Genomic DNA, 142,577 nt, shown 5'->3' with positions numbered 1-142,577 from the left:
CTGGGTCTTCACCTCCAGAAAGCTACTACCCTCATCACACCCCCAACAAACAGGGCCACTTTGCCCTTAGAACTTAGAGCTTAAGAAAATGTTAGAAACTGGGGAAAAGAACATATCTTGGCTCTCAAATACAACAAACCACTGCAAATAAAATGAATAAGCACAGTAAAAATCATAATCACTATAGGATCTATTGATTTACTATGTCTTATATGGAGTGGGGTGGGATTTCCAAAAGAAGAGTGCCTGGGGTTGAGAAAAGGCTTCAAAGGGCCCCTCAACAACTGGTCCTCCAACCCGTGTGTGTGTGTGTGTGTGTGTGTGTGTGTGTGTGTGTGTAACACCCCCGAGCGTGCTGTGGCTGGGGGGAGGGGGATGCTGTCAGCTCTTATCCTCGGAGCAGTAGTCGTTTCACCTTTCTCAGCCTCTGCTTCCCATCCCCACCCCGCCCCAGTTTCTTTATTAGTAAAATAGGACTGCGATAACTAGCTCATACTGGGGTGATGGGAGGGTTAAACACGATAAAGTGTGCAAGAGAGCCTGGCCACAGAGTTGGGGCTCTGCTATTGTTCTTGCCTCCTCAGGCTGCCCTGCCCAATTTCAGGAAGTCTTTTTTGGCTGGAAACATCTTAGGATGAAAGAATGTTGGAGGAGAAGGCATTCGAGATAAGGCAGAGCCAGCCTCTCACGTGGGAGGGTGACTTCAGGAACTCAGAAGGCTCTGTGTCTCCAGCTCAGATTCCCGCCCTTGCTCTGTGCTTAAACTCCGCCCTTCCAGCTTCACTCTCCAGCCTCAGGCTTTGATTAGGTTACAATGCACAGCCCTCCTCCCCCTCCCCATCAGGGTGCTAGAAGCAGAGTCCAGGTCAGACTTATCTCTGTGTTTCTTTCTTTCATGTTTTAAAAACAGCTCTGTTGAGATGCGGTTCACATGCAAGAAATTGCATGTACTTACAGTGTACAACGTGATAAGTTTTGACATATGTTTACAGTCATGAAACCATCACCATAATCAAGAAAATGAACATGTCCATCACTGCCAAATGTTTCCTCCTGCCACTTTGTAATCCTTCCCTCTCTCCCTCTCTCCCCACCCCCTACCTCAGTCCCCAGGCAACCACTGATCTGCTTCAAGTCACTTACATTAGTTTTCATTCTCAAGAATTGTATATAAATGGAGTCAGACAGTATGTATTCTTGTGTGTAAGGCTTCTTCCACTCAGTACAAGTATTTTGAGACTCATCTATATTGTGTGTATATCAGTTGTTCATTCCTTTTTATTGTTGAGTGTTCCATTGAATGGATATCCCACAATTTGTTAATCCATCTGCTGATGGGCATTTGGGATGTTTCCACGTTTTTACTCTTATAAATAAAACTTCTGTGAACATTTGTGTTCAAGTCTTTGTATGAACATAAGCTTTCATTACTCTTGGGTAAATATCCAAGGAATGGAAGGCTAAGTCATATAGTAGATGTATGTTCAACTTTTTAAAGAAACTGCTAAACTATTTTCCACTGAGGTTGTACTATTTTCATTCCAACCAGCAGTGTAAAGAGAATCCCAGTTGTTCCATATCCTTGCCAACACTTGGTATGATTGGTCTTTTTTGATTTAGACTTTCTAATAGGTGTGTAGTGATATCTCATTGTGGTTTTAATTTACATTTCCCTAGTGACTAATGATATTGAGCATCTTTTCATTTGCTTATTTGCTATCTGCATATCTTCTCTGGTGAAGTGTCTGTTCAGATCATTTGCCGATTTTTAAATTAGGTTGTTTATGTTCTCATTATTGAGTTTTGAGTGTTCTATATATGTTCTGGGTATAAGTCCTTTATCAAATATCTGATTTGCAAGTGTTTTCTCCCAGGCTGTGGCTTATCTTTTCATTCTCTTACCAGTGCCTTTCAAAGAGCAGAAGTTCTTACACTGATGAAGTTCAACTTATCATTTTTTCTTGTATCAATTGTGTTTTTGATGAGTAACTAAGAAATCTTTGCCTAATCTAACGTCACAAAGATTTTCTCCTATGTTTTCTTCTAAAGTTTTATAGTATTAAGTTTTACATTTAGGTCTATGATCCATTTTGAGTTAGTTTTTATACATGGTGCAAGGTATGGATTAAAGTTCTGTTTTTATTTTTGCATATAGATATACATTTATTCCGGTACCATTTGTTGGAAAGACTCTTGTTTCCCCATTGAATTATCTTGGAACATTTGTCAAAAGATCAATTGATCGTTTACATGCATGTCTATTTCTGGATTCTATTCTGTTTCATTGATCTCTATCTTGAGGGCAATGCTACACTGTATTGATTACTGTGCAATAAGTCTTGAGGGAAGGCAGTGTAAATCCTCCAACTTTGTTTTCTTTTTCAAAATTGTCTTGGCTATTTTAGGTCCTTTGCATTTCCGTATGAATTTTTGAATCAGCTTGTCAATTTCAACAGAAAAATGCCTGCTAGAATTTTGATTGGGATTGCATTGAATATGTGTCAATTTGGATAGAATTGACATCTTAGAAACGTTGAGTCTTCTGATACATGAAGATGGTATAGCTCTCCATTTGTTTTTATATGCTTTAATTTCCTCTTAGCAATGTTTTGTATTTTTCACTCTACAGATCTTGCACAGCTTTTGTCAGATTTATCTGTATTTCATATTTTTAAATGCTATTTTATGTTTAATTTAAAAAAATTTTTTAATTGAAGTTTAATTGATTTACAGTGTTGTGCCAGTCTCTGCCCTACAGCAAAGCGACTCAGTTATACACATACAGACATTCTTTTTTTTATATTCTTTTCCGTTATGGTTTATCACAGGATACTGAATATAGTTTCCTGTGCTATACAGTAGGACCTTGTTGTTTATCCATCCTATGTATATAATAGTTTACATCTGCTAATCCCAAACTCCCAGTCCTTCCGTCCCCTACTCCCCTCCCCCTTGGCAACCACAAGTCTGTTCTCTATGTCTGTGAGTCTGTTTCTGTTTCATAGATAGGTTCATTTGTGCCATATTTTAGATTCCACATATAAGTGATATCATATGGTATTTGTCTTTCTCTTTCTGACTTACTTCACTTAGTATGATAGCTTCTAGTTGCATCCATGTTGCTGCAAATGCCATTATTTTGTTCTTTTTTATGGCTGAGTAGTATTCCATTGTATATATGTACCACAACTTCTTTATCCATTCATCAGTTGATGGACATTTAGGTTGTTTCTGTATCTTGGCTATTGTGAATAGTGCTGCTATGAACATTGGGGTGCACGTATCTTTTTGAATTAGAGTTTTGTCCAGGTGTGTGCCCAGGAGTGGGATTGCTGGATCACATGGTAATTCTATTTTTAGTTTTCTGAGGAACCTCCATACTGTTTTCCACAGTGGCTGCACCTACTTACATTCCTACCAACAATGTAGGAGGGATCACTTTTCTCCACACCCTCTCCAGCATTTGTTATTTGTAGACTTTTTAATGATGGCCATTCTGATTGGTGTGAGGTGGTACCTCATTATAGTTTTGGTTTGCATTTCTCTAATAATTAGTGATGTTGAGCCTCTTTTCATATGCCTACTGGCCATCTGTATGTCTTCTTTGGAGAAATGTCTATCAAGGTCTTCTGACCGTTTTTCTATTGGGTTGTTTGTTTTTTTTGTTGTTAAGTTGTATGAGCTGTTTGGATATTTTGGAGATTAAGCTCTTGTCTGTCGCATCATTTTCAAATATTTTCTCCCATTCCATAGGTTGTCTTTTCATCTTTTTATGGCTTCCTTTGCGTGCAAAAGCTTGTAAGTTTGATTAGGTCCCATTTGTTTATTTTTGTTTTTATTTCTGTTGCCTTGGGAGACTGACCTAAGAAAACATTGGTACGATTTATGTCAGAGAATGTTTAAACACTATTTTATTTTATTTATATTTCTTTCTTTCTTTCTTGGCCACACTGCACAGCTTGTGGGATTTTATCGATAGTTCCCCAACTAGGGATTGAACCTGGGCCCTCAGCAGTGAGAGCAAAGAGTCCTAACCACTGGACTGCCAGGGAATTCCCTTAAACGCTATTTTAAGTAGTACTGTTTTTGTTTTCAATTTCAAATTCCGATTATTGACACTTTCACTTTTTAAAAAAAAATCCAGGAACTGAATTTACCCTGCCATCTGAAACAACCGAAAAACCAGACAAAGTATAGAAAACAATGACTCTCAAGATATTGGATATAAGGCAATAGAGGACAGTGATGGAAAACAAATGAGATGAGCTATGATTGCCCCAGCTTACTTCCTGGAGAGCATTTCCATCCACAGCAAAGGGAGAGTGACTCATGTAGAGCCCAGAAGTCATCTTGAGAAGATGGAGCTGAGAGTCCAAAAAAGCCAAGGTAGCTAGAATTCGCAGGGAAAAATACTAGAGAGGAGAAAGCTACATAGGGAGAGAAAGTCAGAGTTCCCTGTAGTATTCAGTGTGAGAAAGCTACCCAAGGTCAGAAAAGAACCCCAAAAGGTTAGAGAGAGCAGTACCTGGAGCTCTACAGGGCTCAGAATAGTGCCTATTTCCAAAAGCCAGAGTGTAAAAGATCATAAGATGCCCATAACCGGGCATCAGTTAGAGTGCTGTGAAAGGTCTCATCTCAGTAGTGGGGACACTTAACCCTGGACTAAATGCTACTTTTGTCCTGCCTAATGAAGCTTAAAATCAAAACCTAAAAACTCTTCAAACTTTTACCAGGGACTTCCCTGGTGGTCCAGTGGTAAAGAATCCACCTTCCAATGCAGGGAACATGGGTTCGATCCTTGGCCGGGGAACTAAGATCCCACATGCCGTGGGGCAACTAAGCCCTCATGCCACAACTACTGAGCTCGCGTGCCTCAATGAGAGAGCCCACGTGCTGCAAACTACAGAGCCCACGTGCTCTGGAGCCCGCTCTCCACAACTACAGAGCCCACGCACCCTGGAGCCCACGCGCCACAACTAGAGAGAGGAAACTCGCACACCACAACTAGAGAGAACCCCGTGCACCACGATGAAAGATCCCACATTCCTCAACGAAAGATCCTGTGTGCCACAACTAAGACCTGACACAGCCAAAAAAAATAATACAGAAAAAAAAGGATCCAACTCTTTCCAAGTAACTTAACCATGTCCCAGAACTAATCTCAAGAATAATTTTAGAAATACAAAAGGATTTTACCCCAAAAGGTAAAAGTCACAATGCTTAGCATCTCATCAAAATTACCAGGCATACAAAGAAGAAAATCCAACACTCAATGAAGAGAGGGTCACGGGACTTCCCTGGCAGTCCAGTGGTTAAGACTGTACACTCCCAATGCAGGGGACATGGGTTTGATCCCCTGTCGGGGAACTAAGATCCTGCATGCTGCACGGTGTGGCAAAACAACCAACCAACCAAACAAAAAAACCCCAAACAAAACGAAACAAAACCAAACCGCAAAAAAACAAAAACAAAGAGAGGGTCATTAACGCATAATGAAGAAAGCATATAAAAACAGGTATTATACTGGTATACCATAAGTTCAAGAAGCTAACGGGGGCTTCCCTGGTGGCGCAGTGGTTGAGAATCTGCCTGCCAATGCAGGGGACACGGGTTCGAGCCCTGGTCTGGGAAGATCCCACATGCCGCGGAGCAAATGGGCCAGTGAGCCACAATTACTGAGCCTGCGCGTCTGGAGCCTGTGCTCCGCAACAAGAGAGGCCACGATAGTGAGAGGCCCGCGCACCGCAATGAAGAGTGGCCCCTGCTTGCCACAAGTAGAGAAAGCCCTCGCACAGAAACGAAGATCCAACACAGCCATAAATAAATAAATAAATAAATAAATAAATAAATAAAATTAAAAAAAATAAAAATAAAATAAAAATGCGCTTTATAAAAAAAAAAAAAAGAAGAAGCTAACGATTGAACATGTTAATTAGAGACATATAAGACAAAAAAATCCAAATCAAATTTCTAAAGATGAAAACCACAATGTGTGAGGTGAGAAAAGTACTACGTAGGATTAAGGATAGATTAGATGGATGTTATAGAAGAAAAGAATAGTGAATTTGAAGACATAGTTAAGGAAACTATCCAAAATGAAACACAGCAAGAAGAAGAATTAAGAACAATAAATGGAGCATCAGTGAACTGTGGGGGTGATTTCAAGAAGCCAAATATACATGCAACTGAAATTTCTGAAGGAGAATAGAGAATGAGACTGATAAGTGATTTTTTAAAATAATGTCTGAAAATTTTCCAAATATGATGAAAACTCTAAACCTAGAGATTCAAGAAGTTCAAGAAAGTCCAACAAAAGAAACATAAAGAAAACTAAACCAAAGCACATCAGAATCAAATTGCTTAAAACTAGTGATTAAGGGAAAAATTTATAAGCAGCCAGAGGGAAAAAAGACATATTACATACAGAGAAACAAAGCTAAGGATTACAGCAGATATTAAATTATGAACGATGCAAGATAGAAAACAGAGGAACATCTTCAAAGTAGCAAAAGAAAAAAGAAAAAAAAAACTCTACCCAGCAAAAACATCTTTCAAAAATAAAAATGAAGGAAAGACTTTTTATGACATATAAAAGTAAAGAGAATTCATCACCAGTTATATCTGTCCTACAAGAATTTTTCAAGAGACGGAAAATGATGCCTGATGGAAACCTAGATCTACACAAAGGATAAAGAGCACTGTAAATGGTAACTACAATTATTACTGCTTAATATATTTAAAATATAATTGAATATTAAGAGGAAAAATAATTACAATGTATTCTTGAATTTGTAACAAATTTAAACAAAATATCTGACAACAATAGCACAAAGGCTTGGACAAATGTAATTATACTATTATAAGATTTGTGTCCTCTAAAGTGGTACAGTATTATTTGAAGGTAGACTGTGATAAATTAAAGAGGTACACCAAAGAAACCACTAAAATGTCGCACAAAAAGAGTTACATCTAATAAGCTAGCAAAGGAGATAAAATAGAACCATAAAAAACTACTTAGTTAATACAAAAAAAAACAAAACAAAACAAAACCAAACAGAAAAGGGGAAAAAGAGGAAGAAATAAGAGTTGGGAAAATTAGAAAGCAAATAGCAAAATGATAGGTTTAAACCCAACCCTATCAATAGTCACATTGAATGTGGTTAAATGTGAACACCCCAAATAAAGCCAGAGATTGTCAGATTGGATAAAAGAGAAAGACCCCCCCAAACTATGTTTGTTACCCCAACTACTTTTATTATTTAATTTTATCATAAAATATCACTGTTTAAATTTTTAAAAAATAAGAAAAGAAAGAGCAAGACCCAACCATCTGCTGCCTACAAGAAACCCACTTTAAATATAAAGAAAAAAATAGCTTAAAAGTAAAAGGGTAGGAACTTCCCTGGTGATGCAGTGGTTAAGACTCTGCACTCCCAATGCAGGGGGCCCGGGTTCAATATCTGATCAGGGAACTAGATCCCACATGCATGCTGCAACTAAGGGTTTGCATGCCACAACTGACAAGGAGCTGAAAAACCACAACTAAGAAGCCTGCCTGTGAGCTGCAACTAAGGAGCCCACCTGCTGCAACTAAGACCCAGCACAACCAAATAAATAAATAAATAAATAAATATTAAAAAAAAAAAAAGTAAAAGGATAGAAAAATATATACTGGGACTTCCCTGGTGGTCCAGTGGTTAAGACTCTGCGCTTCCACTGCAAGGGCATGGGTTTGATCCCTGGTTGGGGAACTAAGATCCCACATGCCGTGTGGCCAACACACACACACACACACACACACACACACACACACACACACCATGCTAATACTAATCCAAAGAAAACTGAAGTGGCTATGTTAATATCAAACAGAGTAGATATCAGAGCAAAACAAATACCAGGGATAAGGAAGTTCACTTCATAATGATAAAGAGGTCAATTCATCACAGTAACATAACAGTCTTAAATGTTTAGGCATCTAATAACCACATTTCAAAATACATGAAGCAAATAGCAGAACTGCAAGAAGATAAAAACAAATCCACAGTTATAGACAGATGCCAACACTCCTCTTTCAATAATTCATAGAACAAGTTGACAGAAAATCAGTGATATAGAATGATACAGAAGTTTTTAACAGCACTACCAACTAACTTGACCTAATTGAAATTTCTAAAACAATATATCCAGCAACTGCAGAATACACATTCGTTTCAAGTACATACAGGACATTTATCCAGACACACCACACTCTGGGCCATTAAACAAGACTCAATGAATTTAAAATGACTCAAGTCATACCAAGTATGTTCTCTGATCACTGTGGAACAACAGGGATTTGAATTGTGCGAGTCCACTTATAAATGGATGTTTTTCAATGGTAAATGCTAAAGTACTACATGATCTGTGGTCGGTTGAATCTGTGGATGCAGAATTGTGGATACAGAGGGCTGACTATATAGTTACATGTAGATTTTTGACTATGTAGAGGATTGTCACCCCTTACCCCTGCATTGTTCAAGGGTTAACTGTAATTAGAAATCAACAACAGAAAGATCTCTGGAAAATCCCCAAGTATTGGAAACTAAGTAACATACTTCTAAATGAACCATGGGTCAAAGAAGAAAGCAAAGGTAAAAAGTATTTTGAACTGAATGTAAATGAAAACACAACATATCCAAATTTGTGGGATGTATCTAAGGCAGTATGTAGAGGAAACTTTATAGCACTAAAATGCCTCTATTAGGAAGAAAATGCCCTCAATCTATTACCTCAGTGTTTACCTTAAAGAACTAGAAGAGAAGAACAAATGAAACTCAAAGTAGAAGAAGGAAAATAATAAGGATTAGAACAAAAACCAATGAAATAACAGAAAAACAATAGATTAAAAATGATCAATACTAGAAATGAGCATCACAAATTCTACAGATATTAAAAGGATAATAAGGGAATGTTATGTACAATATGTCACAATACACTTGACAACTTAGATGAAATGGACAGATTTTTTTGAGAGACACAAACTTCCAAAACTCATTCAAGAAGAAATAGATAACCTTAATAGCCCAGTATGTATTAAAGACATTGAATTTGTAGGAAAAACCTTCTCACAAAGAAAACTCTAGGCCCAGGTGGCTTCACTGATGAATTCTACCAGACATTTAAGGAAGAAAGCATATAATTATACACAAAATCTCCTAGGAAACTGAAGAGGAGGGCTTACTTCCTAACCCATTCTATTAGGCCAGTATTACTGTCTTACAAAAATGAAAGACATTACAAGAAAAAAAAACTACAGACCAATATTCCTCATGAACATAGATGTAAAAATTAATAGCAAAATTTTAGCAATTGAATGTAGCAATATATGGAAAGTATAATACATTGTATCAAGGGCAGTTTAATCCCAGGAATGCAAGGTTGGTGTACTATTAAGAAATCAACGTAATTCAACATATTAACAGACTAAAAGTGAAAAATCATGTGATCATTTTAATAAGTGCAGAAAAAGCATTTGACAAAATCCGACATCCATTCCTGATAAAAACTCTAAATAAATTAGGAATAGATGGGAACTTCTCATCCTGATAAAGGGCATCTATGAAAAATCCACAGCTAACATCTTAATAGTGAAAGACTGAATGCTTTCTCCCTAAGATCCTTAAGTCAGGATGAGGCTGTCTGCTGTCACCATTTCTATTCACTATTGTACTAGAGGTTCTAGCTAGTGTTGTCACGCAAGAAAAAGAAATAAAAAGCATCCATATTGGAAAGGAAGAATCCAGTTGGCTGCAGTGGACCACAGGCTTTTCCAGGTCTCTTGGGAGGGTGGCAATATATATGTGTGTGTGTGTGTGTGCACATATATGTGCAAGCAGTGTTGTGTTGGCACATGTAGTGCCTTGCTTCTCTGAAATACCCCTCAAGACTGGGGAGCCGAAAAGCGAACACCAAGATTTGGCAGACTTGACCCATGCAAACCCCGCAGTCTCTCTTGGTCTATCTTTTTAAAAATAATTCAAATGGCTTTTCCTTAATTTATTTTATTTCATTGATTTTACCTAATAATATTTGTGCTATTTTAATAAAGAAGGCATATTTTAGGTAACTTATGCTCAACAAAGCATTATAGTGGGGGAGAAGGGTCATATTTATCTGATTTCCAGGACCGTGGCCACCTGGATGAGGCAAATACCCCACTGTGAGAAGCAAGGTTGCAGGAGAATGAGCACAGACTCAGAGCACGTGCATGTAGGTTGCATGTGAGATGCTGGGCCAGCCACCTTACTTTTCAAGCCTCACTTTCCTGCACTTTAAAATGGGGATGTGAATCTCTTCATGGCCTCCCACTGGGGATTAGTGAGCGATTGATAACAGGTGGAAATGCTCTGAGGGGCGGGTCTCTTCCTGTCACGTGGTCCACTGCAAGCCCTCAGCTGACCCCCATGTGTCTCCTCTTTGTGGGTTGTGAGGGGCTTCTCTGAGGGAGGCCTACGCCCCTCGCCCCATCACTGGAGACTTTGAAGGAACTGGGGCTCAGGCTGTCCCACTGCGCAGACTTTGGGGGCTGCTCCAATAATTTTACAGATATTTAGGGATGATAAGTTTTTTTTTTTTCTACCCTGCCTGTGCTCTATAAATGGAAAAAGAAAGCCATGAGAGCACGTCGGTTTACAACATGTTTTGTTTTGTTTTGTTAATTATTTGTTTATTTATTTATTTGGCTGCGTTGGGTCTTCATTGCTGCGGGTGGGCTTTTCTCTAGTTGCGGCGAGCGGGGACTACTCTTCGTTGCGGTGCACGGGCTTCAGGGATGAGAAGTTTTGATGAACAATCTGAGAAACACCTGTGAGGTAGGCCGACTAAAACCCCCTCTCCCACAAAATGTCCATGTCCTGATCCCCAGGACCTGTGAATTTGTTGGGTTACAAGGAAATGGGGAATTAAGTTTGCAGATAGAATTATGGTTACTAGCAGCTAACTTCAAGATGGGAAGATTATTCTCAATTATCTGGATGGGCCCAGTGTCCTCACAAGAGTCCTTACAAGGGGAGGAGGGAGGCAGAAGAGAGTCAGAGAAAGAGATACGAAGAAGGAAGCAGAGTCAGGGTGGTGCAATGCCAGGAGGACTGGGTCTGCTGTTGCTGGCTTTAAAGATGGAGGAAGAGGACGCCAGCCAAGGAATACAGGAGGCCTCTAGAAGCTAGGAAAGGTATGGAAGTGACTTCTCCCCCAGTGTGCCCAGAAGGAACACCTTGATTTTAGAGACCCGTGTCAGACTCCTGACCTACTGTAACATAATTTGTGTTATTTAAAGGCACTAAGTTTGCAGCAATTTGTCATGACAGCAACAGGAAACTAATATATCCCAGAAGCTCCTGCCCTGCCAGTTCTCTCCCCTGTACTGGAAACCCCAGTGGATTCAGAGGCACGGGCTCCATATGCCAGGCTTCAAGTCCACTAGTGCTCCGTGTGCTCACTCTGAGGCCCTGTAGGCCTGTGGGTAATTGGGAAGAGATTTCTGGCCAGCCCATGGGGAGGCCAGAGTTCTACTCAGGGCCCCAGTGGGGAGCAGGCCTGCCAGCTGCTGCATGGGGAAAAGAGCACTGGCTTTGGAGTCTGGAGGACCTGAATCCAAATCCTGAATTTGCCCTGTACTAAGTGTGTGACTGTGGGCAAGACACTTAACCTTCTGCTGCTTCAGTTTCCTTATCTGTAAAATGGGGAGAGTGGTACATGCCTTATAAGATTATTAGGAAGATTAAATGAGTTCACACAGGTAAAATGCTAAGAACAGTGCCTGACACCTAATAAAAGCTCAAAAAAATGTGTCATTGGGACTTTCCTTGTAGTGCAGTGGATAGGACTCTGCCCTCCCAATGCAGGGGGCCTGGGTTCGATCCTGGTCAGGGAACTAGATCCTACATGCATGCCACAACTAAGGAGCCCGCCTGCCACAACTAAGACCCGGTACAACCAAGAAAACGCGAGTTAGTATTATTTTCGTTCAGATGACTATGACATAGTTGCTGTCTTCAGGTGGTGAACAATCCAGTGGGAAGACACACTTGTGTGAGCTAACAAGTACAAGGATGGGATGGGGAACACAAAGCAGGAGGGAGGGATCCTTTCTCTTGGGATTGGGGGTTCAGGAAAGGATAGAGGTCCACGGAGGCTTGAGCTGAGTTTCTCCATCTCACATCCACACTCCTGTTCCTTTAGTCATTCAACAAACCTTTATTTTTATTTTTTTTATTTTTAAATTTATTTTATTATTTATTTTTATTTATTTTTGGCTGTGTTGGGTCTTCATTGCTGCGCACGGGCTTTCTCTAGTTGCAGTGAATGGGGGCTACTCTTCGTTGCGATGCGTGGGCTTCTCATTGCGGTGGCTTCACTTGTTACAGAGCACGGGCTCTAGGCGCCAGGGCTTCAGTAGTTGTGCACATGGCCTCAGTAGTTGTGGCTCGCGGGCTCTAGAGCGCAGGCTCAGTAGTTGCGGTGCACAGGCTTAGTTGCTCCGCGGCATGTGGGATCTCGCAAGACCAGGGCTCGAACCCGTGTCCCCTGCATTGGCAGGCGGATTCTTAACCACTGCTCCACCAGGGAAGTCCAACAAACCTTTATTGAATTCCTACTATGTCCCAGGCACTGTGCTGGGAGCGAGGGTTACAGCGTGAATGAGACAAAGTCCTGCCTTCACGCAGCAGACCTCACAATCTGATGGACAACTCAGATAACACAGACCAAGAAAGAAATGCAGAATGTCAAGGGGACACAAATGCCATGATGAAAACCACAGAGGGTAAGCATTGGTGGGAGGTTTGCACAGAAAGCTTTTTTATACTGGATGGTGAAGGGACGGGCAAACCATTTGAATGGAATAAGAGTTGAATCCCAGAGTTTCATGTCCTAGCTCTGCCACTACCATGAGGCCTTGAACAAGCCACTTCTCTCTATGCCTCAGTTTGCTCGCCTGCACAATAGGGATAAGAATAGTATCTACCTATAGGGTTGTGGAGAGGATTAAATGAGTTCATACATGTGAAGTGCTTAGAAAGTGCCTGGCACGTTAGTAAGGGCTGCAAGTGTTTGCTTCTTCTCCTTCTACTTTTCCAGCAAAGGGAACAGCTAGGGTAAAGGCCGTGAGGTGAGAAAGGGCTTGTAATGTTCCAAGAAGAGCAAGAAGGTCAGGAGTATACAAGGGAAGTGTGGCAAGGGATGGAGTTACGAAGGCAGGGGTAGGGGTAGGCTGAGGCAGCTTCCTGCCGCCCCTCCACGGCCGGTCATCGTCCAGGTTCAAGTTTGTCGACCCCCTTACTGCTCAGAAGCCTGCCATGGCTCCCCAGTTGGCCCTCCATTTCCATGGCACCCAGCGCTCTGCACAGAAAGGTTCCTTGGGTACCTCCTCCCGGTCCACCCGGCCTAGACCCTTGCGAGAGCACAGCCATTTGGGGTTGGAAGACAGGCTCCACATAATGGGGTCTCTTAGAGCGAGCGAGTAACAGCTAGGCACTGCCGACAGAATAAGAAGGTTACTCTTTCCTGTCTGCTCAGGACTGTTCTGCCTCTGCCCGGCGTCGGCGCAGCCCTCCTAACCCCGGTCACCCAGGTCCTGCCCCCACGTAGCCCCGCCCACTGCCGGCCCCGCCTCCCCGCAGCTTCGTTCTACGCGGCTCCAGCTCCGCTGGTCTGGCTGAGTCAGGCTTAGGCTGCCGCCAGTATACTGACCCAGGACGGCTGGGACTGGAGACAGCGAGGACGAACAGGAGGGGGAGAAAGGGGCGCGGCCAGGTTGGGGAAGGAGCGCTGGACCGGAAGCCGGACAACCGGGCTCCCCATGGGGGCATAATCTTGAAGGGCTCTGCTGTGTGGCCTAAGGGAACTTGCTGAACCTCTCTGGGCTGCATGCATTTAACGAAAATTTACTATAGACCAGGTGCCAGGTGCTGGGGATGTGGTAATGAACAGGAGCCATGTGGTAATACAAGCCTTGGTGAAGAGTGTCATGGATCCCTGAATCGCTGCTTTCCATCCTACTGACTGGGTGACTTTGGGCAAGATACTCAGCTTCTCTATATTTCCCTATCCTCATCTGTAACTGGGGAGTAAAACACCCACCTCCTAGGGTTGTGAGGGTTAAATGACTGTATAGTTAGAAAGTCCTAGAAATTGTGCCTATTAAGCACTCTTATTAAGAGCATAACAAGCTTCATTATTAGCTGTTGTTATCTGCACCCTCTTGGAGCTTATTCACTGACTTTTTAAATTCACTTTTTAATTTAAAATTTCCTTTTCATTATGAAGTATTTCAGACATATAAAAAAGAGTAGAAACAGTGTCCCCATCACCCTATTTAAGAAATAAAGCATTATAAATACATTTTCTCTGCTCGACTTTAATCAGAGCTTCATATCCCATGCCCTGGAAGCCTCCACCCCATCCTCTACACTGCTCACAGTTTGTGAGAGATCCAGATAATACACAAGTCAGATCCTGCCATAACCCTGCTTGAAAACCTCCACTTAAGAAAATAAAATCAAACACATCCGCTTGACATCCAGGCCCTTTGCTTCTGACCCGCCCCCACTGACCCTTCCTGTTTGAACTCTGCCGTCCAAAACCAGAATTCCCCTTAGCGTTTCTTAAGTGTCCCTGCTCTTTGTATATGTCGGCCCCTCTGCTGGGGTTCCTGTGTATTCCTTCTTCTCTTTCCTTCACTCATTCCAGGAGGAGCAGCACCCTTTGGTCCCCCAAGGCTCCCTGAGCACTGTCCCACTGGGATGTATGTGTGTGTCTCCCCTAGGCTGTAAGCTCCTGGCAGCAGGTCCACGGCTGACGCATTTTCATCTGCTCCTAGTAAAGGCAGGGCAGGCACTGGACACCACAGTTGTAGTTGAGTGTGTTTCGGGCACGGTGCTAGGGTGCGGTTGGGGTGGTCATCCAGTGACTCCAGCCCCATGCTTTTCATGGGGAACTTATGGTCCATCGGCTTTGAAACCTCTGGGGAAGAATCCGGAGGTCCTTAAATGAGGGCCTAGTTTTAAAGAAACTGCAACACAGTGCAATTTCCTGCAGTGCCCAACTTCCCCCTCCCAAGCCCCTTCCTACTCCTTCCCTCTTCTCGCTCGGTCCCTGTTTCCTCTCTCTGAGGACGAAGCGTTCCTCATGATGAGTGGCTCATCCCCAGGGACGAAGATGTGACCCATTCAGTGACCATGTCATGGATCCAAGAGGCTTGTGGGTTTGGGGAAACCAAGTGGATGCCAAGCCTGGCTCCAGACAACCTAGGTTCTAGGAGCAAAGAGGAGATGCTTCCAGAGTGGGGACTCCTGGCCTGTTTTCATAATGTCAGATGTATGTGCAATGCAGATTCTCTTCACAGAGAGAGGAGAGCCTAAGTCTCCATTGGAAGTAAATTGGTAAGTGCCCTCTGACTCTAGGGAGGAAGCTGTGTGCCGAGTGGGGGTGTGGGGATGGCGGGGAGAAGAGGGACACTTGCCTCCATGGACGTTTTGAATTTTGTACTATGTTCACATCTGACCTATTTTTTTTTGTGTTTTGTTTTTTTAATGAAAACGTATATTGGATGGTAATCTGAAGAGCTGGGTTCCAGTATTGCAAATACCAGTGACAAGCCTGTTCACCTTGGTCCCTCTGAGCCTCACTTTTTTTAACCACCCAGTTCTCAAGCTCAAAGAGTAGGCACAAGGGAGACCTTTGTAAACTAGATGGGGCTGGGTGTACTTAATTATGATTTCCTCTTCACTCAGTTCATCTCAATAGACAATCACTGAGGCCTTCTCTATTGGCATAATGTGTGGATCTCTGTATACAAGTTTGGATGTGTATGTCTGGGCATGAGGGTGTGGGTCTGGGTCTGTGTGTGTGTGTCTGGACCTGTCAGGGTGGGGTCTGAGGTGACTGTGAACTTGACCGTTACAGGGTCCCTGCCCCAAGGAGCTCCTGGTACAGCAGGACAGGTGGCCAAGTGAACAACTTCCTCTGATGCTCCTGAACTCTGCTCAGGGCCAAATAAAGGGATGAAAAATGTGGGTGCACAGAAAAGGCAACATGAATTCAAAGAGGGGCCTTCGCCCTGGCTGTTCCCTTCGCTTGGAATGCCCTTCCTTGGAATCCTTAAGGTCGACCCCCTTACCTCCTTCAACTCTTTGAGCAAATGTCACCTTCTCAAGGGGGCCTACGTGACCACCCCATTTAAACAGCAACTCCACCCCACACTCCCCAAACCCATCCCCTTTTTTTCTTTAACCGAAGCCCTTATTTTCAATGATAGTAAAGTTATCTATAATAAAACTTACTTAAAATGCCCTATATTTTACCCATTTGTTTTGTTTAATTGTGTTTCCCTCGCTTCCTTCATTAGAATGAAAGCTCCATGAGGAAAGGGACCCTGTCTGTTTTGTTCACTGCTGTCCCCCCAGTGCCTGGAAGAGTACCTGGTGCAGAGAAGACACTCAGTAAGTATCCGTGAGTAAGGTGGTGACAGGCTGGGTGTTCAGGGGAGGTGGCAGAGAGGCCGTGGCCTTGCCTGGGGCAGTAGCCGGAGGTCTGAGGCCACAGCAGTGGACTAAAGGGCCACCTTGTGATGTGGGATCTGGTGGACATGTGGGTGGTGGAGGCGGGACACTCCGGTGGGCACAGGGAGAAGACACAGCCTGGAGGAAACCTGAGACATCTGGGGAGCCATTCTGTGTGTCCCAAATTCCAGCTCAGCGTCCATCCCTTTCCTCTGTCGCCCTGAGAATCAGAGCCTGTTGATGTGGGGGAGGGGAGGTTCAAGGGCCCAGCTGGTTTGTGGGGAAGGTGATGGTGGACCCATTCATGAGAATCAAAGGCCACCTGGAGGCCCCTTGGCTAGGAGAGGGTACCTGTTGGGGTGCAGGGGGTGTCTTTAGAAGGGAGAAGGCGGCAGAAGTCCCTGTGGTGGTGATGGTGGTGGCTGGATTGTAGACTCAGTGAGAGCGGAGATGCTTCTGTGAGTGTTGGGGAGCAGAGAGCAAGGTCCAGGTAGAGGCCACTCCTGGGACCAGGGGCTAGAGAAGAGCCTGAGCAGGCACCGAGGCCAGGTTGGGAAGGGCCGTGAAGGCCAGGCCAAGGAGTCAGGAGAGAATCCTGGGAGCCCCAGGGAACACAAGAGGATCTGGAGCTGAGAGTAGGAGGTGACAAAGGAAGGAAGCTATATTCGAGAAGACTTGCCATTCAGGGGCCTTTACCAGTGTGAGGTGCCCGAAGGGGAGGAGGAGACATGCTCTCTGAGCCTCATAGACAGAGAAGGGGGACAGAGTGGCCATTTCACTTTGGTAGTCCTTTCATTTACTCATTCACTTTATTAAGCACTTAACGTGTGCTGGACTCCATGCTGGAATCTGGGGATGCCACAAGGAATCAGTCCTGAACTTTGACTCCATGCGAGGGAGAGGGTACCCCAGGAGAGACGTGACAGCTCCAGGGAGGCTATGGCTGTGCCTAACAGGGAGACCAGAGAGGGATTCCAAGAAGAGGAGGAATCTGAACTGAAGGATGGTCAGGGGTTTGAAAGTCATCTGATCAGGAAGAGAGGACATTTTAATCAGGAGCTCCAAACCCGGGGTTTTAATGTGTACTATCTCATTTAGTTCACCCAGCAACTCTTGGAGGAGATAGCCAAGGCAGAGGAGGTGACTTACATTACAGACAAGGAAATAAAGACCTGGGGACCAAACCCTGAGAGGTTAAGTGCCCAGTTCCAGGTCAGCGCCCTGAAAACAGCAGAGTTGGGACCGGAACCAAGGGCTGTTGGGCTCCCGGCCAAGTGCTCATCCTGTGGGTTCACAACCGCACTGGTTGTTTTGGAGTTCCATTCACTGTTGCTTGCCAGCCCATCCCCAGCCCCCAGGATCTTGATCTGCCTCTGCCTGACCTCAGAAAGGATCCAGGACATGGGCCAGCGACCCAGTTCAGGCTCCTCTGTGGTTGGCTGTGGGCAGGCGGTGGCCAGGATGGAAAGGGATTTGTCAGACTTTGAGTCTGAGGGCTTGGGGCTGGTCCCAGCTGTGCTATGTCCTGACTGTGCAGCTTAGGCAAATCACTTCACCTCTCTGGGCCCTTCAGTTCCCTCGTCTGTCAAATGGGAATGATGTTCACACCAGTATTCCCCACGTCCAGTCAGTGGAGAAACTGAGGACGTAATGGGTATGACTGTCCCGGATAAAATTAGCTGTTATTATTTTAAGGGACCGGGGGTTGCCTGAACCACAAGAACGCTACTACACTGTGCCTATGCAAGGTGACTTTCTCTGAGCCCTTACCAAGCCCAGTGCTAAGTGCTTTATGTGCATTAATTCTTTGACTGGCGTGTGGATTGGAAAACACGGTGGGGAAAACTATCATCAATATGTATGGTCTGTAAAGATGAGGATGATGAGGGAGGAGGAGGATGAAGATATCTTGCAAAACAATGTAATTAACAGAGTCAGCAGTCTTGGAGCTCCTGGGGACTTTGCAGACTGTGTGCCCTGGCCCCTTGGCAACTCTGGGCCTTTCCTTCCTTCCTCTGAGTGGCTAACATCCTCAGAGCACAGGCATCCAGACCCCCATCCTTAGCCCCCAGCCCCTGGACGAGGTGTTTAGGCCCCAAGCCAGGACAGCCCCAAGATTCCTATTCTGGCACAGCTCAGCTGCAGCCCCAGGAGGGCAGCCAACAAGGGGCCCGTCGGCTTATCGCTGTGCAGTGACTCTCCAGCGGGCAGACTGTCTCCGCTGCCGCTGAGCCAAGCTGATAAAGAGGACAGACCCTTGTGTTTACAGTGGCTGGGAGAGTGGGGCCTCCTGGGGGCGGCCCCATCTCCTCTGGGAACAGACTGTCTGTTTGCTGAGATACCATCGCATTCCTACAGCCCCAGGATGGATGAGGGCGGGATGGGGTGTGGAGATGGGAGGGAGGAGGACATATGACAGCTGCCGGCCCTCTGTTCCCCTGGGGCCCACACTGAGAAGGCTGACACTGGGTCTTCCGGTGGGTCTATGGTTTCCTGGTCTGATTGTTAAGCACTTCATAAAGGTCAATGATAGCCAACATGGGCACTTCTCTCTACAGTTTATAAAGTATTTTCTCAACATTTATCTTTTTTGGTCTTCCAGATAACCTTCCATTTAGGTAGTTTGGGGTCATAAAATTTCACAGAAGAAAGATACCTAACAAGACTGGAGCAGAGGACCAATGACATGACCAGACATTGAGGCAGGGGCCCTGCATGACCCTCAGCTGACCAGGTCACCCCACAATAAAAGCCACCACTTACATAGCGCTTGCTGTGTGGCAGTGACTATCAAAAGCACTTGAGATATGTTAACTCATTTAATCTTCACAACAGCCCTTATGAGGTAGGTACTATCATTATACGTTTTACAGATGAGGAAATTGAGGCAGACACAGGTTAAGTGACTTGCGTAAGTCACACAGGCAGAAAGTGGGAGGGCTGGGATTTGAACCCCAGCAGTATGACTCCAGCATCTCCAATTTAACCACTGGACTACACTGCCAGCTTAAAGCCAGCTAATGATATGTATATGTCTCTACCCTGCTTACAAAGGCAGCAGGCGTTTACAACTGCAGAGGTGGCCTGGCCAAGGCAGGAACTGGCTTTGGAATTAGGCCTGTGTTCAACTTCCAGAACTGACATTAATGACCCCTGAGGCTGACCCTCGCTTCTCTGAGTCTCAGCTTCCTTCTGTGGAAAGTGGAAACAGGACCGGCCTTAGCAGTGGGTGTCAGAGATGTTGTATGTGAAGGGTCTGAGACATGGTAGATTTTCGTTAAATAACTACTCTTATTACTGTGACAGCTGAGGTGGGGAGGTGGCCTGCCCAAAGTTGAAACTTTAGCAGAGTATCATTTGAAAAGAGAGGCCCGGCCACTCAGCTATGGGAACACAGAGGAGGGGATTGGGTGGCTTCATAGGACGCACATATGGTTGGGACTCTGGCTTCAGAGTTGGACAGACTGGAGTTCAAATGCCAGTATCCAGCCCTTACTTGCTGGGTAGACTTGTGGAATTGCTTAATTTCTTTGAGTCTGTAAAATGAGACCACTAATAGAACCTTCCTCATAGGGTTGTAAAGAGTGGATGAGATCGTTCAGGAAAAGAAGCGGTGGGCGCACTGACAGGTACATGGTAAGTGCTCAATAAATACTGCTGCCATTATTGCTCCTGGGGGTGGGAGAGGGAGTGGTAGACAGAATAATGCTCCCCCGGACCAAAGATGTCCATGTCCTACTCCCTGGAACCTGTGACTGTGTTAGGTTACGTGGCACAGGGGAATTCAGGTTGCTGGTGGAATTAAGGTTGCTAATCAGCTGACCTTGAGATGGGGAGATTATCCTGGTAGGGCCAATGTCATCGCAAGGGTCCTTATAAGTGGAGGAAGGAGGGAGAGAGAGTCATTGTCAGAGTGATGTGAGTGACAAAGACTCCACCAGCCATTCTTGGCTTTGAAGATGGATGAAGGGGCCATGAACCAAGGAATGTGGGCTGCCTCTAGAAGCTGGAAAAGGCAAGAAAATGGATTCTCTCTTAGAGCTTCCAGAAGGTATGCAGCCCTGCCAGTGCTCTGATTTTAGCCCAGGGACACCCATTCTAGTTCAGATGTCCTGAACTATAAGGTAATAAAATTTGAGTTGTTTTAAGCCACTAAGTTTGTGGTAATTTGTTATAGCAGCAAAAGGAAACTGATACAGGATGTGAGTTGGTCCTTGAAGACTGGCAGGATATAATAGGCAGAGGTGGGGCTAGGACACACAGGAAGAGGAAACTGTACACCCAGTGGCCTTTAGGCTAGAAAGCACAAGGCATTTTGTGTTCAGTGGGAAAACCTGTGTGGTTCTTTGCAAAAACAGACACAATTCTCCATCCTAGTCCATATCCCCTTGGAAGTGTAACTAGGCAGCTCTCCCCATCAAGAGTTGGAGTCTAGGGGCTTCCCTGGTGGCGCAGTGGTTAAGAATCTGCCTGCCAATGCAGGGGGCACGCGTTCGAGCCCTGGTCTGGGAAGATCCCACATGATGCAGAGCAACTAAGCCCGTGCACCACAACTACTGAGCCTGCACTCTAGAGCCCGCAAGCCACAACTACTGAAGCCCGCAAGCCACAACTACTGAAGCCCATGAGCCACAACTACTGAGCCCGAGTGCCACAACTACTGAAGCCTGTGCCCCTAGAGCCCGTGCTCTGCAACAAGAGAAGCTGATGCAGTAAGAAGCCCGTGCACCGCAACGAAGAGCAGCCCCCGCTCGCCGCAACTAGAAAAAACCCCACACTCAGCAACGAAGACCCAAGGCAGCCAAAATAAATAAATTAAATAAATTAATTAAAATAAAAAAAGAGTTGGAGTCTACTTCCCCATCCCTTGAATATGTGCTTGGCCCTATGACTTGCTTTGATCAAACATATGCAGGTTCCAAGCCTGGGCCTCAAGAAGCCTTGCACACTTCTGGACTCACCTTGCTGTCCTTGGAACCCTGCCACCAGTTAATGACCAAGCCCAGCTGTGTCAGGCAGCCCCTAAAATGGCTCCCAAGAAGCTCCACCTCCTGGGATTAATGCCCTGTGTAATCCCACAGTACTGGCTGGGCCTAGTGCCTCGCTTCTAATGAGTAGAATACAGCAAAAGAGACGGGTTGGCACTTCTGCTATTAGGTTATAAAAAGACTGTGTGACTTCCATCTTGCTCTCCTTTTCTTACTCTCTTGCTGGCTTGCTTTGAGGGAATCCAGCCACCGTGCTGTGAGTGCCCTGTGGAGGAGCCCACGCGCCGTGGATATGATGTGTCTGGTCAACAGCCAGCGAGGACCTGAGACCAGCCAAAGTCACGTGAGTGAGCTGAGAAGCAGATCCTCCCCTATTTGAGCCTTGAGATGACTGAAGTCCTAGTTGATACCTTGCCTGTAGCCTTGTGAGAGGCCCTGGGTCAAAGACACCTAGCTAAGTGGCACTTGGATTCCTGACCCCCAGAAACTGAGAAAATAAAGGTTTGTTGGTTTTAGCTGTGTAATTTGTTATGCCGCAACAGATAACTAATATACCACTAGGCTAGTCTGCTGGATTGAGTGACATCAGGCCCAGTCACTTCCTTTCACCCAGCCAACAGCCATACAACCACCAGGCATGTGAGCGAGGCTGTCCCAGATCAGCTAGCCCCCAGCCAACCTGTTTGCTGCTTGCAGACATGTGAGTGAGCCAAGCCAAGATCAGCCGACCCTGGTCCAGACCAGCAGAAGTTCTGCTGACCTTAGACTTGTTAGCAATAATAGACATTGTTGTTTTAAGCTACTGAGTCTTGGGGTGATTTTTTTTTTTTTTTTTTTTTTTTACCCAGCAAAAGCTGACTGATATAACCTGTATTGCCCGTGGGCTATGGATGTAGTAGGAACTGAGGCTGAGAAGGTGGGTAGGGGGCCTGAATGAGGAGGGATTTGATGTTAATTTGCAGGCAACAGGAGCAGGTTTTTGAGCAGAAGATTAAGATGATCAGAGCTGTGGTTAAGGAAGTTTCCTGTGGCAGCAGGGAATGGCATGAATCGGAGGCAGGGGGTCATTAGGAGGCTGCTGTCAGTGAGCATTTGAGCAGCGATAGGCCTGAAATTGGGTAGGGGTGAGGAGTGGGAGACAGCGGAGGTAGAATCAATGGAACCTGTTCTGGATTAGGTTGGGGGCAGGGCAATGGGAGAGTGGGAGTCAACACCCAGGTTTTGATCCTGGGTGACCGAATGGTTGGTGGTGCTATTGACAGAGATGGGGAAGTCAGCATGGGGGGTAAGGAGATGCATGCTATTTGGGATGAACAGAGGGTCAAGTGCTAAAAAGACCTTCTGGTAAGAGGCCCAGAGACAGTGATTCAATACTGCAAAGGGAGAAATATCCCCAGCCCAGTGTATCGTCAGCTCTAGGGAAAGGTAGAGGATAGCACGTTCAGATTAGGCAATCAAGAGAGATGGATAAAGGACTATTTACAAAGGTGCATGAAGGGTTTGGTATTGTGAGGGGAGTAGTGAAGTAGCCTGAGGCTAGCAATGGTGGGGAGCTGTTATCACTCCCTAGGACTGAGAAGACCCCAAGGGAGGGAGCAGGAACCAGAACCAGGAGAGTGTGTGGTATGGCGAGGGCTGCACTGCAGGAGCTGTGGGCTTTGGTAGAAGATGCAGATGACCGAGAAAGGAGGACACAGGGGATTAAATACCCTTACTGCTCCCTCTTCCTGTTCTGGAAGCACTTTCTGGTGTCCATTATTGGCTGGGTCCAACCTGAAGTCAGAGAGCAAGGTTGCCTGTTGATGCAGCCCAGACACATCAACCTCCCAGGACACAGAGAAGGTGGAGAAGGGGAAGGATGAACGGAAGATATCCAGCCACCTATCGGTTGAAATTTCTTTCTTTTTAAAAAAAATTTGTTGAAGTATAGCAAATGAAATTACTCTACTTTAAGTCAATCAGTGACTCCGTTCTGGCAAATGAAATTTGAGGGAAATCTGCTAGGGAATTTCTGGAGAAAGGTTCTTTACTTTTAGGAAGGAGACAAGGAGAGAGCTGTTTCTGTGTCTGATGTGATGCCTGGAACTGCAGCAGCTATCTTGCAACTGTGAGGGAAACCAGTCTAAGGCAAAACTGACCTACAGAGGGTAGAAGAGCAAAGAGATGGAAAGAACTGGGTCCTTGATGACGTTGCAGAGCTGCTGTGAGAATCTGTTCTCTGTTTTTTTTTTTTAATGAAATAATAAAGATTCTTATTGTTTGAACCACTTTGAGTTGGCTTTCCAGTTACTTGCAGCCCAAGACTTCCTAATAGACACAGCTGCCATCTACCATCTCCAAGCCCATGTGCAAGCATTCTTGGCTCCCACAGACTGCAGGCCAAACCCTCCTGTTTTCCTCTGCTGACCACAGGCTTATACTGTGTGCATCAGATTCAACAGAGTTTCAAATGCTTTTGTTTTTTTGTTAAATAAATTTTATTTATTTTTTGGCTGCATTGGGTCTTCGTTGCTGCATGCAGGCTTTCTCTAGTTGCGGCGAGCAGGGGCTACTCTTCATTGTGCATGGGCTTCTCATTGCGGTGTCTTCTCTTGTTGTGGAGCAGGGGCTTTAGGCGTGGGCTTCAGTAGTTGTGGCACGTGGGCTTAGTAGTTGCAACTTGCAGGCTCTAGAGTGCAGGCTCAGTAGTTGTGGTGCACGGGCTTAGTTGCTCCGTGGCATGTGGGATCTTCCCGGACCAGGGCTCAAACCTGTGTCCCCTACATTGGCAGGTGGATTCTTAACCACTGCGCCACTAGGGAAGCCCTCAAATGCTTTTCAGTCTGTGATGAAAGAAAGAGTCAAAAGTGGGGAATGGGCTGTTATCTGCTATGCTGCCCTGTAGCTACAGATGGCTCCTGGTGGTAGCAATGACCACAGTAGAGAGACTTCCATGGAGGCAGGTGGTATAGGGTAGCTGGAGGGCATAGACCTTGCAGGTTGTCAGAACTGGCTTCAAGTCTAGGTCTGCTGCTTTCTAACTGTGTGACTTTGGGCAAGTTAATTAACCTCTCTGAGACTTGGTTTTCTCACTGGATGTGTTAAGGTTTGAATTAGATAAAAGGAAAACAGAAAACACTAATGCAAATCCTAGACCTGAGAGGCTGCCCTCAAAGGACTTCATCTCTCTCCCTTCCTATCCCTTTCCACCTCTGGATTGTATGTGAGGGAGGTTGGGAAGGGTCCAAAGGGATATTGGCAAGAGAAGCAACCCAATCAAAGGAAGAATGTTGAGCTCCCAGATAGCAGTGACTTGACTTGCCACATAGAGGGCACCCCCTACCCCACCCCCAGTGTTTGATGTATAAATGTATGAATGAATGAAAGAATAAATGAAAGAAAAAGAATGAGTAAGAGGGCTAAAAAAATGGGGAAATTTCAGCCACAGAGAAAAAGGTTGAAGGAGGGCTTCGTAAAATTCCAGTGATCAATATCTAGGGTGCAGATGGCAGATCAGTCAGGATAAGCTAGATAATGCTGTGGTAACAAACATCCCCCAAATTCCAGTGGCTTTACAACAACCATGTTTAGGTACTACATGGTGAGTTATCAGGGTGCTCTGTTCTTCAGTCATTCAACCATCCAGCTGCATAGGAAGCTCCATGTTGATATGCTTCCATAATGACAGCAGCAGGGAAAAGAGAATATGGCAAACCACACACTGACTCTTAAATCACCTGCCCAGAAGTGTCGGCCAAAGGAAGTCACATGGACACATTTGAGTTCAATTGGGTCGAGAAGTACAATCCTACTATGTTCCCAGAAATGAAAGAACTGACTGTTTATCAACAGTTTTAATACCTACCATCAATGGTATAGGCCAGAGCGGGGGTTGGGCTGAATGCAGCTCAGACATGATTTGTTTGGCCTGTTCAGTATTTTAAGTAATTTTATAAGGTTTCCAACAGGTATGACATCAATCTATGCCATACACAAATCTGTATAATCTGGCTAAATTTGAAAAGCTGAACTATCTGGTGACAGTGAGCCCAGGTGTATTAATTAGGATTAAGTTGGGCAGATTATAACAGAACATGTCAAAATAACAGTAGCTTAAATAAGATACATGTTTCTTTCTCATATAAAAGGAGCCAGGAGATAAGTAGGCAGCCCAGGACTGGGTAGGTAGATTCAAAAAGCCATCAGGGATGGGCTTCCCTGGTGGCGCAGTGGTTGAAAGTCTGCCTGCCGATGCAGGGGACATGGGTTCGAGCCCTGATCTGGGAAGATCCCACATGCTGCGGAGCAACTAGGCCCGTGAGCCACAACTACTGAGCCTGCGCGTCTGGAGCCTGTGCTCCACAACAGGAGAGGCCGCGACGGTGAGAGGCCCGCGCACCGCGATGAAGAGTGGCCCCTGCTTGCCACAACTAGAGAAAGCCCTCGCACAGCAACGAGGACCCAACACAGCCAAAAATAAATAAATAAATAAATAAATTTATTAAAAAAAAAAAAAAGCCATCAGGGGCTTAGGCTTCTCTCTCAGCTCTGTTGTTTTTGGTGTATAGCTCCCATTTGCAAAGGTTGCTTCATGGCCCATGGTGGCTTCCAGGGCTCCAGCCATCATATTCATACTCTAGGCCAGAGAAGGAAAAGTTGAAGGCAAAAAGGGAGTCAGCTATCTTTATGCAGCCTTCCCAGAATTCCTGCACAAAGCTTCTACTTACAACTTATTGTCTAGATAGTCACATGGCTATACCAAGGGCAAGGGAGGATAGACATAGTCATGTGACTATGCTCAAGCCAAAGTAGTCTTTTTCCCCAGGATGAAATTTGCCCAGCTAAAAATAAATCATCTTTCTGCTATTAAAGAGAAAGGGGAAGAATCGAGGTTGCCATTGGCACTTAACAGCCTCTGCCAGGGGCCTGCAGTCCTAATTGTCTAGAGTGGAGTAGCAGATGCCTCACTCACACTGGGCCTGAGCTCATGAGTTTCCCACAGACCCCACCACTCCCTGATGCCTCTCCAGCGCTCCATGTCAATTACTATTTATCACTGGGCTGTGTTGACTTTTTTCTTTTTCTTAGTGGAATTAAGAGGAGAAAGAAATATTTCCTATACTATGTCTCTGTTAAAAATCAAAAGAGCAAAAAATATACCAAGAGAATCATGTGCTTCAAGAAAAATGAGAGTGGAAGCATATTTCTCTGGGGAAGAGAAAAATATTCTTAGCTGTGTATCATGCAAACAAGGTGTATTGAAAAAAAACGCAACTTAATACAGTCTTTTGAAACAGCTGACTTGCTTTACTCACCACAGTGGCCTGGCAGGCGTTTTACTGGTTGTATAGCTCCCTGGGAAGACAGTGGGCCTGAGATCTTCCTGGTTCTGTACAGCTCACCCCTCTTCCTGGGAGGAGAACAGCCCCATTTTGTCCAACGTCTCTTACCCCTTATTTGGAATGATCTCGCCCTTTTTGTATTCAGGACTTATTTTGAACAAGTTCAAAACCGTTTTGCAAAGTTCAAGATCATTATGACAGGCAAAAATGCAGTGAAATAGCACACCACTGTCAGTTAATTACTAAAAATCCTTTAATAGCTGACATTATTATAAATTATATACTATTATGACAGGGACAGTTGGGCTCTCTGTTTTTCTTGCCCTCCATTGGAACCCCAAACAATGCCGTCTTGTTGGGGAGAATGACCTGGATGCACTTGGAGGCAAGTTGGGAGTTTACATGGGCTACCTATGCTGACCACAGCAGCCTGTGGGCCTCTGAGGACGCCCTGTTGCTGGGTGGGGATGAGGCAGCTGCCTGAAAAGGTCTCAGAAACAACCCTTTTCCCATTCCTACCTGCCTCCCCCACTGCTGTGGCTACAAGAGTCTCTTCCCCAGTGGGCCTCCCAACTCCCTCTGCCCTGTTCCCTGCTCTTCTCCCTGTCTAGGCCTACCTCAAAGAGGCCCTCTTCCAGGCAGCCTCCCCCGATTCTTCTTCCTAAAGCTCCAGGCACATAGCAGCTTAGTTCTCTTTTGTTGTTGTCCTTGAGTTGGGCACATAAAGTACACGTCTTAAGTGTAAAACTTGGTGATTTTTTACCTATGTGTGCATTGTGTAACCCTCTCCCAAATCACGATATGGAACATGGGTCCTCTCTTAACTCAGAAATGTTCCTGTGCATGAGAATCCCCTCTGGAGAATGTGAAAAATGCAGCCTCTGGCCTAACCCAGAGATGCTGATTCAGTGGGTCTTGGGTGGCCCAGGAGGGCAGATTAACAGCACTCAGGTCTTCAGGTGGAGGAGGTCTGCAGCCCACCCTTGGAGAAATGCACTCAGTGCTTGCTGGGGTAGGTCCCCTGTCTTCTTTGTTATCCCCCTGTTAGATGGGGGCATGCTCTGCTCCCTTCGTCTCAGGACCCAGCAAGGTTCTGGGCCGAGAGTGGCATCCACAGGGGTGGATCCAGGCTGGGTGCAGCCTGAAGCTATGAGATTTGGGAGGCTGTCCCAGAGAAAAAGAATACTCTGTTGGGTGAGGGGCTCTGCAATGACCTCCTACAAGTGAATTTTACCCTACTTTCAATCCACCTCTGGCAACCACTAAGAGTTCATGGTCTTAGATGTTGTCAGGGTGAGAAGTCGTCTGCTGGACGGGACAGATCATTCCCCAGCTCACTCCTTCCATCCGCAGAAATGGCCACGGGGGTGCTCAGCCCTGCTCCAGATTAGAATCACCTGGGGATGCTTAAAAAAAAAATACCCAGCCCCACATCAGATATTCTGATTTAATTGACCTGGGGTAGGGATTGAGCTTTAGTGTTTTTTAAGCTCCCAGGTGATTCTAATGCACAGTCAAGGCCGAGAATACCTGAGCAGAGGCCTGGCTCTGAATTTTAATCTTTCTTTATCTGCTCCAGACTTATACTAAGGGTACATATATACAAAGAGTATATGTAAGGCCAGGTGGCTGCACCTCCTCCCACCGCCTTCCTTCTGCCTTTTTTTCTGAAGGGACCAGGACTCCTGGCTGGGGTTGGTGGCATCCACACCAGCCATGTCCCTGGGCCACCTTCAGAGCACCCGCTCCATCCTGGGGACAAATCAGCTAATAAAATTGGGCATTTATTAAGCATCTAATGTTATTTCTAATCCTTATGGCAACACTGCATTTTAGCAGGAGGGAGGGAAACAGAACTCAGGAAGCCTTAGTGATTGCCTTCAGAGCCTCAGTGGGTAAGCCCTGGAGCTGGGATCACACCCAGGCCTTTAGTGCTCCAAAGCCCACGTGCATTTCCCTGGCCAGGCTGCTCCTGGAAGCAGTGCCTGTTTACTGAGCACCGGCCATGCCCAGGGCACAGGCCTGGGGCCCATTTATCCATTAGGCACAGCAGACACAGTGTCTAGGGCCCACGATCATTTTAGGGGGCCTACAAAATGCTTTAATTTTCATTCTGTTTGAAATCAGAAGAAAAGAAATAATAATGATAAACATACAACAATGAATCCAGCCTGGATTACACTTGTCTTTATGCCAATATACTTGTAAAATATATTATTTAATATTTTTTTATGGAAGAAGGGACCCATGAAGACAAAAGTGTCTAGTGACCATGGAATTCGCAATGCAGCCCTGCACACAGTCCTGGGCCCTGGAAGGCGCTGACCATTGTGTCCCCCAGCCCTTCCCAGAGCACAGCCAGTGCTAGTGGGGATTGAGGCAAGAAATGTTTATTACACACCTCTGCATGCCGAGAGCTCTGGGAAGTAAACAAGAGCAACAGGTGTGTCCTGGTCTGGCTGGGAAGAGACGATGTACACACAGGAAACCAAGAGCAGGACAAGACAGGATGCTTTTTCCCAGTGTGGCCAGTTCTTACTTCTATCTCTTTTTCTGATTCTTTTTGGCTGCATTGGGTCTTTGTTGCTGCGTGCAGGCTTTCTCTAGTTGTGGCAAGTGGGGGCTACTCTTCATTGCAGTGCTTGGGCTTCTCATTGCGGTGGCTTCTCGTTGCGGAGCACGGGCTCTAGACACGTGGGCTTCTGTAGTTGCAGCACGTGGGCTCAGTAGTTGTGGCGCACGGGCTTAGCTGCTCCGCGGCACGTGGGATCTTCCCGGACCAGGGCTCGAACCCGTGTCCCCTGCACGGGCAGGCGGACTCCCAACCACTGCGCCACCAGGGAAGTCCCTTCTATCTCTTATTTTTGTCATTTCATTCGTCACTTAGTTATGTCCTGCTTTACAGGTTATTGAACTGTTTCATCTATTGAATGCTTCAATCAACTATTCTTTTGTGGATTTTTTTCCTTTCTTCAACAAAAAATTACTATTTTAATAATATATTTGTTATTTTAAAATATTGGATTTAATTGTCCAATTTAATTGAATGGGTAATTCAGCCCATGGTGCAGAAATTCAGAAGGTACTGAAGAAGGCTGAAGCCAGGGGAGAGAGGGAGGTTTCTTTTGTGTGAACCTTTGGTCCTGTTTAGTTTGTGCCATGTGCAAGCATTACCTATCTAATAGAATGGCTGAAAACAAACAAGCAAACAAAACTCCAAACAGGTATGTGTTGAAAAGTTAATCTCCCTCTTAGCCAGTTTCCAGCTTCCCTGTCACTCCCACCACCCCAGAGACAACCATCTTTCCCAGCTTACCATGTATCTTTCCAAAGACATTTTATGCATATGCAAGCATATATGTTTTTTAAAACATTTACCCAAATTGTAGCACACTGTATACGTTGTTAGTCACTTAAGGTCGTTTTTTCCAGTTTTATATATATATAAACATATATATATGTTTTTGAGATTATTTCCCTTTATAGGTTATTATAAGATATTTAATATATTGATAGTTCCCTGTGCTATACAGTAAATCCTGTTGCTTATCTATTTTATGTACAGTAGTTTGTATCTGTTAATCCCATACTCCTAATTTATCCCTCCCCCCTCCCTTTCCCCTTTGGTAACCATGTTTGTTTTCTATGTCTGTGAGTCTGTTTCTGTTTTGTATATAGATTCATTTGTGTTATTTTTTAGACTCCACATATAAGTGATATCATATAAAATTTGTCTTTGTCTGACCGCACTTAGTGTGATATTCTCTAGGTCCATCCATGTTGATATAAATGGCAATATTTCTTTCTTTTTTTATGGCTGAGTAATATTCCATTGTGTGTGTGTGTGTGTGTGTGTATATATATATACATACACCACATCTTAAAACAGTCATCTGTTGATGGGCACTTGGGTTGTTTCCATGTCTTGGCTATTGTAAATAGTGTTGCTATGAACATTGGGGTGCATGTATCTTTTTGAATTAGAGTTTTCATCTTTTCCAAATATATGCCCAGGAGTGGGATTGTTGGATCATATGGTAGTTCTATTTTTAGTTTTTTAAGGAACCTCCATACTGTCCTCCAGAGTGTCTGTACCAATTTACATTCCCGCCAACAGTGTAGGAGGGCTCCCTTTTCTCCAGACCCTCTCCGGCATTTATTATTTGTAGATTTTTTGATGAAAGCCATTTGATGATAGCTTCTTTGTGGTTTTGATTTGCATTTCTCTAATAATTTGCGATGCTGAGCATCTATTCGTGTGCCTGGTGGCCATCTGGATGTCTTCTTTGGAGAAATGTGTATTTAGGTCTTCTGCCCATTTTTTCACTGAGTTGTTTGTTTTTAGTCACTTAATATCTTGATCTTTTCATACTGAGAGCTGCCTCATTCTTTTTCAACAGCTGGATGATATACCATAATTGATTTAACTAGATCCTCTATTGATAAGTTTGTTTCCAATCTCTGTTATAAAGTAACCTTATGGAGCATAGCTCCCCACTCTTTCAGTTGTGCATTAAGTAACTGTATATATTCTTTTCTCGCTATGTGCAAGCACATCTGTATGTCTGTTTAGAATGGAATCACAGCGTCAAGAGATGTGGGCATTGTGCAGGGAGGGGAAGTTGGTACAACCTCCATGGGGAGGCCAATGTGGCCATATTTATCTGAATTAAATCCCTCCTCCCCAAACAATTTCTGGACCACCTCCTGGGTGCTGGGCTAGGGGTACAGAGGTGAGGAGCACTCAGGCTTTGCTCTTCGGGGGCTCTCAGATTGGGACAGATCACTTGCAGCCCTGGGAAGGAGGGCTGTACAGATGCCAGGACAGTGCAAGGAAGACAGCCATGGGCCTGTCGCTCGGGAGAGAGGAAAAAAATGTTTGCTGGGAGGAAAAGAAGGAAGGGCACTGCAGGTAGGTGAACCAGCATGTGCAAAGGCCAGGTGTCACAGGGGAACTTTGGGGTGTTCTGGGGAGCAGGCCTTCTCTTGTTCAGGGTCCATGTGGTGGGAGGGGAAATGAGATGGGACCTGCACCTAACAGGGCTGGGAAGCAACTCTGATCTGTTGGTCATGGGGCTCCATTGAAGGGTTCTCAATCTGGTAGCCTCATGGTGAGAGAAATGCTAGAAGCCTCTCTCTGGCCATGGTGTGGAGGAATGATTGAATGCCAGCGTTTCTTCCAGTAAACTCTCAGTCCCTGAAGGACAGGCTCCCTGCACTAAAGGCCTTTAGCCCATAGCAAGTGTAGAAACAGGCAGCTGAATTATAGCCAAGAACCAAAATGAGCCATATGCCCTGGCATTGTCTCTGAAATGAGGGCGCCTGTATTCCCCTGGAGGCTGAGGGTCGTGAGCTTCCTCCAGGAGGCCTGGGCTCAGGCCGGGGGTCAGGTCTGGGGTCATGGTTTGATGCTGCTCACAGTGACTGTGACATTCTTTAGAAGTCTCTCATCTCTGTTCAAAAAAACTCCTCCATTTTGCGTACTATTCCCTGATATATCTAGGTTAGCTTTAACATTAAAATGGGATGTATTACAAATATAATATAAAGTAAGTTTCTCGGGACTTCCCTGGTGGCGCAGTGGTTTAGAATCCGCCTGCCAATGCAGGGGACACAGGAAGATCCCACACGCTGCGGAGCAACTAAGCCCGTGTGCCACAACTACTGAACCTGCGCTCTAGAGCCCGTGAGCCACAACTACTGAGCCCGCATGCCACAACTACTGAAGCCCATGCGCTCTAGGGCCTGTGCTCCGCAACAAAGCCACTGCAATGAGAAGCCTGTGCACCGCAACAAAGAGTAGCCCCCGCTCACCGCAACTAGAGAAAGCCCGCGTGCAGCAATGAAGACCTAACGCAGCCAAAAAAAATAAATTAATTAATTTTTTTAAAAAAGTAAGTTTCTCTAACATCTTTGAGTCAAATTAGCCCTCCAGAAAAATCTTTTGATTTCGAGGGGTCCGCCCAGTTTGAGAAGGATGGATGCAGGCAATCCAGTTTCACTGCAGCAAAGCTACACTCCTCACCCTGGTCTCTGTGTAACTGCCTTCAGCCCTCTTAACAACCAGGAGACTTGCTGCACTTCACTCATTCACGCCTCTGTTCATTCATTCACCTGGTATTTCTTTTTTTTTCTTAAATTTATTTATTTATTTAATTTTTTTGGGCTGTGCTGGGTCTTCGTTTCTGTGCAAGGGCTTTCTCTAGTTGCGGCAAGCGGGGGCCACTCTTCATCGCGGTGCGCAGGCCTCTCACTATCGTGGCCTCTCTTGTTGCGGAGCACAGGCTCCAGACGCGCAGGCTCAGTAGTTGTGGCTCACGGGCCTAGTTGCTCCGCGGCATGTGGGATCTTCCCAGACCAGGGCTCGAACCCGCGTCCCCTGCATTAGCAGGCAGACTCTCAACCACTGAGCCACCAGGGAAGCCCCACCTGGGGTTTCTGAAACCTGATAATGTGCAGGGCGTTGCCCTCTCCTATGACATCCACAAGGAGCAGAATAACAGTAGCGGCTGTAAATGCTTTGCATATATGATCTCAATCAATACAATGACCCTTTGAGGTAGGTACTATTATTATTAAACCCATTTTACAGACGGGGAAACTGAAACTCAGAGAGGAGTTAAAGGTAAAGTGACAGAGGCCACCCTAGAAGCAGCGGAGCCAGGATTAAGACTAGGCAGTCTGACCCCAAGGCTGCCCTTTTACCTCCTGTACTGTGTACACTGAGCGGTTGGGATGAGAAGCCTTAAGCACTGGGATAAGGGGCAAAGAGCCCTGGGAGCTGGAAAACCTCAGATCAACTTCCGGCTCCCTCCAAGCGGCACTGTGATCTTGGGCAAATCACCCTCCTTTCCTGGTTCTAGAATCTGCCCTGGCCCGCCTCCCTGCCCTATTCTGCTTTGAGCTATTTAGGCTATTTAGATAGTGGAGGGTTAAGTGCAGCCCGAGGGGTGTGACCAATAGCATTGAGAAGGGAAGTTTCCCTTGATTCTCTGGAGCTGCTGAGTCCTACAGTGTGCCAGGACCTTACTCATTTGACTCCCACCACGGTCGAGCAGGTCCTTTTTTTTTTTTAATTTTTAAATTATTTATTTATTTATTTATTTTAAAAATTTTGGCCATGCAGCATGTGGGATCTTAGTTCCCAAACCAGGGATTGAACTCACACCCGCTGCATTGGAAGCGCAGTCTTAACCACCGGACCGCCAGGCAGGTCCCCAAGCAGGTCCATTTTATTGATGAGGAAACTGAGTCTCCCTGAGGTTAAATAGTTGGTTGTTAGCTGAGTGGCTTAACCTGGTAACAACTAACTCCTTGCTTATTTCACTAATAATAGCTCCCATTTACTGAGCACTTATTAGGTGCCAGACACTGGGCTAAGCATTTGAATCTTCAAAACAATCTCCCAATATTATTATTACCAGTTAAGTCTCAGGCTCCCCATAACCTGGGGATAATAATAGGCCCCTATTGGGGGTTGTTGTAGGAAATTAAGGAAGTTGCCCAACGTCACACAGCTAAGAGGTAGCTGAACAGGATTTGCACCAAGGTCTGTTTGGTTCAATAAAGTGATGGTTAAGAACCATTACTCTGTGCTACCCAAGCACAGGCTGCCTGGAGTGGCAATAGTAAAATCGGCATTTGATTCATAGGGGCTATGGTAATAGGTCCCATAATTATAGACAGGACCAGGAAAAATCCTTGTCTCTGTGAAAGTGTAGGAAAAAGCAAACAAACAAAAAAAGCCTAAAAGTGGGTGAGGTTAGGTACTGGTTAAACTGGTGTTCCCAACATTGCATGTATCCAGGTGGATATCAGGATAATTTCAGGTGATATACAGATAAACTTCCTATTTTATGTATTTATTTAAAAGTGATAAATATAACTAGCACATCTGTGACTCCACGGCTATTACTGCTTATGACAAGGCTAAATAAACGTGGTGAACTGATTTTAAAAATTAAGTAAATAAGCATCAATAACATGTCTACACTGTTCAGATGTTCTTTCGCACTCTCAAATATGTAATGCAAGTCATGCTGGTTCTATCTTCAATATGTCCAGGACGTGACCTCTTCTCCCCACGCCAGCATGGCCTCTCCTGGGCCACTGCAACAGTCTCCCACCAGGCCCCGCTCCCTGCCCTGTCCCTGCAGTCTGTTTTCCATATGGCAACTAGGGGAAGCCAGTTAAAACAGAAGGCAGATATGTCCCTCCCCCTCTCAGAACCTCCAGGGGCCTCCCAGCTCAGAGGACAAGCCAAAGACCCACCAATGGCCTGTGTGACCCTATAATCTGCACGCCCCCTCCCCCCAGTATTTCTCCCATCTCATCACCTCTTTGATGGTCCTGGGACATGCCAGGCACGCTACCACCTCAGGATCCTTGCACTTGCTGTTCTCTGAGCCTGGAACATTCTTCCCCCAGATAGTGTCAGAGAGGTTCCCTTCACCATCAAGACCTTGCTCAAATGTCACCTTCCCAGAGAAGCATTCCCTGACCATTTTCTCTGAACCACATCTACCCTCTCCTGGCATTTCTGTCTCCTCTTCTCTGTTCTATTTTTAACCTTGGCATCTTTATCTTCCAAGATGCTGGATACCTGATTATTTTGTTTATGGTCTGTCTGTCCTCCCACTAGACTCCTTGAGCTCGGGAATTTTTGTGTTTTGCTTACTGCAGGATCCCTAGCACCTAGAACATGGCCTGGCACCCAATAGGAGCTCGATGAGTACATGTCATGTGGGTGAATACAAAGTTCCATTTGTGCACATGTGCATTTTTCAAGAGAGAAAGGGTCCAAAGCATTCATCAAAGTCTCAGAAAGGTTGTCTACCACCAAAGGGTACCCCAGCTTCCCCATTTGGGACCATGTTGGCCAATTAGATTTACCTTCTAAAGGGTCAGACAATACCACTTAGCCAGTTGGGCCTATAGTTTTTCTCCTGAGAGTTGATAAGTGAAGCCTTGGTTTATCCATTAGTTTTCTGTGAAGTGGGCTAGGATGAGTCAGTCTCCCTGCCAGTTCATCTCACCATAGCAAGAGGTGGCCCAGACTCCCTCTGTAATGCCTCTGTTTATAAGCAGTGGCCCCTAGAGCCTGCTTCTTCCCACCACCAAGAAGCAAGCTCTGCCTTGTATTATTTCTGCTGTTTCATGCCTTGCGAATTCCCAGCTAATGTGGAAACATCCCAAAGGCAAAAGACCATGTTTTCTTTTCTAGGGCCAGATATTCAGAAGATGAACATGCAACTCAAGCAGCCCGGGGTTAAAGTCCCATCTTTGCCACTTGTTGGCTGTGTGACCAAAGACAAATTACTTAACCTCTCTGTTTCCTTCTCTAAAAAAATGGATTTTTTAAGAATAAGAACTTCCTCATTATGCTGTTGGGGGGATTTGATGAGATAGTGCATATAAGTGTTTGGTATGGGATGATGATGAGCATGGAGCTTGGTGAAGTGAGGGGTTTTAATCCAATCATGTCACAAATATTAAGTGCCTGCTATGTGACAGGTGTTATGCTAGGGACTGGGGAGAAGAAATGGGGCAGGTGCTGTCTTGTGTGAATTAGCTTCTTTGATGGTACAGACAGAGTGGCATCAAATGGCCTGTTTCTGACTCCCTCAGTGGGTCTGTGGGTGGCCTGTGCCTGACAGTTTCACCATCTCTAACCACGTGGGGCTTACATTCCAGAGGCAGAGGAGAATGGACACGGGGTAGCATGGGTTTATGAACTGTGAGAAAACACAGGGTACTTTAGGGGAATATTAGAATAATGGGGAGGGGGCAGATTTAAATCTCAGGGGTTAGAGTTCTTTCTTTGTGAGTTACTTTGTGAATAACCGGGCTGCAGAGACCTGAGGAGCAGCAGCTGGGACCCTACCTTTCTCCTTTCCTGCACCCTCAGGGAATTTGAGCTTGTTCTCCAGAGGGGCAGTTTAGGAGGGTGCCCTAGGCTGAAGCTCTGAGGCCCTGCCCTCTGGGCGCTGCCACACACACCCTCTAGTGGTCACAACACAGGCAGGCGCTAGGCTGGATGGGCCCTGGCATCCAAGGACAGTGGGACTGACTGTCACCATCCTGCTCTTCCTGATACTATCTCCATTGAGACTTGGTCTTCCTGGAATGAGGGATGACTTCGGGACCTCATGTCATTTAACTTTGGTAACCAACTGCAGCATTATTCCTATTCCCATTTTACAGATGAGAACCCCGAGGCTTATAGAGGCGAGGGAGGTTAAGTAGGGTCAGTACTGAACTCAGGGCTACTAGACTCTGGTTTCCATGCTCTTCAGGTGTCATCCAGCTGGAACCTAATGGCACCCCACCCTCAATGCCACATCTCTGGGTGAGCACAGCAGAAGGCAAACTTTGTCCAAATTACTGCCCAGGGAAGAAGGCAGCCCTCCCCAGGAAGGTTCCTACTTCAGTCTCTCCTTGGCCTGAGGCCCCAAGCACAGGCCTGACATCCCTCAGGGTGCTCCACCAGGAACCCTGCAGAAAGGGATGCCCTGGTACCTCAGGGAGGTATGGGGGAATGAAGGGGGGAAGGAGTCACAGTTCACAGATTTGCCTCCAGGGGTGCTGAGCATTTGTGGACGCCCTGAGGGGTAATCCATCCACCTGCTATCCTTTTCCTTTTGCTTCCCCTCACACACACATACCTCTTCCCCCGGCCAAATTGGCTGGGTTCAAATCCAACCTCTGCCACTAACTACAAGCTTGCGCAAGTTACTTAAGGTCTTTGTGCCTCAGTGTCCTTTAATGTAAATTAGTGGTTAATCACCATGCCTACCCCCAAAAGTGTTGTTATATGGAGTCTGGGGTCTCACCCCACAACACTTTGATTCAGCAGGTCCAATGGACCACATTTTGGAAAGCACTGTCCTGAAGGGTGTGCTCTGGCAACACAGACCCACACCACTTTCTAGCTGTTGGGGTGAGAGCACATACTGGTTTATGCCTCTCTGGTTTTAGTATCTTAGCAGTTTCAAGACTATCTTCATTTCAATGGCAAATTAAATAAGTTCCTGTTCCTCAGTTTCCTCAGCTGTGAAATGGAGGTAATAGTACTATCAGAATTGTTGTGAGAATGACTAAAAGCATTGTAATGCTTGCTTGGAACATGGCCTTGCCCATAGTAAGCACAAGCTATTATTGTAATCCACAGCCAAACCAGCAGATACCCTGATGAAAGAAAACACTTTACATCACATTAAGTTTCTCCTTGCATTTTAAGACGCATTCATTTCCCCAGGGGTCAGCAGTGACTGAAAAGGGGCCACAAGATCCGTTGTCCTCTAGATGTTGCTTACACAGGTGTTTTGTTCACTTGTGAAAATTCACCCTGTTTGCTTACGATTTGTGCACTTAAAAGGCACTGTCTCCTAGGATCTTCAAGGTTCTGTGAAGAACGCAGGGCAGGCATCATCATCTCCGTTTTTCAGACGGAGGCCAAGACAGCTATTTTGATTGGGCCAAAGAAGAAGGGGATGAGGGCTGGGAAGCTTCTAAGTCCGGCCCTCCATTCGCGAGAGTAACCGCCTCTCCCAGAGGGCGCGGAGCGAACAGTACCTGGCTCCAGGTAAAGCTCAGCAAAGGGTTCTAAGTCCTTCCTGCAAACACCGGCCTTCCCCCAGCGCACACACAACTCAGGCCCGCCGGGGGACTAGCACCGCAGCAAGCTCACAAGGCCAGTCCCACACGTGGGAACTCCCGAGGGAGACCCGCGCGCCCGCAACCCCCTCGGCCTCGGCGGGGGGAATGGCGTCCAGCCCCGGGCCAATGAGAGTAGCGGAATTTCTTTCATTCAGTGCGGGTCTGGTTCTTGCCCGGAAAGGGGCGGGACACCACGCCGGGGGCGGGGCCGCTGCGCGCCGGGGAGAGGGCGGTGCCCGCTCAGTGGCCCGGCCAATCGGCGCCGCGCCCGGGGTGGGAGGGGGGACCAGGCCTTTTTTCCCTCCGCGCGGGGCCAATCCCGACTTTACAAGCTTGAACTTTTGCCACCCTCGGACTAGCGAGAGCGCCCGAGGAGGTACCCCGCCGCGCCGGCTCCAGGGGCAGGAGCGGCCTTAACCCTTCCCTCGCCGGGCGGCCCGCTGCTGCCGCCGCGCTCCCACCAGCTCGCCCCGGATCAGGCGGGACCCGGCCCCCCAACCCACCCCCATTGCCATGATGAAACGTCGCTGGGGAAATCACGAACCCTACCCACATCCCTCTCTGTGGTGCAGAGAATAAACTGGGGAAGGGAAGGGGGTGGAGGAGTCGCCCAGCCCCGGGACGGCTGGCGGCCCGCCTAGCTCCGAGGTAAGGAGACTTGGCGACCGAGAGGAGCCCTAGAGAAGACCTTCCCCGCCTCTACCCCACCCTCTACAACTCCCCTACCTCGAGCAAGCCTAGAGTCCCGCTGCGCGAGGCATTCCACGCCCCCCGGTTGGCCCGGCGGCCAACCCCTGACTTTGCGCAGGGGGTGTGGAAGCCTCGTGCTATCACGCTAGATCCCGCTACTCCAACAAATCAGCCGCCCCCTGCTCCCAAGAGACGCAAGCCAGGAAAGCATACACGCACACCCATTTTTATTAGCCTTCCCTGGGATGGGGGTTTGTACCAATTCTAAAGTGCAACGTGTGTTCGTAAGTTTGTGCACAAGCCAGGGAGAGGCAAAGCGCCCCGTTTGCGTCCGAGTCTTAGTGGGTCCGCCGAGCCCTCGAGCAGCCCGCCCGTGGTTTGTGTAACCGCGTGTGTGTGTGTGTGTGCGAGCGCGCGCTCGCATCCGTGCCCGCGGCGCACGCGAGCTAGAGAGCAGGCCGTGGGCGCTGTCAGGCCCGGGGCGGGGGGGCTGGGGCAAGCGTGGGGCGGGGGCCGGGGCTCGGCCCGCCCCGGGAGCCGGCCCCTCGGAGCCTCGGGCCCTGCAATGGGACGTGTTCTCCTTTAAGAGTTAAGAAACTTGAAACCTTGTTTGCGCAACAATCAGCGCCGCGGAGCCGCCAAAGTGTCTAGACTGGCATATGATGGGAGGCAGCCAATGACTCCGCGGCGCTCCTCCGGGGGCCCTCAGTGTGCGTTTGAGGAGAACAAAAAAGAGAGAGCCGAGCGGGGGAGCGAGCGAGGGAGACGAGCCGAGAGAAAGAGCCGCCGGGCGCTGCCTCGCCAGACCTCGCCGGGACCGCGGGGCCACCGGGAGGCACTTTTTGTGGAGGGGGGAGGGGGGCGACCTCTGCAGCCGCAGCGTCCGGGGCGTCCGAGCGCAGCGTGGGGCGGGCTACGACCTCTGCTTCGGTGGATTGCATTTTTAATTAAGGATTCCCAGCAGCTCTTTGGGATTTTTACAGTTTCCACTCATGTGTTGACACCCGCGTTCAGGAGAAATTCCCTCCAAGTGCATCTAGCGCCTGGGACCTGAGACGGAGTTGGCTTTTCGTGCATGCAATTCCAGGGATTTTGGTTTTGTTTGGGGTTTCTTTTTCTTTCTTTCCTTTTTTTCTTTTTCTTTTTTTCTTTCTGCAGGGAGTAAGAAGGAAGCCGAGGGTATCAACAAGCCTGCCTTTCGGATCCTGCAGGAAAAGCCCATGTAGTGAAGTGCTTGGGTTTTAAAGGCAGGGCTTCCCAGACACATTTGGGGGGTTCGGCGCGAGCGCTTTGTGCTCATGGACCAGCCGCGTAACTTTTGAAGGCTCTCCGGCCCATGCGGGGTCTTGCTGGCGGCGCGCAGCCTGCAGTCCCTCTAAAGCGCCGGGGCTGGAGTTGCTGAGCTGCCCGGGCGCCGGGGTCCATGTAGTCGCGGGCCGAGCGCGGACTGCGGGTCGGCGTGCGCGCGTTCCCCGCCGTCCCGCCCTGGCGAGCTCCCTCATGTTGCAGCCCTGCGGCGCCCCTTCGACGACAGGCTGTGCGCGGTCTGCACGGCGCCCGGCGGCAGAGCTTCATGTGGGGCTGCGGCCCGCGCAGCCGGCGCCTCGCTGAGGAAACGGACCCCCGGTAACCGGAGACCGCCTCCCCCCCACCCCCGGCGCCAAAGGATATCGTATGTTCAGGTCCAAACGCTCGGGGCTGGTGCGGCGACTTTGGCGAAGTCGTGTGGTCCCCGACCGGGAGGAAGGCAGCGGCGGCGGCGGCGGCGACGAGGATGGGAGCGTGGGCAGCCGAGCTGAGCCGGCCCCGCGGGCACGAGAAGGCGGAGGCTGCGGCCGCCCCGAAGTCCGCCCGGTAGCCCTGAGGCGGCCCCGGGACGCGGTGGGACAGCGAGGCGCCCAGGGCGCTGGGAGGCGCCGGCGCGCAGGGGGCCCCCCGAGGCCCATGTCGGAGCCGGGGGCCGGCTCTGGGGGCTCCCCGCTTCACGTGGCGGAGCCGGGAGGCCGGGGCTGGCTGCCCGAAAGTGACTGCGAGACGGTGACCTGCTGTCTCTTCTCGGAGCGGGACGCCGCCGGCGCGCCCCGGGACGCCGGCGACCCCCTGGCCGGGGCTGCCCTGGAGCCGGCGGGCGGCGGGCGGAGTCGCGAAGCCCGCTCGCGGCTGCTGCTGCTCGAGCAGGAGCTCAAGACGGTCACGTACTCGCTGCTGAAGCGGCTCAAGGAGCGCTCGCTGGACACGCTGCTGGAGGCGGTGGAGTCCCGCGGCGGCGTGCCGGGCGGCTGCGTGCTGGTGCCGCGCGCCGACCTCCGCCTGGGCGGCCAGCCCGCGCCGCCGCAGCTGCTGCTCGGCCGCCTCTTCCGCTGGCCCGACCTGCAGCACGCCGTGGAGCTCAAGCCCCTGTGCGGCTGCCACAGCTTCGCCGCCGCCGCCGACGGCCCCACCGTGTGCTGCAACCCCTACCACTTCAGCCGGCTCTGTGGGCCAGGTGAGCGCGCCGCGCCCGGCGGGCCCTCGGGGTTCCCCTCCCGCCCCTTTCCGCGGCCTCCTGTCTCTCCTTGACTCCTCTGGCGGGCGGGCGGAGCTGCGGGTGCTCTCCCGGGTGCCCCTGGAGCGTGGGAGCTCCCGGTGGAGGCGCCTCACGCTGGCAGGAAAGCTGGGGAGTGGGGATGTGGGCGCACACATCAAATGGCAACTTCATCTTAAGGCTCCGGCAAACTCAGAAGGGTGCGGGTTGGAGTTTTCTCTGTGCAGCTTCAGGGACCTGAGGCAGGCTCCGGTTTTCTTCCAGACGGTGGAAGAGGAGGGCAGGTCTAGGAGAGGCCAAAGACTTGAGCGCCACCCCTCCCCCCCACCAAGCCCATTGACCCCCAGTCCGTGCCCGGGCCTGTAGCATTTGTGTGCATATGCCTATACCTACGGTATATTATGGTTTGTCGTATCTAGGTAGATGTAAGTTGTGAAATTGGTGTAGGCAATTCATGGCTAGAGTCCAAAGTGTTTGTAAACTGTCCCACTTGTTCCTGTCTATACTTTGGAGCAAAGGTTTTGCGGGGTAACCCTTCTCAGAGTGGAGATCACTCTCTTGCTCTCTTGCCTCTTGATTGTTGCCAGCATCCCTTGGGTGTCAAATGCCAGGGCCTTCTGCCATCATCATTCTCAATCCTGTGTCCAGCTTTTCTAGAGAGCTGAGGGTCCTGGAGGTGTCTAGGTAGGGAAGGAAGCTGGATATTTTAGTACTTTTGAGAACTGCCCCCCTTCTTTGTCCTCTTCTTGGGTTTTTTCTGCACACACCATCTACCCAGTCCTGCTTACCTGAGCAGGCCCTGGGTGCTGTAGCAGAGGTGAGGACAGAAGAAGACTCCAGGCAGGCCAGAAGCTTGCATCCTCACCCACCCCCCCACCCCCCCCCGCCACCCCGCCTTCTTCCCTTGCACTGCAGAGATCACACATTTTTAGCCTGTAGCATCTTCTGGGTGTATGCATCTTAGGTGGCACTGGGGGTTCTGCAGGGATGGGCCTCTCAGAGGGTTATAGACTGTTGGGCCTGGGCAGGCTCTGAGTTCCTCTGGCCTGGCCCCTCTGGAGAGAGGCAGCACCCAGCCTGGGGGCATTTAAGAGGGTCAGATCACACAGGTCTCCAGACTCCCAGCTTGGAAGGGGAGGGTGGGGCTAGAAGCATGGATTTGTCCCAGGTGTCTTGTTGGTGTCTGGGGTGGTGGCCGGAGGGGAAGGACGGTGCCTCAGTGGTGGTTCCTGAAGAGAGAGCACTGATGGGGGCTGGGGTGGGGAGAGGCAGCATTGATCTGGTTGCTCTGCGCCCCCGCATGGTCACTCCAGGCCTGATTCTCAGGGGGCTTTGGGCAGTCGCTGACCTGTGGCCCTCTGCGGGCTTTCTGTGCTCCTTGTTCCTCTTCTGACAGCTTTCCCTGGAAGTGGCTTTCTCCCCTCTTCCACCTTGGCTCCTCCCTGCCTCTGAGGAGGAGGGCCCTTTTGTGGTTGCCCTGTCCCTGGTCCCGTTTTCAGGGGGAGAGAATTGGTGGGGGCCCCTCTGCTCTTTTAGAAGGCCCCGTTGGGCATTTTCTCTCTCACCACATCAGTCTGCTAGCGAGTATTTGTTGAGCACTTACTCTGTGCCAGGCACCATGCTGGGTGCTGTAGTGGGGAGACTGGAAATATGAGTAGGATCCATGCCCTTAAGAAACAGAATCTTCGGGTTGTGGCGCGGGGAGAGTTGGGACAGAGGGAGCAACACATAATATTTTAGGGGGAAGCAGGGCCAGGCCAGAGGGTCTGAACTCTCAGAGCACTGTGGGGTGTGCATGTAACAGGAGCACCTTTAGGAGCCTCAGAGCTCTAACCTGGAGTGGGGCCTTGGAGGATGGATGGGTAAGGGGAGGTGGGTGTCGAGGGGGAGGAGGAGAGGTCCCACCGAGAGTCAGGGTACCAGGCAAGCTCAGGTGTGAGGGTGGGAAGGGGTGGGGTAAAGAAAACTGGAGACAGGCAGGACCCACCCTGCCCGTACTCCTTGGATAAGTCAGCTTGGGTCTTGGTTTGAGTTTGGTAGCCTTGAGCAGTTTTAAGTTAACGGGCAAACTGCAGTGGTATGGTTCTGACCCATAGACCTGGTCCTAGGCTCTGTCCTGCCGGTATCTATCGACAACTTGACCTTGGAGGAGTAACCTCTCCTCTTAGTCTCCCTGTGGGTCAGTGGGGGTGGCTCTAGAAACGTTCTCCACCTCAAATTCCAGACTAAGCACTGGCACTTGACTGCTCTCCTCCTCCCGGAAGGAGGCGCTGTTGCAGGGACTGTGCCTGTTCTCCTGCTACTTCGTTAGCCCAAGCTCCGCCCTCCACACCCCATTCAAGCCGCCCCGGGGGCCGTTGGGAGGACTGGTGGTCTGGGAAGAGTTTCCGGTAGGCACCAGGCTGACCCTCTTGCTCCATCCCCTGCCTGATGGCTTGGGCCGCCAGGACTGAGGACTGGGGGAACCCTTTGCTGTCCACCCCACCGCCACCTCCTGGCCGCCAGCCTGGCTCCCGGAGCTGGGCGGGTGCATAGCTGGAGCTCAGCCGTGCGCGTCCTGATAAGGAGACGGCTCCTTCCAGGGCTCTGCGGGAGAGGGCTGGGGCACTGGGGCAGGTACACTCATAGAGAGTACGCTGGAACACGCAGCGAGCCAACTGAGGGACACCCACCGGCCCCCCAGTGCCCCACTGGCCCCCACAGGGATCCCTAGTGAGACGGCCCCTTTCTGGGCAGTGCGGCCCCCTGCTGCTCAGAGCAAACCCTGCTCCATCTTTCAACTTGCTTTGGGGCATTGGGGCCAATTCCCCTCTTTGGGCCTCTTTTTTCATCTGTAAAGCGAGGGAGTGGTGAACAGAATCTCTGAGGGTCTGCTGGGAAGATTCCAGGTGACACAGGGCTGCCCTCTCCCCCATGCTTGTCTTAGAAAGTGGGGTCCTGTGTGCCCAGCTCTGCCCTGGGCTTCCTGCTCCCGTGGGAGTCAGGCCCTAGCTTTCCCTCCCTCTGGTGTATCTTTCTGTCCCTGGAAAAGCCAGTTCGCTGAGCTTGGTGCCTATGTGGACGGAAATGTGGAGAAATACTTTAATCACAGTTCTAACCTGTGTTTATAGAGCTCCTTTCTCCCGAAGGTATCCATTAACTTTGGAATAAATCTCCTGCTCTTTGCTTCACCACTTTTTTTTTTTCTGTAATTATATTCAGTAAATTACTATTATCCAAATTGCGCCAGGGGAAGAGAGAGCGAGAGAGAACTTCTAAATGACTGGAGGAGGCCGCCTAGGAAAACACAGGGTTCCCAGGCCAGGACTATAGGAATTAGAATGGGCTAGAAAGTTTTCCTTTTATTTGGCCTGGCATTATCCCTTTGAAATGAGATCAATTTCAAGTTGGGCTTCCAAGCCCCCGCCCCGCCCCGCCCCTCTGGCGGCCCCTCGGCCCTGCCCGCCCTGCTCCTCCGAGCTCCTCCTTGGAGGTGAGGAAGGGGTGATAATGTGCAGTTTGCCTCTTGCTGGCGCCAGCCTGCCGCGCTGTTTATCTGGCTGCCGGGGGAATCTGGGCAATTAGGCTCTGCCGGCCTTAAAGCGCCAGGAGCTTCTCTTCTGCGTCTCCCACCCTGGTGGTTGGGGTTGAGCCTTCAGGTCCTGGGGCTGGAGGGGACAGGCACCCAGGAGGGCACCCCTTGGGAGGGTGAAAACTGGGAGGCCCAGGGAGGCACATGGACCTTTCCTAAGTAAGATGCTAGGCTGCGCAGATCGGGGTGGAAGGTAATGTCTTCAACTGAAACGTTACCAGGCAGTGGGAGAGGCTGTGAACTCTTTTGGCTTTAGAATTAGGGTCTAGATCCCGAAAGGGTAAGTACTCCCTGGGGGCTAACCAGAGCCTCGTCTCTGCTGAGCTAAGCTGAGCTGCATTGGGCTGAGCGCTAGCCTTCTGGTACACTTGGCCCCTGGCTGACTGCTCTCACTTCTGAAGGAAGTTGGAGGAGATTCCTGAAGTTGATGCCTGAGGCTGGCTGTCTGAGGGGGCTGGAGTTTCTGATCTCTCTTTCTCTCCCTCCCTCCCTCCTGCCCATGATCATTTCTTTCTGAGGGGCCTGCAGGGCTCTAAGAGTTCTCCCCTTAAAGTTTAGAGCATGTAAGTTCTTATTTAGAAATCAACACAACTTCTGTTAAGTACTAAGATAGCTTCTAAGATGAGAGTGTGGACAGAGGGCCTGGAGGCAGCCTACACTTTCTCTTCTGACCTTTTGTCCCACCTGAGTTCATGTCCTGGGGTCCATCCTCCCAGATCTGTGGAGGGAGGGTGGATGTGTTGGAGTGAGGCCGAGGTGCCAGTTAAAGGTTCCTCAGTATTGTTCATAGCAGCGTTATTCCTGAGAGCCAAAAGGTGGAAACAGTCCGAATGTCCATTAGCTGACAGATGGATAAACAAAATGTGTGATATAGCCACCCAGTGGAATATCATTCAGCCATAAACAAGAATGAAGTACGATAGAAGCGACAGCATGGAAGAGCCTGGAAACCAGTATGCTAAGTGAAAGAAGGCAGACACAAAAGGCCTTCTGTTATAGGAATCCATTTGTGTGAAACATCCAGAATAGGCAAGCCCACGAGGATAGACAGTAGATTTGTGGTTGCCTGAGGTTTGGGAGTTGGGGGAACAGGGACTGACTGTGAATGGGGCAGGGTTCCTTTTGGGGTGATGAAAATATTCTGTAATTAGATGGTGGTATTGGTCTCACAACTCTGAATGTACTAAGAACCACTGAATTGTATATTTTAAAAGAGTAGATCTTAGGGTATGTGAATGATAACTTTTTTTTTTTAAAAAGTAACTCAATGTTGGTCCTGAACTGGCCTCTCCCCTTTGTTCAGCTGAAGTAGAATAACATCTCTTGCCTTCCTGTGTGGTCTTGGGTGGGCCCTTTACCTGCCTCCACCCCACTTGCCCCATCAGTTAAAATAAGAAATTGAGTTGGGGGGGACCTCTGACATTCTAAATCCCCGTGTCTTGGGGTGCAGTCTCTTTTTTACTTGCCTAGGATGGAAGTTAGTGATGTGCTTCCAATCTCTGTGCAGATCGTTTTGTTGGAACAAAGCAGGGTGTGGGTGCTGGTAAAGTCCCTCCTGAAAGCTTTGCAGTTCCTCACTGGCTGGTGTGTCTGATGTCCCAAGTCTGTAGATTTGCTTTCTGTCTCGCTCATGCATTAGAGCCCCCAGCCCAGGTGTGGGCATGGGTGGTGGGTGTCACTCAAGGCCCAGGTGGCTCCTGTAAGGGGGATCTTCATGAGCTCCCCCCCCCCCCCGCCCCTTTACGGGTCCCAGGTAAGCAGCCCCAGGCAGAGATGCTGGGGTTGATTACAGTGGCTTGACTCCAGCTTCCACAGCCCATTGCTGCCAGGTTTCACTTTGGGGGACAGATCTGGGGGCAGATGTCCAGAACTCCCTACCATGTGTGGCCTGGGCCTCAGCCAATTAGATGTTTGCAAGAGGAACCCGGACACAGGAGTTGCAGACCTTCTGATAAGTTAGTGGGGTAGTGGAAAGGACATGAGGCTGGGGGTCAGGAGACCTGGCCTCTGGTTCTGCCTCTACACCAGCTCCCTGTCTGGCCCTCAAGGAGTCACTTCTACTCTTCAGGCCTCAGTCTTCTCCTCTGTACAGTGGGAGCACTGGCTTCAATTCTCTTTCCCTGTGGAGCGCTAGCCCTACCTGTATTTCGCCTCTTGTCCTGAGAGTCTGGTCTCTAGCCCCTCCAAGACTGGTGGATAAGGGGGCTCCTACTGAAGGCAAATAGCCCCTCTCCTTGAGTCTTGTTTGAGGTCTCCTTTGGGTCACCCTTTTGGCCCCATAGGTCCTCTTTCTCCACACCTTTGTCCACTGATGCCCCCAGCTTTACCATTATCCTTGTCACCATTGTCTTTGTCCATATCTGTTTACTGAACACTTTCTGTGCATATGATGTACCAGACCCAGCTGGGATGAAGGGGTGGAAGACAGGATGCCTCTTGACTGCCTGTCTCATTGGGGTGTAGAGCAGAGTCAGGCCTGGATTCAAATCCCAGCTCCACCATGATTGGCTGGGGAACAATGGGCAAGTCAGTCTTCTCATCTGTGAAATGGGAATGGTAATGGTCATCTTATTTATTTTTAAGAAAGGAGGAAATGAAAGTAGGTACCCAATGAGCGTGATTAACTGCTCTGTACCTAAGGTCCAAAAGAATAAAATACAGTGTATGAAATTGAAAGGTCCCAGCACAGAGAGAGACACAGGGTACACATTCAGCAAATGTTTGCTTCGCTCCCAGTGGCTAATCCATGATTCATTTTCCTTCTCCCTAATTCCAGTCCACAAAAGATTCCCTGTTTTTAGACTGCAGCGCCTTCACTTTGTTGAAGTCCTTTCTAGCTGGAAAAGCCGGGGTGGGGAAGAGGTGAAGCTGCCTGCTCCTGCGACTAATTGTGCCTTATTATAATTGTGAAAAACACTTATTATCCCTTGTGTCATTCCTGATACCTGCCTAATAATAATTACCACTTTACTGCCACTGAGAGTTTGTTTTAGTTTGCGATTTGATGGCCTTTAGTTTCATTTAAGGAAAATGAAGGGTCATTTCATTCCTGCAAATTGTTACTTAGTTAAGCAAATTGTTACTTCCCAGAAAGCAAGAGGCTAAGGAATTCTTCTGAAGACAAAGTATATGTTTTTAAGGACAAGTATTTTAGGCAAATGAAAGGAAACCCAAAGAAAAATACCACAGACAATGAAGAATCGCAGAGGGTCTGAGCTGGAAGGCCATGGAGATTGTGTGTTCCACCCCTTCTCTTTACAGAGGGGGGAGACTGAGGCCAAGAGCTGGCAGTGACTGGTTTAAGGTCTCCCATATGGGGAGCTGGGTTTGGCTTCCTGGGTTCCAACCAATCATGTCCTCCTCCTTGCCCTGAAGGTCATTTGCTCTAATGTAGTTTGTTTGAAAGGGAGCTCCTATGTCTATGTGGGCCTCTGCAGTCAGTCAGTTCTGACTAGAGTTGCCAAACTTAGCAAAGAAAATTACAGAGTGCCCTGTTAAATTGAATTTCAGGTAAACAACACATAATATTTTAGTATAAGTATGTCCCAGATATTGCAAGGGACATACTTATGCTAAAAGCTTATGCCATGTATATCCAAAATTCAACTTTAACCGAGCATCCTGTATTTTAACAGGCCACCTTAGCTCTGACTTTCCCTGTACCCCTGTTTCTCTCGTTATAATAATAATAGTTACTGTTTGTGGAGATATTTTTCTGCAGTACCAAGAGCTGTACTGAGCATTTTACATACATTATTTCCTTTTGCCCTCCTGGCAAACCTGGGAGGTCTCTGTGATTATTGTCCCCATTTTAGAGCTGAGGAAACAGGCTCAGAGAGGTGAGGTAACTTGCCTGAGGTCACACAGCCAAAGGTGACAGAGCAGGGATTGAGCCCAGGTCTGTACCCCAAGTTTGTGGCTTTCCCTGTTGGGCAGTGCTGTTCCAGGGGACTGGGGCAGCAGAGGTGCTGGGTTCCTGGGAGCTGGGTTTATTATTTGAGGAAACCAATAATCAAAAGCATGTAGAACCACCATGTGTGAACTCTCCCATCCCAGCAGTGACACGTTGTCTCCTGTCTTCCAGAATCACCGCCACCCCCCTACTCTCGGCTGTCTCCTCGCGACGAGTACAAGCCACTGGGTAAGTGTGTCCTCCTTCTGACCTTTGGGGAGGTGCCTCCTTCCCAGGCTCCCACAGGGCCCTGCCTCAGTGCTGAAGGGCCAGAGAAGGAGGGGAGGGGAGGGATCACCAGCCTGGTGGCCTTTGAAATGGGGTGGGTGAAGTTTTACAAACACACCCCCAGTTGGGCCAGAGCCGACCCAGCCTTTGCAGTGCCTTTGCAGCGGGCTATTTACGTCTTGAAATTCCTCGCTCATCATTAACCTCTCTGTGACCTTTAACCATGGGCCTGTGGGAGACGAATGGGTTTCAGCTTCAGCATCTTGTTGATGCTGGTGGGTTGATGTTTCTGTCTCTTTTCCTCTCCTTCCCTCCCAGCCTTACATGGTTCTCCTTTGGTGTGTATTAATTAGCACTGTGACAGATAGGCTGAGCACGAAGTCACTGTTGAGAGGAGCTACATGTTTCCCCCCCTCTTTTAAGCCAAGAAGTTCACCTGGGCAGAAACAACAGCTGGAACGTTTAGAAAGCAAGTGTCTTGGTACACCAAGCCCCTGGCATGGAGGGTACCCCTCAGTGGTAGTGTCATTGTTGGCAGAGCCCATTCAGAGGTAGAACGTGTTTTCTGTAAAGCCTTGGGGCTAAATGAGCAGCCCGTATGCTGGGGTAGATGCATGTGGTTTTAAAAGTAGAAATGGCTCATTTCCTGGCCCTCCTGGTTCCTCCAGTGGGGAATCCCAGTGGTGGGGTGAGTATGGCCTGAATAGTACCGGGAGAGTGACTTTGAGACCGTGGGACTCGAACTTTAAAAGTCAGATGGCGTGGCAGTGATGCTGACACGTTCCAGCAGTGACCACAAAAAGTGGGTTTTGTTTTGTTTTTGGTAAAGGCCTCTTCCTGGTAGCGTGTGTCAGCATCATCTGGGAGGTCACTTCTAAGTGTCATAAACTCTCAGGCATCCAGTCCAGTTTTCCTTCCAGGCCCCCCTCTGGAGACAGGAGTGCCCACCGGGTCCCTTCAGGAGTTTGTCCTCCTCAGTCTAGGAGGACAGAGGCTGTCCCATGACGGTGTATGAGTCAGTGGCTTAACGATGCCAACTTCCTCATTGTTTTTCCTGAAGTACGGTCATCCCGTGGATGGAGGAGCTTCTTTTAGTTCTCCGGGGAACTGGAGCGGTCATCTGGTGGGACCCTGTCACTTGGTAGACAAGGAATCAGGCTGAGGGTCAGGGACAACCGCCCAGCTGATGAGCAGTGGGGCTGAGGCGGAAACCCAGAGCAGCCCCTGTTCAGCTCAGCGGTTCCCCATCCTTCCCTCCCAGGCCCGTCTCAGCATTTTTTAAGTTAACATAATTGCACTAGTCGCTTAGAAGATCCCTCATTCTAGTAGAGGAAAAGGAAAACCCTCAAACATTCTTAGTAAATGTAGCACCTGAGCTTGAATGTCAAGGATCATTGCCCCAAGGAATCGTGGGTCAGCTGGCGATAAAGCCACAAAAATCAGGACTCCATCCAGCGGGGCAAAGTGACCATTTGGAAATCAGCAGGTGTCCCGGTTATTTTACAAATGGGACAACTGCAACGGAGAAAGAGGAAGTGACACTTGCTGGTGGTCATACAGCTCAAGGGTCCGAAAATGACAGCCCACCATTTGTTTTTGTGTGGCTTTTGAGCTAAGAATGGTTTTTACTTTTTAAAATGGCTAAGAAAAAAACACCGAAAGCAGAAGCATGTCTTTTGTGATATGTGAAAACTGTATGAAATTCAAATTTCAGAGTCCATAACAAAGTTCTGCTGGAACCCAGCTGTATTGTCTGTGGCCGCTTCCACAGGACAGCAGCAGAGGTGGATAGTTGCAATGGAGATTGTAGGGCTCACAAAGCTGAAAATATTCACTACGGGGCCCTTTGCAGGCAAAGCTGGTGACCCCTGATTTTGCTGAGTAAGAGTGGAGGTGGGACTCGAACCTGGGGCTCCAGCTTCCAGATGGGGTTCCTCCTTGGGGCTCGAGCAGTGACCAAGGTTGGGAGTGTTCTTTTTCTACAACAGCCTCGTAGGGCCTCACTAGAAGCACTAGATGTGAAGGTTTGGAGAGTGCATGGCAGGGACTTACAGCTGCGAAGGATGGAAAACACCCATCACGCCCACTCCTGGCACGTTCATAAGGCTGTCTGTCTGTGTTGGCTCCACAGCGGTTCACTAAGAAACCGGGTTCAGCCTGGGGTGTTGCTACTTCGAACAATAAGTGGCAGCAAGACTTGGGGCCTGAACACTTTGGGAAGATTAGGTCTGAAAAGCAAAGAGGTTCCCACTTAGGCATTGAGGTTATTATCTTCTTTTAAAGAGATTTTCCATCTGTCCCTATTTTCCTCCAAACACATTTGACCAGCAGATAACTTTTTCAGGCCCCGATAAATAGTCCGAGTTATTTTTTGTATTATTTTCTTTTCCTTGCATTGTTAGTTTTTCATAAACAAAAAGTCAGTTCACTTCTGAGCCACTGTGATCACATGAAACCAAAAAAACAAAATAAAACCCAGAACACCCAGTCAGCATCTGGCAAGTGGGAAACGAGAAGGAAAAAAAAAAAAAAAGCCAAATTGTTTAACGTTTCATCTTCCCGCTCCCCAAGCCACGTGGTAGAAGGAAAAAATGCCTACAGGATCGAGTGGAATTCTAGCTAGCTAGGGCCTAGGCTAACGGTTTTTGTGCCAGGATTCCCCAGCGTGGAGTGGCTCTCCTGAGCCAGGTGGGACCAGCCGAGCCGCATCTGGGTTGTGCTGGGTGATGAAAGATACCACAAGCCTCACAGAAAGAACATGCCTTCCAGCTCCTGGACAGACCTGTCCCTTAACGGGGACAACACCCCATTGCTGGTAGCAGAGGCAGAGGCCCAGGAAAAACTTTCCAAGTCGGCCTGCCCCCCAAGGCATCAGCTTGTCCCGCTAATAGCTCAGCGTTCAAGAGAAAACGTGCAAAAGAATTTCCCTTCCCCATCTAAGTGCACTGCAGACAGGGGAAAACAAATAGCGCACGCCATGTGAGGTACTTAAAACTATTTAAACAACAATGAACGCCTTTAAAAAAAAAGGAAAAGAAAAAAATAGTCTAGACTTTGAAAGTTGCTCTGGGAGTGGGTTTGGATGTGAGGGTGGGGGAGGGGAGAGAGAAAAAAGTTAATCTGGGAGCAAATGCTTGAGCCCTTAATTAGAGGGGTGTAAGCGGGACAGAGTGAGGATGGCTGGTAACTTGTTAAAACAGAGTTTCCCCAGCTCCAGAGGGAGGAAGGAAGGAAGGAAGGAAGCAAGAAGGAACAACTTCAAGAATTTTAATGGTTGTAATTAAGTACAGCAGCTATGAATTGTTTAGGGGCTTAATTTAACCTTACCCAAGAAGGCTCCAAGTTACTACTTGCTCGGTCCCCTGAACTTGGGTTATTTCTGTGGCCAGAGCAATTGAAACTTTTTCAGGTGCCAGGGCTGCAGCAGTCAGCATTTTCCAGAAGAGTTCCAGGGTTGGCTGGCCTGGTCTCCTGCGATCGTGGGACGGGGAGTGGCAGAAGAAAGTTGTGAGGGACATGCTGCCCTTTGCAAGTGCTGGCATGCCCACGTGTGTGTGTGTGCGTGTGTGCACACGCACGCACGCACACACACACTTGAGAAAGAAGAGAGGAACACCCCACAGCCAACTTAAGTTCTCTTTCTCTTTCCTCCTGTAGATCTATCTGATTCCACATTGTCTTACACTGAAACGGAGGCCACCAACTCCCTCATCACGGCTCCAGGTGAATTCTCAGGTTGGCATTTCTTTTTTCCCTGCATGTTGCCATTGTGTTGAACTTTACAGGAGGGGGACCAGTGGCAGGGGCCTGACGGAGGTCTTGTTGATGTCCCCCCTCCTTTTCTATTCCCTGGGCCTCCCACCCCTCGAGGAGAAGACTGCCAGTGTCTTCATCACTGGTGTTTTTGGGGTTAAGAACAATCTGTTTGAATGAGGCCTAAGGATGAGAACTTTTCAAGTGCCTGGCGATCCATGCTCTAACCAATTTTCTCTTGTGGACATGATAAAAACCCAGCCCAGCTCTCCATCCTGATTTTGCAAGGGATCCTCTCCCCAAGCTGCTGAGAGGCAGCAAAATGGACGTGTTTGTTTACATTTGTCTTCTTGGGTTTCTCCTTCTGTCCCTGCTCTGGGGAAGGACCGATGCGCAGGGTCAGAAGAGGGGGAAATGGAGTGGGTAGAACGATCATGGGGGAGAGTCCAGCAAGTGAGGAGTTTTCCAGAGGCTGGTGGTTTCCGTGTCTCTCCCTGAGCACTGGGTGCTGGGCTAGGAAGCAGAGAGAACCCTGGTTTGGAGCCTCCCCTACTTCCCACATTTAAGACTTGGCCATAGGGACCCTCACATTCTGGGGAATACCTAAATCAAGCTTTCCTTGAGAAATGACATGTTGGTGGTGACCTGGGGGCTTCGAGGGCCGGGAGGGGCTCAAGTGCCGAGGTCTATGGGGCCCTTTGGGAGCATGGCGGGTAGGGTGTGCTGTGAGGACAGCTGGGGCTTGTGGCCTGACTCTGTGCTGCGTGCTGGCTCTGTGCTGTGTTGGGTGACAGCCCCTCGGGCAGGAGATGCTTCCCCAGCAGGCATGGCTGGATCTCTTTGAGAAGGCCTCTGTTTGCCTGCATCTGAGCTGTCCTCCCTGGACCCCACACCCTGTCGTCATGGCAACAACAGTCATTGTAGCTATCTATTGAGTGTTTACTTTGGGCCACATCCTATTCTCGGGCCCCTTTAGAATCATCATCTCAGAACAGCAGTAAAGTGACTTGCCCAGGATCACGTAGGAGCAGAGCCATTTGCCACTATGTCACTGTGCTTCTGACCACTGTTGTCCCCCACTTCTCTGCAAGGGCTGGATGTACCTCCAGTGAACTTATTTCGCACGAAGTTCTGTCATTCCTGCCGTACTCTCCCCACGACTCTACGGGTGTCACAGTGTTGGCTGCTCAGGGCTGCCTGTCCAGTTCCCGTGTCCCGAGCCCTTCCCCATCCGTTCCATGTTCCATCACAGCCGTGGGAGATCACAAGAGTACGTCTGTTTCGAAGATAGAGAAACTAGAAACCAGAGCAGGAAGTGACTTGCCCAGGGGTCCAGTGGAGCTTATGGCGCAGCTGGTACTGGGGTCTAGGTCTTCTGGGTCCCACTTGCCTTCTGGTCTCTGGTGGCTCGTCTAATTGGGACACTTTGTTTTCATCCCTGCCTTTTGGCCCTACTTGTTAAAATGTCTTTCCTTGAAAGACCTAACCAGGTGAACACAAGAAGTGGACGTCTTAATCCATTTTTCTTCCTCTGTGCCTATGTGGTTGGAAGCCACGTATAATTTTGAGGCAAGAGGCTTAAAAGTATTTCTGAATGCATGATTCCATGTCCCTGCCAACCGTCAGAGTGTATTTAATTTAGATGGATGGCACTGGCGTTGGTTGTATGGACAGATGGGTAGTTTTTCATCATCCCATCCCCTCATTGTGACTGGCGGAAACTGCCGTGTGTGGAGGTGCCTTACAGGTTCATGGTATGTTCTCAGACGTGATCTCTTTTGATCTCTGTCATCCCAGAGCTGGCCTGGTGTGTGACTCAGGCTAGAAGGAACAGACCCCAGAGCGCCTGCGGGAGGCCCCTCCCTACATCCGGTTCCCAGGAGAGAGCACCCTCTGGAGGCTGGAAGGTCTCCGGAGACCCTGAGGCCATTAGGTTGGGCTGCCTTTGGGGCCCAGTGGGCCTGTGTTTGGGGTTCCCACCCAGCTGTCCCAGAGCGGCCTTTGGTACTGACTGGTGAGAAGGCCCTGATGTGACGCTCTTTACCGTGGATGAGGATTGCATGGCTCTCATGAGAAAATCTGGCATCCATTGCCTTGGGATCCTAAGGGACCGAAGGAACTGGGGAGGAAGTTTGGGATTTCCTTTTGGGGGTTGATTGGTCTGGGTTGCAGGTGGTCTCGGTAGGCCTTCCCCATTGTGGTCATCCAGGTCCCTCCCAGGGGTGGCGTGGGTCTCCTCCCACTCTGCGGGCTCACAGTTCAGCTTTTCTAGCTTACTTGTGCCATGGGGATCCCAGGACCGATGAGTTGGCCCTGCCCCTGCCTCCTGGATGCGTGTAGAGCTGGGGCTGTGGGTGGCTGTCACCTTGGAGGACAGGCTCAGGGAGGGAGGCCCTGCAGGGTGAGAAGAAGGCCCAGAGGGGTCTCAGTGGATGGTGAAGCAAGACTCATCCTGCAAAGATGGGAGGCAGGGCGGGAGGTGAGGTCAGAAAGGTGAGGAGCACAGGCAGGTAGAATGCGTTGGGACAGACCAGACGTTTGATGCTCAAGGACAGGTGGTAAGGATGCTGATGCTGACATTTATTTATTTAACGTTGACATTCACTACTTAGCACTTTGCTAACTGCTGGTCATTCTTCATCTCGCTGACTCCTTATCACAACTCAGTGAGACACATTTGATTCCCCCTGTTTCAGAGGTGAGGAAACAGGCTCACGGCCAGGCCAGCTGCCCAAATTCCCAAACTGTAAGTGGCAGGCTTGGGATGGGAGACTGAGCGGTGTGACTGCACAGCCTTCCACAGCAAGGATCCCATCCTCCTCCCTGAGCCACACCGGGCAAGGTGGAGTGATCAAAAGGAGGCCAGGGACCGCCTGTCCTGACTGAAGTACCAGGGACAGGGCTGGGGCCTGGCAAGAGGCACAGGGCTCTGTGCTCCTCCGTGTCCCCACCGGGTGAACCTTGCTGACCACCCGGAGACCACCCCCAGCCCCCTCTGTCTCCCTGCATCCTGGGGGGGTGGGCAGCGCTGTCCCTGAGAGCCTGGCCTCTCTCAGCGTCTTGGGATGGGTGTTGCTGGAGCAGGGTGTCTGCAGCTCTGGGACGGAGGCTGCCCTTGTTTGTCTTGCACAATGACAATCCCTGCACCCGACCTGAGGCTGGCTATTTTTATCCAGCGCCAAGGTCTCTGCTTCACTTTCCCGTCCTGTTGCTGAGGTCACTTTAGGGGAAAGGGGGGGATTTTGAGGCTTAGTCCCAGCCAGGGCAGTCGAGGCTGCATCGGTGGGCAGGGTGGGGGGCAGCAGGACAGGAGACTGTCTTGTTTCAGCCTTCTGCTGAATGCTTGACACCCTCTCATCTGATCTCTACGTCAGCTCCAAATGTCGATAACGTGATCCCCACTAAACAGACAAGAAAACTGAAACTCACGGGGGCAAGTGACTTCACCAAGATCACCCAGTAGGGGGCCAGAACATGGAGCTTCCACTAAGTAAAGACCCTTACACCTGGAGTCTTAAGTGGGATTTGGAAGTCCCTTTTTGGGGTGCCTTCACTTCAGGTCCTTGACGCTCTGGTTTCCTTGCCTAACTGCTGCCCCTTGAGTGTCTAAGGGGTATCCTCTTCTCTACAACATCACCGCCCCCCCATTCCCTTTATTTTGATTTAGTTTGCGGAGGAAAGCAAGATTAGCTGGTTAAATTCATACTAAGGTGTGAGTGGCTGGTGGGCAACTCTTCTTGACAAATTAAAGGCAAGATATGCGATAATTCAAAGAAATTGCAGGATGAAGGGCCACATGGGAATGACCTCTCTGAGGGCTGGGTTCTCTTGGCTCCAGGCTAGAAGAACAGAATGAACGTGACACAAGGAGCCTTTTGCCCTGGATGAGGTAGGAGGAGCTAGGCCAGGCTCAGTGCTGGGTGCTGAGTGAGCTCTGGGAGTTGACCAGGGCCTGAGGTGATGGGCTGCATTTAGAAGCCAGGCCTGCCAGACTCCAGTGCTGTGGGGCTGGAGGGTGGAGCACTGGGCGGGCTTCTGTAGGAACCAGTAACTCCCCTTTAATATCCTATTCTAGTGCCTGTTGGATAACCATTCAAGTGCTTTATTAAGCACCCACTGTATGCAAGACATGGTGTAAGCTGCCTGTCATGGGGACCAGACAGTCCCTTTGTCTGACCTTGATTGTGTGTACCAGTATCTCAGTCCTTGGAGCATGCTGGTTTCTTTAGAGTGTCAGTGAGGGCGAGCCCCTCACTTTGAACAGAAGGCCTGGGAAGAAAAGGAGCTACTCAGGACAGTGTGGAGAGTTGGGGGCTCAGCTGGATGTGGGTATCTTTCCTCCACCAGCCAGACTCTAAGCTCCTCAAGGGCACAGATCATTCTCCAGGATTCGTGCATTCTGTAGATTGGCAGAGTTTGGGAACAGAGGCTCAGAGAGGTTAGGAGAGCGGCTGAGGGCCACACAGCAAGCATAGCAGGTGGAGCCAGGCCATAACCTAGATGGGTCCATGCTGCCCACCCACCTGCCACCTTTCCTCTCAGTGGTCCCTGAGGAGGTTCCCCTTTGTGGTCAGTGCTGTCTGATGTGTGTCAGTGCTCACAGAAGCCAGGAGAGGAGTGAATTAGCGCAGTATCATTTCCTGCTGCTTCCCAATTCTAGGGCCTAAGCTTGCTCGCCTCAGAGGCCCTGGTCCAAAGCGACCCTAGAGCTCCTCATTCTCCGAAGTCCTCAATTCAGCTCCGTCAGTGTGTGCTGAGCCTCTCTAGCAAGGTGGGCTGACGAGCATGGGCTGCGCACCATTGGGCCCTGGGTTCAAGTCCCAGCTCTGCCATTTCCTAGTTGTGGGGCTTTGGGGCAGCTGCTTAACCACTCCCACCCTTGGTTTTCTCACCTGTAAAATGAGGATGAAAATAACAACGTGTCACCTTATGGTGAGGGTGAAACGAGATGATGCCAAGTGAATCAGCCAAGGCTTGGCACACATGTGGTAGGTGTGGCCATTATGGTGTGCCAGGCACTGTGCTTGGGCTGGAAGCACAGAGATAAAAATTACATCATCTCTGCCCTCAAGGTACTCACAGACAGGTGAAGACACAAATAGTAATAATGAGAAGTGGAATAAGAGGCAGTAAAGAGAAAGAAGGGCTTAGTGACTGACTCTTGGTATGGTGGGGAGGTGACCCAGGAAGACTCCCTGGAGGAGGTGATATCCAAGTTGGGTATTATAGAATGAATAGGAATCTACCAAAGAGGCAAGGTTTGGGGGGTGGGAGATGCAGTCCAGGTAGAAGGAATATCAAGTGCAGAGAGGCCTGGAAGTGTGAAAACAGCCTGATACTGAGAAACCAAAGGAGGGTAGAGGGGTTGGGAAGCAAAGTACCTGATGTTAGTGGGAGATGAGGCATGAGGAGGCCAAGGCCTGGGTAATATTTAAAAAAAAAACCTTTCTGCTATAATATACAGAGTACACAGGTAAGTGTCCAGCTTGGTGAATTTTTACCAACTGATCGCACCTGGGTGACAGGCAGGTCCCGGATAACGTTGCTGTCACATGACTGTGCTCAGTCCCAACATGTGACAGTGCTCAGAGCCTGTGGGTCTAGGGATGCCATGTGTTGAGTGAGTGGTTTAGAAGAGAGAGTGGGAGGGCAGGGGGATTGAGTTTTATCTGAAAAGAGGGTTCCATTTGGCTTTGGAGAGCAGGAAGGACGTTTTACCTGGAGTTTGGGGCAGATGGTGCCCTGACATTACTCGCCTTGAACCTAGATAGGTCCCCATGGGTTAAGAAGTGGCCTTGGGTGTGGCCCACTCCTGCTCTGCCTACCCCCTGGGTCAGGCTCCAGCTTGGAAATTTGTGGATGGGTTGCAGGACCTAATGCTGGGCTCTTGGGATCAGCTTACCATTTCCAGTTCCGAAATGGCCCCAGACTCCTTGCCTTCTCTTGAGGCGGGGGTAGGGAGAGGGCACACTCACCTCTGGTTCCTTGCATCGTATCTCTGCCGTGTGTTTTTGGTTTTGTTTTAGCTTTGATCAACAAAAGAAAAAAAAAAAAACCTTCTTCCCTCCCTAAAACCTCCCAGGTATCTCACAGGGGGACCTGTTCTTCCCGGGCTGGTTGTTTGGAGCTGGAGGAGAGGTGGTGAGGGGGTCAAGGGCAGGAATGACAGAGGACCAGGCATTTGTGGAGGAGGCCTGGCCAACTTGGTTTGCCAAGAAGCACGTAGGGTGGTGAGCAGTGCACCTATGTGGGTTCCAGGCTTGGCCTTGCCCTTTACCTTACGGTGTGACCTCAGGTAAGCTCCTCACTCCCTAGTCTCAATTTGCTCAGCTGTACATTAGGGCCATTGGGCCACTGATCTCAGGGGCCCCTTGATGCTGATGTGTTCCAGGCGGAGGATACCAGCTCCTAGGCCTTGAGGGGTTGTACAGAGAGCTGGGGCTTCTGGCCTGCAGCATCTTAGCTTCTCATCATTGTCTCAAAGCCAAACTACAGCCTGGCACAAGGCCATGCAGAGGGAAGGCGGTTGGTGTACTGCCCCCTACCCCAGCAGCCCTGGTCCCAGGGTATGAAAACTTGGGGACTAGAGTGAGGGTACACTTAACCCATGACAAATCCAAGGCCCAGAGAAGACGACTGATTCACCACAGATCACATAGCTTTTGCATCCTCCGGGGTCCCTGACAAAGGATCCCAGGGCTGGTGTGTTTCCTGACCGTAGGCTTTGGGGTGACAAGTCAGTGTACTGAACATGTATTAAGAGCCTACTGCATACCAGTAGGAGCTCCTTCCCCTTTAGGAGCTGATAGTCTAGGAGGAGAGGTAGACAACAAGCAAAGAATGGTGAGTGATTTTGCTGAGTGCTGTGGAGATGTGGGCAAGCCTTAGGACCAGCACAGAAACAAGAGCAGGGGACTCTGTTGGGGTGGGAATGAGGTGTTCAGGGAAAGCTTCAAGGAGAAAGTGATTCTGAGTTGGGTTTTGTAGGATGACTAGGAGTTCACCAGGAGGCCAACAGGATATAGATGGCCTGTCAGATAGAAGGAATGAATAGCTTGTGCAGAAGCAGAGAGGTATGCAAATAGCACTGTGTGTTGTGAGTTTATTTGTGGCTAGAAGGTTAATACGTGAGAGATGGGGAATAGGGTAAGATGAATCCAGAGATGTTGTCCTAAATCTGGAGGAATGGACTGGAACCGAGAGGTAGTGGATACTGGGCCCAGAGGACCTCTGGGATACTGAAGGGGCTCTGGACCTTGCCTAGCATCCAGCACAGGGCCTAGCCAATAGCCGGAGGTCATCGTGAGATAAATGAATGAATGAATGGATTTTTGCCTGAGACAAAGAGATCTAGAAAAGAGAGAGAACACATAAAAATAAAGACAGATCATAACACATTTAATAATCAGATTTATGAATCCTCCCAACAACTCTATGAAGTAGCCACTTTTATTAGCCAAATTAAAGGAGAAGTAACTGTGGCTCAGAGAGTTTAAGTAACTTCCTAAGGTCTCCCAGCTAGAAAGCAGTGAAACTGGGATCAGACCCAGGCAGTCTGGCCCCTGTTGGGTTCCCCGGGGTCTGGCGAGGTGCCCTCTCTGCCCCCTGGAAGATACAGTACTCCAATGGTTCTTGCTCTTCTGGGGCTTTTGTGTTCCTGGGTACCCGCGGCATGAACAGCTGTCACCGGGTCCTAGAGAGACTCTGCTCGTCGGATGGTTGCTGGATGAATACATGAGTAAATCAGTGAGATGGTGGGTGGATGGGCTTCTGAGTGGAAGCTGCTGGGCCGAGGGGGAGCCCTGTGCCCGTCCAGGGCTGTGTGCCTCTGAGCTGGAGGCAGATGCCCCCTACGCCTCACTCTGCCTCGGGTGGCCTACATCACCGGGGGAACCGGCAGGTTTTCTGAGGAGACCTGAAATTCCAGAAAATGCACTTGGTTGCATCCAGCCTAATCACAACCATCTGTCTGCCGGGCCCCATGGCTCGCCCTCCTCCTGTCCCCACTGGCACGCTTTCCCCGGGTGTCTGTAACAATTGGGAGCTGCGCTCGAAAGTTTCCTTGTCAGGGTAGAGCACCTGTTGCCAAGAGCTCCTTCTTTGATGCAGAAAATATATCCCGAAGGTACTTTGTCAGATGTTTTTATATTAAACATTCTCCCTCCGTGGCCCTTGGCTGCCAAGGGAAGCGGAGATGCATCGCTTTTCCAGTTGTCCTTTGTGGAAAGAATTCCTGGTGTTCAGGGGCCCTTCCCCTATGCCCTCCCCTCCTCCCTCCACCCCCGCCCCCGAGTCAGGGCCTGGCACCCCCAGCCTGAGAGGGTAAGGCCTGGGGGGCTGGCACCTCTGCAAAGCAGGGGCCGCCCTGGCCCGAGGGAGGGACGCTACCCTCACCCCGTGGTAGAAGCCTCTGGAAAAACAGAGGTCTCATGTCTGGAGCAGACATCAAAGGCACTGTCCCAGACTGCAAGGTGAATCATTGCCGAGGCTTTAATTGATCTTTAAAAGGAGAGGGGGAAACTCAGAGATAGGAGCCTGGAAGCCGTTTTAATCTGAGTCGTCCAGGGTAGCGCCAGCTCTGGACAGAGCAGGGAGGAGCTGGGCTGCCAGGCCTTCTGTGCCAGGTGGGGGGAGAAGGTGGAGAGGTGGGCTCCGGTCACCCAGTCACACAGCCTGAAATCGGGAAGGGAAGGGGCAGAGCCGGGAGCAGCCCGGGGAAGCAGCGAAGTTGGGGGAGGAGGCTTTGCTGGGGCAGACGTGGTGAGTGGGGTGTGTTGGGAGAGGGATGGGGGCAGAGTGCAGCTTCTCTGGCTCCAGCTCCAGCCTCTTGGGGTGAAATGGGGCACCCAGCAGGCTGTTCGTGTCAGGGTGTGTGTGCCCAGCAAGTCCCAAGGTTGTGTCCCCCTCCCACATTCTACCCACATCCCCCAGCCCTCCTGTCCACCGCCTTACGTCCGGCACTGAGGGGACACGCTCCCCAGCCCCGTGTTAGGTCCCAGCCTTCCGCTCAGCAGCCGTGTGGTCTTCCGCAAGCTGCACATCTGCTTTGGTCAGGTTCTGCCCTGCTGAGCCGAGGGCTGTGCAGGGTCACTCCCAGAGCTACCCGCAGGGTTACAGCAAAAGAGGGGACGGTGTTTCCAAGACAAGGCTGCTCTCAGAGGGCAGACGTTGGGAATGGGGTTTGGGGGGCTTGGCTGTGAGGGCAGGGCCTGGGTCATCCCCACCTAGCACCCAGCTCAGGGCCTGGCATGAGGTAGATGCTGGGATTGTTTTGTGATTCACAGAAGGCCCCTCACCCCGCAAAGAATTTAAAACAAAACGGAACAGATTTCACAGAGTGGCTATGGCTTCTCCACATCCCTGGACCCTCAGCTCATGTTGTCTGTCTCGAGTCCAAGGAGACCCTATTTGGTTTGGGGGGCAGCCTTGTTTCTGGGACCTCTGCTGCTGTTTGACCTGGGAGAGAAGCCGAGGAGGGCAGGAGAGGGTCCAGGTGCTTGGGGAGACAGACCCCATCTCCTCCAACCTGGCTGCCCAGCCTTGTCTTAGCTCCCTGCCCTCTTCCTCACAGGGCAAAGTCAGACAGAGCCCTGGGGGCTTTGAGTTGAACGTTAGTGACACAGCTGGCCCGGGGGCCCAGGAGACCCGGGTCCCAGTCCTGGCTCTGTCCCACATCTCTTGGTGGTCTCAACCTGCTTCCACTCGGCTTCTTTATCTGTAAAATGGGTCAGTTGGTCTCACTCATTGGTTCTCAACCCTCTTTGCACATTAGAGTCCCCTGAAGAGTTTTTAAAAAGCTCAGGCCCCACTCTAGAAATAGTTGGGGAGAGACTGGGCATCAGGGTTTTAAAAATTCCCTGGGTGATTCTAATGTGCAACCAGGGCTAAGAATGCAGATCCAAGTGGACCTAGAAGGGATCTAGAGCATCTGGGCCATCTTCCCCTCAAGGCAGGAGCCTTAACTTGATCACTTCTGCGATGGGCGTGCCTGGCATCTTAAAGCAGCTGGATCCGTTTGTTGGCTGCCCGGCTCTAGTCCCATCAGCTACCACTCGTGTTCTGGGGGTTAGCGGTGGAAGAGCACCAGTGAGGTCACGTCTGACCCTCCCTCTGAAAGTCACCAGGTGCCTACTCAACACAGCCTGGTGAAGTGGGAGTTGTGACCTCCAGTTTTCAGGGAAGAAAACTGAGTCTGGGAGGTGGTTAAAGTGATGCTCAGAGACACTCAGCTAAAGGCAAGCGTCTGACCAGTGCCTCCATGAGAAGATTGCCGTTTTCATCTTGTGCAGGAAAGTGGGCTCTCTGTGGTTGCTCAGGAAAGCGGGGGACAGTCCCACCTGAGCCCTGAGTCCCTCTCCTTGCCCTGATGCCTCCCTTGGGTCTGAACAGCTTTACTAAAAAAATAAAATAGGCCACTTAGCCCTGCCCAGGTCTGCTTCTAGACCTTGGAGTAGGATGTGGAGTGAGGAATATGAATGATAAGGAATGCTGGTGAACTCGAGAGCAAGGGTGAAAAGCCCAGGCCTTGGAGCCAGGCAGACCTGTGATTTAAATCACTTAGCCTCGGGCTTCCCTGATGGCTCAGTGATTAAGAATCCACCTGCCAATGCAGGGGACACGGGTTCGAGCCCTGATCCGGGAAGATCCCACGTGCCGCGGAGCAGCTAAGCCCGTGCTCCACAACTACTGAGTCTGCGCTCTAGAGCCCACAAGCCACAACTACTGACCCGTGAGCCACAACTACTGAAGCCCGCACGCCTAGAGTCTGTGCACCACAACAAGAGAAGCCACCTCAGTGAGAAGCCCACGCACCACAACGAAGAGTAGCCCCCGCTTGCCGCAACTAGAGAAAGCCTGCACACAGCAACAAAGACCCAACACAATCAAAAATAAATTAATTAATTAAAAAAAAATATCACTCAGCCTCCGTTTTGCAGCCTTGCCTCACTCCACTTCTGGCAAGTGGGGTGGGCAACACCTCATGGATGCCATGGAGATCCCACATGTACCATAGGTAACAAGGTAGCTGAGGCACATTTAATTTTCTGTAAGTGGCTATTAAGTGAATTGGTAACCATGTATTAGCATGAGGGATAGGATTGTGTGAAGCAGATACCCAAGGAAGGTCCTTCCCAAGAAACTTAGAATCTAACTGGGAAGATTGGGGAAAACAACGCTTCCTAGAGAGGCAGGGAAGATGCTGTTTCCTAAGTGCACAGTGCGGGCTGGGAGACAGCCGCTTTCCAGGGTGGCTGCAGGGCATTCTGGGAGGGGAGCTGGGTCAGGAGGCAGGGGGTGTGTCACCAGGAGGCGAAAGAGCACCCCAGGCCCAGGGACATGCTGGGCAAAGACAAGGTCATGTGATGATGCTTGCTCTGGGAAGGGGCGCAATCCTGGCAGGGCAGTAAGAAGTGAGGCCCAAGGGGAAGGCCTTGAATGCCGCTTCAAGGAAGGCCACACTTTTCTCGATGGTGGGCCACAGCTGTACATCCCAGAAATACTTTTGATTGCTAGGTGGATTGACTGTTGCTTTAGAGAATAGGTTTGCATGACTCCATCTTTTTTTTTTTTTTTTTTTTTTAATAAATGAATGCCCTTGCAATTTTTTTTAAATTAATTAATTTATTTATTATTTATTTTTGGGTGTGTTGGGTCTTCGTTTCTGTGCTAGGGCTTTCTCCAGTTGCGGCGAGCAGGGGCCACTCTTCATCGCGGTGCGCGGGCCTCTCGCTGTCGCGGCCTCTTGTTGCGGAGCACATGCTCCAGACGCGCAGGCTCAGTAGTTGTGGCTCACGGGCCCATTTGCTCCGCAGCATGTGGGATCTTCCCAGACCAGGGCTCGAACCCGCGTCCCCTGCACTGGCAGGCAGATTCTCAACCACTGCGCCACCAGGGAAGCCCCATGACTCCATCTTGACTTGGAACTCTGTTGACTAGTTTTCCTCTTTCTGGAGTTGGTGTAAACAGAAGCATACACTGAGGGCGCTTCCTTTTCCTTTTTTCTTTTTTTATTGAGATATAATTGGCATAAACATCTATGGTCATGCATTCATTGCCAGGTAATACTCTATGGGCACAACCATGGTTCTCCTAGGCTAATGTATCCATTTTACTTCTGATGGGCACTTGGGCAGTTCCCAGTTTCTGGCTCCTACTGATGATGTTACTAATAAATATTCTTGGACAAGCCTTTCTGTGGACATAAGGAGATGCTTCTCTTGGGTATATACCTGAGAGTGGCATTGCTGGGCTCTCCATCAAACATGTGGTCAGCTTTATTCCATGCTTTACCAGACTGTTGTCCAAGACCATGACAGTCAGAAACACTTTTAAGGGGGTTTTGGTTCATCCCACCCATTTTACAGATGAGACCAGAGAGGGACAGTCCTGGTCCTGGGCCCCACAGCTCCCAGGTCGCAGAGCCCGGTCCAGACCTGGGGTCTCCCCACTCTGTGTCCAGGCCTCTGCCCACATGGAGGTGGTGCTCAGCCCACCACTCAGACATCTGACTTCAGGTCCCATTCCCCACCTCCCCGCTTCCCCCCAGGCAGGATTCTAGGTCCATATCCTTTCTGAAGACCCTGGGCACTGCACTCTGGGAAAACAAAAAGGAGAAAAGAGTGAAAGGAAACCAAACATTGGAAAAGGAGTGTGTTTCCAATAAACTGGGCCTTTCACCAGTAGCCAAAACATTACATTCCTGTACCCCGGGAGCAGGCGGTCGGGCCTGCCTCTCCGGGCTGTAAATCTTGTGGGCGCTGGGTCGGGACTTTTGCCTCGTCCGGGGACACACAGACGGGCAGTGTCCTTGGGGGCTTTGGATCCCTGGGCTGGAGGGTTGGGGGACATGTCGCTTTTTCAGTGGCTGGCTTGGCCACTGCAGGGCCCCTGACAGCCGGGCAGCCGGGCCTTTCTGAGGGAGCAGTGTGTGAGTTACTGTAAGAGATTTTCCTCCCCTGCCCGCCCCCTCCCTTACTTGGGTGCTTTGATGGGTTGGAGGTGTTTATAGGCTTGATTCATGACCGAGTTACCAGGGTTTTCCACGGAAATAACTTATTAAAGGGGCCGTGAACACAGCGACATTGAAGTCTGGAGAGGGGCGCGCATCAAAGGCGCCCCGTGGCCCGGAGCTCCAGACACGGGCAAGGAGGGGCAGGGAGGGAGCGGACCTGGGCTGCGGGGGAAAAACACTTGGGCTAAAGCAAACACTCCCCAGACAAACCCAAATTCAGGTCCCTGGAAAAAAGTGGGGAGAAAGTGAAAGCCCAGCATCCCAGAGCAGTCCTTCATCGGACCCTTTGGCCCAGATGTGGGGACACATGTGGGTGCCCGGCTGACGCATGATACCTGGACTTTCTGCTGTCATGCCTGTACCTCCCCTTGGCCCAGGGCTGGTCCTTGGGAGGAAATGCCTTTTGCCAGGGATGGGTGGGGGAGAAGTTAGGGGTAGAGGGATTTTCTGGTTCTTCCCCTTCCTGATGGCGCCTCTCCTTTGATTTAATTATATCTGGTTTGTCCTTTAAGGCTCAGTAAAATCCTTCCTTTTCCAGGAAGCCTTCAGGGATTACGTAGTCCAGAGTGGCTTCTCTCTTTTCTGAACTTTGAGTAGTTTTCATCTGTACACCACTCTCTTGCTGTGGGTTGATCTTGCACTGAGTCTGTCTGCTGTCCCCAGCCAGACTGTGAATGCCTTCTGGGCAGGGCCTGGGCCTGCCTCTGCCCCTTAGGGAAACTGGTGGTCCTGGTGCCTGGCATCGCCCACCTCACGCAGGAGGACATGGATTGAAGTCATTCCCTGCAACTCAGTCCTTGCTCTTTGACAATAATAATAACAATAGCAGTAGGAGAAGTAATAGTAATGGCTAAAATTTGAGCACTGCAAAACGTGTGTTTTTATTCCTTAAGCTCATTCAGTCCCAGTAAGGTAGGTTCTATTATTACTTGCCCTCATTTTTCAAATGAGAAAACTGAGGCTCAGATGGGAGAAGCAATTTGCCCAGGAGCAACAAGCTAATAAGTGGCAGAGCTGAGGTCTGAACACACATCCTCCACCTGACTGCAGAGCTTGTGTCCCTGGACAAGTTACTTTACCTCTCTGGGCCAGAATTACCCCCACATTTATCTGACTGGTTGGAGAAACAAGACGAACCCTCATGAGACTGCATGCGGTTTGTTTGGTTTGGTTTTTTAAGATACAGTTTACATACAGTAAAACTGTTTGAAAGCGGACTGTCCTCTGAATTATGACAGTTATGTAACATTATTACATAACAGAACATTTCCATCACCCCCCATAAGTTCCTTGGTGCCCCTTTGTGGTCAGCCCTTACCCCATTCCCCAGCTGCTGGCAACCACCCATGTGTTTTCTCTCGCTCTAGTTTTGCCTTTTCCAGAACATCCTACAAATGGAATCATGTAGCAAGTAGCCTTTTGTACCTTTTTCTTTAACTCAGAATAATGCTTTGAGATTCATTCATGGTGTCGCATGGATGGACATTTGGGTTATTTCCAGTGTTTTTGGCTATAAACACTTGTGTTCAGGTTTTTGTGCTAACATAAGTTTTCAATTCACTTGAGTAAATACAGGAGTGGGATTATTGGGTGTAGGGCTGAAGGTATGTTTAACTTTATAAACAATTGCCAAGCTGTTTTCCAAAGTTTGTGCCATTTAGCCATCTCACCAGCAGCGTATGGGAGTTCCAGTCACTCCACATCCTCACCAGCCCTTGTTACGGTCAGTTTGTTTTTGAGTTATTCTAATAGATGTGTAATGGTATCTCATTGTGGTTTTAATTCACATTTTCCTACTGACTAGTGATGTTGAACTTCTTTTCATGTGCTTGTTTGCCATCTGTATCTGTGGTGAAGAATCTGTTCAGATCTTTGCACATTTTTTTATATTGGGTTGATTGCTTTTATATTGAGTTTTGAGAGTTCTTTATATATTGGTTATAAATCCTTTAAAAGATATGTGTTTTGTAAATGTTTTCTCCCAGTCTGTGGCTTGTCTTTTCCTTTTCATAATGGAGTCTTTTGAAGAACAGAAGTTTTTATTTTTGCTGAAGTCCAGTCGGTCATTTGTTTCTTTTCATGTTTTTATGCCATATGAAGAACCTGCCAGACCTAAGGTAACAAAGATTTTCTTCTAAAAGTTTTATAGTTTTTGGTTTTACATTTAGGTTTATAGTCCATGTTGAGTTAATTTTGGATCAAGGTGTGGGATAAGGGTCTAGTTTCTTTTTTCTTTCCTATTTTTTTTTCGCCTGTGGAGGTACAATTGTTCTAGTAACATTTGTTGAAAAGACTACCCTTTCTCTTTACCCAAATTATGTTGGCCCCTTTGTCAAAAACCAGTCGATCATTTATGTGTGTTCTCTTTCTGGACCCTGTTCTGTTTCATTGTCTATCCTTTTACCAATACTGCACTGTCTAAATTATTGTAGCTTCATAGTAAGTTTTGAAATTGGGTAGCATGAGTCCTCCAACTTCATTCTTTCTTTTAGAGTTGTTTTGGCTATTCCAAGCATTTGCATTTCCATATGAATTTTAGAATCAGCTGTTGATTTCTACAAAATCCTGCTGGGATTTTGATTGGGATTGCATCGAATCTATAGGTCAGTTTGGGCAGAATTGACATCTTGGAAATGTTGTCTTCCAGTCAATGAATAGGGTATATCTCTCCATGTATTTGGGTATTTGATTTGTCTCATTGGTGTTTTGTCGTTTTCGGAATACGGATCATGCACATGATTGTTAAATTTATACCAACGTAGTTCACGTTTCTTGGTACTGTTATAAATTGTAAAACATTTTCCAGTTATTCGTTACTAGTATCTAGAAATACAGTTAACTTTTATATATTGACCTGGTGTGCATAGGATTGGAATGGCTCTGGTGCTTGGTGCTGGGTGCTGTGTTTCAGAGGAATAGTTGCAAAGTGGAGAATTTTTTTCTCCTGGACTCTCAGCAGCGTCACCTCTGCCCCCATGACGTTCCCTGAGGTAGTCAAGTGTGAATTTATCCTACCAAGACAGATGTGACATTTTGGGCGAGTTGCCTTGGACTTCGGGTGTCAGCTTCCTGTCTGTAAAATGGCAGGCAGTGGAGACAGCTGGATCGGATGACCTGGTGAGATCCTTTCCAGCTCTGAGCCTGCTGTTCACAGAAACCACAGGGTGGGAGATTGGCAAGAGAGCTGAGTCCTTACCTCAGGGAACCCTCTCCTGATTTCGCAGAACGGAGAGGGCAGGGGACTTGCCTGGGGTTGCCCAGTAGCTGATGAGAAGACAGGTCTCCTCTTCCCAGACCCCAGGCCCTCATCCCTGATTTGGACAGGGAAAGACAGCCCAGTGTGGTGACGGGGGAGGTGACTCCACCTTCGGGAAGGAGGGAGAGGCTGGCGAGGCAGCTGTCAGTGCCAGCCACCAAGAGGCCGCTGGGAGCTGTGACCCTCACAAGGGGCCAGTTCACGTTTGGCTGTTTTCAACGTTTAAAAGCACCGTGCTTGGAAATGCGGGTTTTGGCTGACCTCGCCCTGAGTGTGCAATTTAAAGGCCTTTGTAACTCTTTGGTTTGGAACCGGGTCCGGGCATGGCGAAGGGAAAACACTGGAGCCCGTGAGTACTCGTTCCAGTTGCCCTGCCTCTGGGAGAGGAAAGCAGCCTCCTTCCCTTCGTCACTGCACACAGCCCAGGAACCTAAAGGGTACAAGCAGGGAGGAGAGGACAGTGGAGGGGAAGAGCATCCTCGCCATGGAGGCCCCAGCCTGGCCTGGATGCAGCAGTGCTGGGAGCAGATCAGCACCTTATCCCCATCAGCTTTGATTTTCATGGCACCTCTCGCATTCTCGTCCCATTTTTACAGATGAAGAAACTGAGGCTCAGAGGGGTTTCAGAACTTTACCTGCCAGGGTCACACAGGGAGCGAGTGAAGGAGCTGTGACTCGAACCCAAGTTTTCTCTGAACTCAGAAGCTGGTGTGAGGCGAGGGGTTGCTAATGGGCACAAGGTTTCCGTTGGGGTGATGGAGAAGATCTAGAACTAGATAGTGGCGTTGGCTGCACAGCATTGTGAGTGTTCTTAATGCCACTGAATTGTATGTTTAAAAATGGTTAAAATGGTTAACTTTTATTATGTGTATTTTACCACAGTTAAAAAAAAAACAAACAAACCCTGGTGTGTCTTTCCCCCCATCCGTGCTGCCTCCTGCACAGCAGACTCCTTGGCATGGCAGAGTGTGTGGACCCTTGCCGCTGTGCCTCCCGGTTGGTGGGACTGCCCAGGGTCCAGGCAGAAGGGCAGGTAGGGGATTTGGCCAGCAGATGGCCATGGCTGGGTTGGCCTTTCCATGCCATCCCCTTCTTTAAGAATAGAGAGATGCTTAAACCCTGGCAGCATCCCCAAGAGGATGCTGGGACACTGTCCCAGAGCTCTTGATCCACACAAAAGAGGGTGGGACCTGGGGTGACCATGGTCTGCTGGCCACCAAATCCACGCCATAGTCCAGGGCTGGGCTGGAGCCAGAGTAGATGGCCTGGTGCCCGCCTGGTTGGCCTCTGGTCTCTGTCCCTTGGCACTGCTGGGAGTTATGACTCTTCCCCCCACAAGGGCCTTCCCCTTTGGGAGGGAAATCAGGGAAGGAAGTCAGAACCTTAACTGCTCACATATAATGAAGGATGTAGGGGGAAATGATAGGAGGTACTTTAGCCAAAACAAACAAGCAAATAAGTAAAAGGGGCTAAATGTAGCAACTTAATAATTGTTGAATCTGAGTGAGAGTTAGCTTAGGTTTGGGGGGTCTGAGAAACAGAGCCTGAGATGGGGATTTGGACACATGCAGCTTATTGGGGGGCTTGTTCTTGGGAGAAGGGAGTGAAGGAAGCAAAATGGGGCAACAAGGATGTGGGCTTAGCTGGAGTCCTGCCTCAGCCTGGTCCACGGGGAGCTCTGGAGCGGGAACTGCACCCCAGAGTTGGTCACACCTGAGGCAAGGGGTCAGCCTTTTGTTTCTGTGTCAGTTACTCATTGGCTGTGGGTGGGCGTGCACGCACGCACACACACACACACACACACACGCATGCACACACACTGGGAGGGGGGACTATAATTGCCTGACCAGGACAATTCTCCCAGTAAGGGGCACCTGTGAACCATTAGCAGCCCAAACCTCCCAGTAGCTGGGGACAAAGGGGACCTGGGAGGGGCATGTAACACCATCCACTCCATGGGTATATAGGAGTTTATTGTTACTATTCTTTCTACTTTTGTTGTATGCTTGAAACTTTTCATAATGGGAAAAGGATCTCTACTGAGACAAGGTTCTGAGAAGAAAGGAAGGAAAGGGTAACTTTCACCCAGCGAGTGCTGGGTTTATGCTAAGCATATCATCGCTTTCTTTCACCTGGGTTATTTCCCTGGTGCAAATGGAGGAGTTGATTTGGGACATACTTATACTAAAAGTTATTCGTGGTGTATCTGAAATTCAGATTTTAAGTGGGTACCTTGTATTGTTATTTTACCTGACAACCCTACCTAGGCACATATCTTGTAAGTGGTAGAGCTAAGATTCATACTCAAGTGGGGCAGACACCAAAGCTTACATTTTTCATCCCGGATGGGTACAGCACTAACAAAATGTTTTTGGAGGCAGTATCTTGCTAGGGCCTCAGGAAGGTCTTGCCTGACAGCAGAGCCCAGTTAAAATCAATCAGGACAGCTTTGAAAAATATTGACGCCTGGGCCGCACCGCTTTCATCATTCACGAATGCGGAAAGGAATACACGAGACCAAGAGGGAACCTTGGTCTGGTACCTGGAAAGTACCCAGGGTCCCTGCCCTGGCTGGGGCCCAGGCATGTACTGGGGTGAGGCAGGGAGTCTGGGCCCCCATTCATCACCTCCCCAATTAAGCATCCTCCCACGGCTCCCTGCCACTTGCAGGCGGAAGTTCAGCCTGGCACACAGGCCCTACCCCAAACTACCAGCACGCTAGGCTCTTTCACAGCCTCCAAGCCTTTGCTGCTCCCTCCACTTGGAATGCACTGCCAGGCTGTTTTTGTCCACCTGGCCAGCTCCTCCGATTCCTTGCAAAGGTCCAACTCATGTCACTTCCTCTCTGGAGCCTGCCCTGGCCACCATGGCAGAACTGGTCATCCCATCCTTCATCGACTCATGGCACAGACTCAGTGATAGTTCACGTCTTAGCAGGGATGAATGAGGGGTCTTCTGGTCCCTTTCACTGCTAGCTCGGTACTTCTCCATGTCCGAGGGTGTGCCTGGCATGGGGAGAAACTTGGTAAATGGGTATTGAAGGGAGAAGGAAGGATTTTGTAGAGGGAGTGGGGTTCCATCTTTCTTCCTTACCCCGTTGTCCCCTTGGAGGGTCCCCCTTTCCTGCCCCTCCTCTTCTTGGCTGGTACCTAAGTTTGTTTGCCTGGAGCCTGGGCCCCACGTAGCCCAAAGGTAAACAGGTTTAAATGACCTGAAGGAGGGGAAAAAAAAAAATGCAAGCAAGCCAGGAAGTTGCTCAGTGCCAGCTCTGGACCTGGGTAGGTGGAAAAAGGCCCCTATGGCAAACCTGGAGCCTTGGAGCCAGGCCCCAGCCAGCCTGGGCTGAGCCTTCGCTTCCCAGAACTCCACTCTGGATAAACACGGAAGTGAGGAGCGCAGCCTCCCCACTTTTGAGATGGGCCGTGGCCCCGAAGGGGGCTGAGGAGCTGGGGAGGGGGAGGGGGGAGCCAGGACCCCACTTAGGGGAGGGAGCCCTAAGGCACTTGCTCTTCTGGCATTAAAAGAATGGCTTAAAAAAAGAAATTGTTGCAAAATACACGGAATAGAAAATTTACCATTTTAACCATTTTTAAAAAAATTTTTTTATTTATTATTTATTTATTATTTTTATTTTTGGCTGTGTTGGGTCTTCGTTTCTGTGCGAGGGCTTTCTCCAGTTGCGGCGAGTGGGGGCCACTCTTCATCGCGGTGCGCGGGCCTCTCACTATCGCGGCCTCTCTTGTTGCGGAGCACAGGCTCCAGACGCGCAGGCTCAGTAATTGTGGCTCACGGGCCCAGTTGCTCCGCGGCATGTGGGATCTTCCCAGACCGGGGCTCGAACCCGTGTCCCCTGCATTGGCAGGCAGACTCTCAACCACTGCGCCACCAGGGAAGCCCCCATTTTAACCATTTTTAAGTGTCCCATTCAGTGGCATCAAATACATTCACATTGTTACGCTACCATCCCCATCCCTTTGTCTCGCAAAAGGAGAATGGTTTTTTAAAGCCATGTGTTAAATTCTGTTGAAAATACACACTGAGAGGCTATTTTCACATCACTGGCTGGGGACACATATAAATAAAACAACCACTAGCCCTTAGGGCGCTCTCTTTCTTGTGGGACAGATAGGACCAAGGATCCAAGGGAGAGGTGGGCAAAAGAGAGTGGTGAGGGCACAGATGAACGTGTGTGGCAGGGCGGACATTGCTGGTCTCAGGCTCCGAATGGGACACTGGGTGATGGTGCATATGAACCACTCATAAATATATCTGTTCATGTCATCCCCATGAAAATTGGGGGTGGTGATGCATGAAAACGAGCCTCACGATAATCCAGGAAGTTCAGAAATAGAAAAAAAAAATCACCCTCACACAATTGCCATGCTCCGTTTCCCCTTTGTCCTTCGGTGTCTTGTCTCCCGGGTATATTTTCACGCCGTCTCGGTGCAGTGGCAAAGAAGAGAACATTTTCCTTTCTGCCCTTCTTACCTAATGTCATCTTAGAACCACTTTTCCAGTGTTGCACACTCCCCCCGCCCAAGGCTTCCAAATGTTTGTGAACAACCCTGCTTTCTCCAGGGAGCAGTTCTGCCATTTTCCCCTCCAAGGGGTAGGGTGGGGTGAGGGTGCTGGCTCCGTCTGGGACCAGAGAACAGGCTCAGGTGGAGGGGCTGAGATGTAGAAGGAGTAGCCCAGGCACTTGAGCAGCTTGTGGGGCACCCACTTGTTTGAGGAAGCTCGTGGACAGTGCACGCCGGGACTATTTATGCAGCATCTTTGAGTCTATGCATTGCACTCGCAGGCATCTCTCTCTTGGTCCTGTATCACCTGCGGGGGGAGCTGAGGCCCTCGCCTAGCTGCACACAGAACCCCGGTGTGGATTGCTCAACCTGGCAGTCTTCCGGACACTAGAGGTGGCCGGGGAACATGCGGCATGATGTGTCCATCTTCCCAGGGCTCGGATTCTCACTCCCAGGGCCTCCAGGAGGAGAGAGCCTCAGCCAGGCCTGTCTGTCTCCCAGAGCAGCTCCCTTATCCTCTGCACAGAGGGATGGGGGGGACAGGAGGTTGGGGGTCAGCAGTGGTGTTGTTTGGGTTCACTTAAAACACACCCATTTGCTTTTGTTTTTCAAAGAAGCATATGGCTCATTAATGGAAAATGTGAAAAGCGCAAAGAGGTAATCCTCCCCCGCCTGAGATAACCACTGGGAACATTTTGGCTTATTCTGTTTAAATTGTTTTTCTGTTAAAAAAATACAACTTTGTATCCTGCCTTTCCCTCTTCAGCATTAGTAAATATTTCCCTGCCGTGGTTAATACTTTTCGTAAACATTGTTTTTGATGGCTGCCTTCTATTCCAGCCTATGGATCTCCCAGGGCTGATGCACTCGATTGTAAGCTGGACACCTGGCCTCCCAGGTGGGAAGATGAGCCCCACGCGTGTGGAGGGCTCTTGCTCCTTAGCCCACCGCTCCTCTGGGCTGTGTTGCTTCCTGCCTGAGCCTGGCCCGGGGAGGTGGACACTCCGAGTGGGTGGTGCTGACCACCCCCTGCTTTGAGCTTCGGCAGCCCTGAGCACGAATAGCGTGGCTCTCCCAGGTCACCTTCATGGAAGCCTTCTCAGGCCACCCCAGCTTGGGGTGGCCAGTGGGTGTTTGCCCTCCCCTGTCAACTCCCAGGAAGGAGGATACTTTGCACATCCTGCCTAGATTGTGTGTGCTTACAGGGTGGCCATCGCCCCTGCCACGTCTGCCCTCTTTTTTTTTTTTGGATGCACCGCGCAGCACGTGGGATCTTAGTTCCCTGACCAGGGATCGAACCTGTGCCCCCTGCAGTGGAAGTGCAGAGTTTTAACCACTGGACCACCAGGGAAGTCCCTTGGTCTCTTTTCTTGCTTGCTTCACAAAGTACTGGCTTTAGAGGAGGCCTTAGTATTCACTAGCTGTGTACTTTGGGGCAAGTTCCTTAACCTCTCTGAGTCTTGGTTTCTTCATCTGTAAACACGAGTGGTAATAAGGTCCTGTTTGCCTTGTTGTTGTGTAAATGGAAAGAGATCACATACGCCAGGTACCTGGTATTGTCCGGGGGCCTGCTGGGGGCTTGGTAAGTGGTGGGGTTGTTTTGAGTGACACCTTGAGGTTGTACTGTCTTGCCGTCTCCCCACGAACCCGCAGGAGTGAGCAGCCCAGCGGGGAGTGGTTGACCTCGACTGTGGTTGACTCGGCTACAGTTGAATGAACTACCTTTGTTCCCTTTTCTTCTGCCCACACTTTGGTTGGGGAAACTGAGGCCACCCTGAAATTCCGCCTACACTCCATGACTCTTGGCAGATCCCCTGAGGGTGGCTTAGGAAACGTCTTTGGAGACTCAGGAACACACTGGATACATCCGTTGGTGAGCCAGGGAAATTAGCAGTAACGAGCTCATTTTGATAGCAATGAGCTGAGTCTCCCTCCAGCTGCCAGACATTTACAAGGCTGGCTGGGTGCCGGCGGCCGGAGGCCTCCAATGGCCCTCACCCCTCTGCCTTCCGGCTGGAAATAATTCGTATTTAAAAAATAACAATAATAAAAAAAAAATCTCCATCTCCTCTGGCCTTCTGGTTCCTTTGGGTCCAGGTGGGGAGATGGTGGATGCCTTTGCCCTGTGAACTCTGTGTGGGACAGTCAGACAGGAAAGGATCCTGCACAGGGTCCTCTGCAGCTCCAATGTCTGTGGTCTCAGCGCCCCACGGCGTGTCCAGCCAGCCCTTTGGGCAGTAATTGTTAGTCCCAAGAATGGGACTCGGCCATGATTCTGAGACCACCCATTGGTCTTGCTGGTTGACCCTTCCCCCGGGGGAAGGAGTGACTGCTGGGCTCTGTGCCCCCTCCTTGATGCAGCTGGTGGTTCTCAGGTCGTGCCTGGCATTTCTGACCCTGTCCACCGTTGGTGCCCCTTCCGGAGCCCCAGCCTTACTTAAGGAAGCCCAGTGGGTCGGTGGACATGGCCTTTCCTCTGGGCTGCCCACTCGGCTCTGGCCTGAGACCTGGCTCTGCTTCTGGCCTTCGGTGGGTGCGTTTACTGAGTTCTTGCCTGAGTCCTCAGCGCTGAAATTCTTTTCCCTGGAGCCCCCACACTTGGAAGTCCTGCATTCCAGAGCGGCTGCTGCTCCACGGTCAGCATGTGGTAGGCCACACCCTGACTGTGTGACTTTTCCTTCTGTGGGCCTCAGTTTCCACATCGGGACATAACCATGCCCTGCCCTTCCATGAGTCACTCCTGCCTTGGCTGTGGCAGCTGCCCAGAGAAGGCTGAGCGAATGGATGGATGCACCCACCAGCTATAGAGACCCTGCAGGGCCTATTCCTGTGGGATTCTGAGAGTCCCCTGCAGTGTGCAGTGAGAATGTAGCAGCTGAGAGTTTGCTTTCTTAGAAGCGTTGGTGGCTCTGTGGTGGCGCAGGTTTTTCCCAGCTTCCCACCCAACCCCCCACTCCCAGCCAATCCCACAAGGTTGACGTGGGCTGCGTTCTCTTGGGGTGGCTGGCGGTGGGGCTTGGTGAGCAGAGGCCTCTGGGCTGGCATGGAGTCAGTTTCTGCATCTGTAAAGTGGGTATCTACCTGAAAGGGCTTTTGTGAGTGTGGAATGGGGAGGATGTACGACACCTGTGCAGGTATTGTTTTTCTAGCTATCAATGTCACTGATGTCCTTGTTAGATGGGCAGAGGAGGCTGCTACAGACATTAGATGGCCCAAGCCCCACCCCAATAGCATTTCCTCTTTCTTCCTTTTTTAAAGTAATACATGATTAATGCAGAACATTTAGAAAACAAGAAAAGCACTAAGGAAAAACAAATTACCCTTAACTCTACCACCCTGAAAGGAAATTATTATTATTATTTAACTAGCTTGGAATATTATTTTTCACGTCATCCTCTGTCTTAGCAAAAAATGGGAAGTAGAAATCTGCTGAATATATAGATATATACATACTGCCAAATGAAAAGAAGGGAGTTATTAAAAGTATATATAGCTGTTTGTAGTGCTCTGTTTTGCTCTTGGCAATATTGAGAACAGTTGCTTAATTCAGCATATATTCAGTGTGCTTTTTAGTGTCTGCTTAGCATTCCATTTCATGGACATGCCATATTTACTTACCAATCTCCCGGGGCCTGGACATTTAGGTTGTTGCAGTGATTTTTTTTTTTTTTTAATTTCAGGAACACTGCCTCCTGGTAAGCGTCCTTGTACATACGTCTTTGTGCACATCACTGGGTATTTCCTTAGGATAAATTCCTAGAAGTGGGACTGCTAGGTCAAAGGCCATGCACATTTAAGGTCAGAGTGCTCTCCGGAAAGGCTGTATCCGTTTTCTCTCCCAGCAGCGGTGGAGGAGAGGGCCCGGATCTTGTAACTCACAACCCTTTGCTATTTCCAAACCACGAGCCCAGAAAGAGTTGAAAAAAAAAAAAAAAAAAAAAAAACCACCGTGCTGGGAGCGACTTCCTGCCAGAGGAAGGGAGGCATTTGGTAAATAGTCCACTCCCAGTTTTTGAGTGGATGCTCTGTGGCCTGCCTCTGGCCGGGCCATTTGGGAGCAGAGAAGAGAGCCGAGACCTGGTCCATGTCTCAGGTGGCTTCCCATCCACCTGGATGGGGAAGATGATGACCACCTGAAAGGCCACAGGAGCGTGAGCGCAGGACGTGTGACAAGTTCAGGCTAAGGGTGGGGCCGCAGTGCCTTGGACGCCCTTGGCGTCTGGTTCGGGGCTCACGTGGACTAGACCTACGGTGAATGTTTGTTGAATAACAAAAAGCAGCTTGTTACCAGCGGAAGCTGATATGAGCTCTTTGAAGTAGGGTTTGAGTCTTGTTCACAGCTGGCTACACCCCGAGCCTAGAACCATGCCCCTTCTCTATAAACACCGGCGGGGTGAACCAAGGCTCCAGGGGACAAGCGAATCCAAGAACATGGTGGAGGATTGGTCTAGATCTCCACAAGAAAACGGATGAGCCGTCCATCCCCCACCCCTCTCGTAGGTGCTGGAAAATGCCGGACAGGGAGTCTGGGTGCCAGTTTCATGCCCCTGATCCTGTGTGACTGGGGGCAGTTGCCTCACTGACTGAGCCTCAGTTTCTTAAGGGACTAGACTGTTCTCCGGGCCCCCTTCTGGCTCTCAGGCCAGGAATCTGGGTGCCCGTGGTCAAGATGGGGGCGAGGAGGGTGTCAGTTGGCAAGACTCTTGCCCCACATGTCCAGCAAGGTGGGGGGTCCCCAGGTAACCTCTGGATGGATGGCAGCTGCTGCCCAACCCTGGTCCCTGCTGCTGCCTCCCACCCCACCGGTCCGCAGGGCCCTCGAGGTAGCTGGTGGCACTCCCCTGGGGAGGGGATATGGAAATAAGGTGACCAGGCCCTTCCCCAGTGTGCCCCTCTGTTTTGAATAAGGTTGTGGATTGTTTATTTGGAGAGGAGAGGCCCCAGCCAAACATCCTGCTTTTCAAGTCCGGAGCTCCAGCCCCAGGCCGTCCAGCCCCACCACTGACCCAGGAGGCCCCTCTTGCAGCACCCAGGCTGGCATGCCCTCTGCCCCTCAACTTGACTCCCCCATCCCCTCCCCACCTCTCATCTCCCTTCCTGGGCCCCCGCAATAAAATAGCTTTTGGTGACTCCCTTTTCCCTCCTGTTCTGTTCCCCTCCATTCCTTTCCCTAAACTTCCCCTTTACTCAGGCTAAGAGAAGGGCTTCCTACTCCAGGAGGGCACTTTTATTTTGGCAAAACACTTTCCCATCTTGGACTTGAATCTTCAAGGTCTGAGTGCTGAATCCATTTTGTTGGTGAGGACACTAAGAAAAGCGAAGCCCCTTGCTCAGGGCACACGGCCTGTCAGCGGCCTAGCACAGGACAGAAGAGTCAGGCTGGGAAAGCTGGGACTCCAGCCCAGCCTCTGCCTCCAGCTTGCTGTGTGACGTTGGACAAGTCTCATTCCCTCTCTGGACCTCAGTTTGCTCATACACAGCATGAGTGGATGGTCTCTTGAGTTCTTTTCCACCTCTGCTTCTCTGTCTCTAGGTGAGGATCATGTGACATCAGGTGGGGAGGCCCCTTGCAGTGCCTCCGGGGCCTTGTGGCACCCCTGCCCCTCCCTTGCGCCCCACTTCCTGCAGCCAGTTTGGAGCCAGAGACAAAGGCGTGCTCCAGGCGGAAGGTGCAGCCAGTGGGGATGTGTGCTGGTGCCTGGCTGGCGGGCCCTGATAAGAGGCCGAGGCTCCCGGTGAATCAGCTGGAGGTGCTGGAGGTGGGGGGAGATAGGGCAGGCTGGCACCGGTCTCGCCAGCCTCTGCCCACACCCTCTGGGGCCTCAGACAGGTGAAGGTTTCAGGGCACATGCAGAGAGACAGGGACCTCAGCAGCTGTGCAACTGTGATGACTCTTGTCCTGTTACGTGTTTGCAAGCCTGGGGGTTTTCTGGCCCCAACAAACCTGGGATCTTCCAAAGGCCACATGACCCTGGGGCTCTCTCCTGGTCGTGGGACAACGTGTGGGATGGGACGTGTGTGATTTCTGGAAGTTAAAGGTCTCCCTTCCCGGCGAGCCAGCTCTTTGTTCCACATCCTCAAGGACCCTGACTTCAGCCTATTGTTCCTGCTGCTGACACAGAGGCTCCAAGTTGCTCTCTGGACTTGTGCTGGGGTGGGGGGTTCCTGGTGTTGGCGGTGGGTGGCTGGGGGTTGGGATCTGCGCGTACCTGCTTATGAAAAGTCATCCGCTCGTTCAGGGAAAACGTCATTTGGGGACACCCTCTGGCTGTGTGGGAGGCTGAGACAGCGGCTGCCAGGCTTTTGTCTTGAGTTTTGTCAAACTGAGGCTCAGCCACTTCTGGCTGTGGCTGATTTCATGCCCTTGGTGGGCGTGATAATTAAACTGCTCAGGTGGCCAGTCAAGGATGAGGTTCAGTTTGACGGTAGCTGACGGAGGCGGTGCAGAGGGGGCTCACTTCCAGATGTGAACGGTTATGATGACCCGCTAGTGAATCCAGCAAGTCCCCCCAGTGTGGCTTCATGGGACTTTGGAGTCAGACTTCAGTGTGAAGAACTGAATTCTCCAGAGTTGGGAGGATGATCTCAGAATGCAAAGACATTGGCTTTGTAGGGTTAATTTCGTTTTAATGCGTAAGGAAGGGAAAGGGGTATTTAAGCTACTTTTGGGGAATGCTGTGCATTTGGATGTTTATTATATCAGTTATTTGTATAACAGGCCTAATACAAAATTCCTTCTGGCCTGATTTTCCACTTACAAAGAACAACCCAATTGATCCAGTAGATCTTGCACGAGAGGATCCAGCCAGGAAGATAGAACTTCTTAGCTCCATGTGGCAGGTGGGGAGACTGAGGCTTGGCAGGAGTTGCACAGTTTGCTGTCAGGGTGTGGATGGGCCCTGCGCTTCTGGCTGCCAAGGCCTGACCCTTGCCACCATACCTGCCCTTCACTTGAGAGCCTCATCTGCCCCTGCTAACAAGCTCGTCCTTGATTTGGGCCCCTTTGGCCAGTGGGAAGTTCTGGCCAGACTCCTCAGCGCCCCCGTGGGGAACCCAGCCTGCCCATCCCAGCTGGTCTTTGAGGGTCCCTGGCCCCAATCTTCTTGGCTGTCCCTTGGGAGTAGAGAGGTTTCACGGTCGGGGGCGGGAGATGCTGTTGACAGAGCCCACTGGGCCAATGGTACCTCCTCATCTGTCCGCCAGCATGGCTTCTTCACCTGAAGATTATTCAGATACTGTAGTTCTTAATTCCAGATTAGCTTTCCCTTGCCACCATGGTTTTCCCCCGTAGTCATGTATACTTAGTGAAAGTTGAAAAGTGAGCAGCGTAAGTTTGATAGAGGTTGAACAAAACACCCCACCTGAGAATGCACGGCAAACACAGGTGACCTGGGGATCACCAGACGTGGGGGATGTCTGTGGAGGCCACTTCTGCTCCAGCCACCGTTTCCCCAGAGGGCAGATCGCAGCCACCTGTCCCGCGTAGGAGCCACCAACTCACCCTTCTCACCCCTGCAGAGATGGCCTAAAGTTTCCCCCTGAGAGCCCCTTGGTCCCCCCCACCTCTCCCCTCCCACAAGGCGGTGTTTTGGCGGGGGGCACACACAGCCGCCCCCATATCCTAACTTGCCCCGCTGCAGCCAGCCGCCCCCTGCCTGAATCATGAATCCTGCCTGGGCTCCATAAATCACCCTAAGAGCACATTCCTTGGGGGATTTGTAAAATAATCAAAATATTTGGGGAAAAGACCTTAAGATTACTTATGGCTATTAGTGGGATCCATATATTTTGGCACCAAGCATGGCCTAATTGAAAAAATATGTGTGCTTGGTGATTTCTTTCTTTCCATCTTTTTTTTTTTTTTTTTTTCTTTTCATAAGGAGTAGGCCCAGAGAGAAGAGTGGTTAGGGAAAAAAACAGGGAGGAATTGAATATCAAAAGGGTTTGTGTGGAGGAGCTGTTTACAGAATTATGGAAAATATAATGCTAAATGGAAAGTAAGCCCTGCCTATACAGTCCGGGATTATTAATAGAACGGAGTTACCAGGCACATAATGAACCTTTTAAGAGACCTGGGACAACTTTCCCCGTTGCAAAACAAGTTTCCTTCGAATAGCACCATTCACGCAGCTAAGGGCATTGGGTTACAACAATAAATAAAAATGAACAGTGCCCTGAGAAATTCAAGGAATGCACCAACGATTCAGTGATTTAGTATGAGAAAACACTACTTAAACATTTAATTGAATCGCATACTTTCATCTTTAAAACGCAAGCGTTTGAACTGCCACCTGAATCTTTCTCTTTGCTTCATTAGATGGCAAGGCTCCTTGGGGGAGGGGTCACGCTCCCACCCCCTCCCCAGGCTTTTCCGCTTCCCTGCTGCACCCTAACTCACTCTTGCCCAAGATCATCGGGAAAAGGAGACAGGACAGGAGTTTCCTTGCAAAGCTATAGGGAGAGGCCTGTGTGGGATGTGCTTTTCCAAAAGCTTTACTTGCCGGGACTTGGTCTTAGCTTTGGAGCCCTGGGTCAGTCACCGCCCCTCCTGGAGACTCAGTTTCCCCTCTGTTTAATGAGGGGCTTGGATTAGAGCCTCTGATTGGAGGTCTTTGTCACAGTACACGTGCCTGATGGCCAGTCTGATTCAGCGGGCTCCCCAGCTGCTCACTTCGTGCCTTCCTGGTTAAAAATTCCTGGAATAGAAGCTCCTCAGGGCCCTTCCGGGTCTAGGAAACCAGAGGACAGGGACGCAGTGACCACTGGGCACCTCTTGGGACCAGGCCTGCTGAACGCTGCCTCACTCAATCCTCTTGGGTCTAGAGACTTCACGATTTTAATTGTGGGAGGTGGGCTGGACTGATACCTGCCCCAGGAGGCCTGGCCCCAGGCCGAGTCCTGGAGTGTCCAGTCTGTGTGTGTGGACAGTGGTTCTGAGATGCCGGGACAGCAGAACCGGCCAGGGCCTGCTGACAGATTGGGTTTGGCATCCAAGAGAGCGAGGGGAGGCCATGGGTCTGCAGCACATCTTCCGGACTTGGCTGGGTGCTGTCATTCAAGGTTAATGTGTACACATGGGACACACATACGGGTACTTCCTCAAATGTTCACTGCGGCCGGGGCGCCTGTTCTTTCCGTAAAGATTAACCAGTGGCCCTTTACTGATTCCCTGCCTCGTCCAGGGCACGCTCTGAGCTGCCATGGCGGGGACACAGAGGGCTTCTCTCAACCCTGCCCTTGAGGAGCTTGTAATCTGTTTTCACACTAAGACAGAAGAGCCACATGACCTTGGGTAAGTCAGCTCTCAGTAAGACTCATGACCTTTATCTAGACACCTAGGAAAACCCCCTGGTACCACATTCTTCTTTTTGTGTGAACAGCTTCACAAACTGTTTTATGTCTTATTTCCCAGCTAGACTGGGGCCTTCTCTGGACAAGGACGAGTGTTCCATGTGATGACCCCAGTGAATGAGCCATCTCATGTTCATTTCGCTCTATTTATGGGCACCTCCCCGCAGCTCGGCCTGGGGCCTCCTGTAGGGGCACGAAGCAGAGGAGACCCAACTCTGGTTCCCACAGAACTTCCCGTCTCTCTAGGAACTTGGGCCTGGGAACAGCTACTGTAGCTACGATTTGTTTGGGGCCAAGGCAAGGTTTTCTTAGTTTGGGGGTTCCCAGAGCAGACGCTGAGACAGAAATTCAATTGCATGGTTTATTGGGGCAGGGGGTTGACCCAGGAAACAGCAGTGGAGTGTGGAAAAGGGACAGGGGGTGGGGAGGCCAGGGCAGGGAGCGTTATATGAAGCCAGTTACCTCTGTGGGTAGGAGCAGAATCCTGCTAGGGACTTTGGGAAACAATGTGGAGCTCACCTCACAGTTATCCCAGCCGAGGGCGAGGGAGCCGGGGCACCAATCCGCCACTACTGGGGTGTTCATTCCTGGTGCTTCCAGCTCTCAAGCAGAGTAAGGCCCCAGCAACCTCTCAGGCACGTCCTGGGACAAGAGCAGGTGCTGGCATTTAGAAGCTGGGTCATGCCCTGAACTGGTGCAGGCTGAGGGGACGTGGGCAGAACACCAGCAGTGTTTGTTGGACACCCTCCATGTGTCAGACCACCGGGGGCCCCAAGATCCCGCCCTCGGCCGAAGTTTGTTCTCAGCAAAGGAGAGCCCGACAAGCCCCCTGCCCTTTGGAGGGGAAGTGCTGAGACAGGCCCTGTGCTTGAGGTTCTCTGGGTGAAAGTGCTCTACACCTTGTTGAGTTCTGTTCTGCGGGGGGTCGGAGGATGATGGTGGTGATCGGGTGACGGTGGTGATTGTAGCTCTGCATAGAGGGCTCAGACCGTCTTACTCCAGAATCAGAAGACAGGGCCAGTCGGAACCCTATGGCCTTGGGGAAGCCACTGAACCCACCTTGCCCACTTACCGTGAGCCTTAAATGGTAGCCAAGTACAGTGTTCAGCCTGCTGCCTGGCACAAAGATACTCAAGAAAAGGTCACTCCTACTCGCATCCCTCACAGGCTGTTAGCACGTGCCTTTCTGCAGCCCTTCCAACACACTGTGTGGTGGCCGGCGGGAAGGGTTCTGTCACTGCCTCTCTCACAATAGGAAACTGAGGCTCATAAGAACTAAGACCGAACCCGGGACTCCTGAGCCCCCTGGGCCACACCGTTTTCCTGACATGACAGGTGTGTGTCGACATCAAAGCAAATCACAAAGCCAGCCCAGGAGCGGGGAGGAGATAAGCCGGCCACGTGTTCTGGCTGCACTCACCTGTCTCGAGCAGGTCTTGGCATCAAGATATTCAAGGCTCTCTGGGACTCGAGCCCCTGATTTGTGCATGCTGCATCCTCAGCGCCTTGATCGTGCTGGGCATGGAGCAGGTTATTAGTGCCAGAGGGGCTTTGGCCGTCAGCCAGCCCAAACCTTTGTTTTGTTGGGAAGAGGAAACGGTCCCAGAGACACCAGTGACTTCCCCGAGTCACAGTGACTTCTTGACGACCATACTGCAGCCAGGTCTCAGATGGCTGGCATGCTTTCTTCCTACTCCTTCCGTAGGAAGCTGCTATGTAAAGTATGTTTTATTATAGTTGCTTATAAACATAATAAATATCCCTTACATTTAATAGTGCCTTTTTTAAAAAAAGCAACTTACAACCCAGCTTTTCACTTGCTCCTTAGGCAACCCATTGAGGGGCAAACAGGCATTGCCCATTTTCAAGCTGCAGTAACTGAGGCTTGGGAAGCTTACTGGGGTCTTGAGATCCCCAGGGCAGTGATCTTTCAGCCATACACAGATTTTAGTGGGTCAGGACGGCCAGGGGTAGTGTCGGAAGTCTTGACTGTGAGGTGCCCTCCCTGCCGTCTGACAGACCATAGACATTTTGGGGCGGAGGGCTTCTGGGAGAGAGCCCCGGGCTGGTGCCTGGAAGGCTGGGCTTCAAGGCCACTTCTGGCTTGGCTTGCTGTGTCACTACAGGGAGTCACATCACCTCTGCGCTTTGAGTTCTTTCCCAAGGCTAGATGGTCACAGCACCCTGTCAGCTCTGGCCTCTTCCCTCAATGCTCACAGTTTGATGGAAGCAGACACCTAATTTAAAAATTACATACAGAAATCTTTTTTATAAAGATGTGAACAGATCGCTCTGGGATCCCAGTGGGGGCTGCCTAGGCAAGTGTGGGAAGGCTTCATGGAGGAGGTGACCTTTAGCCCTGGCAGGGGACAGTGAGGGACACTCCAGGGAGAAGGTGCAGGGAGATGACAGTAGCATTTGCCAAACATGCACCACATGCACTGAGCTTTACATGTATTGTCTTGTTGAATTCTCACAACAGGCCGCCCTGGAAAGGTTGTTTAATTATTTTCATTTGGCAGATGAGGTCATTGGGCGCCAGAGAGGGGAGGTAGCTTATTTGGGGCCACATGAAGCAGGTTTTAAAGCCCCTCGTCTTCCTTCCACCTCTCCGAAGCCTCCTATGTCTCCCATGTCACTGCCACAAAGGCCCCGAGGCCCAATCAGACTTTACCATCATTTTCAGGATCTGAGATCTGCAAAAGGTGCTGAGGCTGAGTGGTCCTGTAAGACAATGTGCCTAGGCTGGGAGTGGCGTTGCCACTGCCCACCTCAGTGCCAGCAGTTTCATCCCCCAGCCTGCCCATGTATCATCCCAGCTGCGGGATCTGGGCACAGTTGGGCCTTCTGTGAGTCAGGCGTCTCCAAGGAGCCCCCAGGGTTCCTCCCTGCTCCCAGATGCCTCAGCACTGCCCCTCGGGCACCATCTCTCCACTTCTGTCCTCCTCCTGCCTCAGCTCGCTCAGGAGGCCTCCGACCTCCATCAGGGGCAAGCAAGTATGGCCACGGTGGCCTCCTCATGCCTGCCCCCCCTCCCAGCTCTCTGGGTGGCCTTTTTTAAGGATCCTTCCTCGTGGGTGTGAAACATCAGGGGTCACTCAGCTCAAGATCTCATTGCGCAGATGGGGTAGCCGAGGCTCTGAGAAGGGAAGTGACTTGCTCTAAGTCACACTGCATTAGGGGCTGGGCCAGACCTCCTGGTGATCCCTGGTGGGGAGTGACTGTGGTGGACCCTGCAGCCCTCCGCCGTGATAGGATGGCTAATGGGATCCAGTATGTGCTTCTCGCCTGACACAACTCGGGCCCCCCGCCCCAAAGAGCCTCATGAACTTGAGAAAGAAACTTAGAATCTTTTTCTCCTCTTGCTGCAAGGGTTTCGTTAGTCTTTTGGAGATTTGTGGGGACGCGTCTTGCTGAGGGAAAGAGCCCCAGCCAGGTGATGCTGAAGCTCCATTTCCTCACCCAGCTTCCTGGCACTGCCTGCCTTCACCATCAGAGGGCCTGAAAGGCAGCATGTGGGGTGCTTGGGGATTGAAGCTCTGGGGTCAGATGTCAGCCCCACCACGCTCACCGTGGGTGGTCACGGGCTCATTTGTCCTCCTCTGTAAGAGTGGGGATAATGGGAGCCCTACCTCAGGGGCCTGAGTTAATAACAGGCATGTAGGAAGTGCTCCATGAATGGGCGATATTGTTATCTGGTCCTGGGAGACAAGGGGGCATTTCTCATCCCTCCTCTCTCTCCATCTGACTCTTGTGTTCTTCGGACTCGCTCAGTCACTCTTACAGAGTGGCCTCTTGCTTGTGCTCTCTTTAAATCAAGGCAGGGGTCGCACTCAAACTCACACTTGCAGAAAGGTCAGAGTTTGCCCGGCTCCAGGTGACACTGCCTGGGGAGTTGGCTCATTGCACTGCTGGAAGACTTGGCTGCAGTTTGCAATATGCAGGGGTTCATACTCACTTCTTCCCTATCTTCCACTGGCGCACAGACACACACACACACACACGCAGTTCACCCAAACCCTCGTGTGAAGTACAACCGGTGGTACTTGGTATGAGCTCAGTAAATGCATGTGCCCGTTTTATTTTCTGTCCGTCAGTGATGGTGTTACCAGGTAGGTACCTTTTGTGCTAGGCATTATAGGGTTGTGCAGAGTAAGTGCCTACTAGCTGTTCAGCACAGAGTTGGGCATTTTAATTGAGTGTCTCCCATAATCCTTATAACCATCGGGGGTAGGAGGAGTATAGTTCATTATAATCCCCATTTTATAGGTGGGTTCACTGAGGCTTAGAGAAAAGGCACATGTGAACTTAAGGTAACAGCACAGGGGTTAAAAGTCCATTTAATGATACAAATGCAGTTATTTATAAAACAACAGTAGACTCAATTTATGGTTACCAAAGGTGAAGGGGTGGAGAGGGATAAATTGGGAATTTGGGATTAACAGATACACACTATTATATGTAAAACAGATAAACAACCATGACCTAATGTATAGCACAGGGACGTATATTCAATATCTTGTAATAACCTATAATGGAAAAGAATCTGAAAAAGAGTGTGTATATATGAGTCACTTTGCTGTACACCTGAAACACTGTAAATCAACTATACTTCAATTTAAAAAAAACTCATGTTAAAAAAAAATGATCTCATTAAAAAAAAAAGTCCATTTAAGACAAGAGGGCGCAAAGGACAAGATGAGCCTAATGGCTGCCTTCAGAGCAGCAGTGAGGAGCTAGGGGAGGGAAGGGGGAGCTCTGTGGTTTGGGAGTGCAGTGTGTCTCACCTCATCAAAGAGGTAAGACTTTACTTGGAGCTAGGGATAAGCTGCTTTGTTCTTGTCCCGAGTCCCCCCTCTGCTGTTTGCCTGCTGTGTGACCTTAGGCAAGTCCCTTTCCCTCTCTGGGCCTATAAGGACTGCACATTCATTCAGTCCGTCTTTGGATTTTCTGGAAACTCCGGCAGCCAATCAAATGTGTTCAGAAAGGGGCTGTCTCTGTTGGTTCCAGCACTGTCCTTACTCTTCAAAAACTCCTTAGGACTGTGGAGGTCATGGCCCAGCTCTGAGGGTGACCTTCATGTTGAGGAGTCACCACCAGGCTGGGAAGCTGTCAGAAATTTGTTTGCTCACAGGAAGGTCCCAAGCATGCCCTCATGGATTCATAGGCCTCGTCAGCATGCCTGCAGGGCCACACTTCCCAGAGGCCCCACCCTCCGTGAAATAACAAACCATGGTCACTGACTGTTGCTGAGCCTCAGCTCCCCTTTTTGTACCAGGAGAGGAGAGGAGACAGCTTGGATCTGTGCTTTTAAAACTTTTTCAGGTACTGCTCCAAAGCATGAGGAATGGAGTAGCTGTACCTTTAGTATTTTAGATCCTGGGATTAACAGTAAGATTCTATATGGGGGGAAAAGGGCAGTGGGTATTCCATTGCTAAATAAGAAAACAAATGTTAAGAACCAAGTAGATGATTTCTTCTGGCTCAAGTCTCTTGTGATGAGAATATTATTATGCTAAGGTCATCCTTGGATGATGCCCCAGGGCCATGAAATTGCCATTGCAGCCTGCTGCTTACCTGAAGAAATGGCCCTACCTGGGCTCCAGGTGGAAGAGCCCATAGCATGTCCCTGGGCTTTGTGGGTACTCTGTGGCTTACAAGGTGCTCACCACTGATCTCCCAGCACTAGCCTGGGTAGGGCAGCTGCTGTTACCACCCCATTTTAGGGATGAGGAACTGAGGCTCGGGGCAGGCGGAGTCTGCCCAAGGTGAGGAGGGGCCGGGTGAGTGGCAGGGCCATCGCAGTGGGGTCCGGGTGGTAATCTCCCCCTCCCTGGGCAGGGCTGGGCTTGGCCTCCACCTCTGCGTGGGGCTCCCAGCCAGGGGAACCCACAGTGGGGTTAAACAGAAAGGCCTCCTGGAGGAAGGAAAAGATTCCCAGAGTTCTGTGCTTCAAGCCATTTTGGTAAAAAAAAACCTAATTAGAGGTGACAATGGTGACTTTGTCTGTGTGCTCACTTTTTCCTCCCTCTTCCCCACACCTCCCCTTTCTCTCTGTCCCTCATTTGTTATATCCATGGGAAAACTAGGTAATGTTATAATTACTGAAAATATTGTGGGTCCTTGGAAGCTAGGGGGAGGGGCATGCCTGGGTGTGCAGGAGGCCCTTTTTTCCAAAAAAAAAAAAAAAAAATTTTTTTTTTTTTAGGCTTTATTTTATTTTTTTCCTTTCGTTTGGAAATGGAGCCCTTTGCAGTCATGCTGTCACAGTTAAAATAAGGTTTAAATTACAGGCCAGCCCGTGGCTTTTCCCCTTTCTTTCAGAATTTTTGCCAACTTGCAATTTACTTAATGAAATCCTGCTATTCCGTTTAACAGGGATATTTTTTGCAGATGTTGATTTAACTTAGCTTTGCAAAATATGTGAACTGTACCGTTTCTTTTCCTATTTTTAACGGTTTCAGGATTCTAGTTCAGCAACTCCACCGGCGCTGCCATGCCAGCAGTGGTGTTTACTCCCATCCTTGAAAATACTTGTTTTCCATTGCTCTGTTTGCCCTCCCCTCCATCCCACATACCCACAAAGGGGAGGGGTCCCACACACAGCAGATTCTTCCAGAGGAGGCTCAATCAGGTTTAGTAATGGATGGAATTGGACTGAAGGGACATCAGAGTTTCTTATAGTCCAACCCCCTTGTTTTGAGGGAATGGAGGCTCAGAGTGGGGAAGTGACTTGCCTAAAGTCACACAGCAAATTAGGAGCATAGTGACTTGAGGCATCAGCTGGGTTCTCTGGACAGAGGTGAGAGTGGGGAGGAGGGGGTTCTTGCCTTGTGGCTATTTTGGCTGATTCTTCTCCCTAGGAAGAGACCCACCACCACCACCCCGGCCCCAGGAGCTTTGGGCTTGACCTTCATGTGCTGGGAGGGAAGTTCTGCTTCATGTCTCCCTGAGGCACTGTGGCTAGTGGAGAAAAACCCCACCAAGAGTTCTGAGACTTCGAGTTGTGGGGAAGGGCTTCTGCTGCTTGACTGTCTTCCGTGACCTGGGTAAATTGCTTCCTCTCCCCGAGCCTCAGTTTCCCCATCTGTACGGTGTAGGTGAGAGTCCTCATCTCCTCTACTGTTGTCAGAATCTAATGGAGGGGGTTGGTGTGAGAAGGTCTGGCCTGAAGCCCAGCAGGTGTTCAGGGAATGCTTTTATAACATCCTCACACACTGCCAACTCTGGTCCCCATGGGAGGACACGGGAGGAGAGGTGTGACATGCGAGTGAACCTGGTGTCTGTGGGTACCAGGATCCGGGTCAGACATAGCAGGACACACTCCTTCCCTTCGATGGGGGACCTCCTCCAGCCACCCTTTCTTTAATGACAGGGACTCCCATGGAGTCAGGAGAGAGCAGGCAGAGGCCCAGACTGGCATGGGACTTGCCAGGGGCAGAGTCTGAATCCGGGGCATCACTCCTGGTGGCTCCCGATGTAGGGTCCAGCCCCCTGAGGATGGGTCTTTGCCTGAGTCCCCAGGTTGGGAGCTGGTGCATCTTGATCCCAGCCCCTTTCAGGGCCTCGCCCTCAGTCTCTTGGAGGGTTCGCCTGGCTCTAGTGTTCTGGAGCTTGCTGGAGGGGGCTAAAGGAAATTCTGGAGGTGGGGCCAGCTGGGAGCACGGGGTCGGGTGGGGGGAGCGGTTCAGTGCTGGAGGGCGCTGGGCTGGGCCTTCCCCGATCACTGCATTCCGCACACACGCCCTGGATGCTGGAATGTCCACTGAGCTGTGAAGGAAGTGCTGGCAGGACAACAGAGCCGAGGGCGGGCGGAACGCGATGGGCCCGGGCACTGGGGATCGGGCCCTCTGCAGACGTGGAGATGACCGGGCTGGGGCCAGGGAGGGAGGGACGGCCACCTTGGCAGGCCGGGTGACCTCAAGGAGCAGTTTCCCATGGTTCTGAGGGACTGGTTTCTGGTTAAGCTGACGGAGAGGGCCAGGGACCCTCCTTGAAGCCTACTCCACATTATACAAACCCCGTTTATATAAAGTTGTTGTCTTTGTGTATGTCTGCGGGTGGAGGTGGTGGGAGGGAAGTGTGACTGGAACTTTTGTTGCCTGAAGAATTCATTACATGGATCCTTCTATAGTCATGACCCTTGGTTCCTTAGCACTCTCCTTTTTATTACTAAATACAAAGTAGCATGTCATCACACAGTCAATATAGTTATAGTCTCTTTATATAACATTCGAAATATACTGGTAAAGCAGAAGTCTCCCTTTCTTCCCCATCCCACTTTCCTCCTGAGAGTTAACTACTCTTTTTTTTTTTTGCCGTGCTGCGTCCTCGTTGCTGCGCACGGGCTTTCTCTAGTCGCGGCGAGCGGGGGCTACTCTTCGTTGCGGTGTGCGGGCTTCTCACTGCGGTGGCTTCTCTTGTTGCGGAGCACGGGCTCTAGGCACGTGGGCTTCAGTAGTTACAGCACACAGGCTCAGTAGTTGTGGCATGCGGGCCCCAGAGTGCGCGAGCTTCAGTAGTTGCTGTGTGTGGGCTCAGTAGTTGTGGCTCGTGGGCTCTAGAGCACGGGCTCAGTAGTTGTGGCGCACGGGCTGAGTTGCTCCGCAGCATGTGGGATCTTCCCGGACCAGGGATCAAACCCGTGTCCCCTGCATTGGCAGGCGGATTCTTAACCGCTGGACCACCAGGGAAGTCCAGTTAACTACTCTTAAGCCGAGCAGGATGAAAACAGCAACGAAACAGAGTAGATTATTTTTTAATGACGGCAAGTCCGAATGCTGGTGACAGTAAACTTCACAAAAGCTCTCAGACTGTCTTTATAAACCCGGCTACATGCTGGATTTTCAGGAGAGACACATCTAAACAAAATCATATAGGAAGGTTGAAATTGAAGAGAACTGGTGGGGAAAGATACACTAAGTCAGTGCTAAACAGAGAGAAAGTAAGTGCAGCAGTATTAATATGAGGTAATATAATTCCAGACAAAAGGGCATTAGAAGGAACAAAGAGGCAAATTTTACAAAGATCAAGGGTTGGCAGACTTTTCCGTAAAGGGCCAGATAAATATTTTCGGCTTTGCAGGCTGTTCGGTCTCTGTCCCACTGCTCAACTCTGCCGTTGTGGCATACACAGACAACATATAACACAATGCCTGTGATTGTGTTGCAGTAAAACTGTAGTGCCCAGAACAAGTGGCGGGCCACATTTGGCGTTTGCTGACGCCTGACGTAGATCAAAGATAAATTATTATATCTCAGGGAGATATAATAATCAAGGATCTTTATATACCTAACAACATAGCTTTGAAATCTCTAAATGAAAAGACAGATAGAAATAAAAAGGGAATTTGACAAACCTCCAGGAGAATGGGACTTAAAAACACAGTGCTTTCAGAAGCTGACAGATCCAGTAGACAGAGAATTTTATGGACAACACTGCAAATATGTTGCAATATGTGTATTTGTGTATTTACAGGTGCTTGTCCCATTGTACCATGCCAGGTCCCTGTTCACCCCTTGGATTTTTTAAACTAGAGTGGTCTGTCTTGTCTCTAAACGGGCTGGACAAATCAAGATGAAGTAAAAAAAGCTCTGCATCTTCAGCATTGGGTGCTTCTTGTAGTCCTAGAGCTCCCACTTATAAAGTCCACCTGTCTCTCAGTGTTAATCACACCCAGTTGTAGGCGGGGTCCCCACCCTGACTGAGCTAGTGGTCTGTGGGGTGTAGGGATGTGTGCCCATGAAACAGTGGAGAACCAGTCAGGCCGTGACCCTCCTTGCCCACCACCTTCCCGTGGCTATCCACGCCCACAGCACACCCCAGGTGCTCAGCCCTAGCCAACCCCTATAGACTCTCTTTTCTCCACGAGCCCTTCCGTGTTCTGTGATCTGGCCTTAGGAGACTGCTTTCGCCTTGACTTCTGCCCGTGTGCCTTCGCCCAGGCCATCCCTCAGCCCTGGAAAGCCTGGCCGTCCTCCCCACCCCTTCCACCCCTCCGGGGTACCACTCAGCATCCTCCTTCCCTAGGAGGATTTGGTGGCCCAACCTTCTTTGCCTCGCTGCCCCTCATTTACGATGTTCCTGGTGGTCGTGTCCTCTCTTCCCCTGGCTTGGAGCTCCGAGGGCAGAGGTGTGCCTGGTCCCCTGGCCCCCCAGGAGACCAGCGTTGTGCCCTATCAGGGCTCTGGGCAGCGCTTGTGCGTGGAAGGGGGCATCTGTGGAGAGAGCGCCTCCCTGCCCGCTGCACGCCCCCCGGGAGCAGAGGTTGGACTGCCTGTTTGTGAATCCCAGCACCACCCCTTACCAGTGGGTGACCTTGGATGGGTCAGGAGGCCTCAGTTTCCTCCTTGTCCATCAAACGGGCACTTAATAATATTTACACGCCAGGGTTGTTGTGGGAAATAGGTGCCTGGCACATGGTGAGCTGGCAGAACATGTCAGTTCGTAGCACCGTCATTCCCTGTCCCACGATTCTTTGTCCTGGCTGCTCTTGATCCCATCTCACATATGGGGAACCCAAGGCCCAGAGAGACTAAGGCCATTCGTCCCTGATACACAGCTAGGAAGTGGCAGAGCTGGGATTTGAGCCGAGGCCCTTGATGCTGGATCCCAGGAGGAGGTGCACGCTGTCCCAAGGGCCTGTCCTCAGACACGCCCAGGTGCACTGAGTCAGGGCCATCTGCGGTGGCTCCAGAGTGTCGCCTTCCCTGCTGGTCTCCCGGCCTGGCGCTGGGACCGCCACGTCCGTGTAATGCTAGGAAGTCAACTTGGTTTGGTCTCCTTCCTGCCCCTGTCATCCCTCCCTCGGGGAAGCCAGCTCTCTCCCTACTGTGCCAGGCTTCTGAACCCTCTGCTCGTGGGATAGTGACATATCAGCCAGAAAAGAGGCCTCTTAAATCTTGTGAAAAACAGAGATTCCTGGGCTCCACCCAGGACCCATGAATCAGAATCTCCAGGGGCGGGGCCTGGGAATCTGGACAGAAGGGCCCAAAGCAGGGGAAACACTGGCTCTTTTAACCCTTTTGTTTTTCGGTTGAAGAAGCCGGCCTTCGGAGAGGGGTCTGCGTTGCAGGCAGGCCCGGTGAGCCTGAAAAGCCCTCTCTGGACTCTTACCTGAGTCACAGCTGCTGCCCCTTCCCAGCACTGTCCCCCCGCCCCATCCCCCAGCCTCGAATCTCTAGGAACCCTGTACAATGGAAGTGGTTGCGAATGGGTGTGCAGAGACCTTCTGGAAACTCAGGCTCTGCTCGGAGACTTCCTGTGTCTTACAATGTTATCTTCAGAATAGGAAACTTTGCCCCATTTTTGCAACGCACATCCTTTGCCTGAGAGTCTGTGGTGGTGCCGGCCAGCCGGGGCGGGTCACTTCTCAGGCAGAGGCGGGGAGTTGTTCTGACAGCCATGCGAGGAAGGACTCTCTCCCTGCAACTCACAAGAACAAACAAACAGACCCTTTTGCAAAAATAATTCATGTTGGCCAGACTCATCAGGAGTATTTGTTCCTTGTGCCCAGTGGTATTGATAGAACCAAGTCATTTCTCAGAGACAAGAGCGCTATAGCTGTGAGGCCCGGCTCTGCTGCTGCCTAACCTCCAGCAAGTGATTGCTGCTCTCTGAGCCTCAGTTTCCTCTTCTGTAAAGGGAGGAGGTTGGGCTGAATAAGTTCTAACGCTGACAATGAGCAGCTCCCCAAGAATCCTTTAGATTCCCCTACTTCCTCCAAGTGTCTCTTTGAAATAAGCATGCTTTTGCTGTTAGACAGTATGTTTCAGAGCACCCTATAATTTTCCGAGTTTCCACCAATCCAAGACTGGTATGGCCTCCCCCACCCTCAACTCTCAGACATTCACATGACCCACCAGGGCGGTGGGTGGATTTCCCAGGTGACAGGTTCCATTTGAATTGGGAGCAGGGAAATGCCCCTCAGAACTCACAGGGAGTGGGACTTTTTCTGCAGGCTTGCAGTTAGTTTACACGCCCGGGCTAGTGCTCACCTCCTGCGGGCCAGCTGCAAAGAATGTTTATGCTGTTTCTTTTATTGCCCTCAGACTGGAGTCTTAGGGAGGGCTCTTTTGGTTTGAGGGAAAAAACATGTGTGTGTAGCCCACTAAATAGCTTGGAACTGACCAGAAGGAGCGATGTTTACAGAAACAAGAGCCTCTCTGATTTCCTTCGACATCGCCGTTATTCTCTCCTCCCTCCAGCCTCCAGCACGCCCCTTGCCGCAGAATTGATGATTCCTTCTAACAGGGAGTCCGGGTTGGTGCACCCTCACACACAGTAGGCATTCAGTGAGCGTGAGAGAGGAGCCCTACCTCGTAAGCAAATGCTGCTCTTGCCTCTCCGTGGCACTTTTGTTGGCTGGACCCCAAACCCACAATGAGTGGTTCTTGAAAACATCCTTCCCACTCTTTCCCCTCAGGGAATTTGCTTTCAGGGTTTCAGGGTGGGGCCCTACATGTTCCAGGCCTGGGCAGGGCAGCTCTCGTGGCTGGGTGGGAGCGGTCAGGAGGGGCACCTTGGGAAGGTAGAGATGGTCAGACTGGCGTGAGTGACCTACTAGGATGTGGTTCTTTAGTGGGTCTTTATAAGTAAGTGAGTCGGTCTGCCTGTTTTACGGTGAAGGCCATGAGGAGGGAGAGGGTTAAACCAAGTGGATGCCCAGATTCCAAACATATGGGTGAAGATCCTTCTGGTCAACCTGCGGGTCAACTACAGAACCCATGGTGTCTTGTGTCGGGACGTCCATCTGGGGGCAGAGGCATGCGTATGGCAGCTCCCAGCCTTCATATTTTTGTTGGTCTTACCTGATAGCAGTATGTGAAGCCCAAGGAGGGGGGTGCAAAGGAATTGGTAGGGAGAGGGAGAAAAAGCGTCCGCCAGCACACCTGGCTTCCCTGCCCCACAAGACACAAGATGAGTCTTCCCCACAGGGCATAGCAGAGGCCCCTGCTAGCCTAGGGAGCACCTCTGAGGCGGGCTCCATCACCCAGTGGGTACCACAGGGTCTTGGTGATCCAGAGGATGTCTGGAATGCGCAGAGGGCAGGAGCCGCAGAGCGGTGGTCTCGGGGTGGGAGTAGGGCTCTGCTGGGCAGCTCTGGAACTAGGAGATGGAAGGTGCAGGGAGAAGGACCATCTTCCGACCTCGAGGCTGAGCCTGAGGTCAGTGCCACTCAGAGAGGCTCTGCCTTCCTCTGGGCTCCGCAGGCGGGCGGGCTCCGGGGTAGCGCCGGGACAGGGGCACCCGGGGAGGCTGGCGGCTCCGGGTCTCCTTGGCACAGCTCCAGCCCCCACGTGCCCAGAGACACAGGCGGCTGCTCCTGACTCAGTGGCCTTGCGGACCCGCCTGGCCGGAATCTGCCTTTCGCCTGACAGTGCCGCCTCCCCGACTTGGCAGGGCCATCTCCTCGAGCTGGAGCAGCCCCCGGTATTTCCAGCTTGGCCCTCTGCCCGCCTCTCTGGGGCCTCACAGTCTGTCCTCCCGGGCCAGGACCAACACACCCTCTCAGCTTGACGGCTTCCCGGCCTTGCCCGGGCCTCTTCCTGCCATCCCAGACTCCCTGCGCTGAATCTGCGGTCCCCTCACCTTGCCTGCTTCTCAGAAAACATCAGTGACACCCCAGCCCGCCCCCGGAGGTGAAATGCGCTTCCTCCCAGGGAGAAAACATGGGGCCTGGCTCATTAGACATCACCAAGGAGGCCGTAAACATCCCGAGTTCCCCTACTGCAGTTGACGCCTGAGGGGTTTCCACATGGGGTGGGGCCCCTCCCCACCCTCTCTCACGTGGAAACGCCCCAGTTGGCTGGGTCCCCTGGCCATATGCCCTAGGAAACGCTGCTTCTTTCAGATGGGCACGGAAGTAACTGGGTGGCATGTTGGCCTGCGGGAGCCAAGGGCTACCTCTCCTTCCTGGACGGCTGCTGAGGGACCTGGGGGTGCTGGAGGTACAGTCGCCCAAGTGGCCTCCTTTCCAGTTGCACAGAAAGGGAACACTGACCACTCAGGGACTCACCAATTCAGGCGATTGGACGGTGGCTGACTGGAAAGGTTACTGTCTAGAAACCAAATTTGTGATGTTCGAATACCATAGACGTTGATGCTGACCGGATAATGTTTCCCGTTAGAGGTCATTCGGAGATCTGCTTTAGTGCACAGATAAGAGCGATTTGTAATTGGTATGCCAGTTGTTTATACAGTGCTAGTAGGATAAACAGTTCTCCTGAACCTTATTTATATTTTGCATTTGTTTATCAAAACTTTTTTTTTTTAACTTCAACCCAGCTGCTTTCGGAATTATTACAAACTCTGGATTTATGGGTCCTAATGAATGGTACTTTATGTATGTGCATGATAATTTATCTTGCATGCTTTAACCAAGAGCCTCAGTGCTCAGGGTAAGGGAAGCCAAAAGTGTCCCTTCCTCCCCAGAATGTCAATGTTATAGGAAGGCTTGGGGGACAAATCGTTTGTCTTATCTGATCGGAAGCAGACATGTCATGGAGTAGAAAGCATGAGATTTCAAAGAGCTTTCCTAGACTACACCCTAAGGGACTGAGTCCCCGGAGCTTGACTGGGACACTGCGGGTGAGGTTGACATACTGTGGGGTGTGTATGGGGCCAGTGGGGGATGGAGGAGAGGAGGTGACCAAAGGATACTTGACAGCAATTTCCAGCAACAACAGATGTTTATCCCTTTTTATGACCTGATATGTTGTGTCCCTCTATCGTGTTTGTCTTTCACCGGTCTTGCAGCTTACCTTTGACGTTCATCCCAGTAGCATAGGCGTCAACCCTTCAGCATTACTTCTAATCAGGAATTCATGGTCCCACTTGGCCCAAGGCTTCAGCACTGATCTCAGGAGAGCCGTGGTCTGATTTCATAATTGGGCCTCACTGTCACAGGGGGGCTACCTTTCACACCAGGGTTGATCACCTTGCTCTGCTTGATCCCCACATTTCACGGGGTGTTTGTCCATGCAAAGACCTCCCAAAGACTTGACCCAGACAAAGAGAGGCTCACATTTCCATCCTCTTCCTCACGCCCAAAGTCGCCTGAACCACTTGAATAAACCTGAACTCGGCTGTAGCCTCTCCTGCCCTCTGCTCACCCAGCTGCCTATCAGTTTTCTTCATCCAGTGAGGATAAAGCGAGCAGGTGAAGTCAGCGGCAGCACCTTCCCCTGCCCAGCCTCTGGATTGCCTCTTAGCTTCGTTTTAAGTCTTGGTGTCTCTCTTTCTGGCTAGTGAGAATTCTCAGAGGGGAGGGCTCCCCAGCTACCCCCTTCCCCCCCCCACACACACACGCAGCGGCTTGCGTGTTATGGGAGGGGATGTGGTCCCATTTCACACCTGAGCAACTGAGGCACGCTTTGCTTTTGCACACAGGTAGGGCTGGCGCTGTGGGATGGAGTTGGGAAAGGGGACTTCTGGGTGTTTGGGTTTTCTGCTGTTATTTTTAACTCTGGTTTTAAGCGTCCTTTCTTGGCAGCTATGGCCACAAGATAGGGCTGGGATGTTGTGAGACGCTTGATGTAACTAAAAGGGCCTGGCCTGTGAGTTCCTGACCGAGGAGGAAGTGGTTAGGTGGCCAAGAATGCAACCTGCGCCTCCCAGATTAATTAATAATTGAGTGCTGGCCCCCGGCCAGGCAGAGCCAGCCACGAGAGATACAGTGAACCAAGAGTGGTTAACTACAGTGGGGGAAGGAAGAGTTTGACTTGGCCTGTGGCGAAAAGGGAAATTCACAATGGCCATGATTTATGGGCTGAATTACTTCAGGTCCTCCTTAGTGGGCCCAACTTGGGCATGTGCTCCAGGAAAGCAGACCCTGGTGGCCTGCAGGGCCATTTGTGCCCACGGGGAAGGGAGGCAGTAGAGGTGCGGGGGGCCGGGGGCGGGGCGCAGTGGGGCAGGCACCAGCCGCGGCGGAGGAGGTACAGGTCTCAAGTGGAGGAGGTGGCCAGGAGAGAGACTGCACTATCTGGTGGAACTAGTATAGGCTAGAAATTGAGTGCCCCTTGGGTCACACTCTGCAAAGAGGGATGGAAGGAAGAGTGGGTGTGGAGTCTGGCTCCCCTGGGTTCAAATTCTAGCTAATTGGCTTTGTGACCTTGGGCAGGGGACTTAACCTCCATTTCCTCCTCTGTAAGATTCTACCCACCTCCTAGGATTGTTCTCAGGGTTAAATGAGACGGGGTATGTGGACGGACAGTGGCCAATAGCAGCCGGATTCCCATAGGCTGACGGGAGACGCCTCAGTAGTGACCCAGCGATGGCAGGATCATTACTTAGTAAAGCTCTGCTAATGTTTGCTGACCCCATGCGTGCCAGGTGTGTGCTGCTTGCTAAGGTAGACACGATTATTCAGTTCCCTTCCCCAAGAGCCCCTTCAGGCTTCCCCATGATTCAGGAAAGGCACTCCTTCCTCCCCTTATCACACAGGTCCCTGTGGCTGCAAACAGCCCTCAGGAGGAGCAGGCAGTTCTAGAAGGCACTTGGACATTACCATCGGTTGGGTTCTGTCCATAGGTCTCCCTGGTCCCCTTGTCTTTCCTAGAAGACAATTAAGGATTATGAATTGGATCATGGCAAAGAAGCCTTGTGCCCCTCTTGGCTGAAAAGTTAGCCTTGGGAATAGGAGACCAAACAGAAGCACGGTTGACAGTTGTGACAATTGCGCTCACATTATTGCTGCATTGACTTGAGTCGTGCAGCGTGTGCCCATGTGTACCTGGACACAGACTAAAGAATTACTCTGAGAAACTTACTGAGCTGGTGACTCATTTTCCCAAGATGCTTGGCCGGGGGTGAGCCGGGGTGAGCGGGGGTGAGTGGGGGTGGGGCGCCGCGCGGACAGTGGAAGGAGCACCTTTGGCCTCCGAAGACGTGGATGAGCCCTGGTCCTCCTTCCTCGTTAACCCCCTGTGGGCAGTCACCCAACCTGTCTGAGCTTTATATTCCATAACCTAAAATGGGCTTGAATGGGCTTGGAGAATTGGAAAACCCTCCACAGTTAGAAACAGTATTCCACCATCACTATCAATGGGGGTAGAGTCACCTTCTTGGCTTGGGCTACAGGGGCTGTGAGAACCAAGCTTGGCCTCCTTCTGCTTTGGAAACGGGTCCTGGACTTGGGGCTGAGGCATGGGGCGCAAGGCTGTGGGGCTGTGTCCACCCGCTGGCTTGATGTGATGGACGGACCGCCTGGCGTGCTCCTTTCTCTGCACCTCTAGCCCCATATCAAACAAGCCATTCCTTTCCAGGCAGCTTGGAGCTTGGGCACAGATGGTGCCGAGCAGCTTCAGCTGCTTCAGTTTTACTCAGTAGCACAACCACAGACAGGAGGCCGGCTTGCAGGGGTGAGCTTCTGCCAAGCCCTAGGTCATCTTGCAACATTTTTGCAGGGAACCTTTAAAACTCATGTTACTGTGCTCTTTACAGCAGGTATTAGTATTTAATTGGGGCTTAATGGTCTCTCCAGTCAATATTAGCTTTTTGCTTATTATAAAGCACTCTTGTTTGTTCCAGAAATGTGTGTGATCCAGGCAACCCTCACTTTAAGAAAATCCAGTATGTAGGACCCTGTGTTCACTAAAGAGGTGTGGATCATATACCTTTGTGTTACAAAAGGATATTTTTAAGGGAAGGATTTAATGCAAGGATTTAATTTGAATGCCCCCACCCAGGGACTTTAATTTGGGGGTGTTTATCCCAAAGTGCATCTTTAATGTAAATAAGGCAGGTGTATTTGACTTGCAAAGGTCACATGATACTGGCTCGTTGGTAAACGACACCAGGCTGGTGTTAGATGAGGCTTGTTTTTGAGAACTTTGCAAATAAGAAAACCAGCTCCCCATCCTATTCTTTGGCTGTTCCATTGACAGCTATGCTCCCTGTTCCATTCACCCTCATAGACTTAGCAAGTCTGAGAAATTAAATCCACCCCCATTGCCAGACAACTGTAGGTTTTAGGCGATTTTTTTTTTGAGCCACTGAAACAAGTGTGGCACATAGCGAGCTCATCTGGCATTCCATTGGTGGGGCTGCATCATGAGGCTCAGCAAGTAGGGATGCTGCTTCTCCCTCCCCCACTCAGTGTCCTGGCTTCTGAGCCTCAGTGGTGTCATCTGTTCAATGGGAACGGTACAGCTGCTGCATTTTTTTCAGACCTGGGGAAAACCCGATGATTTCCCAAGTTCCCTCCCAGCTCTTGGATGTGAAATTCCATTCATCGCCCATTGTTGACAGTGCCCTCGTCCGGTGGCAGGGTGCTAGGTCTCAGGGGAGGAGGGGCAGAGATGAGTGACGCCTCATGCCAGGCCAGCCAGCTTGCAGGTGGGTGCGGTGGAGACACACACCCTCCTGATGATGGCATCAAAGAGTGTCATGGAGGAGGGGCCGTGCAGTTCAGACCCAGGGACTGAGTAAGACTTTTCAAAGGAGGTGACATCGGGGTCTTGATGGTTGAGTAAGAGTCTGACAAACTTTGGGGAAGGGAGGAGGAAACTCATGTTCATCAAGTGCCAGTTACCGTTGCTAGGCCCGTCATGAACCTGCCCCCCGCCCTTGACCCCTTTGAGTGAGTTGTTATGCTGGCTTCATGGGTGTCCAGTGTGTGCCCCACTCAGGGCCCATGCTCAGAAGGGGCCTCAGCTCAGTTTAAGGCTATGCTTTCGCCACTGAAATTCTGAATACTTTTTGAACAAGGAGCCCTGCATTTTCACTTTGCACTGGGCCCCCCAAATTCTGTAGCTGGTCCCAGCCCTCAGAGACGTGGTCACCTGCCCACAGTAACCCAGCTGTTAAGATCTGCACTAGTTCACCTCTCTGCTGCCTGTGGTCTCAGGGAATCTTCCAGATCAAGAGAGAGTGGGATGGACAAAGTACACACAGAGTGGGGTGTTCAAAGCACCGGGAACTAAGGGATCCCAGTAGCAGGGGTGCCTCCCCTGATTACCCCCTGGGATGTTTCTGCACCAGGGCAGGTTCCTGCCCCGCAGAGCTGCTGAGACAGGCTGATTGAGGGCAGTTTTAAGGTACTTTGCTTTTATGGCTTTACATTGGGTCCAAGTAGAAGTTTAAGGCAGGAGGTTTGCCAATAAAACTCAAATTGTATTTGGGAAATAGAAGAGAAATGGAGGTGTCCTGAATTCCCCCAGCTCTGGTAGCCTGCAGGGCAGGAAAGTACCCCCAAATGGGCTTCCCTGAAGCACACCGCCAACTGCCACAGATTGCGGCCCCCAACACACCTCTACACACGCCCAGGCTGTCCCCATCTGAACCCCCAAAGGGCCGATTTTCTTCAACAGGGAAGTCAAGGTTGGGCTGAGTCAGTGAACTTTGGCACTTGAAGCCTAAGGTGGGAAAACCCACACTCCGCCAAGACAGGAACCCAGAAGAGCAGCCAGGGGCCTGGTTCTTGTGTGAATTCAGGAGTTCGGCCATCGGCAGGGCAGGCCCACAGCCAGGGAGGATTGGGGGGCCCCTTCCCTTCTCACAACCGCATTCTCTTTCCTGGGGACTGAGGTACCCAGCTTCATTATCGTGCACAGTGTGTTTTTAGAATCTTTCCAGGGGCAGTATGAAAAGCCAGGCTTTCCCATCCCAGGGGGTCTCTGGCTAAGAAAACAAACAAACACACTCAGAGTCTGACTTTGTGATAAAACAAAAGAAGACCTGGAATGGGAGCAAAGTTCAGAGGCTTTTGCCGCAGAAACTGGTTCCTTCTGGAAAATGTGGGGCTGATTTTATAAGCCGCTTATCGCCGGCTCTCTCCTCCCCTTGCAGACAGATGCTTTTCACCGTCCTTACCTCCAGGGCACAGGGAACCAGAATTTTCCCACCTGGACTTGGTTCCCTGTTAGAAGTCTGAGTGGTTCCCCTGCCCTGCCTCCTTGGGCCTTGTCTTTTCTGGCTCAGGGTGTTGGGCTTTCCTTTAGGAGTGTAGGGCCAGGCCAGGCCGGCACACCAGTGTTTCTGGGGTAGAGTCTGAATGCTCAGCTCTGATGGAGAGTGATCTGATGGCGGCCTCAGTGTGGCTCTCAGAAGCTGGAGCTGCCTGCAGAGTGTTTTTAAGAAGGGAGCTTGGACCACAGAGCACCGAGGTCTGGGGAGAAAAGCCACTGCCCACTGGGCCCGGGGAACCTGGAACAATCTTGCCAGGGAGGCAGGGCGAGAAGGATGCTGATAGAAGTCATAGGTCCTGGTAGGTGCCAGGGAAACTACCTGTGGAGGAGACTCTGAGCAGGCCTGTGTGTATTAGGGCCCAGGTGAAAGCTTGTTTTATGTCAGGGTTGCAAGAGGAGTTCGTCTTTTCAGGATCTGTTTGACTACTACACAAGATAGATGAATGGAAACCTTACCCACCTCAGCCCAGGCCGCCACTTTGTTCAGCCAGAGACCTGGGGCCGAGCAGGTTGGGGTCAGGGCGCCAAGGCCAGAAGAAAGGCCTTCCTGCTGGGCCCAGCAGGTCTCTCTCTAGAGAAGGCCAGTTACGACTCAGCTGGGCGGCCACTGACTATCCTTATACTCACATCCCTCTAAACCCCTCAGGGCGGGGGTTCCATGGACTCCCCAAAAGAGCAGATGAGGCAGCACGAAGGGCACAGCAGGGAGGAGCTGGGCTCAGAGGCCGTCGGTCAGGGTTCCCGTGCTGCATTGCTGCGTGGCCTTTGTCCCTGGGGTCTGTCCTCTGAGAATGGAGGTGATTCTGCTTCCTGGTGCAGAGCACAGAGCACCCGGCAGCTCCCACACTCCAGTTTCTCAGCCAGGGTCAGCAGCCCTTTCCCAAGGTCACCCTTCATCATTGCAGTGCATTTAGAAAATGCTCTTTGTGTTGAGGAGGGGTGGTGGGAGTGCATGGGAGAAACTGTACTTAAAAACCAAAAAAGTGTATGTGTTTGCAGGGCTGCATAGGGGACCATAGATAGCTGTTATATGGCATGGTTTCTGAAAACCCCCAGTCTTCGCAGAAGGTGGGCAGCGTGTGGTGGGGTCCCCACATTGCCACATCCAAGGGCCACTTTTAACATCCAGTCTTTATAGAGTCTCCACGTGCCAGCTTGGAGTGGACACGGGTGGGTTATTACAGCACAGCCCCTGTGCCATTACCCGGCAGGCCTCTGGAGGTTTGCAGCCCATAGGTTGCAACCATGAGAGTAATGCAAAGCCCCCTGTCTCTAGATAGATGTGAGCTTGAACCCCAGCTTTGCAACTTCCTAGCTGAGGACTGTGGACACACTACCTGACATTCAGGCCTCAGCTGCATCTTAAAATAGAAATTACTGAGACGATTAACAGTATGTTGAGATACTGCATTTAAAGTGCTTCATACTCTGCTTGGCATTTGGTAAAGGTTCATTAAATGTTGGCTGGTAAATCATCATCATTACTATTATTACTACTACTACTACTGGCTGGCTTATTTTATTGTTATTATTACTACTACTACTAGTACTCCTCCTCTTATTTCCCCTTGATTCTCAATTCCATTGGAACATTGCAGGTATTATTATCACCTAATTATGAATACCCTTATGAACTATACAGGCTGAGTCAATCTATTAAATAATTTATACAAATAACATATAGAGATAAGATGGTGGTAATAATACTAGTGAAAAATAATAGCTGTTACTTATGGAGTGCTTATTTTGAACCAGGCATTATTCAATGCACTTGAAATTAATCCCAGCAGCCCGAGGCAGTAACTTCTGATTGCATCCCCATTTTACAGATTAGGAAACTGAGGCCCAGCGGGTGAAGTCACTTACCCAAGATTTCACCACTATTGAGTGGCAGAGCTGAGATTCACATGCAGGCAGCTTGGCTTCCGGGCCCTGTGCAGGAGACACCCAACTGGTCCTAGCCACTGTATTGCGAATTTTCCCTGTAACCTTGGCAAGTTCCCTTCCCTCTTTGGGTCTCAGTTTTTGCATCTGCAGAATCATGAATTTTGGCCACATGGATCACGCATTTCCTGGCCTCCCTCCTCCCCTTGCTGTCATTCTCCTTTTGCACCACACACAAGACGTGCGCGCGCACACACACACACACACACACACACACACACACACACACACCCACACACACACACACACACACACACACACCCACCCACCCACAGAGCAGAGCGGCTGGTCGACTCTCTGGAAAGTGGTGGCAAAGCACAGTCCTTGGCCCCAGAGACCAGCGGCTGAAAGAGCCCCCAAGGTGGACCCCGTGCAGGCAGTGGCGGTGGCTAGACCGCCCGTGATGTAATGACCGATTAGGAACTTCCTCTTGGAAGCCTGGCTTCCTCCAGGGGCCAAAGGTGCTGGAGCTGAGGTGGGGGTGGGGAGGGGCGGGTGGGAGCGAATAAGAGGAAACTCCTGTCAGCTGGGCCCTGCTTTTGGAAAGCATTCAGCGGAGAGGCTTGTTCTAAGCTGTTGACCATTAACATGGCCCTGTGCACATTCCTTCTCTGCTTTTACTGCCGGATCCCAGTGGATAAAGGACTGGTCTCCCCCTCCCTTAACAAAGAGAAAAAAAAAAAAAAGAGCTTCTAATTAATGCTGTATCTCTGGACTTGTTGCAAAACCTGAAGCCATTTCTGTAGCTTAAAATGACAAAGGAAGGTTAAGTGGAAACTTCTTTTTCCCTCTTTAGTTTGATAACAAAAACTACTTATCTAATGGGCAAACAAGGCTTTTAAAGGGGTGTTAGGTTAACCAGATGCAGGGCCACGTAATTACTCCCAGGCCTGGGAGCCTCAGATGAAAAAGCTGCTGGTTGGATGGTAACTTAAAGCCACAGGCATGACATGGGACAGAAGAAAGGAGTTTTCCAGAAGGGTAGGAGGCCCCAGTGGGGCCCTGTGCAAAGGGGATTGGAAAAGCCAGCCCTAGGCTCCTCTCTGGCTCTGCCACCAACTTGCTGGGTGACCCTGGGCAAGTCACTTAACTTCTCTGAGTCTCTGAGTCTCCCTTCCCAGCTCTCGATGGGGTCTGCCCATGTTTCATCGTTCATTGAGGTGTGGCTGGGCCAGCCCCAGGAGAGGCAGGGAGGCTGCTAAGGCCCAAGGGGGTGTGCAACAGCAGGAGCATGAGCGGCCCAGCCAGGCCCTGGAGACCGGGGGACTCAGGGTCCAGCTTCCTGCGAATGCTCTGAGCCTCCACATCCAGCTTCCTTAGTCTAAGGGATCGTAGACTTTAATCTGGGCATGTCTCTGGTTTGCCTCCCAGGATGGGTGAGTCCAAGGCGGTCTGGCCCAGTGGAAAGGGGGGAATCACAAGGAAAACAAGCTGCATTGCGTGTGCTCAGGCTTTTGGAGCGTGCGGCCCACGGGGGAGCACACAGGAACGTTCCTGCCCTTTGTTTTGACAAAAAACTGCTGATTCGAAGAAGTTAAAGGCTTTCTTGGGATTTCAGCTCTCCCTGCCTCCCCCAGACGCAGTTGGCCCCCTTGGTGCCCCAGCACCCCGACAGAATTACACGTTGGGCTCGAAGCACCCTTGCTGGGCAGAGGGGCCAAGAGGAAGGAACGCCAGCCGTCGGAGGGGCCGGCTTCAGTGCAGGGGAGAGGACCTACTGTCAGGCCAGTCTCCTCCTGCCCGCCGCAGGCATCACCACCCTCTGGTGGCAGGAATGTGGGTGCCACCAGGCGGCCAGGCCGCCCCTGTCCAGCCTGGAAACACAGGGCTTGTCCCTTGGGCCCCCTGGGAGCCCTGCTGGGACCACTCCAGGATGGCCACAGAGGGCTGGCCTAGCAGCACATTTCCACTATCTTCGTTGTAATTCTTTCAAGGCACCATACGTACAATGAAATGCACAGCTCTCTAGTGCATAGGTTATGATTTTTGACAATGTGTACACCCAGGTTCCCACTGTACCAATCAAGATATCAAACATTTCCAGCACCCAAGAAAGTTCCCTCATCCCCACTCCCCAGAAGTAATCCCTGTTCTGATTTCTGTCATTGTAGGTTAGTTTTATCTACTCAAGAATTTCATATCAATGGAAACAAACAACACGTCTTCTGTGTCTGGCTTCTTTCACTCAGCCGGATGCATCTGAGATTCACCCACATTGTGGTGTGTTTCAGTAGTTTGTTCGTTTTTATTGGTGTGTCGTATTCCACTGTATGGATGAGCCTTATTTTTGCCTGCCCATTATCATAGTCTGTTTGGGCTGCTATAATAACGGTACCATAAATTGGTGGCTTAAATAATGCATATTTATTTCTCACAGTTCTGGAGTCTGGGAAGTCCAAGATCAAGGGGCTGGTAGATCTGGTGTCTAGTGAGAGCCATTTCCTGGTTCCTAAATGGCTGTATTCTTGCTATGTCCTCACACGGTGGAATGAGGGAGCTCTCCGGGGTCTCTTTTAAAGGGCACTAATCCAGTTCATGACCTAATCACTTCCCAAAGACCCTACCTTCTAATGCTGTCACATTGGGGGTTAAGATTTCCAACGTGAATTTGGGGCGGGGGGGCACACGCAAACATCTAGTCCATAACATCCATCCTCCTGTTGATGGACATCTGAGCTGCTTTCCAAGTTTGGGTGATTACGAGTAGAGCTGCTGTGAACATGCATGAAATCACAGAAATGTAGAGCTCATTGTTCAGAAGGGAAGACTGAGGCCAGGAGAAGGGAGATGGCCTGCCTGATCAGGGCCAGGAGGCTGGACACCGGCCTGGTGCCGCTCCGCCAGATCTGCCCCAGACATCGCGCCAGACCGCGCCTCGCCTCTCCCCCTCCCCCTGGAACCCTTCCAGCTGGGACCCAGAGTCTGGCTGGGAACTAGGCCAGGCCTTGAGCAGGGGGTAGCGAGCAGGAGTTTCGGTCAGAGCGCGGTCATCTTTGATGTTGTTCACTCGGGTCTGACTCCGCAGTATTTATTTGCAATTAAGGAGCTGGTTCCTAATTAGGCTGATGGCGGGACCACAGCCCTGGAGCCACGAGAAGCAAAGGATCTTCTGCAAGAGACTGTCCCCTCGCGGCCTGAGTGGCAGCCCAGGCCGCAGACGAGAGGTGTGGTGGGTCAGGTGGGGCTCTGCGTCTGTGAGGAGTGGGGAGGTGACCCTGGGTTTGGGGGTGCCTGCCTTCTCGCAGAGGGAGGGTCAGCTTGTTCTGAACACACAGCATGAGATCGGAATACACGTGTGTGTGTGTGTGTGTGTGTGTGTGTGTGTGTAAATAGGACTCCAGGAGCACTCATCTGTGTCCCCTGCGTTCAGTTATCCGTTGCTTCACCCTTCGTTCCTTCGCTTACTGAGCATCTCCTTGCATCTCAGGTACCGGCTGGGAGCTAAACCTTAACATTTGTTAAGTGCTTTACCGCTTGCAAAGGGCATTGCCGTCCATTGTCCTATTGTAACTTCCCATGCTGGTGACTCTGGGTCGTGACCCGCGACACCCCTAAGGAGCCCTGGCCTTGGAAGGGTTAGGCCAGCGCTGGGACGAATAGACAGACAGCTGCTTCTTTCTGCTCCCAATTGATCTGCTGCCAGAGTTGCCAGAAAATCCAAAGATGGACTGTGTAAATGAGGCGCTCAGTTATGAATAAGTCCGTTTTACAAATGGGGAGACTGAGGCTTGGGGACATTCAGTGGCTTGTTCATGGCCACATATCCAGTCAGTGGTGAGAGCTTAGGTCTGTCTCACTAGGAAACCTTTTGGATCATGTGACAAGCATTAGGTTAGAATCTGGGGTCTCTAGTTCTGGTCCCACTTCTGCCACCCACTGCTGTGTGTCCTTGGGCAAGTCACCCGATACCCCCGGAGGTGCCATCTTGTAGGCACAAGGACATTGGACTCAAATGATGGTTCCCACAGGCCAGCCTCAGGACTAAGTTTTCATTGGCCCATGGTGAAAGAAATAAGAAAATTTCTTATAATCTAAATGTGTTAATTTAAAATTTTCTGATTTAGGTCCTACCTATTTTGTGAGTATCAAATTACTTTCTTTTGTGCTAGTGATAGTAGATGGTCTTGGGGTTTTTAATAAGTCTGTATGTGTGACAAAGTAAAACCATGGTAACCTTATGACATTCCCAACTCCTCCATTAAACAGTGTATTGGTTTATGAAAGCCCAAAGCATCGGGGCTCCCTGGATGAGATGATGTGGGGGGAAACCCTCCAGCTCTGGAGCCCAGAGACCCTAAGAGCTAGATGGGGACAGGGAGGCCCCAAGCATGGTGATGGGCTCACCTGCCGGCCTGCTCTCTCAGGATCAGACCTGAGACCCTAGTCCTTGCCCAGCACCCCCTTGGGCCTGAGGGCATTGGCCCCACCTGCTGGGATTCCGGGGGGCGGGGGTAGGGGTGAGGGCAGTGTGCCAACACTTGGGATCTGTTTTATTTCCTTCCTTCTTCCCTTGCAGGTGTTCCAAGAGCACCCTGGGGATACATGCAGACTTGGGACAGATGCAGAAAGGACTAAGACCCACCCCTTCCTCCTTGAGAGTTGAGGCCAGCCAGGGGCACAGACACCTGCTCAGGCCAAGGGAGGGACTGCATTTAAGGCTCTAGGCGCACAGAGGGAGAGGTCAGAGAGGGATTCTCAGAGGCGGCAGTCCATCCCCTGGAATTTGGAAGACCTGGAGCCCAGGCCTGATGAGTTGTTACCCAGTCTGCTCAAGCAAAGAGGCTGCGGAAAGTGAGGCCTGGCCCAGGCAGTGTCCCTGAGCGCCACGGATGGGGCAGGCTGGGCCCTAGGGCAGCTCTGGGGCGGGGCGGTGAGGGGGTGGGGTTCATCCCCACTCACAGGGTCCCATCCCCCTGCGAGGAGCGCTGACTGGGGCAAGGCCAGGGACACAGGTGTTGATGAGATGGGGGTGGAGGGTGAGGGCGCATTTGGCTCGGCTGGGGTGGGAGGTACTGAGAGGAGGGGGACGGGAAGGCCCACTTGGCCTTGAATGGAAAGCCTTTTAGGAGCAAGTACCCCACCCCTCTCAATCCCATTACCCCCACTCCCTGACTGTTAAACTGCTTCTTTGCCTTTTGCAACAGAGTGGCTCCCTCCTGGGGCAGAGCTGCCACTTTATGACTAGGGTGGCCCTCTCTGAGCTTATCTGTAGAGGGGATGGCAGTACTCCCTCACTCAGTGGGACTGGGTGAGTCTTCAGGGAATGAAGACCTTTCGTTTCTGGGTCGGGCAGTGACTCACCGGCCTGTGGGTGAGCACCTCTAGGACTCACAGACCACGAGAGCAGTCATGGTTACAGGCGGGGTGAGGTTTCGAGAAGGGGGGGCATTTGCTTGGTGCATGGGTTTTGGGGGGTGTCTGCCCGGCGTATGGAGAAGAGCGCCCCTCGGGAGTGTGGCCTGGCACTGATGCTGGCTCCAGCACTCACTGGTGTGTGCCCTTGACCGGTTATGGCACCTCCCTGGGCCTCAGTTACCACACCTGTGAACTGGGGTGATAACAGGTGCAACCAAGGCCGTTGCGAAGAAGGCGCCTGGCTCGTGGGAGGCACTCAGGGATGCCTGTTGTCTGTCTTGTCACCCGACGTTCTCCAGGCATAGCTTCTTTGCTTCCCCGCCTCTCTGTGCCTAGTGCACTAATGGAGTTCTTGTTGCTCGGTGAGAAGGTTGGTGTTGGAGTTTCACGGCCAGGCTGGGATGGTGCTGCTCTCCTGGCTCTTGGAAACTCTCAGACCCGTGCTGGCTGGCTGGCTGGCTGGCTGGATGGATGGAGAAAGGGGCAATGGCTTGGGGTGTTCCTAGCTGTCCACCTGCTGGGGCTGGCCTAGTGCCCGCAGCTGTGTCACCTACCACGGGCTAGAGCTGTCTCTCTGCCCACTGGCTAAGGGGCAAGTCAGCTGAGGGCGGGGAGCAGGGCCTCTTTCCCCCATCCCGACCAGCTAGAACCACGAGGGGCCTGGATGGGGACCGTGAGACAAAATGATACGTCCTCAGGGGCTGGCCTGGGGACCTGTGGCTGGGATCTTAATGCCAGGCAGAGGGCAAGGGGCATGCCCTTTGGGACTGTGCCCAGCCCCAGGCCACAGCAGAGCGGGCAGCCCACAGGAGGCCCCTCAGGTGGACATTTTCCTGCTAGGTGGGCCTCCCAGCACATAAGAGAATGTCAGGAGCCCCGTCACCCGGCTGCTCTGGGGCTTCTAGGCGGGGCTGGGCTGAAGGCAGACAGAGCTGACCTCACCCAGGCTCCTGAGTGAAGTTGTTGGCAGTGCTTTCTCCCTCAGGTTTGATTGGACTTTGATCTGTTTCTTTTGGAGAAGCCGAGCCATAAAGGGCCTCAGTGTGTCCTCATCAGGCCTCCAGCAGACCTTCTCCCTCTGCAAAAACCGCAGCCAGGGGCCTGTGTGGAAACACATAACCCCACCGGGCAGTCACGGGTGCCCACCTGCTTGTCAGAGCCCTGAGCTCGAAGGAGAGACCAGATGTCAAAACGCTTCAGCATCTGAGAAGCCGGCCACACCCGAGAGCAGTGAGGAGGGGGCTGCCCTTCAAGATGGGTCCCTTGCCTATACCTGGTATTAGGCCTGGTCTCAGAAAATTGTTAAATTCATGCGGACACGTAGAGATGCCCCAAGCTGGAGTGAGGAGGGATCCCAGCCATCATCCAGGCCACCCTTTTGCCGTCTATGGGGAAACTGAGGCCCGGAGAGGAGCCGCTGGCAAACTGGAGCCCTCGAGGAGCGATTCCCTTTGCACTTAGAGACCCTCTGCTTCTCCGTCTCACAGAGGTGGCTACAGTTCTGGTGAAAAGCTGCACTTCCTGCCCAGAGAGCCAACTTGAGGGGCCGGGGGTGGGGGTTACTGGGAGACTCTGCGCGACGCTCCAGGCTGAGGCTGTGCGCCGTCGGGCAGCCGCGATTCCGATTCTGGGCCGGAAGAGATCCTGGGGGCCACATTGCCCACCGCACCACGCCTTCCTATGCCTGAGTCCCCTCTGAGGGGCGGTTTATGCCCTCTGATAGCTTCACCCCGCTCTGTTCAGGTTGAGGCTTGGACTGACCGGGTTCAAATCCCGGTGGTGCCCCTCGCCAGCTGAGTGGCCTCGGGCAGGCTGCTGGCGGCTGCCAAGGCTCGGATGCTCATCTGTAAAATGAGAAGGTGGCTCCTCACGGTTAAGGGAGGACCCCGTGAGTCACATGCAGAGCGAGGAGTGCAGAGCACGGCACCCGGAACAACGTAGGTGCTCGCCATTCAGTCCCTCCCTTGGGTGTGTGGGTGTGTGTCCCTCTCCTGCTGGCTTGTAAAACTCTATAGGCAGGAGCCGGGTGTGGTTCGTGTTTGGGTACCTATGGGCACCTGGCACAGTAGGTGCCTTGCCTTCGTGGGTGTCTGGGGGTGGGGTGGGCGGTGAGGTCCTGCTGTGGGTTAAATCTGAGGACGGCCTGGCCCGCAGTAGTGCTCCCCATGTCTGTTGGGCGCCAGAGACCCCCCCTCAAACCCCACCGGCCAGGCGGCAGTGCCACTTCCGCTGCCCTGGAGTAACACCCGCGTGCCCTGTGCTTGCCCCGCAGACGCCAGCATGTCTCCGGATGCCACCAAGCCGAGCCACTGGTGCAGCGTGGCCTACTGGGAGCACCGGACACGGGTGGGCCGCCTCTACGCGGTGTATGACCAGGCCGTCAGCATCTTCTACGACCTACCTCAGGGCAGCGGCTTCTGCCTGGGCCAGCTCAACCTGGAGCAGCGCAGCGAGTCGGTGCGGCGCACGCGCAGCAAGATCGGCTTCGGCATCCTGCTCAGCAAGGAGCCGGACGGCGTGTGGGCCTACAACCGCGGCGAGCACCCCATCTTCGTCAACTCCCCCACGCTGGACGCGCCCGGCGGCCGCGCCCTGGTGGTCCGCAAGGTGCCCCCCGGCTACTCCATCAAGGTGTTTGACTTCGAGCGCTCCGGCCTGCTCCAGCACGGGCCCGAGCCCGACGCCGCCGACGGCCCCTACGACCCCAACAGCGTCCGCATCAGCTTCGCCAAGGGCTGGGGTCCCTGCTACTCCCGGCAGTTCATCACCTCCTGCCCCTGCTGGCTTGAGATCCTCCTCAACAACCACAGATAGCGGCCCGCCACCTGCCCCGCCAACGGGGGCCCCGTGCCCAGAGACACAGCCCCCACGGACGACCCCTCCCCCCAGATATCATCTACCTAGATTTAATATAAAGTTTTATATATTATATGGAAATATATATTATACTTGTAATTATGGAGTCATTTTTACAATGTAATTATTTATGTATGGTGCAATGTGTGTATATGGACAAAACAAGAAAGACGCACTTTGGCTTATAATACAGATATATTTTCTTTCTTCTCCTCCTTCCTCTTCTTTATGGTTTGTTGTTGTTGTTGTTGTTTGTTTTTTTTTTAAGAAAATGATACAGCAGAGCTAGGTGGAAGAGCCTGGGTTTGGTGTATGGTTTTTGAAATATTAATGCCCAGACAAAAAGCTAATAGCAGTCACTCGTTGATAATAAAGTATTCGCATTATAGTTTTTTTTTTTTTTTTAAACTGTCTTCTTTTTAACAAAGAGGAACATGCAGGGCTTCTGTGGGTTTCTGACCCATCAGGCATCCCGAAACTTGATTTCAATCTTTTACCGGTTAGAGTAGAGGGAATTACATTGAAAAGGGAGGAAGGACATATATTTGCTCTTAAGGCCAGAGAAGGTTCTGTTGTTCCTTCCCACCCATGGCTGTAGAGTGTCCACAGGATTCAGGGGGAGGAGGGAGAGTACATGGGCCACCCATCCTAGGTAAGCTCTTCCCGTCTGTGGGGGAGGCTCATGCTCTGGCCTAGAGGAACTCTCAGCCTGATGGGGAAGACTTGGGTCCGTGCCTCTCATCTCTGAGCTGTCTGCAAGCTAGAAAACATTAATTCTCACCACTTTGGGGAAATGGCCTGTGGAAGAAAGACTGAGATGGTGGGTCTTGAACCCACCTACCACCTCACAGAAGCCACCTGAGCCCCAGGGTGAAACTCCTTTTAGGACCTAGATAAGCTACCCTCCCATACCCCCACCAAGTAGCTCAGAACCTGCCCATCTGGAACTGTAGTTACGATTGATGCAAAGGCAGGTGGTTTCTTTCTACTCTATAAAAGGGAAAAGTTAAGGTTCTGGAAGGGTAAATGACTAGCTCATGAGACAGATCAAGGTTAGAAGTTAACCAGAGCCATATCAATTAAATCAGTTTCCTCTCTTGAGAAAACTCAAAAAAAGAAGGCCTTCTTGGCCAAATAACTTAGGGGAATGTTACATTGTATATCTTCTTTCTTGGAGATTTACATTAGCCTATTAAATGCTCTGAGAAGTCCTGTGTGTTATCTATTGCTGCGTAATAAATGATCCTAAAACTTGGCAGCTTGAAACAGCTCACATTTATTATCACACAGTTTCTGTGTTCAGGAATGCAGGAGCAGCTTAGCTGGGTGGATCTGGTTCAGGGTCTCGTGAGGCTGCAATCAAGCTGTCTGCCAGGGCTGTAGTCATCTGAGGCTTAACTGGGGCTGGAGGACCCACTTCCAAGCTCGCTCACGTGGCTGTTGGCTGGAGGCCTCAGTTCCTGGCCACGTAGGCCTCTCCATTGGACTACTCATGACGTGGCAACTGATCCAAAAGAGGGAGACAAAGTGTGAAGCTGCTGTCTTTCCTAACCTTATCTCAAAAGCATCCTGCCATCACTTCTGCCATATTCTGTTGATCACACAAACCATTCTTGCTACAGTGTGTTGGGGGTTAGGGGTGGGGGGACCACACAGGAGTGTGACTGCCAGGAGGTGGGAGTCATGGCCACCACATCCTCCAAGAACTACACTATTTCACTTGGTTTCCCAAAGTTATATGCCAGTGGACTCCTTCCCCACCCCTGCTAATTCTGTCCCCATACCCAGGCCAGCCAGCCCAGACCCTTTCACTCCACTCTGCCACCCTCAGACCCGAGCTTCCCGGGAGGCCCTACTCCTTCTGCTGTCCCCACTATGCAGACCTTGGTCCTCCTGGGGCGCAGTGAGCAGAGCTGTGCTGTGCTGTGTGAGGATGGGCTAGGAGTCACTGTATCTGCAAGTCAGTGACAACTGACACTAACTCACTGTGAGTCCTTCCTACTCGTGAAGTGACTTTGATGCATCCTGTCTTCACAAGAACCTCTGGGGGGGTGTTCTCTGCCATTCTCCTTTTCCAGTTGGAGGAATGGATGCTTACACAAATGCTGTCATTTGCCCAAGCTCCCTGGGGGGAAAAGAACAAACCTCTGTCTCGGATGTTGGCTGGGTGTCCTCTCATGTGCTGGTTATGATTGGCTTTGCTGGAGTGGGCCTGCCCCTTGGGGATGGTCTGTGAGCCTGAAGGGCTGAACTCTGGGGGCCCAGGGGGCCTCAACCTTGCAGTAATTTGTTCCAAGGCCTGCCCTGTCCTGAGGCTGGGGACCTCCCTAAGGTCCTTGGGTGGCCTCGAGTGTTAGGGAGAAGGCCTGGTGGCTGCCTTTCTTTGTGGGGGTCTGAGACTCCAGTTCTAGCCCCTCAGTTCACATAGGGAAACCAAGTCCCAGACAGAACAGGCTGCGTTGCTGAGGGCACAAGTGGCGCTAGGACCTGCTGTCCTCCCCCTTTCCCGGTTGTGGTGCTGGCAGAAACTCTGTGGTTTCCCCCAGACCACCCAGGGATCCAGTGACTCAGGCTCCAAAGAAGACACTTTCTAAACAAGGCCCCGTCTCTGGAGAGCGTCGTGGGAGCCTGGTCCCTGCAGGCCCTGGGAAGCGAGGCGGGTGGGGCTTACTGCCCCCAAACCCAAGCCCAGGCCTGGGGTGAGGGCGGAGAGGGAATGGATTTCCTTCTATTGACTAGGTTCTTTGAGAGGCCTTAGTCCCTCCATAGCTCCTTCCTCTCAGCTTCACAGCCCACCCCCATGTCACTCCTTTCTCTGCTTAGTCTCTGGGAATGTCTGGGGGTAGGGGCTGTGGAGAGATGGATCTACGAGTGAGGGAAGCACAGCTGGGAGAGAGGGGGTGCCTGGAGATCTTGTGTTCATGCTTCAGGTGAGAAAACCCAAGGCTCAGAGGACTGTGAGGAGCCCAAGGTCACACAGCAAGTACAGGGCGGAGCTGAGCCTAACCCCCGTGTCTCAAGACTCCTGGTCTGGCTGCTTCCTGTGTGTCTGGGCATAGATTCCCCCAGTGCTCTGAAGGGCATGCACACACCTCTGTTCACCTCTGTGAACGCCCCCCATCCCCCCGCCACCTGTCCTGGAAGCTCCCGTCCCACACACACATTTCAGGGGACTTCGTCGTTCCGGCTGCCTCTGGCTGCAGCTGCCTGTTCTAATCTAGACTCTGCTACTTACCAGATAGGTGATCTGAGGCAAGTTATATACTTAACCTCTCTGTGCCTGAGGTGCCTCATTGGAATAACAGTAAGAGTATTTGGGACTTCCCTGGCGGTCCTGTGGTTAAGACTTCGCCTTCCAAAGCAGGGAGTGCGGGTTCGATCCCTGGTCAGGGAGCTAAGATCCCACATGCCTTGTGGCCAAAAAACCAAAACATAAAAAAACAGAAGCAGTATTGTAACAAAGTCGATAAAGACTTTAAAAATGGTCCACATCAAAAAAAAAAAAAATCTTAAAAAAAAAAAAACAAAACACAATAAGAGTGTTTACATCCAAGGGTTGTCAGGAGGATTAACTGAATTAATGCCTGTTAAGCACTCACAACTGCCAAGTATTAAGCTGTCAGCAAGTGCTCCCTAGTATCATCTTGGGGCCTGGAATGTAGCTCAGGTTGGTGAAGAAAGCTTGGGTTGGGGTCTCAGCAGGTATGAGGACTCAAATCCAGATCTCCTAAGTCGCTGTTGCCTTGGGCCATCAGCTGACCTGTGTGAACCTCAGTTTCCCCAGCAGGAATAGAGTCAGTGACCCACTGGGACATCCCTCGTTGGGGACGCCAGGGCCTCCCCCTGACAGCTGCTGTGGCCTCTTGCTGGGCTTCCATCCCTCTCCCACCCGCTCCAACCCACTGTTCACCCAGAGTCATGGTCTGCACCCAAATCGGACAGTGTGGGTGTCACTGTCAAATCTGTCAGTCCTCCGAGTGACAGTGACCTCTCTGGTGACTGCCTGTGCTCTCAGGATACAGAGAGCCTGCCCATGCTCCCTCCTGCCCAATCCAAGATCTGCCCATGCCGCTGTCCCCTCTCTCCTCCCTGGGAGTCTCCTAGAAGCCAGAGATGTCTTATGTCCCTTTGGCCCCCCTGGCCCTGGTCCAGCCCAGTGCCGGGCACAGAGGATAGGCTCCCTGGATGTTTGTGGAATGAAAGGGTCATGGAGGTAATAGATGTGGGTGTGTTTTATAAACTCTAAAGGAACAAGCGGTCATCCAGAGGGGGGTGTGTTTATTAGTATCACATGTCTCCATGACAACCCCAGCTGGCTTCTCCTTACAGGCCCCTAAGAACCCTCATCTCCTTCCCTAGCCTCAGGCCCCAGGTCCTATAGTCTTATTCTACCCTCCTGGGGATGTGGTAGCAAGAATTCCTGATTTGGGAGGGGGCGTGTTCCTTTGATGATTTAGAACACAGACTCAGAGAACAGCTGAGCTGGGAGGGCCCTTAGAGGACATCTAGTTCCGTCACTGTCATAGAACTGAGGCTCAGAGAGGTCAGGGTGGTGACCAGGGTCACACAGCAAGGCAGTGGCCAATGGGGGCCAAACCCCTGACTTGGGGCTCCTTCCAGAGCTGATCTCTCAGAGATGCTGCAAAGGCTTCTGTGAAGACAGGATCAGCCTGAGCAAAGCAGTCGAGAGGCAAGAAGGGTAGGGGCACAGATCATTTTTTGGTTTTGTTTGTTTTTAACTGTGGTAAAAAAAAAAAAAAAAAAAAAAAATATATATATATATATATAGCATAAAATTGACCAGTTTAATCATTTTTAAGGGTACAACTCAGTGGCATTAAGTACATTTGCATTGTTGTACAACTGTCACCACCATCCATCCCTAGAACTTTTTCATCTTCCCTATGCTTTCGTTGTCGGTGGTGTTATTGTGGTAAAATACACATAACATAAAATTTGTCATTTTAACCATTTTTCAGTGTGCAGATCTGTGGCATTAAGTGCATTCTCATTGTTGTGTTCCCTATGCTTTTTAATAAAAGGCATATGGAGGCAAAGTTTTACAATTCTTCACCCTGGGATCGTGAGGCCTTTGCTGACTTCTGGCAACCTGGATAACCCAGGGGAAGTTGTGTGTCACCTTGGCCTGGTCGGGGGTTTGGTGGAGAATGCTGGGGAAGGGGGTGTCCAGTCTAGGCTGACTGTCAGCCGGGATAAAGGCTGGAACAGCCTCTCAGCCTTGCTGTTTTCAACGCAGGTCACAGCGAGGCTAGTGGAGTATAGATGAAATGCCTAGAATTTCTGACTGTGAGACTGGGAGCTCATGTGATGAGTAGAGGACACAGATGGTTTTGAATGCGACCTCCTTGGACTCCCTAGGGGCACCGTGGGAGACCTGGCTGAGTGATGCTGGGAGAGACCCCAATTACTGGGCTTTAACTTCCCTTCAGAAATGAAAGGTCTAAACTAGATGGCTTGATGGTGCTTTCTGGGGGGAGCCCAGGGGCTCTAGAGAGCCCCTGATGCTCACTCCAAAATTTAGGGTGGACTTTGCTATTAGATCTGCTGAGAGGAGCTGAGACAATTGCTAGTAACAGAACCCTTACTTTGTTTAGCAATAATCATAACAGTTATCATTTACTGAGGAACTTGTTATGTACTAGGCACTTTGTATCATCTCATTTAATCCTTATTTCTGTTTTATAGATGAGGCTCAGGGGAGTTAAGTAAGTTGCCCAAGGTCACACAGCTAGGAAGTATCAGATGGAGGATTCCCACCCAGATCTCTCTGGTTCCAGAGCTGGTGTTCCTACCCACTCCCACCCCCAATCCTGCTAATGAATGGCAGCAGTTCTGAACTTGACTTTCCATGGCTGCTGAGCACACAAGCTTTGGAGGCAACTCCCAGGGCTCTAGGCCCAGCTCTGCCTCCAGCTAAGTGACCTTGGGTAAGTTACCTAAGGTCTCTGAACCTCAGTTTCCTTATGTGTTAGAATGGACACCTCCTAGGATAGTTAAGAAGATGAAATTAAATGGGTTTATATTTGTAAAGCAGTTAGAATAGGGCCTGCTTGTAGTCACATTTAGCATTTGTTGAATTTTTAAAATACTGTGTTTATTGCCAGCTTTTTGAGGTCAGTTTTGTTTGAACCAGCAAATTAATTGGAAATGTTTATTTGTAATAGTTTCGCTTTCTATTTCTCATCTTTGAGCAGTGAACAAAATGGAGCTTTAGGAATGCCTAGAAAAACACACACATAAACAACACTGCGTACATGCATGCAGTCTAAGATGTGCTTTCCTTAACATTTCAACAGAAACACATCTATTCGTAAGTTTTTGTAGAGAAGGGGAAAAAAATCTTCTCCATAGGCCATAGAATGTTGGCCAAGTTCCTTAAATTGTCTAAAATGGGCAGCATATCGGTGCTTTTCTAAGTGTGTGTATTGGAAGCAGACCCTTTGGCAATGGTGACCCCCACTCCCACCCCTGCTCCCTCTTCCCTTTCCTCGTCCACCCACGGAGGGAGGATGGTTGCTGTGTCTGGACCTGACGACAACTATTCTGACTCTTTAAGAATCCCCTGCTTTGTGTTGCCCAACATAGAATGTCAATACATGTCAAAACCCACATCAGATCCCCAGAAAGCCGAGTGGCGCCTTGGTGACAGGCCTTGGCTGGCTCCTAGGCTCTCCTCACTCTGGGGCTCCAGGGGGTTGAGGTCTGACACTTGGGGCCACTTGGCCCCATCCGGGCCCACAGCCAGGATCTCTGCCAGGCCCTGGCTGTGCTGAGGGGGTGTCCCTGCCACGACTCACAGGGAAGAAGAACCAGCTTGAGCCACGCAAGGTTTTAAATTGAGGAATTGTCAGTTTGTATATTTGGGATCCCATTCTGTCTGATTCTGAGCCTGGAGATGCCAGGGGTGCCCCGCTAGGGAGCAGGCAATTTCATCCAACACCTTCTGTGACAGTTTCTAGGCTTCAGGGGTGGGCTCTCAAGTGACCGGGAGAAGCCAAAGTCCTTTGAGGTGAGTCTCTTCTGGAATGTGCCATGGCTGGGGAGAGAGGGGACACAGAGCCACTGAAAATCATCTTTGAACAAGAGATTTTTGCCACCTTCTCCATCAAGCCTGTGGGATGATGCCTGTTTTATAGATGAGAAGCAAAAGCTCTGAGAGGTCAAGTGATCACTTAAAGGTCACACAGCCAACTGGTGGTGCTGGGTTGTTACTGGATCTATCTGATTCTTGTTCCAGTGCCCACTAGCTTTCCCGCATCCAAGGCACTGGGATTCTTTCATGTGCCTCACAGACCCTGGCTCATAGCATTTCATGCCTCTCAGCCTGTGCCCTGGCTCTGGACACCATGCTTGGGAGGCTAAGAAGACTAGGGGAGCATGGAGTAGCCGAGGGGCTCACTAACACCTCCTCCCCATATGGGGATGGTCTCAGTTTCTTCATCTGTGAAATGGGTCTAAGGCCTGCTTTGACAGAGTGGTTGCAAGGAACCAATGAACTCAGGAGCAGGAAAGTGGTTTGGAAAACTAGAGGTACTGATGGGAGCATTGATGTGGTCTGAGACGTGACTTAGGAGAGAATAAAGGCTTGACAGAGGGCTGGGATGGAAAGAAAGCAGAGTGGAAAGGGCTCGTCAGACACAGAAACTGGGCCAGTGTTCTTTTATAAGCTGTAGTTTGTCGGCTGCGATGCCACCTGCCTTCCTGTGCCTGAAATCCTGGACATTCCTTTGGGTTAAGCAGGCCCTTTTCTAAGCTCTCATTTTAGAACACTTGTCTTCTTTAGGGCAGTGGTGTTGTACTGACATAAACTGAGCCTCTCCCACAGGCAAGGACCTTACATACACGGTCTAATGAAATACTCACACTGGACTCTCACACTACCACTGTTTATAGGTATGGCTGTCCCATTTTACATACATGGAAGAATGAGGCTAGGAAGAGCTCAGTAATTTGCCTAAGGTCCCACGGGAGGTAAGGGATAGAGTTAGGGTTCGACTGAGATTGCTCTTGCTTCAGACTCTGGTTGCCTTTGGGCTCCGTGGTTTTTATATCCTTGACTTTCACCCCCAGAGAAGCCAAGCACGCTGAGTCTGGGGCCTGGGCCGTGGGGTCCCAGAATCCTCTCTCATGGGTGGGATCTCATAGTGACTGAAGACCAGGTGGGCACAGGCTGAACTTGTTCAAGGACAGACTTCCAGGCTGGAAGGGGCAGCCCCAGACCACCATGGCTCTGGCACAACATAATCTTTCTGTGACACTGCCACAGCCGCCTCATAATGGGTCCCTCCACAGGCCTCCAGGAGCTCCTTTTGTTCCCCTCTCTACACTGCGGCCAGATGTATCTTCCTAAAATGCAGCTTGGCAAGTCATTCCTCTGCCTAAAGCCATCTGTTGGCTGCCCATCAAAGTCCAAGCCCCTTATGGGATGTATCAGGCCCTTCTTGGTCCCCTCACCCTCCCGAGGCTGAACCAACAATGGTCCCTAAATAGGCCAAACTGATTTGTGACTCCAAGCCTTTGCTTATGCTGTTCCCTCTTCCTAGATACCCTTCACCCGCTCTAGTGCTTAATTGTCAAACTCCTTTCCTATCATTTAGAGTAGTAACCTTATGAGTGTTTAATGTATGTGTTAGGAGATACACACATGTGTTACAAATGGCATGGTGGGAATCATCTTCTCCCACCCAGGCCCCCTTGGGTCACCTGTTTGTTGGGTGCTTTTGTGTCCTTTAATATGTTCACTTCTCAATGCTCCAGCTCACTGTTGGTTCCTCTGGGACCCATCCCTTAACAGCCATCCCTTCACCTGGCCCAGGTAAACCCTGCCTGCTGAGACACACAGCACCCAGATGTCCATCCTTGTCTGTTGATTGGCCTGTTTTCTCTCTAGCTTGTAAGCTGCTAGAGGGTGGTAACGGTGCTATGGTGGTTTCTGTGTCCCCAGTGGGGGACAGAGAACCCTGGTGCCTGGTGTATATACGTTAAAGGTATTGCTGGAGGACTGGGTGTGTCTTCAGGTGGTGACGGCCCAGTGCCTGGGGCTGCTACACTTCACAGAGTCCCCTAGAAAGGAAGGTTTGCTTAGCGAGTGGTGCTGGGGAAAACAAGGAGATAGAGGAGGGGGGAGGGGAGGAGAGTGAATAGCTCCATTTTCACCTCACCCTATAGAGCAGAATAAATTCCAGATGGATGAGACTGCAAAATGTGAAAACAATGAAACCATGAAATAGCTAGAATAAAATGTTCATGATTTTGATCTCTGGATGGGAAGGGTCTCTTTAAGCACAGCAGTAATGGAAGAAATAATAAAGAAAAAGACGTATATATTTGCGTGCTTAAAATTGGAAACTTCTGTACATCAAAACATCCCATAAATATAATTAAAATAACAACACATATGTAAAGAGCACTTGCAAATCAAAAAGAAAAAACCTCAATAGAAAAAAAAAAGGGCAGCAGACACAAAAAGAAAATTAACAAAAGGATAAACAGTGACTAAGTTTATGTTTATGTTTAAAAGTAAGTGACTAAGAATATGTTTAAACTCATTAGAAAACAAAACCTCAGTTAAAACTGCGAGATGTTATTTTTCACTTATCACTTTGGCAGGACTATAAAAAACAAATAGTGCTCAATGGGGCTGAGACGAAGTGAGATGAATAAGATGAATGTTCTCTTTCTATGCTGAAGGGCCTGCAAACAGGGGCAGTTTTCAGGAAATCAGTTTCTCAATATGGATCAAAAGGCTTAAAAATGTTTATGCCCTCTGTTCCAGCAGTTCTGCCTCTGGGGATCATTCCTGAGAAATACTCATTTTTTATGGCAGCAAAATTTCTAAAACAGCCTAACTGTCCAAAAATAAGGAATGACAGAAATGACGGCACATCTATGTGACAAAATGTTACGCAGCCTTTAAAAATCAGGTTTAATTGTTGATGGCACTTGTGCCTGAGAAAATGGGAGGGGAGATCAAGGTGCACTTGGAGAGTTTTTTCTTTCCACTTTCTATTTTTCTGAATTATTTACCCTACCGTAAGCATGTGTTATTTTTATAAAGAAAACTTATCATGTTTTAGAATATTTTCAATTATTTGGAAAAGTTACGATATAATGCCGAATGGAAAAAAGCAGGTGATACATCTACATATATGTAAAATACTTCATTTACATATATATACACATAAATAATGCAGTAAGCACTGAATTCAGTCCCTGGCACATATAAAGTACTGACTATGTACATACATATCAATACTGTGATATTAATGCATACACATGTATATAAAATATAACCAGTGAATATTTCTGGGTTGTGGACTTAGGGGTGGTTTCTGCATTCTTTTTTTTTTTTTTTAATACTTTCTCACATTTTTCAAATTTTCTACAATAAGCATGCATTATCTTTATTATATTAAACTTTATTATAAATTATAATTATAAAAAAGACTCTCCACTATAAATGTTGAACCAAAGGGATTTGGTGTTAAGTCTTAATTAAACATTTCTATCTGCCAGTGTTCTGCTTAGTTGAAGTTTGACTGTATTAAATGACAGTAAATGACCCTTACATTTGTATAGTGTACTTCCACTGGCTCAACTGGCTCCCTTGACCCCTGTAGCACCTCTGCAAGGTCCTGAGATTAAGGGAACTCGACAAGACATAATGGGAAATGTGGACACACATACACACACACACACACACAATCTGGTGTGACCTTGGGTGAGTCACAGTCTCAAGGGCTCCAATCTCGTATAAGCCTCACGCTGTGGCTTTAGATGACCAGGCCACAGCATGGCTTTCTAACTGGGCTTCCTGGCCTCACTGCCATCTGTCAGGCACAGGTGGGAGCTGGCAGGGCAGGAGGGGAGGAGAGGAGCATGCCCACAGTTCCCAGAGAGGTGATGGGGTGCATCTCCCCTTTCATTTGACTTTCAGAGAAGACCTCCTGGCTACTGTTCCTGGGAGACCCCACCCTGACGAACAAGGCTCCTATCCCTCCGGATGCCCCACAGACCCGCCCTTCTCAGCCCAGCAGTGGGTTTGGCAAAGAGAGGACATTTCCTTGGAAGAACGGAAGACCATGTCCTGCAGTTGCTTCCAGGGTAACTGCTTTCCGTTCTTTCAGTCATTGGATTCATGTGTGATTTGTTTCTGGTGTGCTCAGGATACAGAGGGTTCTCAGAGCCTCAGTGCAGAAACCCTAGTTCACAGATAGACTAAGAAGTCTTTGGGGGAGAGGGGACACAGCTCAAGCAAGATTATGGGACAGCATTGCACTAGACTTGTTGTTCCTACACGCTGGAGGCCATGCCATAGAAGAGGGTTTAGGAAGAGAATAATGATGATGATGATGATGAAATAACTATCATTTATTGAGCACCATCTATTATGTACCATCTATTATCTCATTTAATTATCCCATCATCCTGTGAAATAGGTAGTGTTGTGTCCAATTTACAGATGGTGAAACTGAGACTCAGGGAGGTGAAATAACCTGTCCAGATACTCAGCAAGTAAATGGCAGAGTTGGAATTCAAAGCTAGGTGGTTCTCCCTCCTAAACTAATTTCCAAAACTTACCTGGCATATGGTATTCTCAGTGGGAATTGTTTGAAATAGATGGATTTAAGGAGTATCTGCTGAACGCCAAGCCCTGGCTTAGGTGCTTTTTATATGGTATCTCATTTAATCTCCAGAACGGCGTTTGTGGGGTATGTGTAATTATTCCTAATTTACAAATGAGAAAACTGAGGCTCAGATGTTTGTCCAAGGTCACACTGAGCCAAATAAAGGTCTTTTTTTTTTTTTTTTTTAAAGGATTTTCTTATTTATTTATTTATTTATTTATTTATTTTTGGCTGTGTTGGGTCCTCGGTTCGTGCGAGGGCTTTCTCCAGTTGCGGCAAGCGGGGGCCACTCTTCATCGCGGTGCGGGGACCGCCCTTCATCGCGGTGCGCGGGCCTCTCTCTATCGCGGCCCCTCCCGTCGCGGGGCACAGGCTCCAGACGCGCAGGCTCAGCAATTGTGGCTCACGGGCCCAGCTGCTCCGTGGCATGTGGGATCTTCCCAGACCAGGGCTCGAACCCGCGTCCCCTGCATTAGCAGGCAGACTCTCAACCACTGCGCCACCAGGGAAGCCCCCAAATAAAGGTCTTTTTAGGGAAGCAGTCCCGGGGAGAATGAATCAGGAGCAACCTGGAGCCAGGATCAGAGCCCAGGAGCCAGAAAGGAGTAGGGAATTGGGGTGGGAGGGTGCTGCTAATTGGATGCCATCTCCACCCACAGAAGGCAGCAGAGGGTCCAGGGGTAACTGTGATTTTGGTCAAGCCACCCCAGCCTCAATTTCCTCATTTGAAAAATGGGGCCACCAATACCTTACTGTACAGGGTTGTCAAGAGGATTAAGTGGGATAATGCACATGACATGCTCAGAGCAATGCCGAGCTCACAGGGAACGGCTGACAAATGTGAGATCCCGCTACTTCTACCCACCTTCCCTTCTCTACCGGTTTCTGTCAGTTGGTCAACATTCCTGGCATCTGTAAGACCGGCCCGGCATCCCACCCTACCCGTCCCCATCCCAGACCCAGCACCAGTGTGTCATAAGGGTTTATGGAACGAGAGCCAGCTGAGCTGCTCCCTGGCTGTTTGAGCTTATGCAGCTCATTTACCCTCTCTGGGCTGCAAGGGTGGGCTGGGGGCAGGGAGTGCTGACTGGATCATCTCTGGGGGCCCCACCGTACCCAAGTAAGCCCATTACCCCCTGGCTCTCTCTCCCCTTCACCCCGACCCTGCACATGAAGGCTCTGGGGGCCGAGCCAGCTACCCACTCCCCAGGGACCATCCCTGAAGGCATCTCCAGAGGGTGATGCATGTGCCAGGCGACAGACATGTCACCTACACATGCCAGGTGACAGACCCATCCTTCTTTCTCCCACAGCTCCTGGTGGGGCCCTGCCACTCCCGCAGGGGACAGGAAAGTAACTCAGCCTTCACAACCCCTCCTCAGACTCACACACTCGCAGCCTTGCTTTGGGAAAAGGGTGGTTTTTATTTCTTTCCCTTTTTTTTTTTTTTTGTCTTCAAGCACTCTTACTCGTCTGTCCCTGGGCTGTCTCTCCCACAGGCCTCTGTGGTCTGGGCCAGGAGTCTGTGGCCAGCCCTTCTCCATCCTCTCCCGGCGGAAGGTCCCGCCATCAGGGCGGGCTGTGTGGCCCTACTGTGCGTGGTGGGAAAGAGACTGGCCTCTGGAGGCCCCAGCTGGCCCCTTATTATATTGGCTTCTATTAAATTGAAACACATAGCACATCTATTACACAATAAACCACAGCTATTTCATGGATCAAATTAAGTTTTATTTGGGCAAATTACAACCTTTCCTACAGTCGTGCCTTTGTGAGGCCATTCCTTTTTAATAAAAGCAAGCATTTCTGGGGCTGGCCCTCCTGGACCAAAGCTCCATGGTGGGTTGGGGGCTCAGGCCAGGGCTGGCAAGAGTGTGTGTGTGTGTGTGTGTGTGAGTGTGAGAGAGAGATGGGAATTCTTGGGGCCCCTCTTGGGAATGGATTTATCCACCTTCTCCCCCTGCCTCCCCATCCTGAGGTTGCCATGGAAGTCTGCAGAGAACTTCTCATTAAGCAAGAAAAAAGCAGCAGCAGCAACAGGAGGAAAGCATTTCCCGGAATCTGGGAGGAAGCGTGAGTCACTGGGACTGCTAAGTGAGCCCTGCGTGGCCACTGCAGCGCCTGCCCAGGAGGCCTGGAGCTCAGGGCCAGCCATCAGGACTGTGCCAGGCCTGCCCGCATAGACATGCCCGCTGCCCTGGCTGACGCAGGCTCCAGGAATGCAAACAAAGCCGGGTGGAGGGGCCTTCTGAGGGCCGGGGCGCTGGGCCAGGCAGGAGGGAATGGGCCTGGAGGAGAGGCCTGTGGAGGGGCCTTGGGCCTCAGATGAGCCCCTCTCTGGTGTCCTTGGAGCCCAGGCTGCCGGGAGAGCTCCTACCTCTCGGCGTGACCTGCCCTGGCACTGCCAGCTCTGGCCTGGCCTCTAGGCTTCCCGTCATGGGGCAGGGGCAGGAGTTCCCCTAGATCAGAGGGTCTCAAAATTGGCTCCTGGATCAGCATCACCTGGGGACTGGTCAGAAATGCAGGTTCGGGACTTCCCTGGTGGCGCAGTGGTTAAGAGTCCGCCTGCCAATGCAGGGGACACGGGTTCGAGCCCTGGTCCGGGAAGATCCCACATACCATGGAGCAACTAAGCCCGTGCGCCACTACTGAGCCTGCGCTCTAGAGCCCATGAGCCACAACTACTGAGCATGCGTGCCACGACTACTGAAGCCCGCGCACCTAGAGCCTGTGCTCCGCAACAAGAGAAGCCACCCCAATGAGAATTCCGCACACCACCACGAAGAGTAGCCCCGGCTCGCAGCAACTGGAGAAAGCCCGCATGCAGCAATGAAGACCCGACACAGCCAAAAATAAATAAACAAATAAAAATTTTTTTTTAAAAAAAAGAGAAAGAAATGCAGGTTCTCAGCCCCCCCAGCCCTACTAAATCAGAACCTCTTGGGGGTGGAGTCCAGAGATCTGTGGTTTAACAAGCCCTCCAGGTGATTCTGATGCACACTCAAGTTTGAGGACCGCTGCACTTCATTATCGGTAAGTCAACTTCAAACCCACATTTGCTGGTTATTTATTGACAAAATTAAGAGGTAATGCTTAAGGAGTGCCTCTTGTGTGCCAGATTCCAGGCTAACCGCTTTCCACGTGCTAACTCATTTAATCCCCACATCAGCCCTGTGAGGTCAGGTTGTCATCATTTCTCCATCTTACAGGTGACCTAAGCGCTGCTTTTCAGCCAGAAGCCAGTGTTCTGGGACCTCAGAGGTGATGGGAGATGCTGGGCCCAACTCACATTTGGCCCTTGTTGATTAACTACTTTACGGGGCTGACCTTTCCCTGGGTAGCTTTTTCATAAATGCCCTTCAGAGGCCGCGCTGCCTCATAAAAGGTGGCGGTGGGGAGAACTCTCACTCCAGAACTGGGCGTACAGGGGGAATCAGGCAGGTGGAGTGTGAGAAGTAAGAACGATGAAAGAAGATGGGCCTGAGATGCAGGGTCCTGTAGAATCTCGTTTCTTCAGATGTGGTCCCTGGGACAGCAGCATCAGACTTCCCCAGGAGACTGTTAGAAATTCAGCATCTAGGATCCTGCCCCAGACCTGCTGAATCCAAATCTGCATTTTAATAAGATCCCTCTGGGTCTGTGTGCACATTCAGGTTGAAGAAGCACGGGGTGGGGCACACAGGCATGTGCCCCAGCCTCTTCCTGCCACACAGAGGGACAGGATAACAGGATCTGGGATCTGCACCAGCCTCAGCCCAGCTCCTGTGGGGCTCCGGCTCCCGTGTTAACACAAGCATCCCCTGAGGACCCTGGAGGGAGCCTCCAGCCCTTAAAACCCACAGCCAAAGTATCAATAATACAGTGGGAGGGACTCTCCCTCTGATGAGCCCTCTTCTCAAGTTTGAGGATCTTCACTCCATTCCCCTCTCTTCCTAGAATGTGCACTCTGGCTTCAAACCCAGGCTCCGCCACTTACTGTGATTATTGTTGTAAACTTCTCAGTGCCTTGATTTTCCTTTTCTGTAAAATAGGGTAACAATCTTTCCCAGATCATACAATTTTGTGTGTGCAGATTAAATCTGTGAATACACATAAAGTACTCGGAACAGTGCCTGGTACATAACTCCATGAACAGTAGCTACCTGCTTTCAGCCTGCCTTCTTTCCCTCCTCTGGCTGGCCCTTGGGCTGGAGTGGGATGGAGGAAAGGTGGGGCTGACCTGTGAGGTGTCAGTGCCAAGGCAGGGCTACTGGATTGGCTTCTGAAGGTGACAGGGGCTCCTGTGGGGGGGAAGAAGGAAACGTGTTTGTATGATACCTGTGATATGCCAGGCTCAGTGCCAGGCATTTCCCTCCTCTCCACAGTTGTACCAGGGAAGTACGGTTATTAGCTTACAGAAAGGATTGAAGCCCCAGAAGTGCAGTGACCAACCCAAGGTCACAGTTAGTGAAGGATAGACCTAGTGCTTGATGGGTCTGCCTGGCCAGCCTGACCTCAGTCCCATACCCACTTCACGTGACCCCATGCTTCCGCCTCCACTACAGCTCAAGCTGGTCCCTCAAGGAGATAGGGGGATCCAGAAGGTCAGAAGTCAACAACTCTTAGGTCCATCAGAGAATTAAGGTCCCAGGGCAGACTGCCACTCTGAAATCTGGAGAGGCAGGTGAATACAGAGAATCACAGCTAAGATCAGCTCACTGAAAGCAAAAGCTACCAAAGCTAGTAACTGTTAGGAACACTTAAATTGTAATTATTTTAATTTAAAAAAATTTTTAATTGAAGTATAATTGATTTACAGTGTTGTGTTAGTTGCTGGTATATAGCAAAGTGATTCAGTTATATCCATACATATATATGTATATATATTCTTTTTCATATTCTTTTTTTTAGTTTTTTTTAATTTTTAAAATTTTATTGAAATACAGTTGATTTACAATGTTAAGTTCTGCTGTACAGCAAAGTGATTCAGTTATACATATATATATACATATGCTTTTTTAAATATTCTTTTCTTTTATGGTTTATCACAGGATATTGAATATATTGTAGTTCCCTGTGCTACACAGCAGGACCTTGTTGTTTATCCATCCTATAAGGATAGTGTGCATCTGCCGGCCCCAACCTCCTGCTCCACCCCTCCCCCTTGGCAACCACAAGTCTGTTCCCTATGTCTGTGAGTCTGTTTCTGTTTTGTAGATAAGTTCATTTGTGTTATATTTTAGATTCCGCATTAAGTGATATTATATGGTATTTGTTTTTCTCTGACTTACTTCACTTAGTGTGGTAATCTCTAGGTCCATCCATGTTGCTGCAGATGGCATTATTTCATTTTTTTTTAATAAATTTATTTATTTATTTATTTATTTTTGGCTGCCTTGGGTCTTCGTTGCTGCGCACGGGCTTTTCTCTAGTTGTGGCGAGTGGGGGCTACTCTTTGTTGCGGTGCTCGGGCTTCTCATTGCGGTGGCTTCTCTTGTTGTGGAGCACGGGCTCTAGGCGCACGGGCTTCAGTAGTTGTGGCACACGGGCTCAGTAGTTGTGGCTCATGGGCTCTAGAGAGCAGGCTTAGTAGTTGCGGTGCACAGGCCCAATTGCTCCGCGGCATGTGGGATCTTCCCGGACCAGGGCTCGAACCCGTGTCCCCTGCACTGGCAGGCGGATTCTTAACCACTGCTCCACCAGGGAAGTCCCTATTTCATCCTTTTTTATGGCTGAGTAATATTCCATTGTACATATGTACCATATCTTCTTTATCCCTTCCTCTGTCAATGGACATTTAGGTTGCTTCCATGTCCTGGCTATTGTAAATGGTGCTGCAGTGAACACTGGTGTGCATGTATCTTTTTGAATTATGGTTTTCTCCAGATATATGCCCATGAGCACGATTGCTGGATCATATGGTAGTTCTATTTTTAGTTTTTTAAGGAACCTCCATACTGTTCTCCATAGTGGCTGTACCAATTTACATTCCCACCAACAGTGTAGCAGGGTTCCCTTTTCTCCACACCCTCTCCAGCATTTATTGTTTGTAGACTTTTCAATAATGGCCTTTCTGACTGGTGTGAGGTAGTACCTCATTGTAGTTTTGATTTGCATTTCTCTAATAATCAGCGATATTGAGCATCTTTTCATGATTTTTTGGCCATCTCTATGTCTTCTTTGGAGAAATGTCTATTTAGATCATCTGCCCATTTTTCTTTCTTTTTTTTAAATTAATTTTTATTGGAGTATAGTTGCTTTACAATGTTGTATTAGTTTCTGCTCTACAGCAAAGTGAATCAGTTATAGGTATACATATATCCATTCTTTTTTAGATTTCCTTCCCATTTAGGTCACCACAGATCATTAAGTAGGGTTCCCTGTGCTAAACAGTAGGTTCTCATTAGTTATCTATTTTATACATAGTGGGGTATATATGTCAATCCCAATCTCCCAGTTCATCCCACCCACCTTCCCCTTTTCGTAACCACAAGTTTGTTCTCTACATCTGTGACTCTATTTATGCTTTGCCAATAAGTTCATCTGTACCATTCTTATAGATTCCACATATAAGTGATATGATACAATATTTGTTTTTCTCTTTCTGACTTACTTCACTCTGCATGTCAATCTCTAGGTCCATCCATGTCTCTGCAAATGGCACTATTTCATTCCTTTTTATGGCTGAGTAATATTCCACTGTATATATGTACCACATCTTCTTTATCTATTCCTCTGCCGATGGACATTTAGGTTGCTTCCATGTCCCGGCTATTGTAAGTAGTGCTGCAGTGAACATCAGCATGCATGCCCCCTTTCAAATTATGGTTTTCTCCAGATATATCCCTAGGAGTGGGATTGCTGAGTTATATGGTAGTTCTATTTTTAGTTTTTTAAGGAACCTCCATACTGTTCTCCACAGTGTCTGTACCAACTTACATTCCCACCAACAGTGTAGGAGGGTTCCCTTTTCTCCACACCCTCTCCAGCATTTATTTATTTATTTATTTATTTATTTATTTATTTATTTTTATTAATTAATTAATTTATTTTTGGCTGTGTTGGGTCTTCGTTTCTGTGTGAGGGCTTTCTCTACGGGAGCCACTCTTCATCGCGGTGTGCAGGCCTCTCACTATCGCGGCCTCTCTTGTTGCGGAGCATAGGCTCCAGACGTGCAGACTCAGTAGTTGTGGCTCACGGGCCTAGTTGCTCCGTGGCATGTGTGATCTTCCCAGACCAGGGCTTGAACCTGTGTGCCCTGCATTGGCAGGCAGATTCTCAACCACTGCGCCACCAGGGAAGCCCCAGCATTTATTGTTTGTAGATTTTTTGATGATGGCCATTCTGACCGGTGTGAGGTGATACCTCTTTGTAGTTTTGATTTGCATTTCTCTAATAATTAGTGATGTCAAGCATCTTTTCATGTGTTTGTTGGCCATCTGTACGTCTTCTCTGGAGAAATGTCTATTCAGATCTTCTGCCAATTTTTTGATTGGGTTGTTTGGTTTTTTGTTGTTGAGTTGTATCAGCTGTTTGTGTGTTTTGGAGATTAAGTCCTTGTCGGTTACATTAAATGGTAATTTTTAAAACTGCTCTTTTGAGGTATGATTGACATACAAAAAGCTGTACATATTTAATGTATACAACTTGATGAGTTTGCATATACGCATATATCCGTGAAAACATCACCACAATCTATGCTGTAAACATATCCATCACCTCCCAAAGTTTCCTCCCTCCCTCTTTATTTTTTTATTATTATTATTTTATTTTATTATTATCTTTATTTTTTTATTTTTAAATTATTATTATCATTATTATTAAACAGTGATTTTGATGAACTGCTGGAAGCTGAGTGTGGACTAGCTTGAAAGTTAAAAACTAATAGGGGGGACCTCCCTGGTGGACCAGTGGTTAAGAATCCGTCTTCCAATGCAGGGGACGTGGGTTCGATCCCCGGTCAGGGAACTAAGATCCCACATGCTGCGGGGCAACTAAGCCTGCACACAACAACTACTGAGCATGCGAGCCACAACTATGGAGCCCACTTGCTCTGGAGCCCACGGGCCACAACTACAGAGCCCACGTGCTCTGGAGCCCATACGCTGCAACTACTTAGCCTGTGCACCACAACTAGAGAGAAGCCCGTGCACTGCAATGAAGGGCCCGTGTACCACAACTAAGACCTGATGCAGCCAAAATTAAAAATAAATAAATATTAAAGATAAAACAAAAACAAACAAACAAAAAAACAAATAGGGGCCCAGTCTTAGGCCTACCATACATTCAGGAGTTTTACCCCCAGGAACCCTACCAGGTTCACATGGTAAAGATCAGAGAAAAATCCCCTCTCTTTTGGGCAGGAGAAATAGACCTTTGAAATATGCCCAGAGCTTTTTCCATAACAAAGGCCTATCCCTCCAGAGAAACTACTTTACCAGAGCGTTGTCTGACCTGGAGGAAGGGCAGTTAAACAACTTCAGCCCTCTTTAGCCATACTGTCTCATTTAAGGGGAGAAAAAATAAGGGCTAAGATATGCTTCTAAAGGTCACAGCCCAGGGACTCAGACCAACTAAAAAATCTGAGATTTAATAATAAGAATATAGAATGTTTTCCCTCCCCAACATCTTACTGCTAATACAGCAGGTCTTCAGTATAATAACAGTGGATTACAGCTGAAAGAGCTGCAGGACACAGGCTCTTTCTAAGAAAGAGTTCTTAGGGAAACCCAAAGATAACAGGGGAGGAAAAAACAAACAAACAAGGAAATTCTAGGGAACTGAAGCCTCTGGTACCTACAGCTACAGCAAACCTTAAACACAGATCAACTCCTAGCCAGATTAACATAAAGCCTCACACTAAAAGTCTCTTTACCTCAGTACCCGTAACCTGATATATCATGTCTGGCTTTCAACAAAACATTAAATGGCATGCTAAAAGACAAGAAAAAACTGTCTGAAGAGATAAAGCAAGTGTTAGAACCAGACTCAGATATCACAAAGATTTATGGAATTAAACAGATAGAGGATTTAAAATAACTTTGGTTAGTATTCCAATGGAAAAAGTAAATAACATGCAAGAATACATGGGGAATGTAAATAAAGTGATGGAAACTCTAAGAAAAGATCAAAAGGAAATGTGAGAAATAAAAAACATTGTACTAAAATGAAGAATGTCTTTAATGGGCTCATCAGTAGACTGGACATGGCCAAGGCAAGAATCACTGAACATGAAGATATGTCATTAGAAACTTCCAAAACTGAAATGCAAAGAGAAAAAAGAATGGAAAAAAAAAAAAAAAAGAACTGTGGGACAATTACAAAAGGTGTAACATATGCATAATGGGAATACCAGAAGGAGAAGAAAGAGAAGAAGAAGCAGAAGAAATATTTGAAGTAATAATGGTTGGTAATTTTCCAAAATTAATGACAGACACCAAACCATAGATCTAGGAAGCTTAGGGAATACCAAGTAGGCAAAAATATAAAAATATCTACACCTAAGCATATCCTGTTCAAACTGCAGAAAACCAAAGACAAAGAGAAAATCCTGAAAGAAGCCAGAGGAAAAATACACTTTACCCACAGAGGGATACATCGGGCTTCTCTTCAGAAGCCATGCAAACAAGAAGAGAATGAAGTGAAGATTTTAAAGTATTGAAAGAAAATAAAACCCCATCAACCTAGAATTCTGTATCCAGGAAAATTATACTTCAAAAGTGAAAGAGAAGTAAAAATTTCTCAAACAAAAACTGAGGGAATTTGTCACCAGTAGGCCTGCCCTCCAAGGTATATTAAAAGAAGTTCTTCAAAGAGAAGGAAAATTATGTAGGTCAGAAACTGAGATCTACATAAGCAAAGGAAGAATATCAGAGAAGGAGTAATGAAGATAAAATAAAATCTTTTATTTTTCTTATTCTTAACTGATCTAATAGACAACTGTTCAAACTAAAAATAGCAAAAATAATAGCAAAAAACCAGCAACAGAAGTATTGGGTGATTATAGTATATGGATAGGTGAAATGAATACCAGCTATGTTATAAGGGATGGGGAGAAAAATTGGGAATACTCTGCTATAAGGTACCATGAAGCAATATAGTTATTGAAAGTGGACTTAGATTAGTTGTAAATGTTTATTGTAAACTCTAGGACAACAACTAAAAAAATTTTTAAAGAAATTTAATTGATGTGCTAAAAGCAGGGAGAAAATGGAATCATATATAAAACCAGATAAGGTAGGAGAAGAAGGGAAGATTAAAAAAATGAAACAAATGCAACAAGTAGAAAACAATTATAAACATGGTAAATATTAATCCAATCCAACTATATTAGTAATTACCTTAAATATGAATGGTATAAATATACCAGTTAAAAAACAGAGACTATCAGAGGCAAAACAAAACAGGACTCAATTATCTTTTGTCTACAAGAAGCCCACTTTAAAAATAAACAGATTAAAAGTAAAGGGATAGGGAAAGACAGACCATGCTAACACTAATCAGAGAAAGCTGTAATTTCAGAGAAAGCAGACTTCAAAACAAGAAAAGTGATCAGGGATAAAGTGGAGCATCACATAATGATAAAAGGATGAATTCTCCAAGAAGGTATAACAATCCTTAATGTATATGCACCTAACAAGAGAACATCAGAGTACATGAGGCCAAAAACTGATAGAACTGCAAGGAGAAACAGAAAAAACCATTATTTTTTTATTTTATTTTATTTATTTATTTATTTTTGGCTGTGTTGGGTCTTTGTCTCTGTGCGAGGGCTTTCTCTAATTGCGGCAAGTGGGGGCCACTCTTCATCGCGGTGCGCGGGCCTCTCACTATCACGGCCTCTCTTGTTGCGGAGCACAGGCTCCAGACACGTACACTCAGCAGTTGTGGCTCACGGGCCTAGTTGCTCCGTGGCATGTGGGATCTTCCCAGACCAGGGCTCGAACCCGTGTCCCCTGCATTGGCAGGCAGATTCTCAACCACTGCACCACCAGGGAAGCCCCAAAACCATTATTATATTTGGAGACTTCCACACCCCTCTATCATTCATGGACAGATCCAGTAGGCAGAAAATCAGTAAGGATGTAGTTGAACTAAACAGCACCAACCGGATCTAATTTATAGAATACATCATTTGACAACAGCAGACTACACAATCTTCTCAAGTTCACATGGAACATCACCAAGATAGACCACATACTGGGCCATATAACCCACCTTAACAAATTGAAAAGAATGATATCTGGGGGATGGGCATTTGGTTCTGTTTCCCAAGAGACCAAGTTTGTTTAGGGAACAGGGCCTCTGAAACCTGACAGACGTGGGGAACAATCCTAGGTCCATCACTTACCTGCTATGTGACCTTGGGCCAGTCATTTAATCTCTTCATCTGTAGAGTGAGGACAATACTAGTAACTACTCCATGGGTAGATGTTACAAGCATGAAATAAGACACCCCATGACAAGTGATTTAAACCCTCCCTGGCTCAAGGTAAGACCTCAGTAAACTTTCCCTGCTCACTCATGGTGTTAGCAAGGGAGAAGGAACACAGTCTGAGCCCCTGTGCACAATCTGTGCACCACCCCCTGCTGGTCATGGGAGACTCAGACCTCAAACTTGGGCTCCCCTTCAGTCCTGGAGGTACGTCACCTTACCACCCTCGGGGAGCAGGTGCCACCAGCTCCTGGCAGGTGGGCGTACAATGTGAGGCGGGCTTAGCTCGACTGAATTCAGGGGCACAGGGTGGGAAGGGTTCCCGAGATGGAGCATTTGAGGAAGGTCTCAAAGATGGGAGTCCATTCCAAACTGAGGACACAGCCTGAGCGAGGCTTGGAGAGTGGCTAAAGCACAGTGCGTTCCAGGCCTGATGAACAGGCTGGAGTGGATCATGGACCCCAGAGATGGTCAGGATGCAGAGGTCACTTGGCCCAGTCATCTTGCCTTGGAGATGAGGAAACTGTGAGGCCCAGAGAGGGAAGAAGAGTCCTCCCAGTTGTCACACTACTAGATTTGCTTCCATCCTGGGACCTCACTGAACTTGGAGAATGCACATTTTGATTCGAAAGAATGGTAATTTAGCGATGATGAGGGACTGATATTTATTGACTGGTGAATATGTGTCAGGCACTGCTCTAAGGGCCTTATAGGGGACATGTGATTTTATCCTCACAAGTAACCCTATGAGGTAGGAACTATTATTTCCATTTTATAGTTGAGGAAACTGAGGCACGGAGAGGTTACTAATGCCTCCTCAGCGCTTTTAGGATTTTAGCAGACACCACTCACTGCCTCGTCCACATGCACCCCGGCATTTCTCCCTTGCTGGCAGAGCAACCACACTGTTCCTCTGTCCCCGTATCCCACAACTGCAGCTTCAGGAGAGGCCTGCTCCAGGGGAGGCTCTTCACTGGCCTCAGCCACTTATGATGGTCCACTCCTCCTGCGAGAGATTGATTCAGGGACGGGCATGGGATGCTTTCTGTCCTGTTAGAAGTGGAGGGAAGTTAGGGGAATTCTGGAAGGAGATTCTTGATTGTAAAAGAGAGAGAGAGAGACCCATGGAACATATAATGGCCCCTCTTCCATCTCTGGACATTGTGGTGTCTACATGTGATGTTGGAACTATGGCAGCCACATTAGGTCCATAAGGGGACAAGTCTGAGAATAGTCTGACACACTGAAGATGGCAGAGTAGAGGCAGGTATTAATGGGGTTCTTGAAGATGTGGATGAGCTGCTGAATTAACTAACCCAGGATGCCCTTCCTCTCATCTCCTTGACACGTGAGCGCTTACATCTCTTATTTGCTAAGCTGGTTGCATCAGTGTTTTCTGCTCCTTGCAGCTGAAAGCATTTTTGTTGGTGCAAGGATGAACCCCAAACCTCTTCAAATGTCATTCAAGACTCAGACTCCCGGCAGCTTTGTTTCTCATCAGCATCTGCTGTTCTAGCCAGACTCGAAGACTGGCTAATCCCAGGATGGGCCATGTTCTCCGGGGCCTCCAGGTCTTTGCCTTTGCTGTTTCCTCTGCTGGAGGTTCCCCACCATGTGTCGGGCACACACCCCCTCTCCTCTGCTGAACCGGCGGCTCTGTCACCTTCTGTGCAGCCCCACAGCACCGGTCTGTGTGGCCACCATCACTCTCGTCACCCAAGTTCTCCCCTGTCAGTTTATATATCTGCCCCCTTTCCTGGACTGAGCTCTGGACCAAGGGCAGACCCTGGTCACATTCATTTCTGTGCCCTTGCCACCTGGTACAGCACACACACCCTCTAAGGGGCTACGGAATAAATAAAGGTGTGGGAGCTCTCTGGGTCCACTGGAGCTCCCGAGGGAGACTGGGGAGGCAGAGCCCAGGACACCAGCAATAGTAACAGCCATCATCAATGAGCCAGTGAGTCTCCTATGCTCTCCACGAGATCACCAGTCTTCTTGTTTTATAGATGAGGAAACCGAGGCACAGAGGGCTAAAGTGACGTGCCCAGAGCTGGGATTTAAATGCGAGTCTGTTGGTCTTCAGCAAAGTGAAAAAAGATATATATTGAATTGTACATATATGATTGTGTATGGGAGCGTGTGTGTGTGTGTATAATGTGTGTTTAATTGCCTTATGATAGTAGGAATATTGGCAATTGACTTTTCCAATTTTCTCAATATTTCTAATTTTGTTTCAGAAGTGTAATGGGGAAAAATTTTAAATATACAGCCAAAGGTTTAGAGAATTAACGTTAGGTTGGGCTGTGTGCCCTGAGGACTTCATTTTCTTAAAGATTCTGTGGTGGAACAGGAAACCCACATCATTCTGTGTTCCCCAGATGCTATCTGAACCATGTAATGTCAAGATTTCCTGATCCCCTATTCTCTAATCTGTGCACTCATGAATCTGGGGACGTTTTCATTTGTTTTTTCTGCCCTCCCTTCCTTCCCTCCTTCCTTCTTCCTTCCTCTTCCTCTTTCTTTTCTTTCCTTTTTTTTTTTTTTTTTTGGCTAGAAAGTGAGGATAAAGAATAAACACTGGGCTTCCCTGGTGGCGCAGTGGTTAAGAATCTGCCTGCCAATGCAGGGGACACGGGTTCGAGCCCTGGCCCTGGAAGGTCCCACATGCCGCGGAGCAACTAAGCCTGTGCGCCACAACTAGAGAAAGCCTGCGCACAGCAACGAAGACCTGACACAGCCACAAATAAATAAAATAAGTAAGTTTATATTAAAAAAAAAAAAGAATAAGCATTGTTGACATTTTTCTAGCACAACTTAAATTTTTTGCACTTAGAAAATGTTAAATCATTGGGTTGTTGGCATGTGGATGGGGAGGTAGGAGAAAACTCATCTCCAAAAATACACCTCTTTTCTTTCTTATTTATGTGAAACTTTGTTCTGAAGGCTTCTCAGGGGCCAAAGAACAAGCACACAAACAAAATCAGGTCATCACCATTCTGCTCTCTGCCCCTCGCCCAGCTGGACCCTGGGTGGAGCCCCAGGACAAAGTTCTGGGGGGCACCAGGAAGCAGAGCCAGTGCACCCCAGGAGGGAGGCCCCGCGTGCCCCGCGCAGCCTCAGAAGTGGAGATAAGCAGTTGGAATGAGCAGCGAGGCCCCCCATCCCAGCAGAGGGTCCGTGCTCAGAGAAGGGAGGCCCCAGTTCCCGCCTCTATGAGATGCGACTGTTGTGAGAACCCAGTGGGATGACACAGGCGCCCGGTGGGAGGGAGGACTAGGCTGGGCCGGGAGCTCAGGCGGTGCGGGCGGAACCCAGTCTGTGAAGATGGCCTGGGTGGAGGGAGCTTTTGCAAGTCAAAAAGCATGTGTTTTGAGAACCCCTTGTTCTGTTCTCCGCTTGGGAATCTCATGCCCCTGTGAATCACTTCTTCTTGCGGCACTGGTGTTTTCCTCACCTCGCGTCAAAGTCACATGAATCCTTAGCGCCCCTTTCTGCTTCCCCCTGGGCTGGCCGCCAGTAGCTGTCTGTCTGTGCTGTCTTGAGGCCGCGTGAGGGTCAGACGAGGAGGCTGCGGGGCAATGTCCCCGTCCCGGGAGAAGGCCTTGCCCTGGACTTGCTAGGTGTTAAGCAGCTAGCGTGGGGCAGTGGAAAGAACTCTTGATTTAATCAGAAGCCCCGAATCGCTCTCGGTCCTGCCATGAAGCTGCCTGTGCCACCTCAGACCTCAGCTCCCACCCTCCGAAACGGGACGTCTGGCCTCAATGTCGGGAAGGGCCTTCTCAGCTCTGTGGTCCTAAGGGAAGGGCTGGGATGGCTGGAGGGGAGGCTGGCAGGGAGCTGAGCCGTTTCTTGCGGGCCCCCCTCTCCATCCGGCCCTGGTCCCCGACAGAGCTCGAGGCAGTGGCAGCTACTGGGTAACACAGATCAGATGCAGCCCCTTCCTGGGCCGTGCTCGGCGGCCTTCCTCCTCCAAGGCCTTGGGGATATTTGAAACTCCGTCGAGTTTGGCTTCAGAGCCTGGAGTGGAAACCACAGCTCCATTACGTGAGCACATATGATCTCCCTGGGAGAAGAGAGGCAACCGGCCTCAGAAAATGAGAGACGAGCTGGAGGTCGCTGGCTCCGGAGGACATTTAGGATGGTGTCTGGGAGCCCCGGGGAGGGCAAGTCCAGCGCGCTTGGCCAGGCCAGGCCACCTTGGAGGTGGTGGGCTCCCTGATACCAGAGGATGGAGCAAAGGCCAGGGCCCCTTAGAGGGGAGACTTGAACCCTGAATGAGAGCTGGACGTGCACCAAGGAATCATTCTATCTCCCCCACCCCAATGTGATCGCATATTTTGAAAGCTTTATGTTTGCCAGACAAATTGTTGAGGAAGAAAAATTCCTTTGAAAGGGAATGACCTCCCCCTCCCGCTCCCCCTCGTCCAGGGCAGACCAAGCAACTAAGTTTACACAAATGAGTGGGAAATGATTCCAAAGTCACTGCCAGTTAAGATACCCCAGCTTCTACCACTGCCTGGTTGGGTAACTTTGGGCCAATAATTTTTTTTCTTTTCTTTTTGGCTGCGCGGCACGCAGGGATCTTAATTCCCCAACCAGGGGTCAAACCGGCGCCCCCTGCAGTGGAAACGTGAAGTCTTAACCACTGGAACGCCAGGGAAGTCCCTGGGCCAATAATTTAATATCTCCAGCCTCAGATTCTAATCTGCTCAGTAGAAATACTGAGCCTCACCTCAGGGGGGCTCTAAGATGTGCACGAAGGGTCCAAGCAGAGACTCATCGAGACAGGTGGGTGTTACTCCCAAATAACATCGATTAACCCTCACTTCCCATTTCTAAATAATCCGAGACCATCATAACTGCTCATCAGCACTGTGGTTGGCAAAAATAACTGAGACACGCCTTGACGGTGGTGGTGGTCCAGGCTGAGACGGCCAGTCGGTGGCCTGAGAGTAGCACCTCCTGGCTGGAGTGATGGTCGAGGATGGGCACTTTGAACACTGCTGATGCTTGGCCGTCATGACTCTTAAGGGCAGAAACCAGGGCTGAGACCATCTCTGCCGGCCCTTCCAGCCTGAGGTTCTTTCTCTCCAGGGGTGGAAGCTCAGGCAGGGTACTGGGTCCCCGGGCTTTGGTTCTGCTCAGCATCCACTCACCTGGGGTACTCCGGGCTGGTTACTTGGCTTTTTCTGTGTGGTACAGAACTGACTTGCTAGGTCACTTAGCAACCTCAGTTTCCTCCTCTGTGAAATGGGAACAGCAGTCATGACAGCTCCCTGGCAGGGTATTGTGAGGGGTAGGGAGAGCAGTCAGTGGGTTTGGTTGTGTGATCCTTTCCACCGTGCAGGGGAGACCTCACGCTTCAGGGCACCAAGGAACCAGCATGCAGAGTGGGTGGCTCCCCTCAGGGATCACCTCCTAGGAGAAGCTATACTCCTGGCACAGGGTATGGGAGTGGGTGGGGCAGGTTCTCAGTAAATCTAAGATTTGTGAAAGGAAAGAGATTGGACTTGGTAATGGACTTTGAAACAGGCCACCCAGGCCTGATAATGCAGGCTTTTCTACCGCTGCCAAACGGTGCCTTTCCTCATCCATCTCTTCATTCATGCAGCTACTCATTCCACAAATACTTCCAAGGCACTCTCTCTGTGTCCGGCACTGGGATACAGCACTGAGCATGGTGCCTGCCCTCATGGAGCTCCCACTCCACATGGGGGAGAAAGACCTTAAACAAATAGCTGCACACATCAGTACAAAGTTACAACACTTAACAGGAGCTAGGAAGGAAGAGGGGGGATATTGCAAGTGCATAGCAAAGACCAACTCCTCCTGAAGGCTAGTACTTGCTGCCTGCCTGGCAGGGCCCTAATCCCTTGACATTGACTCACTGAATCCTTGCCATGTCCCTGTGGGGTGGGAGCCATCATTACCTCCATTTACAGAAGCTGAAACTGGGCAGAGCCCAGATGTCAATTGTTCCCCCTAATTCTGTGCCCTAGGAGGGCAGGCCTCCGTCTTCCTTTTTCCACAAATGAGGAAACCGAGACTTTGGCCGGAGTCAAATATTTTTCTCAAGGTCACAGATA

General features: G+C 49.9%; 1 protein-coding gene across 2 annotated transcripts; it reads left to right on the top strand.

Moving 5' to 3' along the window:
• Positions 1 to 39,748: 39,748 nt before the first annotated feature.
• Positions 39,749 to 113,640, top strand: SMAD6 (SMAD family member 6). 2 transcript variants are annotated; one of them, XM_057543433.1, is made up of 4 exons: positions 39,749 to 41,683; positions 49,378 to 49,434; positions 53,131 to 53,196; positions 112,847 to 113,640. In XM_057543433.1, exons 1-4 carry the CDS (start codon positions 40,873 to 40,875, stop codon positions 113,386 to 113,388), a joined length of 1,476 nt encoding a protein of 491 aa, XP_057399416.1. In that variant the 5' UTR covers positions 39,749 to 40,872; the 3' UTR covers positions 113,389 to 113,640. The 2 variants fall into 2 exon arrangements, with proteins under 2 accessions (XP_057399416.1, XP_007166185.2); XM_007166123.2 differs by having other exon boundaries at positions 39,750 to 41,683; positions 53,131 to 53,208.
• Positions 113,641 to 142,577: the final 28,937 nt, after the last annotated feature.

Source organism: Balaenoptera acutorostrata, chromosome 3, assembly GCF_949987535.1.
Source record: "Balaenoptera acutorostrata chromosome 3, mBalAcu1.1, whole genome shotgun sequence".
Classification (NCBI taxonomy): Eukaryota; Metazoa; Chordata; class Mammalia; order Artiodactyla; family Balaenopteridae; genus Balaenoptera; species Balaenoptera acutorostrata.
Note: the sequence above shows the minus strand (reverse complement) of the source record. Positions and strands in the feature narration are given on the sequence as shown.

Coding starts and splice junctions, on each gene's coding strand:
- SMAD6 (XM_007166123.2), top strand. CDS start 40,873: ATGTTCAGGTCCAAACGCTCGGGGCTGGTGCGGCGACTTTGGCGAAGT. Junction 41,684..49,377: donor CAGCCGGCTCTGTGGGCCAG/GTGAGCGCGCCG, acceptor CCTGTCTTCCAG/AATCACCGCCACCCCCCTAC. Junction 49,435..53,130: donor CGACGAGTACAAGCCACTGG/GTAAGTGTGTCC, acceptor TTCCTCCTGTAG/ATCTATCTGATTCCACATTG.